The sequence below is a fragment of the Streptopelia decaocto genome (assembly GCF_964273445.1).
Source record: "Streptopelia decaocto genome assembly, chromosome: 12".
Taxonomy (NCBI): Eukaryota; Metazoa; Chordata; class Aves; order Columbiformes; family Columbidae; genus Streptopelia; species Streptopelia decaocto.
Genome location: NC_138667.1, coordinates 12,516,028 through 12,660,206, shown reverse-complemented (window position 1 = coordinate 12,660,206; position 144,179 = coordinate 12,516,028). Strand labels below are relative to the sequence as shown.

Below are 144,179 nucleotides of genomic sequence, written 5' to 3'. Positions count from 1 at the left end.
AGCTGAGGTACAAATTTTAATAAAGATGTTATGTAAGCTAAACACAAAGATCATTAACAACTCCAGAACGTTTTACCCCCAAAATACCAACATATTGAAGTAAAAACAGACAAATGATGGTTTTATTTTTTGCGTTTTGCAGATGCAGCATATGTGTAAGTGATATCTTGGTTGAAGTACTCTTCATCACTCAAAAGATATTTTAGTGCCAAGTCTGAGAAGATGATGGAACTGAGAAAAAGAACTAAGATACGTTTCATCAGAAAAATGTTTGAAACTTCAGAGCTTACACATCAAATGCAATGATTTTCGTGGCACTGTCCTCTCAACTTTTTCCAATAGGACAAGTTTTGCAGCCCCAAGCAACTCCACAATCAACAGATGTCTGTGCATGTACAAAAACCATAACCTATGAGCCACCATGCTGGGAACTGTACAGCTTTGCAAAGAGCAGCATCGAATGGGGGAGAGCACATGAAGCATTTTTATTTGTGTACACCTAATGGAAACTTTCATTTGGTTTTGTATTTAGGCCAAGCACAAGAGAAGAAAACCTGTCTTACCTACAGTGTACTACATTAGTTTGATCACTGTGCCAGAAACGACCAATTTTTATTTTATGATATTACTCCTGTAAGTTGGCTGCCAATACAACAATGTTAATTTTTTTCCAAATGTTCTGCTCAAATTTGTGTAAAATCTGTGTATGTATATATGCATATATTTACCAGCTTACGAATATTTTATAAATCTGAATCAAACTTCATTTTTTTTTAATTTAAATGTTTTAAGAGCATTGATTGTAAAGCTGCCTAACATGAATGAGAACATTTCGGCTAGCTTCTCTGTTTATAAAGTACTACAAAGTAAATGCAAGTGACCTACATACCATAACAAAACATCAGTGTAACTACAAAATCGTACAATGAGGAAAAGAAGAAATCTAATATGGATTTTTAAAGCCAGAAGGTACTTACAAAACCGAGGCTTTTCATGCTTTAGGTGTTAAAAAGGTACATCTGGTTTTGAATGGGCCTGTCCATAATAAGTGGAGTTGGAGTGACTGAGTATCCACTAGATCATCTTGGTTATTTTTGTGATTTGAGTGTTTATAAGAATAGGAGCATTCTAAGCTTAGAGCTTTGAATATTGGCAAAGCAAATGTGGATTTGCATGTGTTAAGATTTATGCTGGTTTTGAAAAATTACATATGTAACAAATCTTTGCCTGCTGGAATGTGCCTTGGGGTGTTGGAATTCTCAGTGTTTCTAGGTGGTAAGTGGTTTCTTGACTGAAACAAGAAGCTGACATTAATTTTTTCTGTTGTAATGGACACAAAAGTTTCCTTTGTGTCAAAAACCAAACTCAATGGATATAGTATACTAGGTATCAACTAAATGCAGCAGACCATCCAGGATTACTTAATGGAATAGACCACAACGACCTTTGTGCTTCTGGAAAATAGAAGGAAATGGGTGAATATACAACCTGCTAATGACGTGTATCTGTCTGCAAGCATTGTTGTTTGGATTATATGTTCCCTCTTCATTTTTGGAAACAAAAAAGGATGTTGAAACCAGTTGATATCTGCTCTCAAATCCCTGTATTCTTCTATTCTGGATGTTTTCTTCTGAAAATGTGGTGAGTCTTAGAAAGTATTGTCTTTTCTAATATATTGTAAGCATTTTCAGTAGTGCAAATGGCTCTGATCCAAGGAACAAAATGGTGAAAAGAACTGGTGCTCACTTCTTCAGTAGTTAATGACTGAAACTATTTTTTTTTCTAAAATACTGAGTTCATCAATTGAACTGGCTTATATAGGTGTATAGCAAGATGCCCAAACATACGTATAAAGGATGTTAAATTTTTGATCTTTAGTCTTATTAGTTACAACTGTTTGGCAAAGGACAATACTTATCATTGCTTCTTTGAGGTCTAGATATTGATTTCAGGCGTCCTGTATTTGCATACTGTTTGTTGTTTCATTAGATATTTTCCAAAATGTTTTAACTGCACAAAACCTTTCTCATGGTACTCCAAAAGGAAAAACAGAATAGAAGATTTTTAGGACAGGTAAATTATTCTTGTAATGCAAAATGAGAGCTACACTATCATTAGCAGCATTAACACCTTGAGTTTTTCAGAAAAGGGTTGAATCTTCAGAAAATGAAAATAGAAAAGATAAGCTTCACTGATTGCTACAAAGAGCCCTGCAGACAGTGTCAAACAATACTTCTGTACTAGCTAGTTGTTTGATTCTGAGTCATTCATTTCTTTTCTCTGTGGAGGTAAACTTGACAGCTCAGCTGTTCTTATTAGCAGGGCAAAAGGCTCTGAAAAATCCATAACCATATGCAATTATCTTCTGTCCTTGCGCATCTCTTGCTCTAGTTTAACTTTTTGATAGAACTTATTTTTCCTAGTCTAACCTGTTTTATACTCAAGTTCCGTAGTTCATTTGAACAAAATAGCCTAAAGTTTAAACGTGGTTTATTTTATCAATTGTTACATTAATTATCACTATTAACTTATTTCTGTTCATCGAAAACATTCCTTCTAATAAAAGCTAATTTTAGGATATGCTTTTCACTACCTCTAAAGGTTGTTTTCTTAATCTATTTGTTCCAATATTTTGCTAAATTCCACCTAACTAAGCTATGGTTAGTGGTTATCTTGAAAACGTGTATATATACACAAATAAGTCTTAATTATACATCTCAGTTGTTCTTAAAAGCAGGAAAGAAAGACAAATATGATTTGCACTGTAAGCAGGATACTAAAAATATTGCGCTCTGTTTGGACACAACAGAGGATGGAGATTCCAAAATGCAAGGCCTTTCACAAAGTGCCTGACAACAGTTCTCCCAGTATGTCTGTATTAGATGTGATGTATCCAGCTCAAACTGCAAAAATGTTTTGCCAAACTTCATGCATCAATATATGAAGAACTGAAGTGAAGTACTTGTGCTGAGTCACAGCTGAGTTGGACCTTTTAAAAAATAAATTTATAACAGTTATTGGCAGAAAAAGTTTGGCGGGTTTTTTGGTTGGTTTTTTTTTTTGGCAGTCGTGGTTTTGTTTGTTTGTATGTTTTCCCAAATGTGTCTGCCAGATCTGTAACTAGATATGACTTTTTTTTTCAAGCAGCACTGTACACAATAGAGAATGTTAACTATTATAATGTTACTTTGCTTACATAGACTTGGCTATATGATGAGTAAGTTGTTGTGTGTTTTTTTTTAACTGAGATACCAGAGAGACCTGTGAAACAGACACCTCATCATTCCACGTTATTTTTATTCTAAGATAGTAGGAATCTTGTCTAAGATCAGTAAACGTAATATGGCATTAAAAATTTGTGTATATATATATATGCAACTCATTGACTACAACCGCATTACCTTTTAATTATGCAAGGGTAACAGCATGTAGTCAGCTTTTAATTCTTCAGTGTCTTCTCTTGAATTAACCCTCAGGTTATCAATGGGAGGCTATAACAAGAGAACATGAAAAGCTTTAGAGCTTGTGTTTTCCTTCAGGTGACATATCATGGCTCTGGACAGAAAGACTAAACAGCTGTGTTGGGTTTTTTGAATGTTTTGAGGCCCATGGAGTTCATACTTCAGAACCACAGTAACTGCTGTAACCTCTTTCTTTTGGCTTAATACCTTTGTGTCTAGATAATCTGAGGCCTGGGTTGTGAGTACCTTAAGAATCCATAGCTAATTTTACAGTTATCTTTCACCCACCCATTTCCTCAAAATGCCAAAAACCCAAGGAGCTGCTGGTGCTGTGTGTCCTGTTCCTTGCTTAACAGATTGTGACTTATTATTATTTTTTTTAACTTCACCAGTTTTGGTGTGAATCCTAATTTGTGTTCTTCAGAAAACAAACCAAAAACCCTTCAGCAATTGCTAAAACTTTGTTGCTTCACACACAAAGCCAATGTCAGCAACTTTTTCAGAGGCAGCAGGTGCCTTAATATAATGAGGCACTTGGTGCATGCTTCTGCTTTAAGTGACATTGAGTTGCTGCGATATTGGCAAACCTGTCCAGTAGGTACTCAGCTTGTCTTCCTCTGGTTCTAGTTCACTTCACTTATGCCGAGTCCTCTATTTTCTGTTGCCATTTGAGAATTTCCTATTCAATGAAAACCTCCTTTTGAGACTAATTAAAACCAGAGATTTTATTTGAAGCAAAAGAACTACAAAGAATTGCGCTGTCTCATTAGTAATAAAGAAATGTCTACCTTGCCTACTGAGTTTTTTTGCACCTAATCTTAGTGTAGTTGTAATATTTAACAACCACATATATTGAAATTTGCTTTATTGTTATTCTCTATACTGCTTTTCTTTGCATGCATTATTCCATACCCATAATTACTAGTGTTCTAGTAAGGTAATGAACAAGTGCCTGACAATTACAAGTCTGAAATGAACCCTTTTTCATTTCTTACACTAACTTAATATACATCAGTAGAGTATCATACAAATTATTTTATAGTCACATTCTGAGTTCTTGTTGGTGCCTTATACTGCATGCTATAGATGCAGAGTATGTGCAGGTATGATAAGGATAGACTACTGTCTTCATGTGGTACATAGATTTGTTTGTCTTGTGTCTGACAAATGTCACACGAGATAATGCGGGGGGATTACGCTCAGCTTTGGTGTGTTGCAGATTAACCTGCTTTATTTCCATTATTTCTACTCCAAAAGTAAAGTTCCTTGTAACAGTGAGACAAGAGGAGAGCTATAGCGTGTGTGCAGGGCTTTGTGAAACAGGTCATCATAATTTATTGTTCATTACAATCTTCCTATTTGCACAATGTTTGCAGTACACTCCTTTATCCTGGCTACAAGTCTGTAATTACTTGTTCCTTTTGACAACATTCCACCAGTGTTTGCTTCTTATCATTGTAAACTGGTTCATATAGCCTTTCTGAGAAGGAATTTTGTCAGTTTTCTGTCTCTAGCTGCTGAGGACATGTTACTGTTACTTGTGCCAGCAAGTTTTTCTGAGCAGAAAGAAAATCTACATGAGGGAAAGAGGGATTAAATAAAAGTAAAAAAAATAACTAGGGATGGTCTGTTTTTGAGGGAGAGGAAAACTGTGGAGCCCTGCTAAGTCTGTGCTGCTTTACTAGATCCCCAAATCATTTGGACACATTGTACAATGAAGTTACATATTTTACTCTAAATTATTCAGCATGATTGAAATGAAAACACGCTGCACAAAGTTTCAGAGAGACTTTGAGATGCTAAGCAATAAGCTTTAGTTAACAATAGTTGGTTGATAAACTTGGAGAAATCATTAAGAGTGTGTCGAGACAAACTGTAAATTCCTGGTTACCAATCAGAACAAAGATCCTTGTGATGCAGTGTAGAGCATGCTAGACCAGTACTGAAAATACAGGAGTTGTAGAAACTATCAGGTAAGTACTTAGTGATATAAAAGCTTATTTATGCCACAGATAAACCCATAGTGAATAGTACATGCAGTTCTTGTTGCTGCCTCTGCACTTCTCATCATTTAAAAAGATCTAATAGTACTGGAAAAGGTACAGGAAAAGTTGACAAAGTATATCTGAAGCTAAATAACAGCTTATAAAGTAAGATTTATTATATCGTGGGTTTTTGTTTTTTTTTTTTTTTTTTCTCTCAAGATAAGAGAACTGGAAGATAAATGCTGAAGTTCTGAAAAAATATGAACCATGTAGGCAACAGAATGATTATCACTGTTTCTTATGATTAAAGCTAAAAGACACTTAGTAAAAATAACGAGCACCGGACTTACAATAACAAGCAGATATAATCTCACATAAAGTATCATACCACTCACTGTAAAATGCCTTGCTAGAGGATATTGAAGGTTCTGAGATGTGCTAGAAAAGGCCAAACCAAGGTCATGAAAGTTTCTCGCAATGATTCTATGAAAATGCAACTTCTGGTTTCAAATGTCCTCAGACCTCTGGTTTACAGCAGTTGGACTGGCATGCGGGGCAGAATGTCACTCTGGACTTGCTCAGCTCTTTGGCTTTTCACTTCAGCATCTTTTCATGGCTTTGCTGAATTATGGGCTAAATGCTACTTTCTGAAAGAATATGTGGTCTTACAGAGGAGGAACAAACATGAACGCATATGTGACAAAGCATCTTCAGATTTAACAAACACATTTTATAAACCTGCTCTCGGGTGTCTTCTGGTATCTTCTACGTGAATTTTATCCCTGAGCTAACTTTTCTATAATGGAGTAACTTTCTGTTATCTCTTCTTTCCTCACCATTTCCCCAAGTCTTATCTGTAAACACATGCCTTCTCCTTCTTTATTTGTAAAGTATTTAATTTTGCAAGCTACTGTGGGACAATAGCTTTTATGTGAGTGACTGTTTGACCCAGTATGGCTTTTTATACAGAAGTGGCATTTCTGTACCACTTTCTGTGGTGCTTTGCTGGTAAAAAGTTCAGAACAAACTCCAAAGCATTTTGTATCATCTGTTCAGTTTAACTTTTGCACAGCTAAGATAATGGAACTCGTATCATAAAATGGAAGAGAACGTAGAAGATTATTTTAGTAACATTTGTGCTGCACAGCTTTTGAAATTAGGGATGTAGAGCATTTGATTGCTTCAGTAACAGAATAAGCTTTATGTAACTTGTGATGTGGAAAGGATGATCAGCTAAGCTTTGCTTTAGGAATATTACACAGAACTATTATTGAAGTGTAATATTCCATGTGGTTTGTACCTCTTGCTAGGTACACCCAATATCCTTTTAAAATAGAAAAATGAAACAAACAAACAAAAAAAACCACCACCAACAACAAAAATAACCCCCCACAACCTACCAGTGTACGAGGAGTTCACTTGGCATGGCTGTTTTTAAAAGGGAGTTTTTTGCTATGCAGGCCAGACTGTGGCAGCTAAGGGCGAGGGGATTGTCCAATGCATTTATAAAGGACTATGAATGACCTTAAATTTTCCTCATGAAACCCAAACCTCTAAATAAATCCAAATCTGTTCTTCCTCTGCAACTATCCCTGTATAAAAGCTGTTAACAAACCATATATACAGTTTCAAATAACATATTTTTATAGTAAGAGGATGTAGGCCCTTTTAATGTTACTTTCAGGATAACATCAGGATAACTGATGATTCTAGCTCCAGAGACTGCTTTCTTCAAGCTTTAGAGCAAACCATGCTAACTCAGTCTGTCTTTAATTCCAGTTGAGCTCCAACACCTACAGGGTGTTTCAAAAAGATGGACCCAAACCACTTTTGTTGTGATTTCAAATTGTGTCCACCTTTTTGAAATACCCTGTATTTTTCTGGACCTGCTGAACTGAACACTAATAACTAGGAAGTTTGACTTAGGAAGAAAGGAAATATCTATTTTTGCCTGTGGTATTTTACACATATAGGTAGTTCCCTCGAAGTTTGCATGTAAATATCCATATTTGCTTCTGATCTCAGATACAAGAATTGCTCATCTGGTGCATTCTGATGCGTTATTACAACTGAAATCTTGGCAAGCTTGTAAATCTGAAAAAGCAGCCACTCTTCAGGATTGGCAAAGAATTTTTCTTTGTTCTCTCAACTTCTGTTTGACTCTTAAGAAGTCAGTCAGTCTCTCTCTTGGTGTTCCAGATGAAGATCATCTCTGCTGACTCAGTGGTACAGGTGAACTTCCTTTGAGGGAAGGAAAAGATGCTGCTGTAGTAAGTGAACATTCACTCTGTTGATGCTGCTGATAACAGTATTGTACAAGGGTTAACACAACAGTAAACCTGCCCCTGTGTGCTTCCTAACCAGCACATCCTTTTCAAGGGAATGGGGAGGTACAGTTATTCACTGACAGATTCAGAGTGGTTACGCTGATTTATTCTAAAATGCTGTGACTAACGACTTAGTAGACAGAGGTGTTCATGTTAGGATAGAACTGGGAAAGAAAAGTGCTTGCAGTTCAAGAAATGTACTTACATTATTAGTGTTTTCTGCATTTAACAGGATAGTTCTGCTTTCTATAAGATTCTTTCCAGTTGGCATCAAACACTAAATATTGACCTTATCTTTCTGGAGTTTAGGACCATTGAAAAGTATGTCTCTAATTAAACTGCAGAATGAGGCATCCCTGGCAGCGATGGCTGGTGATTAATGTTGTGAACCTGCACAAGGCTTTCAGGGGGATGCTTCTGCAGGGCTGCACTGTGCTTACAGGGAGGAGATAAACCTGCCGATTCTGAAGAGCTTTTGATCACTGTGTCCAGCCTTGCAGCTTCCGAAACACCATCTCTTTTGTGTTGTGTTTCTGTTCAGCCTGAGGAGTTGGTGCATATTACTCTGTGCCCTAATGCTGAACAAGTACCAGGCATTTTGCTGTATCTTCTTGGACTCTGTTCTACATTATCTCTATTTTTATTTCTTCATAAATAGCGAATGAGTTTTCTAGAAGAGCAGGAAAGGGTTGTGGTTTTGTTTGGGTTTGTGTTTTGGTTTTTTTTTCCCCCTCAGGCAACAAAGATTCATTCCTACAGGAATGCAGGCATAATTAAGGTCTGAGTTGGGTCTTCACAGATCTTCCTATTTTACCCTCCCTCTGTGAGACACCATTAATGAACTCTTTATTTATGCTCTTGCCTTAGAGAAGCGTTGACATTTAATTTTCATCTATTTTTATTTTTTCCACAAGAAGGTAGAGGGGGGGAGCTGCCAGTTGTATAGCTGAGGAAGCTGAAGCAGGGAAGGCTGGAGTTTTATAAAGATTTAAACTGGAGTGTTTTTGAGAAAATATTGAGGTTGCATGCTGACAGCAGGGACACAGAGGCCCTGCAGCCCAAGCCATAGCTCTTTTTTCTGCAGCCTAATCTGAGATTACAGGTTGAGCCATATCAGAGCTGACCTGAGTGGGGGGCCAAGAGATGTGAAGGGGGGTTGCAGAGCATGGTGATGACTCAGGGCGCTGGCACCCATGGCCCCAAACACTGTCACTACATGTCAGGTGTGGTCTGTGCCCACTAAGCAGAGATGTAGCTGAGGTGCAGAATGGGGAGGGTTATGTGGGTTGTCCTGTCAGCCTGGTGTGCCAGGAGCTGCTCCCAGGACAGTGGCAGGTGCGCTGTGCAGCCAGGACTCACACTGTGCTGCTAGGCCGGGGCAGCCTGGGAAATAAAAACCAGGTCTCAGGATTCATATATCACTATGGTGAAAGCCAGTTCTTGGTGCTCAATACTGGTTGGGACTGCGTCTGGGTGGAACTGAAGCAGTGCTGTCATGATTACTGTTTCTCGCTAAAACACAGGCTCCGTAACAGCCCAAGTAGGGGAGGTTAAGGAGCTGAAATGTCATATGTAAGAAGGGCCACAGCTAGAAACAGCACTTTCAAAGTGTCAGACAGTTTTGCAAATATTTCCAGGACTAGCAGCTCACTTTGAAGGAGTACTTAAGTAAAGTAGTGTGGGAGCTGACTGTCACTCACCAATTTTCAAATTCCTCTGGGCCCAAAAAGACAATTTACAGTAGATGCTTGGCCATGTTGCACTGAAATGGCAAGTAGATGGCAGTAGGACATACCAAAAGTAATATACCTCTCTGTGCTGTGCCTTGGTTAGGTCAGTCTTGTATAAATAGACCTGCCGGGTGCCCAGTGTCACAAGAAGAGACATGCCTGTGCTAGTGCACTTCCAAGTGTTCATTATTTTGCAAAGGTTCAGATTAAAAAGGCAATTGTAAAAGTTAATTTTTGTAGCTTTTCTGTGGTGGTGTGGCTAGCTGAAAAGCCCCCACATGGTAAGAATCTGGTGGGGTGTGACAAATACTATAGTTTTAATGATCTACAGTGCATTAGAAATAATAGTAGGGGCAAGGAAGATGAAACTCTCAGTTCTTTTATCACCTGCTCTGTAGGGCCTATTACAAACTTTTCTAACTATAGCTACCCATACACTAAGGAGTCTGATTATTCCAGTCATGGATTGAGGCGAAACATTAAATTCTTGCAGTGGGATACACAGGTGCTCACGTTTCAGCCGATCAATGTTCGTAACACAAATGAAGTTCCACCTCAATGGCCAAGTGCTTTAGTCTCTGGTTTTGGTTTTAATCACAAGATCTATCTATCTGTATTTTGTTGTCACTACATGCCAAGTTATTTAATTGTGCAGTGCCTCTATAGGTCTCAGGATTCATATTCCTAATGTGCTCCAGGCAAATTAACAAGCCGTGTTGCCAAATTGCAATGCCTGACTTCTTCACCACCATTAAATATGAGTATTCAGTACTCAAAATTTGACTCCCCTGAGCTCCCACTTTAAAGTTTAAGTTTTGGAAACACACAAGCATATTACATGTAGTCACATCCTTATTTAGTTATTCCCCTGGTACTACCCTTGTCTCTTTGATCCCTGTAGAATGCAGGCTGCTTGACCAAGATAATTGCTGTTGAACAGTGCCGGTTTATTAACATGCACATCGGCACCCAATGCAGTCCCACTGGGGCCTTGCTGCACTTCATATGAGAGGTACGCAGAGCAGCAGAGAAAAATCCTTAAATTCAGATGCTGGCTTGCTTTCTGCCTTTTTTTCTCTCTCTTTTTTTGTTAAAGAACAGATCAAAACTCTTCAGTTTACCAAGCAAATATGAAGCCCTCAAGAGTATAAACTGGGGGTCAAAGCAGACTTTCACACTAAGACTGTAGAAAGGATTTTCTCTTCTGCAGATTTTCTCATCCATGCATATTAGAGAACAGATATTTTTTTCCTCTGCCATTGGCAAAGAAATCCATCCTGCTTGATCGTATTATTATCCTGTGACTCAGCAATAGTTGTGCTATTGTATCTCAGTATTCTGGTTGACATTGACTGCTTAATCTCCAGCATAAAATTTTACTAAGGCTGGTAAGGTCAGCTGCTCCTAAATGAGCAGCTTTTTCTTACAAGTTTGAAACTATTTTTCCTCATGGGGCAAGCGAAAGGGATAGAGGGAGAAAAAGAGGTTACTTTAATATCCTTGTGAAGGACTTCCTCAACTTATGGGTGCCTTCCAAGAGGCAATCTCATCACAAATTCTTGATAAAAGCTGTAGTCTGGAAAAATAATCACAGCCTTATGTTTTGTCATCTCTTTCAGACAGCAGTAGTCTGCAATATTTAAGCAGTCATATATTCATGTCAGTATGTTAAATAATTTTGTAAAAGCACAAGTTTAAAAGAGCTGTAATCAGGGCCGCAATCAGAAACATCAACAAAGAGTTATTCTGCAATAATCAGACTGTGTTTAAACCTGTACCAGCTTTTACTGCAGTATCTCTCATGCAGATTACACTAAAATATAGATTACAGTTAGTCCTGTTTGATAATTCTCAGTAACTCCAAAGCTAAGCCAAGCGGTACTTGCAGGTAGACTCATAGTAAGTTACTTCATTCAGAATAACTGCCAGGAGATGCTGATGGATATAGAAGGTCTATAGAAGAAGCTTAAATGAAAAATATTCCATCTTCCTGTTGAGTAAATAAAGTATTGACTACTTAAGTTTCATCTGCTTTGTGACTGAATAAGAGGGTGTTAAAATAGAAATAATCTATATAGTATGTCTTAACCCAGTGGTGCACTCATTTGTGATCATAAGCAAATAAAGATAGAGCAAATGTAATGGATATTTGTCATATACTTTGAAGAGAGCAATTTGGAATAGAAAGCATACACAAAATATTGAGGATTTATTCTCAGTTGGAGGGAGATACTGGAAAAAATTAAAAATAAGTTATTTTTCCCTGCTACTCTTGAGAGGTGTTCTGAAACAACTTTTCTTTTGTTAAGTGTAGACCACAAGTTGAGTATGTCTGTGGGGGCTGATCCTCCTTGTCTTTGTCCCTTCGCAGCAAAGGTGTTGACCTCTTGTTCACTCTTGATTAATCTTCTTCCATTATAGCTGATTATAAAAACAAAACCAGCATTCCAATAAGATCCATAGCTGTATTCTCTAAGGTGTGAAATTCTGTTTTGATTAGTCCTGAAATAAACTGAAAAACGATGTACAATTGGTCCTGATGTGTGAAGCTAACTAGTCTGTGAAAAGGAATGGAAAATCTTTCATTGTTTGTGAAAATGACTTTGACAAGGTAGAAAAACATAGTTAATGTAACTTTTAAGAATAGAAAACAAAACAAGAACAAAACCAAACAAACCAAACCAACTTTTTTGGATACTTCTAGAGACAATTTTTTAATGTTTCCACCCCAGGAGTATGGGATTGATATTTACCTTGATTTAAAAACAAACAAACCAACCAAGAAAAAACCCCAAACAACTTATAGTCAGTGTAGGGATAGACTCCTGGGAGTTCGTGAAATATTATTTGAAAAGTGTATTAGCTACAATTTTAGTAATAGAAAATTGGAGTTCAGAAAGTATTCTTTCAATACTTTTTTCTTTAGTTCTAAAAAGTAAAGAATCTGATGAAAGCCAAAAGAATGCACTTCACCATCGACATGTCATAGAAAAACTAATGGTTAAATTGTGAGGTTACGCTGTGAATATCAAGGCTACTTACATCAAATTAGTCTGAAAACCGATTCTGTACTTAACAGTAACCTAAGGTAAGGATAGAATAAGTAATAGTTTAAGTACAATTATTCAGGGTCTGAAACACTTCAGAAAGTATGGGTGTAATATGTGCTAGAAAATTAATATAATTAATAAACTGATGGAGATCATCATCAGGAACGGCTGGAATTACATGATGGTTTTCACTCCTCATGAGTCACTATTAGGCCTGTCTGGCTAGTGAGTTTTCATGAGAGGAAAGTGAGAGAGATTTGGCCCTAAACAGAATTTGGTTTTATTCCTCAGCTGGGTCAGTTCTTGGCTACAGGAAAAATAGGTTGTTGTTGACCGTGTTGCTGTTGTACAGGGGAAACTACAGGTTATTACTGATTGTTTTATAGGCTGTTGGCAGTGACCAGAGCTTCTTGCCATATGATTTTGTAACCTACATCTAGGAAATCACCAAAGTAGCTGCTTATTACATGGTAAATTTTCATCAAGGAAGGGACTTGTGATACTCCTGAGGAACAAGTAGGGGAGGGTTCACAGTTAGGTTCTCAACTCAAAATTGGCTTACTCCTAGATAAGGAAAGTTAACATGAGAATAGGAGAAGATTGAAATAAGTATTTTGTTTATGATGTGGACAGAGAATGTGGAGTGTGGAGGGGGAAAGAAAAGCTTGTTTCGATCTGGAAGGCTGGGTCAAGTGTAGAAGGTATATGTAAGACTTGTGAAATTACTATGCAAACTGAAAGTACATAAAATACTTTGAAAAGATTGCATGGATCATAACATACACTTGAACTTCTTTCTAGGAAGGTGCAAAGATTGCCAGAAATCTAGGCTCTAGACTAGCGGTTCTTCTATACTACTTATACTAGTAGTTTGATTTTTCTGTTCACCAAAGCTTTTCTGAAGACAAAACAGTATATTATCCACAGAGCAGGATATTTAGGCTGCTCTAAGCCAAAAAAGTTTGAAATCAATGATAATTTTGGGATGGGTGGGGTGTAAGTGTTGTCTTTTGATGAATCTGAATTTCACTTGATGGAGTTTCCCCGTCTAGTGACATGCGTGACATAGTTCTGAGTGGATATAAGAAGAAACTTTTTCCTCATGAGAGCAGTCAAATAACAGAGCAGGTTTTGCACTCTCTCCTTGCATGGTGTGAGGTTTTGCACTCTCCGTCCTTGCAAGACCAGACTGGATAAAGCCCTGAGCAACCTGGTCTGATCTTGGAGCTGCCTCTGCTTTGAGCAGGTGCTTAGACTAGAGACCTCCTGAGATCTCTTCCAATCTGCTCTTATGAAATTCCAACTACAAAGAAGTATATTTTTAGCAGTAAATGAAGCTTGCCAAAGAAAGAATTTGTGTATTGTTATTGTTGGATCTTTTCAAATGAAGGCTTGGTTTTTGTCTAAAAGTCCCTCTAGTTTACATAAAAATTACTTCAGGAAGCTGCTATGGCCTATTTTATAATGCGCTTAGGCTAAATGATTGTAATACCCTTTGGAACTCTAAATGCCTGATATTCCCAAGGAATGCTTTTCTTCTAGAGTGACTTTTTCTAACTCTGTTCTGTGATTTCCCAAAGACATTTCAATCTCCATGTATTTTATTATATGCAGAAGGCATATTACTATCTGCTATTTCTTCTGTGTACAGCTTGATAGAGATTATGGAACAACTCACATGGAAAATGCACAGAAATTTTACTGAGGGCAACTGAATACAAATAATTCTCATTTGTGTTTTTCTCTTCTGTATTTAAATTTACTACAATGAGAAATGAAAATATGACTAGCGAGGTGTGAAAGTTAGGCAAAGGGTGTTTCAAACCACCCAATTACGTTGAAGGACTTAGAGAATCTTCAGATTCACTGGGGATTTTAATATGGAATAAAGAACACGACTTGCTTGGAAAGTAGCCTAACTGGATAGAATTATGAAATGAACTGAAATCCTTAGGAGCAAAGTAAACTGAAAACATGATTCAGACTAAGGTATTAGTGATGTATTAATGAGCCTTAGTAAGTAATTTTTCATGGAGAAAAATTACAATCCAGATATTAAAGAGGGGACGTGATCTAACAGGTACAGAACTTGCCTGGTCAATGGGATAGATGCAGCAATATAGTTTTGCCTCTTTCTGCCATGTGAATGAGGCCTTTTTCCTCTCTTTGTTACAGGCTGCTGGTAAATCAGTCTAGAAAGCTGTGGAGCTCTGCCCTGTCAAGCACAATTGGTATTTTAGTGTAATGCCAGTAATAATGTAGAATGAGACAATGGAATGATCTCACAATGGAATAATGCAGAGAAATTGGGAAAACTTTAAGGGGTCTCCAGGGGTTCAGGAACAACTTGCTGATGTCTTGCTACAGGCCAAAAATAATCTTCCTGTGGAGTGATGTATTTGTGCTGGGTTTGGCTGCAATAGAATTACTTTACTTTATAGTAGCCAGTGTGGGAATACATTTGAATTTGTGTGTGAAACATGCTGCTGCTGCTAAAACGGGGATGTTTTAGTTATTGCTGAGCAGTGCTTACACAGTGTCGAGGCCAAGGGTGATTTTTGGAGTGATGGCCTTTTGTCTTCCCAAGAAACCCTTATACATGATGGAGCCCTGTGTTCCTGGAGATGGCTGAACATCTGTCTGCCCAAGGGAAGGAGTGAATGAATCTCTTGTTTTGCTTTGCTTGTGTGTGCAGCTTTTGCTTTACCTGCTAAACTGTCTTCATTTCAGCACCAGAGTTTTCTCACTTTTACCCTTCCAGTTCTCTCCCCAGTCCCATCAGGGGTCATGAGCGAGTGGCTGTGTGGTGTTTAGTTGTTGGCTGGGTTTAAACCATGATAGTATTCCAAACTCATCCTCTGTGTGAGCAGTTCCTAAAAGAGTTAACGTAATTTCATGTGGGACTGTCCATTCTCACAAGATCCTCAGTTTTGCAGTTGATGTTTGGTCCTGATGAAGATGAGCTGATACTTCTGTTTAGGATTGCTCTCTAGAGGACAGAAAGACTACAGTTTAAGTGCTAGGAATAACATTTAAGTCAAGACAGCCTTTAAAGTAAAAGCAAAAATGAATTTATTTTACTCCAGTGGAAAACTTACTAAAGCAGTTATGTTTAGAGACTGTGATACAGAGGAATAAACAAATACTTACAGCCTTATGGCAGCTTATAGCTTTTACTTTAAGATGTCTCCTCAGTTCCCTTCCATTACCTGATTGTCAAATTAAGCTAACTATAAAGATATTTCACACAGCTTCTCTGGCCTGGGATCCATTTATTTCTAAAGCCCCCATTCTTAGGCGTGTTACCTCCAAAATAAATACCTAATTCAGATGAAATAGTCCCTTCCACATTCCTTTTTCTTAGCTGTGTTTCTGTTCAGTACAAACTCACTCTTATGTCGCTGTGGGGTGCAACTAATTCAATGGCACCCTGAATGTATCTCCTGCCTGTGAAGTTTGGGTTCTGTCTGTTACAGCTTCCCTGCTGCCACATACAGACCCCATTGGAATTCCTCACCAAGGCAAGAGGACTTGGTTTAATATCTGATTAATCAATAAGCAAAACTATTTACACAATGAAAATATGCTTTTCCTTGGATACAATTCACATCACATTTGTATGTCAGCTTACATACATTTACTATTTAGAAAAAGGTTTACTTTAAAATTGTTCTCTTATAACAAGATATAATTGAGCACAATGCATTGCAGATATTCACAGGTTCTAGTTATATTAACAGAGCAGCTAATTTGAGGATGCCAGAGTATTAGTTAAATTGCTCTCTGGGACTAGGGCTATGGCAGTGGTAAGGAATTACTGTTGCATTAGTTTGGTAGTTTTCTCACTAAAGAGAAAGAGCTGATGCTCTTTCATTACATGTGAAATGTGTAATGAAAAAACAGTGTCTCATCACATGATTATTGTAAAGAATAACGTTTGTAACCACGTGGACACATTTGATTGGAAGTTGCAAAGAGAGCAAAATGAATGTTTGCTGCTTTCTCCTATTAACAGCTAAAATAACAAAGAAGATGATGATGGTTTTGAAACAACTGGCCAATTTGGCTGCATTGATTAAAGAAGGAAAATATCTTAGATTTAAGATGTCTTCAATACCTTCCATTCATTGAGAATGCTGGTATTTTTAAGAAATTCAGTTTCACTTGACAGAACATTTATTAACAGCTAGCATGGGAGAAGACTAAGCTGCATATCTTTTGGACCAGAAGGTCCACATTGAATGCTGATATATTCTGTCTTCTGCTTGCACTGCTGCTTTTGGAGCTTGGAAAGCTGCATGTTTGACTGGTAAATGAGACATGGTAAGATACAGTGAAAAAGAGATGCATGATCCAATGTGGCTAAATGGAACAAACTGATCACAGTTTGAACATAAACAATTACAAAAATTACTATCATTGTATTACTTTTGTTTCAGTTTTGATAACAGGACAATATTACTTTTCTTTTGTGCTTTCTTCCAGAGAGTTCTCAAGATAGTAAAAAATCTATTATTTTAGTAAGGATCACTACTGCAGATTTATTATTTGTATTAGTATCAGTATTTCAGAGTTAAAGTGGAACATCAGCCGACCAATGTAAGTTTTCCTTTTCCTTGTGCATATTGTAGATAAAGAGATGTTTTGAAAGCAGAAGAGAATCCAGCTGTATGGTCTCAAAAAAGACTGTGTTGATATATTGCTTTATTTTACTGCATTTATTACACCAGGAGTCATTACCTAGGCCATAAACCCGTTGCTAAATATTAACCTCTTTCATTACCTCTATTCTGGTGTAACTGATACCTGCTTATGAGTGCCCATTACCTCTGACCAGTCCCATTTTTTTTCCACAAATCATGGTGATAACTTGGAGGTTATTAAGGTTAAATTCTTTTATTCGTCATAAAGTCAATTTCCATTTAGGAGGTATAACATCTATTGTTATAACATAAAGTAATTCATCTTTAAAGGATGTCATCTGTCATTGTTAGCTTTCTGGCAACTCTAATACTACCAGCTATAAAGAATAAAATTGCTTTGATGGAAGAAACTGAATATTCCAGTGTAGCAAGTTCAAAATAGGTGCCTAGCAGACAGATTTAAAAAAAAAAAAAAAAAAATCAAACTAAGCTAATTTTAATTAACATAATAGAAATTTTTTGACATATTAGGTAGATCAAGTTTTATCTGAGTTTTCACGGAGTCGTGTGCTGCACAGAGGTTTTCTTGGTTCTTCTATATATCAAATTATATTGGCTACTCAAGTAGATAACTGTAGAATCTGTAAGTGAGATGAAAATCATTAGCAAAACTTAAAAAAAAAAAAATCTTTCTTTTTACCTTTTTTTTCCCAAAAAAAGTATTTTGACTTTATCATGTGTCCTCTTATGGATATGCTTTTATCACTAAAACACAAAAGAACTGAAATCTTTATGCACCTCTTTGAGAGAGTTTCTGAACTTCCTAGGAAGGATCTACCAAAAATTTATCAGATGGTTTTCAAAAGACTTGTATTAGTTCTGGAAGTTTTCAGAAAATAATCTCTATGCCCTGTTAAGGCTTACATGTTATGTTTGATATGTGGAAACATGAAAACATCAGGCAAATCTTGCAATGTGCAAGAAATAATCAAAATGAGGCGGTTGCTGTGGTTGGAAATACGGGGTTAGCATCTCCATTTCTTGCGGGGATTTTGCAACCTTAAACTCATACACAGCCTCAGTACAGAATGGGAACATAAACCATACCAGACTGTGGAATTGTGTTAACAGTAATGAAACTTTGAGAAAGTACCACTGTCATTTTTCTTAGAATATTTTTATATTTATGCCACTAAAATAAAAAAGGGAAGAGAGCTTTCAAATGTGAATGAATTCAAAGGTCATATTCCATCCCACCACCAAAAACCAAGTGCCCTTTTCTGCTGTCTGTTGACTTTTAAGTTCTTGTTATTTCTCTTGGCAAATTCCATTTTGAATTCAGTTTCTGTTTTGCACAGCATAAAAAATTGCACATGCTATGTGGCATAATGAAGCATTATTTTAGTTCTGAATTCTTATTACGGGACAGAAAGTGAATTTAGCCAAAGCAAGCAAGCAGAAGTCATTATCATCTCATAGCTGCTAAAGGTCACAAATGACAGGACCACAGGCTTTCCTTTCATTAGAATAACATCACAGTTAAGAAACTACAAAGTGTTTGAAAGAAGTACAAAATTCAAGTGCATAATACCTTAAGAATAAGAAACAAAGTAAATAGATATATGGTGTGTGTGGTTTTATGTGTATGTGTAGATCAAGACTTTTGTTTAGCAGAATGCTGAAGTGAATGCTTCATTCTAAAACATGCTGAATTCTCATACAAACTTTATCAATGTAGTTGCTTTCGTATGTATTCCGTCTGTATTCAAGTGTTGCTGAAACTTAGGCTAAATTTTCGTATGTTTTCTTGGAGTATTCTTTATGGTGCAGTGTGATATTTATAAAAAGTGGGGCTATTATTACAGGCATTTTAAATTTCTCAGATATCTCTTGCCTCAGAAAGATGTATCTTCAGGGCCTTAATAGAATACACATGGATCAAATCACCTTAATAGAATACACATGGATCAAATAAACTGCTTTATTTAAATGTCAAAAAGAATATTCTGACACTTGTGAGACTTTTTTCCCATGTGTTTTAATTATGATTTTTCTCAGAACTAAGCCTTTCAGGATGACACAAACTGGCAAGTACTGAGAAAATATAGTAATTGAAATTTAAATAAAATCCAAGCCAGTGCCTACTGGGTTATTTTTTTTTTTGTTTTTGTGTTTCTCCTGTATATCTGGTAACATCAAATCACCTTTTCAGAAAAGTTAATCAACACTTTTGTGATACTTTTTCTACCTAATACTTGATTTTTGAACTTTTCTATTCTCCAGATTTTGGCTTTAACTTCTTTAAAGAGAAAAAATATATATTAAGGGTAATGCTTCCTGTGTACTGTAATAAATAAATAAGAACAGCTCTTTTAGGGGAAATTTTTTTCATTTTATATCTTAAGAACAAATTTAGAGGAAAATCATGTCCTAAAAATGGGTAACATATAAAGTTTTATGGAATTTTATAACTGTGTTATGTTAGATCATGATTGTAGTGTACACCAAGTTAAATATAACCAGATTGAAGATCGCAGATGGAAGTGCTACAGGCTTTAGGAGGAGACATCATTTACTTGACAAGGTGAGATAAAGGCAGCTCTACTGACAGGTGTTATAATAGCTCCTGGGCAGCCCTTGGACAGCAGTGGTGGAAGATTTTTCCTGTGTAGCTCCAGGGCTTTGAATAAATAAAGCTCTGCCTACCTGCACTGTCCTTAGCTTGCAACTAAAAATCTTGATTGACTTCTGACCTTCTCTAGCAAAATCCAAAATATTTACCTTCCTTCCCCTTTTCTCTAGCCAAACATTCCTGCCCTTACTCCTTTCCTGCAAGCCAAGTCCCCTCTAAAACATCCTATCCTGATAAACATCAGTTAATACTTAGTGTATGCTTACAAGACACCTTTCTAAACTGTGGCAAATACTGTCAACATTTTTATACTCTACCTTGCAAATGTTATGCTTATATTTTCTTGAAAAAGTTCATCCGAATAGCAATAGAATAGCCCATGGCATGCAGGAAGCTGACATGACTCCTCACAGAGGCTATAGAATTTATTTTGATGGGATTGTAATTACACTTCAGCTAGTGACTGTAGCTGTCCTGATAAGTCTTAGCTTTTGTTATTTTTTCAAGGAAGATATTTCACTTAAATAGGTGTAAGGCACCTTCTCTTAGAAGTGATCTTTCTGCAAACTAAGGCTAAGTTTGCTGGCAGCCTTTGAATCCTTTTTCTATTCAGAGAAGCTTCATTGTGCTATAGTGGTAATATGGAACACAACTGCAATATTTCAGTGTTATCAGACCTCTGAATTTTCATTTTGGTTTTGTTTGCTAGACTTTTATTTCAAGTGTTATATTTGATGTGAGGAAAGAAAGGCCTTCAGGGCTGTTAAAATTCAGAACAGGGAAACAACCACAATGTAACAGAAAAGATTCCTCTCTCTCAAACTCTACCTCCATGCTTATGTATACAGGAAAGGTCTGTGTGGATATTATTTCTGTTGCTCTAGGCAATCATGTACTAAATTTCTCTTGTGCATCAAAGCATGGGGATGGCAGTCAGGAGTGTTTTGTTTTGTGAGAGGAAACCAAAATGTTTTGAACTAAAATGTACAGTTGTGACAAGATGTCCAAAGGGTTTCATAGGAATACTGAGCAAGTAATATTTTGGGTTTGATGAGTTCTGATGGATTCAACCAGCATCAGTCTTAAGAGGAATTATTCTTACTTTTCATCCTATAGCAATGATCAGTCCACTTTACCAGCAGAGCACAGCCTAATCAGCATAGACTGAACACAGAATTTTCTGTTGAGTTTTGTCAATCTGACTTCTTTTCCTTGATCTCAACTAATATAAGAGCTGGATTAATTTCTAGTTACGTATTTAACCTTTGGCAGAATGAGATGAAATTGTAAAGTGGGCCATGTAAAGATCCTTACTGAAGGTTAATTGCCTGTACTGTATAACTTCCTGTTTTACTCTACCTTACATAGCTAACTTCAACTCCTTAAGGACTGATGAACAAATATAATGGTTTGGACAGCAGAGAGTCTTACTCAGTTTCTCTTCTTTAAGTGAGGGCAAGTCAGATGGCTTGGTCTTCCTTACACCTGCTGTTTCACAGTGGTGTTCACCCAAGCAGTAACTGAGAAGCTTTCTGACGTTTGCTCAGCCACATGTCAAAGGAGAACTAATGCTAAATCCAGGCTAAAGTTCCTTCATATTTTCTCTGGAGAGGTAACCCTTGGTTATGGTGTGGCTGTAGATCACTACAGCCCATTTAGCACTCAAATGCAAAGATCTCCTCAAGTTACCAGGCTAATACCATGATGATTTGATGTATACCCCTATTGACCTTTACCAATGGGTACTTGTCCATTGCAGCGTTACACTTCATATATTGTCGTCATTTAATATTTCTGTTGCCTAAATCAGTGGGTTTTGATTTATAGTCTCTAATGTCCATGAGAGATAATTAAGAGCAAATCTACTGTTAATCTTGGGTAAAATTCTGCTTGCTACACCAGTTTAAACATGGCAAGAGCACATTATTGTGGATAGAATTGTTTCTTATGTAAACTGATAGAATCGGGATAAGGGACCTTAAATGTTTTATTATTTTCAGAGAATTTTCAGCTGTAACTTCTGAAGCTCCTTATCTGCATAAACTAAACGTTTGTTTTAGGTGAATCAATAGGACAGAGAGCTGCCTAGGACATTCAGGTATCTGCCCAGTCTAACAAAGCTCTCAGATTAAAGAATTTGGGCCCTTGCAAAAAGCCATTTCCTTTCCACGACTGGGATAAAAGTGCTTAATTCAATATTAAATTACTGTAGCTTATTTGAATAAATGTCAGTCATGGGTCTGGAATATGTTTTTTGAGATGAATAACTATTGACCAGAATATAGCCATTGAAAAGAACACCCCACTGCTGAAGCTCAAAACTCAGATATTTGTTTGAGCGAAGATAAACATTAAAAAATGTACACACTGTTGAGCAATATAACATGCTGTCACAAGTACCACTGTAAAACATCAATTCTGAGAAAGGTGATAGCTCATTGAAAAACTAAGCACTAGTAATGATGTCAGACTGCTATAGAGAAACTTGATTATCTTTAATAGCCACTAGACACCAAGCATGAAATGATGTTGGCTACAGCCTGGGCACAATGGCTTATTCTGTTTGTCATAAATTATAAATATGAGAGTGTGGGTGCAAGTCCAGTATAACCAAATTACCGGCGATAGCTTATTTAGGACAGGATGCTGAAAAGGGCAGTGGGTGTATAATGCTTTGGGTAGGTGAGGGCAGTAGGATTTGGAGATTAAAGCTAGTTTAATGAAATGGAAGATCCTTTGTAAGGGCTCTTAAGTACCCAAGTGCTTGCTGAAAAAGAAATATATATATATATACACTGAGAAGCCTGTGTAATGTGTAGGAACTAATGTTTGCATTTCTGAAGAGAGATCTGTTTATGCCTCAGCTTTGGAAAACAAATCTTACATGGGCTTCAAAAGTAGACAGTGGTTTTAGCCTGCTTACCCATGGTGTTATTTCTGTATGATGTACAGCTTTTAGGATCATCTCAGTGTTTTTACTGCTCTCTGTATCAATATGTATTGAGGCTTTTCTGAAGAGTCCAGTTTAGGATTAGTTAATATCAATAATCTAATCCTATTATTGGGTAACCTGAAACTATTTGTTAAATTTTAACCTCTAATGAAACACAGGATTTAAAAATGTTTCTAGGGTATGAAATAAATCAATTCTATTTTGTTGCAGGATATAGCCTTCCTTTTTTTCTATTATACTTTTTCTGGTTTTCCTTTTTCATTTTATCCATAAACATGGAGGTTTCATTTAAAAGGAGCTTACCATTCCTCAATATCCTTAAGACAATTGTGCTGGCATGGCAATAAGCAATGCTGCTTCTGAAAAACCAACAAAACAACAAAAACCACCCCAAACCAAATGAAAAAAAAAGATCTAACCCTGATTGCCTTTAAAGAACTTAATTCTTGGTAGTTACAACGAGTTGTGGGACAACAGTGGAAATGATGAAGAAAACCATGTATTATTTAAGGAGTTTTTGTGTTGCCTGTCTGGAAGAGGTTTCAGTGTCTTGCATTCTGTTAATGAATGGGCTAACGTGATCTCCTACTGATTTAATCACCAAATATCAGAGACATTCCTCTAAATACAGACACTTCAATAATTTTAAAGGGCTTTCCCAAGATAAATATTTCACTAAAGTGGGGTGAGAATGTGTGGTTTGAGTGTGTGAAGAAGCAATAATGTGAATGGACTTGATGGAGGCTGTTGAACACAGGCACTAAAGAGAATGCAGTTGAGTCCAAGGACAGGTCCAGTATCCCCAACAGGTGACATCGGTAAAGACAGTGGAAGTTTGTATATGGAGCAGTTTTTACAACTGACGTCTTATCAGTATCATAAGCTGAGAAAGATTTTACTCTGTCCTCTGATGACATGAGGTTGATACACCTGTAGTTTTTATCCAGTGAAAAGCACAAGCAGTCACTGTGGGATAAAACTTTCCTATTTTACAGCACTGAAAAGGCAAAGGACTTCTTGTAATACCATCGTTAGTCCTCATCCCTAAAAATATGGGGGTTTGTTTTGTTTTTCCCCTGTCTGCAATCCAACATATTTCTCTCACTTACAGGTGTTGTGTGGATTCTCCTGATGTAAAAAGACCCAACATATCAGAAAGCGTTTTAAGGAAGACAAGCAAACGTTTCAGATGTTTTCAAGTACTAGACACCATAATGGACCGTGGTTGGAAAAGAAACTGGGGACTATTTTAATCAATATAAATATTTCTCATGACAATAAGATAGTGTTACCTGGTTGCCAGTAGAGTAAATGCCAGAGAGGAAAGCAACCACTCCTGAGTGTGATATTAGCAGAAAGATCAAATTCTGCTCTCTCAGGCAGGCTTCACTTTGTGCTGTTCTGCTGAGAAGCCTGCACCTTGCTCTTGAGATTTAAATATCTTCAAAATGTTCTCTGTAAAGTCCCCAAAAGGCTAAAGCTCTTGTTGCCAGATGGCACATAATTTGCCATATATGCTCCGAACAGATATGGGGAGTAATTAAGCTGCCTTAAAGTGAATATATACTTCCATAATCCAGCCTTTTGTGTTTTCTGAGACTTAATTGTGAGACAGTATAAGGAAGTTGGAGGGATACTTTTTCTAGACTGTGAATGGGAGAAAGAAAGGAAGTAGATAACCAGGTGATGTTCTTTCTCACACAACTGAAGAACAAATAGTAATTCAACTCCTTTCTTCTGGGGGCGGAGGGGAGCTACTTAGGCCGTGGTATGTGCCTCTGACAAATCTTTCTAAAGCTCTATTCCTAAGTATATAAACCCAGGAGCTTCCTTTATAATCTTCCAGTTGAAGAATCATATTAAAAACAGTGATGAGAGACAGCTTCTCCAATCTGTTTGCTTTCCTTTATGCTAACTTTCTTTATTTTGCACCCCGCTCAGAGTTACTTTGTATAAAATGCTAATCAAGCATTATACGTGCAATGTTTAAGTCTCTTCAAACTTAACTCCATTAAAAGAGCAGTATGAATTGCAGAGACCAAACTACTGGAACCAGAAGCATAAACTCCGAATAGCACTTCAGGTATATTCAAGGTCTTTTTGTAGATTGGTAAAAGTCTCTTAAAATAACTTTCGAAAGCTCCTTCACAGCCATGTTTTCCTTCAGCTCTCCTGTAGTCCTCAAGCAGAAGTTTCAGTCAAGAACTCTTGACCCCTGCTGCTGCTGCTGTGATGGCACTTTCAAAAGCTGAACTCAAGCGACACTGAGTCCACTGAAGTTAATTATGGGGAACTACTTTGTGAAAAAATACAGTCTCCTTCCTTGTTTTGGCATAACATTTATTGGCCTCCTGGGATGAGGAAAGATCGGGATGGCATATTCAGGTCACTCCAGTGACATAGCAGCTGCAAGCTTAACTTTTAAAAGTTTGATTTCAGCGATGAGTTTTTATTGGCAATTGGCAGTAACTAAACAATATGATTACGTTCTCACCCTCTGCCAGCTTGTCATCTTTAATTTATACTTATTGAGATAAGTTGACAGCAGTTTAAATTAAAAAAAAAAAAAAAATGTGCTGGCTTGGAATATTACACATGGTTCACTTAGAAATGACCTAGTTCTGAAAGACTCAAGTATTTTTGTATGCAATTCTAATATCCTCTCTTCTGTCCCAAACTGTTTTGCAGAGATTGTTTTTGTAGAGAGAAGTTACAACTGTGTATATTACAATCTAGGTTTCATAGCACTCTGCCACTAAAAATAAAAACAAATAACAACAACAACAAACCAAACCCTGATATATTCAGGTATGCTAAGTCTGTTTTACATTGCATTGGTGCTATGGTTAGGTGATGAATTGAATAAATTTAGTTTAGACTAGTGTAAGACAACCTTGTGGCAGCATTCACTAATTCGTTGTTGTTACAAACAAAAGTTCTATCTTTTTTTCTTAATGGGATTTTTTTTTTATATATAGTGCCAAAACATTGCATCTCCCACTTTGAAGACACTTAGTCCAATTCTTTTTGCAACAGGTGATTTATTTGTAACTCTTTTTTCCATTTACTAAGACAAGACAGTGAGAATGGGGATTGCAAATACAAGTAGTAAAGTTCAGTTCTAATCAACAGAACCCATGCATACAAAGAGAAATGCACTAAATTCTGCAGGATAGCCTTGAGTCATACAGCAGATGTTGCTTACATACTGTCCGTGAACAAATAGCAATAATTTCTTTTAAAAACAAGTCTGTTCTGTACTAGTGTATCAAAGAAGTTAAGAATGTCAAGGTTAGATAAATGGGAAAGCTCGTCAGAGTGGGAATTAACATCTTTCTTCTTGAATCTACTTGATATATTGTTTCTTGTTATTTTGCAGGCTTTATATTTTCTCAGAGTGAGGGCAGGGAGAAAGAGAAATCACTAATGGTTAAGTGGGAGATGGCTGGTGGGAACTGTGACCCTTGGTCTTTGCAAGAGAAGAGGAACTAGAGAAATGGAGGGACATTATGTAGCATAATATGGAGAAAAATGCTATATTTGGAAGATAACTGAAGAGTGGCTCTTTGTTATTTATTAATTGCCTTAAACTTGTTCACAAGGACAGTAAGACATTTAAAGCATGTGAATCTGCTTGTTATTTTTCAGTAAAAAAAAAAGGCACTCTGTGTTGACGGTCCATTTGGCAAATTAAGACCACAAAACATATATACCTTGTTCAGTGAGGGCATATGAGTGAATATTTTGCAGCCATAACTCGTTTCCACGAACTAATGTGCATAATCTTTTGCTACAGACCTATCTAAATAAATATTGGAAAAGATGCTAAAACACTTGCCGTAATACACATGGGATTCATATGGAACTGGAATTTTTTATATTCAATGCCCTTTACTTACGAAGAAATTTCCAATTTGGGATTTCGCAGCAGCCTGTTAGTATCATAGGGTTGATAATACTTGTGATAGAATTGTGGTTTTCCTAGTTTATATACTAGGAAACTGAAATAGCATGAGGCCTTTTTTCCAAGGACAGACAAGGACTGCATGCAAAGACAGTCTTCTACCTTCCAAGATTGAGCTTTGTCTCATTTCCTGTGAAGTAAATCATCCATTTCTGCCTGAAGGGAATATTATTTTCTTTGTCTGCATAGGAAATAAGATTATTCTTCCCTTTTAGGGAGGGCTTATCAGCACTGTATTTTTGAGCATGGACATGTGTTTGAACTGCAGCTTGTGGGCCTTTGCTCAAACTTAGGGAGAGATTATGCATACCACCTTTTTGCATAAATAAGGGACACAGGTATTAGGCTTCATCTGCCTGCCTCTGCACTTGCAGTACAGTCATACTGCTGATCTTGCACAAATAAATCTGATGTACTCTTCCTCTTAGAAAGTTTTCAAAGTCAGAACAGGAAAAACATCCTACTCGTATTTTAGCAGGGCAGTTTGGGGGACTACAGTACATTGTGGGAATATATAGAGTTAAGTTATAAAGTTAGTGAGGCCTCAGACTCATGTTCGTTCTGCACTCCTGCAGGGAAGTACAGCAGCTGCATGAGTTAGGATTTTCTGAAAGAACATAAGGACATGTATTTCTCGTCAAATTTCAGGCTTTTTAGGAATTCAGTGCCCGTTCTATTGAATCCACTTCAGACAACCTTTCTTCTTAAGCTGTATTTTTTGCTGTGTCTCAGATGAGATATTGTAATCTAATCAGTTTGCTATAGACTAGATGGGTTTGAAAGGTAGTTGTTCTTACAAACTCAATGGGGTTCTGAAATTCATTCCCTTACCTGGTTTGAAACAGATTGTATCTGGTAACTTCCAGCATGACAAAGCCATCAGTTTGATAAGCTTTTTGGAGAGAATTGAAGATACATCTGCACAACACTGAATAAAGGGGAGCTTTCTGGCTGAATTATTGTTACTCTATGAATGGTTACTTTGCATTGCCTCTGGAGGCATGACTACAGTATAAATGCAAATGGCAGCTTGCCCAGAAAATGCATAGGCTTTTCCCCTCACTATTTAAATATAAGTAAGTGGACAAATGGAGTAAAACTCTACTGAGAGTACAGCCATGTCATACTGTGCCTGTGAGTTTCGTTTTCTTTTTTCTTTTAGTTACTAACTCATGCAGTTTTGCTCATGTTTCAGTGTCTATTTGACAAGGGAGGATAAACAAATGTGATGCTCCTAGTGTCCTGTTGGACATTAAATAGACTTTGTATAAACCAAACTACCAGACCCAATCCTCACTCAAGCTAAAAAGAACCACAACTTGGCAGACGGCTGCAGTAACTGTCAAAGGATATTTCCTGGTCTATATTTGCAACTCACATTTTGGTGTTTGGCTGTGCTGTTAGCAGAGCTACCACCTTCAGGTTGTTGTTGAGTGAGCTTGTTTCATGAGCACTTCTTCATGTCATTGTGATGGGAATAGGGAAGTGTCTGTCTATGTCTCTGTTCAATAACCCCTTATCCCAAGGCAACTTCAGCTGCAGTTCATTGCTTTAGTTTAACCTCTGATATTCAGCAAGGGGAGCAGTATGGCTTTCCTCACTTACTGTTCACTGTCTCCACTGAAACTAGTTACTTGAAATAGAGGAAAAAAACAGCTGATTTTTGTTGTTGTTGTTGTTTGGTTTGTTTTGTTTTTTTTTGTTTTGTTTTGGTTTTTTTTTTTGGTATATTAATTTTTAGGCAAGGTTGGTATTCTTCTATGAAGAGAAAGTGTGCATCTACTGCTACAAAATCAACTTGTATGCATTTGTCCAAAGTTAGTCCATTTAGCAAAAGATGTTGATGACATTGTTTTCCTTGAAACTGACTATTCCCTAAACAGAGGAGGTTAGTCTATATTTTTAAAAGACTGATTAAAAATGATAAGCACACACATTTATAACAGTTTCTTTGATATGCCATCCATCTTTGAGTGGAATTTTTAAAATGTTAGTAAATTTTCCCTCATTAACAATGGACCTTGTTATCTGTTGGACTAAGTAATGAATAATTTTGAAAACCCTGGTTTTGTGCTGTAATTCCCTCTTTGAGAACAAAGCAGTGCACTTGAAGGTCTGTTACTATTTGTGTGTATAGCAGCCAGTGCTTTTTACTAATGCTGCATGTATGTTTTCCCATATTATCATGGTCATATCATCAGGGGCTAACAACCCAGTCATAGAAACAGAGTACCAATCTATTTTAATCTTATATTGTCTTTCCTCTGTTTCAGATCAGCTACTCATACTGTACCATGAAAGGTAGAACTCTTTGTTGTCAAAGGCTAGAAAGGATTTTAGATAGAACTTTTCCATGGGATGTCAATAGGTGGAGCTAGAAACAGAAAGAAACATTAGGTTTTCAAAATCAAACAGTTTTATTAAGAGATGGCTGCCTTGGAATCCTAGGAGACAGGCTTCATACACAGTGTTTGAGAAGCTTCTTTCTACAACTGGTGTGGTTGAATTCATTTTTAGTCCTGTAGTATTAATGAATCCTAGTGTATGTTGAACAATTTGCAGATTCTGGGAAGATGAGTGTGTTAATCCTCAAACTCAGAGTAAGATCAAACAGCCAGATTACTCAGGATATCACTGTTGAAATTTGAAGACCAATGAGAGTAATGGATCAGCCTAAAAGGGTTTTACAATGGGAGTTTGCATTGACCTGTATGACCCCAAGGCTTCTTTGAAAACTCCAGCCTGAATCACTTGGAATGGAAAGAACTGCAGTTCATTGTGACTTGATAATTTGCTTGAACTTGCTCTTCTGATTGTGGGCATTATTGTTCTTCCTCACACAATCACTTGTTGTTTTACCACAGTGAATTGGCCTTAGTTGGTAGGCTGGTGTTTCTCTTTTTAATTCTTTTTCTTCAACCTCCCTAATGTGCTGTCTTTGATGCAGCTGGACTCAGAGTAAGTGTGATCTTTGGAAAAGAGCATACTCACCTTCCTACAGTCTAAGCAGCACCTCCATATTCAATTCTTAAGCCCTGGCTGAAGGTGGCAGTTCTTTGTGTTACACTTCTTATATGTCTGTTCTGTTACTGAGCTGCCTAAGGATTCACATCTTTTAAAGGAAAACAATGCAAATCTCAAAGCTTCTTTGAGACTATTGTGACTTATTAATTATATTCAGTAACTGTATTCCAATTCTAAAGGCAGATTTCCTACTTGTAAGTAACTCACTGCTTCTCCTTGAATAATATTTTTGGTTATTTTATTATCCCTCCGAAAACTGTTTAGTCATAAAATATCCATAATTATAACCTTGATGCTACAATTAAAGTCATGTTAATGCTTCTATTAATAAAATCATGAATTGCAACTAGGTAAAACTTATATTCAGCTAGAATTTGTCATAATAAGATACAGATGCAATGAAAAATACTTTATATTAAAAAATAATGCCAAGTCTTTCTCATAATTCAACTTTATCCTATAACCATGTCAGTAAGACATTGAGGAGCAGACAGTAGAACAGTTTTTCTCATAAAAAGTATAGTATTTCCTTAGGGACAAAAATCCTTCAGTTTTGGCAGTTTCATGTTGGAATTCAATCCCACTTTTGGAAAGTCTTTCTATTTTGACCTTGTGACTGGCAAATTTTGCGCACTCTGTACTCCAAAGTCTATGGATAATTACTTCGTCAAATGCCACCGGCAGCATCTGCTGAAGTTCTTTATGGGCTGGATTACACTAACACGTAGTTTTACAGTTCCGTAATGTGTCAGTATTGTGGTCATGACTCCCTACTATTCATTGCCCTTCAGGTTTGGGAATACCACACTTTCTATGATTGAGCATGAAGAATTGATACAGTATGTGAGCAGGAAGATTCTTTCTTACAGAGTTATTTTTTTCTTTCATCATTAAAACTCAGTATGTATTTTCCTTTGAAGTACTTTGAAACAGGGGTGTTTTTTTTTGTTTGGGGTTTTTTGTGTGTCTGTGTGTGTGGGTTTTTTTGTTTGTTTGTCTTGTTTGGTGGTGTTGTTGTTGTTTTAATTTCATACCAATCTATGGTATTCTATAGAATAATGGCTTGACAGACTTCAGTACCATGTATTTCTTGACTTACTCCTGATAACCCTTATCAAGGTGACATATTGCTTTTTCTTTTCTATTTGTCAGTGACTACTTTGTTAGTTGTCTGAAATGTTTGCATATAGGAAGATTAATTCTGTACTGCCCGCTTAGTTTCACGCAGATCCTTTAACATGTTAGACAGAGCTGCAAAATCTTAATAAGAAACAACTTTTATGTCTAATGATAAAAAAAAAATAAATGAGCAATTCTGTAGCTTAGCACTAAGCCATATTGCTTTTAAAAAGCTCTCTTGCAAGTTTATTGGCCTTGTCCCAGCATTGTCCATACTTCCACTTTCAGAGGAACCAGGCTGCTGAACTTCTCCATCTTTTCTGTTTGTAGGTGTTCAATAGTGTGCACTGATTCTGATGTTTCCTGTGACAGTGAACCTGCGATATTAGAACAGACCCAGTTTTTAAATGGTGACATACTTACTGCATTTCTCTCATGGAAAGCTGCTTTCTGACCATAGAATGGTTACTGCAGTGAATCTGTGAAATGATCAGTATTGTGAAACATTCTGGAGGGTACTCACATTTGATATGAGCAGTAGGAGCCTGGCTGATAGCTAGCAATTAATTAGTGAAACACCATATGTTAGCAGACACATAGCAGATGTGTGTATGTACATGGCAGAACAGAGCAGAAAATTCTACAGTTGCAATTCAAGCAATAAAAAAAGGCTAATCTAAGCTAGGATCCAAAAATAGCAACTTTGTACTGTTTTCAAGTAGATTTCTGAATGCTTAAAAGTTTTTATAATTTTACTGTGGTTATTGTTAGGTTAATTCTATGTGTGTGACTACTAGTGTTATCTTGTTACACGATAACTCTCTTTTAGTTTCCACTGACTGAAAGCTCACATACTAAAGCCTGGTTTTTCATACAGCAATTTTTCCAGGTGTGGTTATCACTTAAATTAGGAAAGGAAATTTGCTTTGTAACCTAAGCACTAAAATTGTGTTTATTCTTTACATACTACTCTTGGAGTATTGATAAACCATTCCTTCAAATGAGATAGTATTTTTCTTGCTGTAGTAAATGATCGTTAAAACTTCCTTTAAACTTGATGTACTTGATTCTCAAACTGCTGATTATTACTATTGTTTCTTATCACCTCAAATACTGCTGAATCCAACTGGACAAGATGCTGAGGAGTCACCTAGTGGCAGGGCAGATCTGACAGCAAGATTGACTTCAAATAATAAAAACCAGTATTACTATCATCCATTTTAGAAAGTCTGCATGAAGTGAGTTTTAAGAGATCCTACAGAAAATCTGTGGGCAAAAAGACAACTGCATATGGATGGATAATTACAAGTTGTGGACGTAGCTAACTGGTAACCTTCCAACAAAATTCAGTTTGTATTTAAAAGGTCAATACTTTAGCTCCCCTGAATTTTGCTCATGGAAAATTTTAGTGTGTTTCAGGGTGAAGTACATGAAAGATTGAGTTCCCCCGAACCTTGCAATTTAGGTGAAAAGCAGGCAACTGGAAATCACAAGGACGTTTTTAAAATGGGGTAAAGAATAGCAACAAGAAATGGCTCATCTAAAGCATATGAGCAGTAAAACAGGACCTAGTGGTCTTGAAATCTTATTCAGCAGCCTTTTGATAGACTAGGTGTTTCTATACCGTTAGATTTTATAAATGTAAATGTATGGGAATGTAGCAGAAGATTTGGTGAGGAGGTTAGTTAAATGTAAATATACTCAAGTGACTTGCACTTGTCTGTAGAAAAAGCACACACATGACACCAATTGTTTTACTGACCTTGTGTGCTTGATGAGTAGAACCTGTGTTAGATAACATAGGCCTGTGAGAAACTCTCAGCACCTTATCACTATGTCTGAGATTCCTGCTTTCTTGTGAGAAAGAGCGAGAGGCTGCGCCTGCCTGAAGCCTTGAAATACAGGCGAGCTCAGCAGGCCCAGGGGTGAAATTACCAGTGCCTGCATCCCTGCTTCTGTCACCTCTGCCGAGGAGCTCAGGTGTGACTTCGGAGATCCCCCAGTAGAGAGGTAACTAAAATAACACTTGCTCTTTGCAATGCATTTGTGGCCTCTGGCTCTTCTTATGACGTGCCTGCGTATGTGTACACAGTAAATAAGCAAGCAGAACAGTATCTTGGAATTATGTAATTAGCACTGCATTTTTAGAAATGGTTTTTTTTTTTTTTCCATTTCTTCAAGGTCGTGCAGTGTCTCTATCTGTTATAATATTTCTCTGTTGTATAAAGGAGCCTTTGTCTGTTCTATCAGTGGTTTGCTTCATCACTGATGAGGCACTATCAAGGATTACTTACTCCCCAGTATAGCAATGCTTTGGGATTTCCCTGGGTATGAAGCATTAGTGTTTCTTTAGCAAGTCTGAGCAGGGCTAAGGGAGAGATCAGAATATAACTGGTAGTTCCTCAGAAACCTGGTGGAAAGCCAAAATCAGAATTTTGCTTTACACCATTGTAAAAAAGGTGAGCATGATATATATGGAAGTATCCATTTTTATTGATGGTTAGTGCTTATACAGTTAAAATGTCTTAAGAATTAGGTGAGGGGCAGGTAATATAGAATAATCACAAAGAACAGAGAGGTGCCATCAGTTTTGCCACCTTATGAGTGACAATTTGAGTAAAAGGGATGTGTGGTGTGGGGAGCCTTGAACACAAAAATTCTCAATAACAAGACTAATGTGCAAGTGCTTGTCATGTCCTGTACAATGTCAGTTCATTCAGTAAGCTGAGTATGTGGTGCAATACAAGGCAAATACCAGTAGAGGTCATGGAAGCAGGAATTCAACTGTGGAAAATGCCCAGACTTATAGAGAATTTATCTGTGAGGGATAAAAAATAATGGCTGAAAAGCAATTCAGTCAGAGAAAGTGCAGAGTACCATATAAAATTCAGTAGCTCACAAGCCTATATAATATATTGCACTAATTGTGAACTTAATGAAAGTGTCATCATTTCAGAAACAATCAGTCTAATAAATACAAGTTAGAGTTTTAAGATGCATCAAACTGCAGTGCAAAATTATCTACTAGTAAGATGTAACTAAATCATATACTAAGGAGTGTACAAGGAGATACTACAAAAATTAAAATCAAAAGCAAAGTGCCATTCATCCCAATAAGGAATGTCAAGTTCTTAATAAAGACCAAATTTTTATTAATAGAAAAAAAAAATTAAAAATGGTGTAGGTAGATTGTATTTGCTTATTCAAGCTTCTCTTTGTAAAATTTCAGCACTTAAAGTGTGTAAAATTTTCATGATAGCATACACTAGAATTGTTTTCATTTGGTTATTAAATAATGAAAATTGCTTCTCTTGGATACTGTAAAGGTTAAATTTAATTAGGAAGCTATTACATCACATTTAATTATCAGGAGAAGCTTTCACTGGTCTTATCTATGTAAAATATATCAGACTGTATGCACACTGCCATTACTTTTAGAAGGGGAATAAAGATGTATTAGCAAGAAGAAATTTAAGGTCTATTTGTTAATGTAAAAAGTTTGACAATGTTTTTATAAAAAATATTTTTGTTTGCTAAAGTATTAAAGCTCTAACCAGGGAATGGCAATCAAAGAGGAAGAAGGAGAAGCCTAGATTTGTGGCCTTTATAGCCATACATTAACAAAAGCTATAAATCACTTGGATGTAAAAGTGGAATAATTCTAAATACCAAAGGTGATACAGAGCAATTTCCCTAAATGCTTTTTATAATTTAAATGGTGCCACTATGATTTCTTTAGAATGAAGTCTAGCTCCATTAGAGACAAAGCTGTAGTTTTTAATGAATCTGCTATTGATCAACTTGAAAGGATTGAGCCAAACGTTTAAACAATGGTTTCTGTGTTTGCAGGTCCACATTTTTATATGCTTCTAGTTTGGGTACCACAGGTTTCTGTCTTCACAAATAGGCAACTTGTATTATTGTGGATTACTGTTTGAGGCTCTGGCATATTTTAGCCAGTGTTTAAGTTCCTGAGAAAAATAATCTGCTCTTTTTTTAAAGAAAGGTTAATTTTGATTATTTTAGTAGTTTTTGGTTTTGGATTTTGTTTGTTTTGATTTTTTTTTTCCCATCTATGGCATTGAGGTGGTAAATAGGAGATCTGAGTCATTAAAAGATCTTTAATTGATTTTACTATGATGAATTAGACTTGCTTAATTGCTCTGACACTGGGCAGGGGGAGAGGAGCTAGCAGGTCTTTCCCTTAGTCCTTTTTTTCTTCCTTTGGTCAGCCACAAATGATACTGTACTTGCATTGTGAAATGAGCAATGAAAATATAATCTCTTGATAGCTATTAAAATTCTTCCTCTGGAATATGCCAGTTCCTGATAAACATGGCAGGACCAGGATCAGTTATAACACCTTTCAGAAAAATAATATTTCAGAGACAACTGTTAATATTCCAAGGGTGGGGTAACTTCAAGTTAGAAAACTTCATTTCTGGTACTTCCTTTTCACGTGGGTGTAGGCAGGATTGAGGGGATGGCAGCTGTTGCCAAGCTTACATACTCCAAATGGGAATATGATCTGATGGAAATGAGTATGTGCAGTGACTTTTGTGACTTCTTCTTGGGAAGTCTTTGATACAAAATTGTAATTGCAAGTAGTTATTTATAGACCTATAAATTTGAAATTATTGCCTTTTTTAAAAAAATTTCAGTACTCTTATAATATGAGATTCAGGGTGATATGTATCACAATTAGCATAAAAATAATTGTGGGGAAAATCACCTATATGACTGGAAAAAATAATCTATAAAATGTGCACTGATAAGATCCAAAATTAAACTTCAGGTACTGTCCTGATCAAAAGTGAAACTATTTTACAAGCGGGGAAGTTGTCCATTAAAAATGTGATAAATTTAGCAGTGGTTCATAGGAGTAAATCACTCACAGTGAGGGCAGTGCTGAGAGCCTTTAGGAGCTTAGTCAGCTACTCATGGTCTAGGATCCTTTTTACTTTTGCTTCTGAAGTGAGTAATGCCTATATACAGGATGGACCCAATTGAAATCGCTATCTCTCTGCAACCACAAACAGCCCATGAATGCAACTCTGGCCACTGGAAAGGCCGGGGCACAGAGTTCCCAGCGATTCCAGTGGCTGCCCCTGCCAGTGCACACACAGCCTGGCCTCGGGCATCCATGAGATGGTGACCCCGCCGCTGTGCCGACATTGTGTCCAGCTTTGTGAAACACCCTGTACTTTATAGCCTGTGTATCCATCTTATCCATATCATAGACATTATGAAGTAACCAGCTAATTCCGTCTGAGTATGAGAGAAGAGGTCTTAAAGAATAATATTTGCTAGGTAAAACAATGAAGCATAAGAAACGCTGACATGGCATGAACGGTGATCAAACCCACCATGACTGGGATTTTCACAATGTATGGACTCTGTGTAATCAAGTGTACAGCATTAGAACAATTCAGTTTAGAAAAGGCAGTTAGTCACAAGATACAGATGATTGAAAACCAGAATTTTTCTTGCCAGTGCTTACAGGACTACATACTTAAAAGTCTAAGCAGCTAATACAATTTGATAGCTGTGACACATTCTAGCCTTAGCGTGTGATTATCACTGTGCTATTAGCATGTGCCTTCTAGCTTTACCTATTTCAAGAACATGTCATAATAGGTTCAGGCCACTGTAACTTTGACATTTATTTATTTTTCTAGACTGTGTATTTCATTGCACTTCCCAGTAACTGTGCATCCTCTTGATTAGAATCATAGAATAGTTTAGGTTGGAAGGGACCTTCCAAAGTCATCTTGTCCAACCCCCCTGCAGCCTTGTGTCCCTGTCCTCAAGGTATCTTCCCTTTTCACCATGCTTCAGCAGTAACTTATTACATTGAGATGAGGTCCACATTTTAGATTTCTATTGCCTGAATAATATTTGGGCAATTGCCCCTCTGACGCCTGTATGTCTTCACTAGAATAATATGTGTGCCCCAAGTAGAAGAGATCAAACAATATATGCGCAAGAAGGAAAATGTTCAGTTTTGAACAGGAGCAAATACTGCAGAGGCAGTAAGTCAGTGGGAGGCTAAACATCACCAGCAAGATGTCACTATTTTTTTCACACCTCTCTACTTCTCAGGTAGGAAACTTGCAAGAAATGTCAGAGTGGTCAGAGGCAAATGCTAAGCTAAATTATCTGAAATAAGCTAGCAGGTGGAGGTTTGGGGAGATGCCTAGAAATAAAGATTCTATTCAACAAATCTCTGTTTTTATACGTTTCGACCCAAAATACGTGCTACTGCATGAGGAGTTTTGCGTGATTATTGCTGAGCTTTCTCTTCTGCAGTGTTGAATAAACTGTTCTCCATCTCTTTAATTCTTCTGATTAGAATCTTGGCCCTCAACTGCTCATATAGATTGTGTACTGCACTGGATAATGTTTTGTCACCCTTTTTGTTTGATTTTTCCTTTGAGTTTCCTTTGTCAGATTGTTTAAAACACCAAAGCCAACCCACAAACAAACAAAAACCCCACAACCCCCTTTATTTATCAGAAAAGTGATTTCCAAGCCCCTCCAATAAATTCTAATCAGTTATCTGCTTAAATAAAGATCCACAATACACTATACCACTGAAATCTGTGAAGTTTTTTATTCATATCAGTGTTCACAGAATCAGAAATTAAATGAGGCTAACAATACGTTTGTCTGAGATCCCTGTAGCTTAACAAAACGAGAATGAATAACCTTGTCCTAGCGTAAAAGTAATTCATACTGAAAGATACCATACCTGATTTGAAGGATTTATATTCCTTAGATATCAACTGGGTAAGAAATGAAATAAACCCAAGCTGGAAATGCTTTATACTGAACTTAAGGCTTGTACTGAACTTTCAGTGTTCATACTTAAATATATATATATATATATATATATACACACTTGTGTTGCAAAGCACTTGAAAACAGGAAACACAAATACTTCATTAAATGGGAACTGACTACGAATGATAAAATTTACCAACACTTAATTATTTAGAGCCTGGGGAGTGTGTTTGTGTAGCAGAGGACAAGGTAGTGCAAGTGATGGCAAGAAATCTAAGCCAAGAAACACTGGACCAAATTTTGGCTTTGTTAGGCAAAGCCTCTATTGTGTTAGCAACCAGAGCAGTTGGTAAGTTGGATGGTACTGTAGAAATGAGCTGTAAGAAGGAAAAAGCTTGGAGTACTTGAGGCTTAGATTTAAACCATAAGAGTGAGTACAATAAATTAACAGAAGAAAAAAATTGATATAAAAATTAGATGTGTAGCTTCATGAGGACATTCTTAGAGCTAAAACCTCCACCTAACCAATCTTCACATTCAGTTAATGTTTTTTACAGAAGAGAAAAAAATAGGAATGACAGAAGTACAGAATGAGTCAGTGCTTGCCGAGGGGAAAAGTCGATGATCCACCCTTGAGGGGAATAAAATTGGTCATGACTCAAGTGTCTGAAATGCTGAGCTTCTATTTAAACTCTGATTTTAATAGGGAAAACAATGACAAGAAATTGAGCTTTGAGGCCACAGTCTGAAACCTACTGACCTTGACAAAGTCATGATTATTTATTTGAATGTGTGCTGAATTAGCCCCATGGTAAATAAATATGAGGACCTAAAAAAAGAAGCATGTATGAAATGTAGCCTGTCGGCCTGGTGATTTGAATGTGAAGAGGACAAGACCTAGTTTATCAACTCACCATACCTCTTGCTCACCTATTGACCATTTAGATCCTTAGTTACTAGATATCATAAAGTAAATAGGACGCTGTCCTTGACAGATGAATATTGATGAGGAAATGACTCATAGTTTTTAACAATTCATAATAAAGAGCATAGAGGAGGGTGTCTGAATACATAGCGGTATTACACAACTCCGTGGCATGGAGTGCTTCCTGATGATAATGCTCTCAGACACAGAGGAACACCACCGCCTGCTCTTGAGAAAAGTGCCCTGTTTCTAGTGGCTCTCTTGCTGTATTTTGAGTACAGTCTAAACTCTCTAAAATTTATTTGTATTCCTGTTGTCTGTTTTGCAGCTTTCTACAACTTCTTTTTGGAAAAATAAGGTAGAGTTAAAGATAATACCTGAATTTAAAAATATAGATGATTTTATCCTCATTGCTTCAAATGTAAGTTGTGTGGGGCTTCTTTTTCCAATCTGAACACATTAAGTGCAGAAGAAGCTCTCCATGTCAAAACTTTACCTTTTTTTTTATGCGGAAACACCGAACTCTCTTTTGGGTACAAGTGCTGTAACTAATGAAAGGCAGTTAATTTTCTTGTAGTGTTTTATTGCACAGTATGTCTATTAACCATTGGGGAATGAGGTGAGAAACTTCTCAAGAAATAGAAGTGTGTGTGGTTTGTTGTGGGTTTGTTCTGTTTTGTTTTCCCTAAATGATAAAATTTTGAGGGAAATAGACACTGGCTGCACTTGTGAAATCTTTCCCTGGATTTTCTAACTTGTATGTTACCAGAGAGTTCAAGATCTAGAAGAAGGAAAGCAAGAAAATAAAGCATTACTTTTCAGTTGGCACTTGAGGGTAATGAAGAACAACTGCCTTTATCTCTAGAGTAGGGCATGGGATGTGGCTCAAGGCTGAGAGAAGTTTTTCAGTACAGGCTGAACACAAGTCCAGATTTGCAGCGTTAACACATCTAAATCCATCGTCATTTCACTTTCTTCCATTGTTCTGTTGCTACCATCTTACCCATCACCATTTGGTTGCTTACATTGTAAAGCACATTAAAATATATTACTGGCTACATTTCTCATTATTTCCCCCTAATATTTGTTTTCTACTTGGCACATCTCTTGCCTCACAAGTTGTCTGTGTCTCATCTGCTTTTTGGCAAAATTGGTTGGTTGTAAAACAAGTCACTGGGAAATCTTCTGTATTGCCCCTTGCATCTGAGAAGAGCCTTCCTTCTGCATGCTCCACCAATTCATGTGAGATGCTGAGTGGCATTAGTGTTTAGTTGATTGTATCAGTCTTACTTGTTTGGGGATTTTCAGTTATTCTGTTAGAAATCGTAGCTCTGTTGTCTGTTTAATTTAGACTATAAAGTCGATTGAGAGGGAATTACGCATCCTCTATATATTCCGTATCATCATTTTTAAGTTGAGTCATCAACAAATAAAATTAAAAGTATGCTTATTAATAACAATGCTATGATGCTGTTGTTTGCAGTGACCCAGTACAGCTGCTTTTTTTTTTTCATTATGGATCCCATTTTTTTTCCCTTTTCTAGGGAACAAATTTTAAACTGATATTGCTAATTGAGCTACAGAACAAGAGTTACTTCTTTAAATAGATTCAACTGGCAAAAAAGAATGGAAAATGCCATTATTTCTCCTCAAATCAAAATATACCATCAAGTCTATTTACCTTAATCCATGACTATGAAACTCTTATTCCTGTTATTGACCAATAACTCACATTTATACGGAAAATCCTTGCAAGTTAGTGCCCATCCATGAAGCAGGCTATTCCCTACCTGGCTCACAGTCAGACAGAACTTGCAAAAAGGCTGCCTCGACTTGGCTGCCTGTCAAACCTCTTTATTGACCACCGTGAGATAAATCTCCAAAGCATATTCATTTTCAAACAAAACTGGTATTGTATCTCTCTCTGTGGGCATTTTAAACCCATTGTTTTGTTCTGTGTAATAATGTTTTCTATTGCTTATGACAATCATTAATGTTTTATGAAATGCTGCGTTTATCTGCTTAATGTTATTCCAAATCTTTTCTAAAGAGCCCTGAATTGGGCATGCCTGGCTGCCTGGAATGCTGACAAATACCGGTGTTCATGGATGGTTAACTAGGCAATGAGCTCTTCATCACTCTGGTGTGGAACATACTATATTTTGAAAGGCATAAGAACAAATGTATTTCTCTCTCATCTATTACAGAATGTAATTTATATTTATAGCTGGCAATAGCAGAAATAAATTAATTGATGTGGCCAACACAAGCTAAACTTTGCTTAAGCTTCGGGCAGGTGCAGAGCACAGCATGTCTTGTTTTTGGACAGAAAACACCTGTTCCACCTGGTAAATAAGTTGGTTGGTTGATTAAGGGTCACTTGTAATCCACCAGTATGTATGGATGGTCTTGTTGTATGTATTATAACTGCATTACAGCGCCTGTGACTCAGACTGGAAGTTGGGTGAACTGCTGCTTCACCAGTTGTATAAAATCCTAGTTTACTCATGTGAAAGGATTTCTTTATTTCTTTGCTGGACTGACTCTTTCCACAGCACAGCTCTAATTTGAATCTTCCTGGGTAATGATGGTGACTAAAAGATATTTCAATAATATATTTATTTCCTGAATTGACAGAAATATGATGTTGAAAATGAGTGCATCATTTAATCTGAGAATATGCTATGTGAGATGCATACAGGCATGAGAAGTTCACATGTTTATTCTGGTGAATTTACTGCTTAAAAGCTGGAAATTCACCTAAAAAAAATAGCTCTGAAGATGTATTTGTTTTAAAAGAAAATTAAAACAAACTCTGACCTGTTAGTATAGCTAGCATATATTTAAGCTTTGAGATCTTGGTTCCAAACCAACCAGACAGTAGAGATCGGTGCAGCTGATAGCAGTCTTGTCCTTGAGAGTAAATCTTCCTACACTAACCAGATAATATGGCAACAGGCAATGGCACGGTCAGGCCTTGGTGCCGACGCAGACTTACTACTGTGGCCATGGGTTTTGTCAGTGCCACAGGCCACTGAACTGAATTCAGGTTTATCGACTAGTTCTCACTGTCCTGCAGAACAGGTGCATGTGAGTACATAATCCTTCACACACTATATTCTCTAACCTCCTAAAATGTACAACTTTAAACTAGCTTGCAGCATGTAATTTTTAAAATTAGAAAGGTTTATTATTATTATTTTTAGAAGCACAGTATTGACTTTGCCGCAGGCAATAGGTAGAAGGATAATGGCCCTGTGTCTCAAGAAAGAATCGTTAGCATTCAGTTAGAGTAAATGACTGCTGTTAGCATTCAGCCGGAATAAATGATTGCTGCCAAGAGACAGCTATACTGCAAGCTCTCAGCTGTTCAGTTTCAGTGTTACTGTATATAGTTGAAGAACCTTCCAGAATCTTGCATTCAGTCTTCTGGAGGAGTTATCAGAATATCAGAGTATCAGATTGCCACTCTGAAGGGGGAGGGAAATTGGGAGGAAAAAAAAAATATTTGTGCCTTTGAATATTTGAAATAGAGAAAAAGCTACAGTAACTTCAGCAGTCTCAGAAACAGTCAGTGTGCTAGAAAGTTGATTTATAATGAAACAATCACTTATATGCTGATAAAAGGAGAACAAGGTGGTGAGAGGTTGAAGGAGAGACATGTTTGCTTGTGACTTTTTAAATGTGATACCAAATGCAGTTGGCCACTTACAGATGAAATTCATTAATACCAAATTTTATTTAATGTTGGAACAGCACAAATTTACTTAAAATAATTGGGGAAAAAAATGGACCATTTAACTCCTTTCACAGAAAATCTTTCAAAACCTGATATGAATTTAGGAAAAATGTAGGTCTCATATAGTCATTTGAGGAAAAGGCAAAGAACTGTGGCCTAATTTTAACAAAAAATACAAAACAAGATAATGTTAAATTAAGTCACAGTATCACAGTATCATGAGGCTAGAGGGTCGATTTGTGTTGTCTTATTTACTGGGAAGGATGGCTTCTAAAGATTTCAGTGAACACACAAAATAGGATCACATGGCCCTTTCAGCTTTAATCATGCAGGTAGGATGCACAGTTCTTTGCAAACTGAGTTCTCTGACCTCTCAAAATGTACACCTTTAAAAAAAGAAAGTGTTAGACAAAGGCAGTGTCTATTGAGAGTGGCAGTCTGCCAGAGGGGATGATGGCTTTCCACCTGACTTTGCCTATGTAGAATGAACTCCACTTTTCCAGCAGTATAATGTGCCCAAACAGGCAGTGTCCAGCTCCTGCCCATGTCCTGGCGGCGCAGGACAGAGCCAGGCCCAGAGCTGGAGGGTGGCTTGTCCCAGCAGCTGTCCACATGGCACCAGGCAGGAGCAGGAGCAAGGCACTACTGAAAGCTCTTGATCCGATTCTGCCAGCAGGATTTGAATAGTAATGTCCAGAGCATCACTTACACGTGTTTTCTGTAGTTATGTTGGTGTCTACTTGTCACCATTCTGAACTTAAGTCCTGTTCCTTCAACTGTCGCTGTGCAGGCTGTGATCAAAAAACCTCAGCTGTGTAGCGCCCTGGGAAGAACTTAAAGTAGACTTTTTGGAACACAAGTGTACCTGAAAGAAATATTTCAGGATTGCAGGAGGCAAGACAGGAGAGAATAATGCAGGAATTATTTAATAATTCAATACATTAAAAAAAATCAGTATTAAATCAGTATTTTGGTTGACAAGAATCTGTCTTGCTTGAGGCTTTTCCATTAGCTTTAAGTGTCATAATTGTTTTGAACTCTGCAAGTAAAGGAGCTACTAATGATGTACACAACAATATAACTGTCATACAGAGCTACTTCGGGGTACATGTTCATTTAAACTTTCTTACATAAGAAATTTTTTGCATATTAACTTTCTGGTTTTTGTCATAAGAAAAACAAACAACAATAAAAGTTGAACTACAATGACAGTGCTTATAAATGAGATGTAAAGGTATCTGGCAAAGTTCACACAAGTACTCTTACTTCAGTATCCAGCATATAGCATTAGGAACGTAGTGAGAGATGGATCCTTTCTGGAGCTCTACAAGTATGAGAAGGTAGAAATTTAAGCTGTCTTCTTGTGCCTGTTCAAAATCAGGTACCAGTATCTAATAGAAAAGGTAATGGTTCAAAAGCCTTTATGAATTACTTTTTCAAGAAGGATGATTGCCAGTTAATTCAGGGTTAATTTTGGGCCACCAGAAAAAAATCTCTTCACTTAATAGGTACAAAGAACCCTAATCCAATCTGTGTTGGTGTGCTCCTCAGTAGGTTTTGAACCCAGCAACCAATACACTATGTCCTAAATTTATAGCAAGCTGTCAAGGAAAAGAGTTATAGTGTAGAAATGAATAAAGGTTATGAGTGAACAATGCTTCACTGAAACACTGCCTCACAGAGTCAACTATAGGTAGACAATTTTTTGCATCCTGAAGGCAAAACATAATACTTCAGATGGGGACAAGGTCACACATAGAGTGGGGACTACAGATCCTGGTAGCTTTATTAAACTGTTCAAATTCAAATGCACAATGACAGATTTTTAACACAATGAAAATACTCAGCCAGGAAATGTATTTGGTTAATGTTTGGATAGTTATGTTGTCTTTGAGAAGGGAGCAATGCATTCACATTCAACATGGGAACTGTTTTGGAGGATTGTAACGCTCTTCTTAAACTGCTCTTGCAGAATGACTGGCACTTCTTCCAATATTTGTTTTGTTACCACTGCTATTACTCTTGCTGTGTTTACCCCCTGCTGGTTCCTGCCTCCTGAGTTGGCAAATATAGCTCAGTGTCTATAAATAGCTGTTATTCATTGCAAAAATTCAGCTCCTGGAAGCAGTCACGTTCTGATGAGTGTTTAAGTGGCAATCTGAGATGTATCAGCATCTGCTAATCTCAGAGTCATTCTACATTGAAATTTACTGTTTTAAGTAACAGTATTTCAGTCAACATATGTTTGAAAACATCTTTGTCTTGCACGAAGAGAAAAATTCCTTTAGATAGGCCAATTTAAATACTTGCTGGCCTGTTACTCAGTGCATTATGCACAATAAGATATTACTAAGTAATTAATGGTATATTGTTCTATTTGAAATTAGGAATAAAGGCCTTTCAAAATTGTCAAGAATTCTTTTCTTGCTCTAGTATTCCAGCATATTCTTTTAGCTAATGCTGATGCTCTGAACTTTTTAGTTTAGAAATACTGTAGCTTGGATTGCAAAGTTAAATCACAGTTCAGTTTGTACTCCTGAGATTCACTGAAGCACCCATGAATCTGTATTGACTTTGTTTCTCCAGTGTGTCTTTGAAAAATAGTTTGTTTTATGGTAACTCTAGAAAGTTGTAAGAATGGGCAACAGAGGAGGCATAGCTGCTATTTCTAAGCTGTAACTTCTTTCCTACAAAGCAGACCTTCATTATGTATTTGTTGCTGTCCTTTCACTCTAACCTTGACCTTTTCAACTGGCTATTTAATTCAGGATATTAACCAACTCACTATGCTCACAGCTTATGACCTTTTTGTACAATTTCTCATGCAACTGGAAGAAAATTGACTTAAAGCCTTCTGAGTACTTTCTCTTCTGCGTAGGAGCCTGCAGTTTGTTTTTCAAGGAAGCACACTATAGTCTGTGACAATTCCCCTCAACTGAACAAATTTAATACCAGACTTTTCAACTCCCTTGTCTATGTTTGCTCCCAAACAAATTCAAATTTTCAGATGCAGAGCTAGTGGCTTAGCTCTATGGCTGTAGCTTTTTGTTGCTGGAGGCTGTTTGAAGACCCACCAATGCATTTCAAACTTCAATAGCATATGTAGAAGAGTGAGTTTGGGGTTAGGGCTATTATCATCATTTGTTTTCTGAAAACTAACTGGATTTTCTCTTCTGAAGATGTCTGAAAGCTACAATTTTGATTTGCTCTTAGTGTCTGTTTGCAAATATTTCCCAGCTGTTTTATTATGCAGTGACTACAAAATGGGTATTCACTGGCTCCCAAAGTGCACTGCTTCAGGTGTACTTGTACCAGGTACTCATATCTGCCTGCCAATACTGAATATTTGAATAACCTGGCAAAGGAGAATAAGGGTATTAAAAGATATTATGAGCCAAAAATTCCTTTTTACAAGACCGACTGCTGTCCCCAGTTTCCAGTATATCCACACAATTAGTTTTCATTTCAGGTAACCCTTAGGATGTGTTTAATTACCTTTTTCTTTTCCTGTCTTGAGTGGCAACAATTGTTGCCTATGTTTCTTTTGTTTTTTGCTTTTTCCTGCTAAAAGTATCAGACAACCCCCACAAAGATACAATTGAGGTGGGTATGGAAAATCGTCAGCTGGAATCAAAGTGTCTGGTTGTGTGTGAGGACTGACGGAGGTGGTTATCAGCATTACTGGATACAGTGATTCAGTAATCAATCTTGCTTTTGATACGAACTCAAAAGTATGCTAAGTGCATAACCAATGAAGCATAACCAATGAACTAGCATATTTATTTTACACTGGTGAAAGGCATTTTATAAAACTCGCTATTTTCCCCAGGCCCACAGTTTGCAATCGTCTTGGTGGGGGGGGAGGTTGGGGAGTGCTGTGTACTATGATTCACTTGCTAATTTGCATTTGTACTGTTGCAAAAATCTCATAGTTGTTACAGCTGAGAAAGACTAGAAAGAATCCTGTCAAATTTTTGTTTTGTTTTCCTGGGCTGCATCATTTTTGGTAGCTTGTTATGTGTAGTAAAGTAAGACCCTTGACATAAAGAGCAGCCCAGAACTGAATGAAATTGACTTAATATGTTAATAAATAGTATATGGATGCCAACATCATGCTTGTGTGAGGTTGGATCGCCAATTAAGAGATCAACTGCATTTTTTTATATATGTACTTTCCATCGTTTGATGGTAGGTACATGGTTTTACCTGGAAGTTCTTGACAGAGAATAAGGTGTGCTCTGCCTTGCAAATAAGTAGGAGTGTGAATTGGAATGACTAGTGACTCACCTAAATAGTCAAATACTGAGATACAACATTGATAGCAGCAAGTACATTTGAAAATGTAAACTGGGTATAGATGAGAAAACACACCAGCAAGAACTGTACTGTTCTGCTATGAACAGCATGGTCTGTGAGAGTGTTATCTGCATTCTCCTGTGCACATTATGAAATAACTTCAACTTGTAAGAAGACTCACAGCTGGAAGTATGCAGCTTTGTCTGTACATGTTTTATAGATAATTGGACTATGAACAGATAGATGATTAAAAAAAAATATGCATCAATGTATTTCAAAATATTCAGAAGTATCTATTGGTTTTAAACAAATAGGTGTGGGGTTTGTTTGTTTTGTTTTTAATTCAAGGTGAAATGTAGTAGTCAGGGCTTCATCACAAAGGGAGGAGGAGGGGCAGGCGCTGATCTCTTCCCTCTGGCAAGCAGCAATAGGACCTGAGGCAATGGCAGTAAAATGTGCCAGGCAAGGTTTAGGTTGGGTATTAGGAAAAGGTTCTTCACCCAGTCGGTGCTGGAGCTCTGGAACAGGCTCCCCAGGGAGGTGTCATGGCCCCAAGCCTGACACTGTTCAAGAAGCATTTGGACAATGTCCTCAGACACATGGTGTGAATTTGGGGGTTGTCTTATGCAGGGGGGGAGGTTGGACTTGATAATCCTTGTGGGTCCCTTCCAACTCAGGACATTCTATGATTCCTTTTTTTTTTAAATTTTTTAATTTGGCTGTGAGATGTTTGAGTTTAACATACTTATAACACAGATGAGTCTTACAAGTAAGACTTACAGTAAGGTTACTTTCCAATTTGTAATGGCCATGGGTACTACATGAGGCACAGTTTTAGATGAACTCCATTCCATCTGCCCCATCACAGAACTAAGAATGGCAGATGTGTAAGCTAAACTAGAAAATACAACATAAACATTTTTTAAGTTGTGTTAGTGTAAGGTGCTAGAAAACTGACTGAAGCTTTTATTTGTTCAAAGAAGTTTAAAAAAAAAAAAAAGGCTGTAAAGCTTGTAATGTCAAAAATAAACCAAAACTAAAACCCTCTCTAAGGAAGCTGAGGAAGAAAAGGTACATACTATCAGGTAGTGACAGCAGTTCTGTTGGGTTACTTATAAGTGGTGTATATATGCTTAAATAGACAGGTCCTTACTAATGCACAGAGGAAACGTATTCTCAACTGTATTTTATTTTAAAAATAAGATTCTTATATTTGTATGGAGTAAAATTAAAAAAAAATTATTTACAGAAGTAATGGGCTGGGACATAAGTCGCCTGAAACTGCACGGTAGTTTTAATGTGACAGATATATTATAAAATAGGCATGGCCCTGACCAAACAGGATTTATGACTGTGAAGGTCAGCAAACTTTAGTAGTTTCCCTCTAATTGGAAATTTATTGTGATTATCTAGGTTGCTCTGACTTCCAGATTTGAAATACATTAATGCATACATTTTTTTTTCTCATTTATCTGTTCGTAGTTCGATTATCTATAAAGTGTGTACAGACTGGGAAGGCAACAGAGCTGCTTTCTCTTGTGTACCACCTGAAGAACAACAAGCCAGAAATGCTGTTGGACTTAATATTGCATTTTTAAACACTGGAAATAGATACCTTTCATTTAGTTATTCAGATAAAAGGCTTTATTAAATAAATCGTGTTGAATAAGAAGCATAAAACTAAACAAAAGTACATACTCACAAGGAATGCCTCAGAGAAGATGCCATTTCACAGCAGTCCAGAAACACCCTTACATTACTAGTCTACTAAGGCAAGAATTGGGTGGTCATCTGGAATCAGTAGGGTTGCTGTTGCCTCATGAAACTTATCTTCTCTCTGGCTCATTTTCTGCTTTTTACGTTGCCTACTCCTAGAATGGTCAAAGGCACCTTCAAGGACTTACCGATAGATTGATATTTGTTTGTAAAAAAAATGTCTTGCAGAGGGGTTGTCTATTACCTCAAAGATTGAAGAGGTTTTAGTATCAGTAGGTCTTTTTAGTAGTTTTATTCAATATCCCTGTAAATTCAGGAATTTTTGAAAATATTTGGAATTAAGTAATTAGAAAATTTGTGAATACAGCTTCACAGCAAATGTCACGATTTCTGAAACTATCATATACATGTGTGTCTTTCTGACTTCTTTTATTCACAAGAATACCAAGTTCTGTAAACTTTAGTTTGCTGAAGTGCAAACTATGGAAATTTACAAAGAATAATGAAAACTGGAACAATTGAAACTACATGTCAGTTTTAGCAATCAATGTTCATTAAAAATAAACATTGACTCCTGCCCGACATAGGGTAGATATCTCTTTACTTGCACAGCTCTTGTGTATTTTCTTCCTTATCTTATGAAAGAATGGCACCACAAGGATTCAACAAAATGTTGTATTTAAGGTTTGTGATTTATAAAATGCAAGAAAATTCTGGCATTTAAATTTTACTGATCTATTTGCCAAACACAATATTTCTGTGTGTGACAATAGAGTTGTTTTTTTGTTCCCAGTTAGTGATCTGAAGAGTTTTCTTCTACTTGCTATTATGGTCTGAGTTGTTATGAACATGTTATGGAACAAACTGAACTACAGCTGTGAAGGAAACCATAATTTGTCAACAGGGTAAAAGCTGCAGCTCAGTATTGAAGCTGAGAAGAAAACGGAAAAGTAGAACATTTCTACAAGTGGAGTTCAACCTCTACTAGCTGTTGAAGCAGCAATACTTAGATATTTATATATACTTTGAAAGAGCTGTTTTGTTTTTTTTCCTAGTGTTCAGCAAATATTCTTCCTAATGTTCAGCAAAGCAGAGAGAGGGGAAGAAACACAGAAACGGTGAGCTAGAAGTGAAGGTACTGAGGAAGTATGAAGCTTTATAGAATACGATAATACAGATACAATGCACTAACTACTTTTCTAATATTATTTTCCAAATGACCCAGGAAAAAGATTTTATGCAGCGGCTTATTGGGCCACATGGGCCAGATTGTTGCAAGGCAGCTCAGAAGTAAAACCACACACAAAGAATATCCAAGAAGACTTAATGTGAAGTGGATGTAAAATATTAAGTAGATTTGGACAAAATCTACTTACATATAAGAAGCACTAAATCCTTGCTAAGTTTTCTATCCTAAGTTTTATTAAATAGGGGACAGTACATAAAAACACTTAAGTATTATGGTTTGATCTGATCCAAGAGAAATGTTAGACCAAGTTAGAGAAAAGTATTTTTATATCTGAAGTTGCTGCATTCCAAATGTTCATTGTGTTTTGGATCCTGCAGACATTTTTAGGGCAGCTTTTCTAAAAATCCTTTAATATCAGCACCTGTCTATTTAACCATAAAACAATTCTCGAGAACATATGTTTTATGAGGATAGGAATAACTAAACATGCCAAAAAGTTCTCTTCATAGTGGGTATCAGTAACAGTTGTGAACAAAGTCCAGTATTTTCATAGCATGGTGCTGAGTATTCTGAAGTAGAGGAACTCATTTCTTCCTCATTTTCAAAATTTGAGCTGATCCATAAACTGCAGAGTAGAAGGAAAAAGCAAAGTGAAAAGGATAAATAGACAGAACACAATGATGTGCAGTAAGAATGTGATGGGGCTGCTGTATGGCTGGGTTACAAGTGGAAGGAGGTTTCTGACTGAGAAAAAGATGACAAACAAATAAACAAAATAACAAAAATCCCACAAACAACCAACCCCCCCCCCCCCCAAAAAAAAAAAAAAGATCAACACAGACCACATCCTAGAGAGAGTATTATGACAGAGGGATTTGAGTCTCTTAGTAACATACGTATGTAGGAGAAAGAAGTAATTTTATGATTCAGAGATAGTGTCATGCTGCTTCTGCAAGCTAAGATAGAAATCAGATCTGTGAGCACCTGTAGGCTAGAAAACACAGCAAAGCAATAATTTCATTGGAAGGCTGCTGCACCACTATGGTAAAAGTGTAAAAAACAGCAACTATGACTAACGAAAGGAGGAAGAGAAATAAATCACATAACATCATAATGCAGTCCTGTCTGAGACTAGGGATTATACTGATGTTACTAGTTGAATTTAAAAAAATACTTTCTTAACTGGAAAAGCTACACTAATACAGTAGTTAGCACATAATGCTTTATTTTATTGCATTTAATGAATTGGTTTATAGAAAAGGCAGATATTCTCATTTATATTTTCATATAGGTCCTCCCACAGTCAAATAAATTTCCTGAAATTCTTCAAATACTCAGGGTAGGAAGCTGCTGAAGTTCGTCCATGGTACCAGTCTCTAGAGGAGAGTAGAGAGGTGTCCTGGGTCACCATAGTGCGTTAACAAACATTTAGAGGTTACAAAAGACTGAAAAACACGTCTTTGTCACTGGGCTGAAGGTAATGGAGCAGGTAGTGGGAAGGGAGAAATGCAGAATCACTGCACTAAAAGAGAATGAAAACTGAAGGACGTGAAACAGTAGGTTGAAGAGACATTTATATGGCTTTTAATAGTACAAGCTTTTGAATAGTGCTCTGCACTGCTCAACTCAGCACCTCAGTAGTATTGTTGGTACTGTTCACATTTAAACAGGAGATCCCTGGCTGGAATGTCTCTTCAGGCTATCTTAATCTCTTTTGTAATGGAATAGGAGTTTATATTATGACAGGGCAACTGGAAACTCAGTTTGATTTGACTTCCCAAATATGTTGATATGCTTTCTCATAACCAAAAATTAAAGTGAAGGTGCACCCGTTGGCATTTAAAGTAATATTAGTTTCTACTTGCTAGAAATGTTCATGCTTTGTTATTAGAAACTAAAGTCCTGGCTCAACTTCTACAAGTTAATAGCATTCTCCCTGGGAAATCGCCTGACATATGACATTTTCCAAAGGCAAAATAATTGCTCTCTGGAATTACTTCTATCTACTTGGGTAACAGAAGTTATGAGTGGCAGAGATGAGTCAGTACTGAAGGCTGTGACTGAGCAGGTGTTAGGAACTGGGAATTTGCCACAAAACTCCTTGTTTCACTGCTGCTTTGTGTTAACAGAGGATGCCCAGAACTTTGCCCCAGCACATAGTGGCAGTGCCTGCAAGGAAATCCGGGGCATTGTCACAGCCGGCACTGAGCCATTGCAGCCCTGCCAGTAAGTTAACTGAATGTTAAGAAACAAACTGTTGGATTTTAACCATTTTGTGTTCATGAATAAGAACTATAAATTTACCTTGAAAGAGAAACAAAACCAGAAATACTTTGATTTTCTTTCAATGCTTGTCTACTGTTTCTTTTTTTAACTTTTCTCTAATGTTCAAGAAACTTAATATATACTCATTAGATTTAAATGCTAAGCCAAAAAAACACAGAACTGCATTTGCAATTGAAATGTAATTTGCAGCAAAGAAAGTGCTCTCACTTTAAGCAGCATTCGTTATTTATATGAAGCACCTAATCAGAAATTTGAAAAAATGACATTGCATTACATAGTTTATTAACAACTCATACGTATTTTGAACATGAAGCACTTGTGATAACTACTCCAAATGAGATTCATGGACTCAGAATTGTTTGCTAAGGGATAGGTTTGAGCATTTCAGTTGATAAAGGACATCACAGGCAGCTTGAGAAGGAAAAGAAGAAAAAGTAACTGACTATAGTTCTTAACAATTCTTGATAAAATGATGAAGAATTTACAAGCTAAATGTTGGCTCGCTATGCTTCTTCCATAAGGAAAACAGCAAACATCAAAATAAAATTGCAATAGGACTTCAAACCCACATTATGCTGGGGTTCCTGCTAGCAACTTTTTGTTTGTTTGTTTCTTTTTGTATTGTTAGGTACTAGATAAGAAAGGAGACAAGCAGAAGCCACTCTTTTGCTCTTGGTAGTTAGCAAAATAACCTTCATTTTTTTAAAAAAAAAATATATTTTTAAAAAAATTTCTTTCTAGTTCTTCTGCTATTCTTTTTTTCTAACCTTATGATTGAAGCTCTGAGAACTGATTTGGAATTTGACCTGTGTTTAGGGATAGGGAAGAGTTGGTCTTTCCTGTGTCACGGCAGCCTGTGTTGTCACTAGCAAGTCAGAGGGCCATATCCACATTTAGCTACTGTCCATCAGGGAAGACACCGAGCAAGTGCAGAGATCAAGGAGAGATCTTAGACCTCAAGAGCACCAAAAGCTAAAAACCTCACCCCTGCGATAGGGAGTGACTAAATGAAAGAGTAGGAAATTTTTCCAATGTAGAGATTAAGATGAAAAATTGTCCAAAGTCACAAGAAGTTATAAGCTTAAAACATGGATGTGGAGTTTCAGAGTCGATGAGAATTTTTTTTTTTTTTTTAACCAAAATAATAATGCATAGAAATGTGTTGTATTTAGATTTCCCATCACTGTCAGTCTTTAAGAACAAATTAGATAAGAATGTCTTGGAAGTGTGTAGTTGGGCATAGCTGATCCTGCTTCGGGGCAGAAGAAGAGACTGTATAACTTAAAGGAACCCTTTTTTCACTTACTTTTTTTACTATACTGTGACTCTAATGCTGATATTATTGTCATTGTTCTGGTCAGCCCAAATGGGGGGAAAGACATTGGGTCATTTTCCTACTTAGCTTTGCTTTATTCTGTATCAAAACAAAGAAATGCTTTCTGTGCCTGTTTCTGTGCCTGTTTCTAATAAACTTTAACAGAGCTTTGGTATCTGTCAGCAGAAGTTATCTAATATCACAGGATAACTTTACAGAGAGTTATGAAAATATGTATTTGTTCAAACATACAGTTTTCGAATGCATGCCACTGAACAGGTTATATATTGTATGGAGATGCAGATGGTTTGAAAGGAGACAATTATAGTTCCCAAAGACCCTCTTTCTCCCAAATGGGTAGTGATATTTACTCCCACACATGGGAGTAAAGATGCTTAGGCTTTCTTCTTGATATGTCTGCTTGTTAGAAAGTGATTTTTGGTGTGAACAGAACTGCTCTGAAGTTGGCAGCTACATCTGTCTGTCTGTATACTGTACACAATGGTCATCTAGCGCTGTGTGGAAGGGGTGTGAGTGGGCCAGCCAAAAGCTATCGCTTATGATAATGAAGTGTAACAGCTTGGGAAAACGCCTCTCTGTGGAATTGTCTGGACTGAAAACAAGCCAGGCACATCAAAGGAACTAAATCCCTGACAAGGTGTTTGAAAAATAGGTTTGGGCACATAGAGGAACAGGAGCGTGGCAAGAATGGAAGAGAATGACAGTCTAACAGATAATTTAAAAAAAAAATTCTGTTTGAGGGTGGACATCTCTTTCTAGAAGTCAGTTGTTGCTTTACTAAATGCTTTCTCATAGAAAGGTTTCAGAATTGATATTTTCTGTCAGCCATTCCTCCTACATAGCTGCCGCTTTCTCTCTATTTATTGCTGATTTTAATGAATTTCTTTGAAAATACCTTTTGAGAATTAGAAAGGCTTGTATATTTTGTCACTTTCAAGAGAATAAAGTCTTTTCATGTGTCAGGAAAAGTAATAAAGAATGAAGTTTTGGAGATGAGAAGCTGGTGCCCTATTTGTTGTTTCTTAGACTTCAAAAACAGAGAAGACATAAGTGGGCAACGAAACTGGGAGGAACTGTTCAAGAACAGCAAATTACATTGCTTGAAAGTAGCTCTAGTAAAACCCTCAGAGTTTTGATCATGGTGTTGAACTTAGTATAATTTGGGGGTCATGTCACAATATTTTTGTCTGTGAAAGCAGAATTAAGAAGTGATGCTTGAACTGAAAATACAGTAGCAGTGCAATGAGGGAGACATTGAAATATATATGCCTCCTTCCTCAAAATGAAACATTAAAAAATACATACTTCACAGAAATCAATTTAAAATCTCTATTTCATTTGCTTGTGCCTCTTCTGGGAAAATGGATAACAAAAGAGAATTTGAAAAACAAGTTAGAAAACTGACTTATTGTGTTATTTGCAGTAGTTCTGACTGCAGAGAAGCAAATGTGAAAACTTTATTTATTAATCCAGTATATTTTACTGAGCTTCCATTTAGACCTACAAGTGCTTCTCCTGTCAGCAGTGTATAATCTTTGGTGTGTTTGTGCTCATGTGTAAGGGCATTATACTTAATCGGTTAAGGCAACATGATTTAAACCTTAATCTTCTGTTATTTTTGAATGTTTTTCTTTAAGTTATCTCATTGCTTCTTTTCTTCCCATCTCCCAGGTCACACCCGATTATTTTCATCCAATAGTTTTTCATTCATATCCATTCCATTATGCAAGTATTTTAGGCAGATTTCCAGAAATCTTTTAGTAGTTTTTTGTTTGTTTGTTTTTAATTTGACAGTGCTTATTAGTGATAATTTCTCCAGCAGGTCCCTTTCTTCCCTCCTGAATCAGCAATAATATTTGATACCTAACTATTACTGGGCATTTGGCCCAGAAGTTCTTTTGGTCGCTTACAGTGACCTGAATTTCAAATCTGAAGGCAGTAGAAGCTGTGGGGCTCAGACACTGTGAAAATGAAGACAAAATTAGCTATCTTGAACATAGTCTTCTTAGGCTTTCATCTGCAAAAAGAATATCTGTTTTTGCCTCCAAAACGCACTGCAATGACTTGTCTTTCTGACTATGGTCCATTTTGTAGGGCAAGTTCCTGGCAAGGCACCAGCAGCCTTGTCAATACTCTCCTGCCCTTTCTAGGTCACTGACAGCCCAGTGACTTGTGATTTTCAGTCCCTCTCTAATGAGGTCACACACAGTTAATTACAAAGGGCCTTTTTCATGGACTGCAGCCAGAATATCAAGCTTTCTGAAAGCCACTTTTCTATATGTATCTGAACTTTTTGCTCTCAGAAGGTGAGGACTGTGAAGTTTGCTCTTCATCCACAGAGCAGATGGTAGCAGTGCCCATTTCTATAGGACCAACTTACATGAACCCTCACGTGGAGCATCTGTCCTTTGGAATGAAGGGTTAATTAAATGTCTTATGCTTTTGAATCCTACTTCTTCTAATGATAGTGCTGATTTAGTCTCACTGCAAATTTGAATAAAGCCAACTTTCTTGCAGCAGCATTTACCATCACAGTATCACAGTATGTTTGGGATTGGAAGGGACCTCGGAAGATCATCTAGTCCAATCCCCCTGCTGGAGCAGGAATGCCTAGGTGGGGTCACACAGGAACATGTCCAGGCGGGTTTTGAATGTCTCCAGAGAAGGAGACTCCACAACCTCCTTGGGCAGCCTGTTCCAGTGCTCTGATACCATGTATCTCCATTATCTTTCAGAAGTCTAAAAGCCAGACTCTGCAATTCAGCTAGACTTATTCTTTTTTCTAGCGAAAAGTAGCCTTCAAGTTTGAAATATTCACACTATGTAAGGCAACTTTGGGCTAGCAGAGATACTATAGAGACATGTTTTGCATCACCAAAATACTTTATCTGTAGTAGGAATTAAGGAGAGAATATTGTTAAAACCTGTTTTAGTATAATTTTTGGCTTGAAAATGGCTGAGAAATGCATAGTAGATTTGTGTTCAGTTGTATTTACTTACATCATATCATTATGGAGAGAGAAGACTGAACTGGCTACTCCCTACAATTTATTTTTTGTTTAAACATAATGCCGGTTCACTGAGGCTTCTGACAGGAGTATAACTATTGATCATATTTTCAGCAATAAGCCTTTCAGAGACTTATGGCAGGATCTCGATGCACTTTCTTGGGACTGGGAATATGGTGACACAGCTGAAAAATCTGACCATTTTTCTTCTTGAAATCATGGGAAGATTTTTCTCTGACATCAACAGAAATCAAAGTTTTACCACAACCACAAGTTTTGGTAAAAGTCATAACCCATCATAGCCTGCTTGTTTCTAGAGGGAGCTCAGTATTACATGCAGTGATGGATCATTTTATGATGGCCGTAAGACCGTTTTGTCTTGCACAGCATTTCTACTTCCCTGCCAAGATTCCCATCTCCATTGTACCGAGGGGACTCCCCTGTGTGTAAGAAATGCCACTGTTTGCAGAGCAGCTCATTAACGTAGCCTGAGTCAGTGCCTGGCTACTGTGTGGTGATTCAACAGTTGCTTCATAAACAGCTCAGAAGTCTCTGCAGAGGCAAAAAGAAATTTTCAGAGATAGGGAGGTAGAGATAGAGGGAGACAGAGAGGGAAATTTCCCAGGTTAAGCTTTTCCTCACTGATGACTAAAATCCTTGAGTAACCTTATAATTTGGTGTAAGTAAATGCTGCTACTCTGAGGCCTTGAATTATGAATTCTCAGTAAACCCATGTCTTGCACTTCTCCACTCCAAATCAATCCCTGATTTATTTTTCTTTCTAATTAATTCAAGATTAGTAGATTTTAAGAGCAGAGTGAACTACAGTGAGTCTATGAATGAGATCAGATGCTTCTTCTAAATTAATCCATGAAAAAATTTTGGATAACAATTTCGTCAAGAGTTTAAAAAAGAAGAAAGAAAAAAGGTATTTTATTGATCTGGCTTAAGAAAACTAAAAATATATACAAAATGAAAAAACATCAACACTGTCAAAATGAAACATTATGAATTTTTATTCTGAAGACAACTTAAATGAACCTTAATATTTGTTTATTTCCATTAGTGCATTGAAACAGCTAAAATACATACACAAGATATTTAATACTTAAACATACCAGAGAATCCAGGGTTACACATGATGTAAAACAACCTTCTGTAAATAATTGACAGATCATGGAGAAACACAATACTTGTCTACCTGTTGCATTTGGCTGGGAATACAATTAGTATACTTTCATACTGAATAATCATAAGAAAAAAAAATCATCTTTGATATTTGGACAAACTACTTTGTTTCAAAAGTTGTGAAACGTTCCCTGTTGACTTTAAGAAACTTTCTTTGGTCTTCTTTAAAAATTAAATGCTAAAAAATAAGATTTTTTTTGTTGTTTCGAGATGATTTAGAGTCCCTACAGCTAGACCTCTTGTTCTTGTGTTTCCAAACAGCTGTTGCAATAGGGGGACTAGGAGAGTCGATACTTGAAGTACAGTTTGGGGATGGATAATGAAGTTCTAATCCTGAATTTAATAGGCACTGTATTTCTGTATTGGAATACGCTGTTCTCTAGTCTAGATAACTTTTAGTATTTCCAAAGTTTCTAACGAAAACATTCATGACTTCCTTCTAGGGTAGAGAAGGAAGTAAGGTATCAACTGTCTTCCTTTCTCTGGATTTTGGCTGGTGAACATATGATCTGACCTGAACTTGCACTGCCTATTTGATATCACTGTGAAAAATGTAAGGACTCACACTGTGTCGTTCTTTACTCCATGAGTAGTCGCAGGGAAAATTACAAGGGCTGCAGAATCTGTTAAGAAACATTTATTCAGGAGCATTTGCAGAAAATATTAACTGCTCCTCTGTGAGGGATAACAAGATTTTTTCACATATTTTTAATTAAACTGAAAACTTCCATCTTTGCATAATATGCTGGTTTGCTTGCTTGCCTTTGCATACTCTTTTTGCTCTTTTTAATTATTTCTATTTCTTATGCAAGAATCTTTTTCACACCTTCTCTTTGCTCTCTCTAAGCCGTTTGTTGTTTTTCACAGTTTGATCTGCACTGACAGCTTTTTTTTTTGCTGTGTTTTTGGTGCATAAAGAGCACAACATACATTTCAGTCTCAATGACTTTCATTTTAGATTAGGAAAACTGAAATACAAAGTGAGAACAAATATAAAATCTTCATGAGAGAGAAAGCAAAGAATCTGTAAGATCTGCAGTTTAAAAACCCCTGTAAAACCTTTCATCTTTAATCCTCTTATAATGTTGTCAGTGGCTGACAGGCAGGTGGAGAGAATTTTCATTTTATGGCATAGAAAGGACAGATTTGTGATTAAGGCATAGATTGGGTTTCAAAGGATTCTAGTTCAGTTTACATCTTTTGATATAAACTTTGTATGGTTGTCGTTTTAGGCTTCACATTGCCTGTATCTTTTCTTTCTTTTCCTCTTCTCTGTAATGACAACATTCCTCTATTTAGATGTTGTAATCTCAGAAATGTTGTCTTTTGCACCAGAGCTGTTAACTTTGTTATAATCTGAAATTTAGGCCTGATAAATGTTGTACAATAACTCCAGTTCATGAATGCAGCTGTGTGTGTGCCCAGTCCCTTTGGAAAGTCAGACTGAGAGCATACTCAGTATGTGTCCACGCACTCACCTGAACTGGTGCTGGAGAAGGAAAACATACAGGAGTTTTCTGAGAAATGAAATGTACCAAACAATGGGTCTGTTAGCAATATGAAATCCACATAGTACAAACATTAAGCACAATTCTCTTCCGTGATGTGAGAAGGATAGGGAGATGATTATGTTTCAGTGTGTTGCCAACTCTGAACTATAAAAGCAAATGAATATTCATCTTTTTGCTGTCACACAAGCAACAGTGGATATTTCAAGCGCAACTTCAGTAGAATTTGAAATGCGTGTCGACATTTTAAAATACTCTTATTGGAATCTATTATTTTTTACTCATGTTATCTGACATAAAGACAAATTATTTTTATGTTGTTCACATTCAGTTGTGTGGCTTTATATCTCATCTGACTTTTATGTTGTTCAACATGTCATGAAACCAGGTTCCTTTTCAGCTAAGAGTAATACACCTTGTTTTATTTTAGACTTTTTTTTATGCATTGGGAGGCTATGCGAGTGCACGTATGATGTTCAGTCTTCTAGACTTTACAGTATCAGTCAAGTGAAGATTTCTGCACCAGTAAAAAAGTGAACTTGTGATGGTTTGGCAAACAAATGAGTGAGGGTTTTTTTGGTGTCGTGTTTTGTTGGTTGGTTTTGTTGGTGGGGTGTATTTGTTTCCTTTTCTAACTCATGAAACTAGCAAGCTGGGATTTAATTACATATTAAGCAGCCTCAAATGGCTCCTTGAAAGCCACCTGATACCATGTGCTTAAGATTTGAACACCTATAGGAAGTGAGAGTTGTGTCTCATGTTGACTTCTTGCTTCATCAAGGGGCTGTAAAAAAGAGGAAAAGAATCAACCAAAAGAATGCAAAAAGAGAAGCAAGAAGAGGTTGTTGTTTTTTTTTTTTCCTTCCCTAAAAGACAGGATAAGATAAGGGCATTTTGAAAAGGAGTATCTTCTGCATTGTGCTCTCCCTTTGCACCAGATAGGAATTCAAGTGTACTGAGGGCTGACCCTTCTGTACCCACGTGCCAGGGAGAGTGGGAAGGTAGAAGGAACAATATCATGATACTTAGCATTACTTGGCACAATCTTCAGAAGAATTTTTACAATTATCTCAAATGTGCATGGGATGTGAACTTCAACCCACTTACAGAATGAGAGCCTATGTGTCTGCATTAGCTGCTCAGCAATACTGTTTTTTCCTTTTTGTACATGGAGGAAAAATGAACTCTGGAGGCTAAAAATCTATGCTCATACAATGAGCTTCTATCCAGCTGCTTCCTCTCTGAAATTTTACCATAGTATATCTTATTTCAGGTTGAGGATTAATTTTAAGACTTCTCAGAAAGATCAGTGTTTTATCCTTAAATTCCCTGCAAAGGACAAAATCACACACACAAAAGTGGATCGAATAACTCTCAAATGTCAGATGTTGAGCAGAGCTAACCACTGAAATTTTACTGGGCAGGCATCCTGTATTTTGTTCATTTGACAATAGCTCTGAAATATGCAATTACAGAGTAGATGTATGCTACCATTTGCACTTTGGCTGTTTTTGGTCACAACTGATGCCATCACTAAAGGAAGCAGCCAGAAGCTAAACAGGAGTCATGCAGATTAATTAACACAGACTTACGATTCTTAAAAGTATGTGTAGAAACTAACATCAGTTTACAAATAACTATTTCTAGATAATAAAAATGAATCCTTAATAAATTCTCCTGGTTATGATTGATGACGAACCATTCTATTATAATAATGTATCTTTTCCCACATTATGCTTTTACATGGTGCTCAGAACACATGTCAGTGCATTGGCTGAGGAACACTGGGCCAGTAGACATGGGTGACAAGGCCCCAGCAGCACCTGAGTAATAATTCAACAAGGCCACAGACAGGATGTGCTAGTGGGACACACAGCCGCTAACACAAGCTGCAGAACACTTAATGAGAATCATTTTTCTATGGTATCATTGACTTTGTGGGCAGGTGAGAAGGCTTTATAGAGGATTTCAGAAGAAAGTTATGATTTTCCTTAAAAAAATTTCACAATTTTTTTGAGAGTTCTGTTCGGGCCTGCTGTTAGATATACTTGGGACTTGGGCTTATTTCTGTGCACACAAGTGATAGGGTACAAGGTCAACGAATGCTGGAAGGAGGAACTGCCCTACCTTGTCTGTAAAGTGAATGCTGCAAAGGACAGAGAAGGCTTCCAATGCCTAAAAATGGTTATTTTATTAAAACAAAGACTAATGTACTAGAACAAGATGACTCTTCAAATAGGGAAAGTTCTGATCAGCTATGGCAGGTCACACAGAATAGTTTGAAACAAAGCTCTCCATGTGTATTAGGAGTTTGCAAGGTGCTTTCTTTGACACAGTTTTGCTTTCTACTGTACAGATTTTGGACAGGCTGTGATTTGTGCTGATGTGTTTCCCCATGTAGCATTCTCTCAGTGAAACCACCTGTTTTGGTGTTTGGACCTGTTTGTCCAAGTGCTGTGTGATGACCTAGAGGGGAGCAGAACAAACAGTCACACTCCATGTTGTTCCCTCAGCTTTGTAACAAAATCTAACTTAGAATGCTTCTACAGTAAATATAAAAGTAACTAAATTATTCTGACAAATCGAAATTAGAAGTGTACTTGATATTCTTTGTTGTTTGTTTTAACACAGATTTCTTTCTTTTTGCTGTGGTATTTTTGCAAAATGATCTGTAGGAAAAAAAGGCAGAAAAATATTTTTAGAACTAAATGACTGTTTCCTAAGCTGCTCTTGCAGTTTCATTTCTTTGAGTATTTTTATTGTTCAGACTCGGTATTTCTTGTATATACCAAGTGTTTGATTTTAATTCAACCATTGTAATATTTAGTAAACTCATCCCTTTCTGGTCTGTACCTGTGATTCTCTGACACTGAGACTCTCCCAGGGGCTATTCTTGGTGTGCTCAGCTGGTTTTTATCTTTCCTAAAGAGCTGCTGGGGGCTCCTAAGAAACTAGCAGCATAGCTACTGGAACCAAGGAGGGCAGCCAAAAAATGCTCATGAAGTGTTACATAGGGTTTGAAGGAATTAGTGATAGTTCATTTGGTGTGGCCATCGTCTTTGCTTTCCAGAAATATCCCAGGAGCTTCACCATCTGTAGACAGCATCCTCAGGTGCTTGACATCAGCAGGAGTGCTGCTATGTGGGGAAGGCACAGCTTCGGTGATATTTGTGCCACACCTGGATGTTGTCAGGGGCTGCAGATCACGCAAATATGGACAATCTCTGGGCTGTTACAATCCAGAGACACCTGGACTTAATGAGAGGTGGCATCAGCTCTCCTGAAAACAAAGGCAAACATGAAGTTAGAAGTAGGTCTGCCTTATTGCTTTTTAACTTCCTAAGTAGTTTTACTACTTTGCCTGTATTTTCTTTAAAAGTGATAGTTTTCAAATTACTATAGTTTTTCAGAGTTGAAATGCAATCACAAATCCTGCTGAAGATGTGGGGATGGTGATTTATGGGACAGAAGCATCACACATGTGAGTAAGATGCAGAGCTGCCAGATCAGCAGGATAGCTATCAAATTCAGGTGAATGTTCAGTGAGGGCAAAGGAATTGGAAAGAGCAAAAGGAAAATTTATTTTTCTACAATAAATCTCACTGTGGCAGCAGATTAAAGGGCACTGATATAACTAGAATGAGAAGCAGCAAAATCTGTGAAACCCGAATAGATTTATGAGATTATAGAATTCCCAAAATTGTCAGTCTGGTCTTTCACTTCTAGCCTTAAGTGAAACACCGAGATGAATTCTGAGAACTTATGAATATACATTGTTTTGTCAATACAAACATGCAGACTTCTTTTTCTTTAGGAAAGGCATGGTAAATTTACTCTTTTTTTCTTGAATACAGCAAAGTATCCAACTATGCTAAATCCTCTCTAGCAAGTCTGAATTTCAAGTAGTCTGTAGCCTCATCTACTGTTTTTATAGACATCTGTAAGTGTCTATAATATATTAGCTGGACAGATGTCTCTATGTGCTTGTGTCTTATTTTAGGAATGAAATAAGTCCTGGTCTGCAGTTGTTTTGAGGGAGGGTGTTGGTGTTGTGGTTTGTTGGTTGTGTGTGGTGGTTTTGGTTTTGTAGTTGTGGGGGGTTGTTGTTGTTTGGGTTTTTTGTTTATTTTGGGTTTTTTGGGGGGCGGTGTGTGTGTGCTTTGTTTTGTTCCTGTGGGTAAATTAAGTTTGGGTTTCTCACAGCAAAATGACTGAATCTATAGTTAGACTTACAGCACACACCTGAAAATTCTAGCAGAATCATGGCTAATTAAACTTCATCAGATAGAGAGAGATTTCAATATGCTGGTATCAAAAAGCACGTCTCTGGTGGAAAGATCAATGTTTCTAATGTTCTTCATACTCATTGAATTAAAGCTATCTTAATGTTTTCTCATTTCTTATTTTCCTTTTTCTCATTTTGATAATCAATATGAATTTTATCTGAGTCCAAATGGGAAAATCTTATTCAGTCTTGTCATAGTGTGCTGTTTTGTGTTTTTTTTTTTTTCCCCTAAAAGAAAGGCAACCTTTATTTTGTTTGTTTTTCTGAACTAATTCAATATTCTGTAATGAATTATTCAAATGGTTTGCTGACTTGGAAGCAAAGCTTTTAATTCATGTCTGTGATTCTGTGATATTTTGAAGGTCATGAACTTTCTTTTACATATGCAACAGATAAGTTTTTCATTGTAAATCTTGACTTTAAAAAAATCCACAGTAATGTGCAAGTAGGTAGTCTAAATCTTTTCATCTACAGAATCCTTCTAAATTAGGAGGGAAAGTGCTTTGGCTTTTAATTTCTATAAATGGAACAATAGATCTCTCATGGGTATAATAAACAGATTTATTTACCTGTGAAGCTTTTTATAAGATTTAATTACGTTATCTTTGCAAAGCAACTAAAATTTTGTTTGAAAGACAACACTTGGATTTAAAATGTCACTTTTTCCCCTGGGCTGTAATTAATTTCATTTAGATGGCTCCTTTATATTTTTTTACTTTTCTTCTTGTGTTCATATTTACACTTGGATTCTTCCTTGGGATCCCTCAGCTTAAAATAACAGGCGTTGTTTTTCCAGCAGCGGAAGCCCATGAACAGGCTTAATTTTTCACTAAGTCCTTCTCTTGGACCTAGCTATTCATTTCCAAATAACATTACCTTTCTGCCACAGCATCACCAAAATCTGTTTCTTCATCCATGTGGATGAAGGCTGAAGCCTAAACGTGTTGTGTCGAGCTCAGAACTGCAACCTCCAATGTTCTGGCCATAACAATTATTCTGTTTTCTCTGGATTGTATTGCCTCTGAATTCATCTTCTTAGCTTGTTGCTTTGGGCTGCCTCTTTAGTCCATTAACGTACATAATTTTTGTGTAATTCGACAAATTCTCTTGTTTGCTGCTCTAATTCTGTTCTCAGCTGCAGGCTGGGTGGAGCAGATCAGCACGATATTGGATTCAGCCTCTGTGCTATAGTCATGTCTCAGTTTCTTTTCTCAACTGCCCACAAAGACTTTCTTTCTTAGTCCTGCCTTTCCTCTTTAGCATGAGAAATACTTCTGCAAACCTGAAGAAAATCCTTGCTTATCCTCTTTCAAATCCCAAATCTCAACCCATCTCTACCTTGATCCTACAAAACCCAGATTTTGTGGTAATGCAGATAATCTAAAGCTATATTTTCCCAATTCTTCTTTTGGTTCCACGTAAAGTGATGCTATCTGCTCAAATTCACACAGTTAACAAAGCTTTCTTGTTCCTTTTTGCACATTATTAATTTGCTTGAGTGTTATTTAACTTTTTTTTTTTTTTTTCCCTTTTCTACCTGTGTTTTTACACTGAAAGGCTTTGGGGCCACCGGAGGAAGGAGATCCAAATATTTGGACTGCCAATATTTGCTGCTTTAGCTGCGCCATTGATACTAATACACGTACTATATTTGACCAGTGCATTCATCATTCATGCTAGATAAATTTATGTGACTGTGGGAAAGTGAGCTAGAAATTACAGTGTGTGGGCATATAATCTGTGCTGGGAACTGCAGCTTTAGCATTTTGTATTGTACAGAGGCTAAAATTATGTGTAAAAGATTATTGACTCTCATTCAGGAGTGGAGGTACTCTCTAGTTTAAGTACATAAAGAAAGGTTATTTCTCTTCATTAGGATACTTCCAATTCAGTGATTTTTTTTTTTTTTTTTTTCTTGAGAGATAATGTTCAGAATGGTTTTAAAGATTTAGTCTCCATCCTTGAAAGTTATGTGAGTGAGCCATTTGACTACAAAACGAGACAATCGAGAGGGTTATAATCACCTATATTTAGGCAGCTGATGAGTCAAACTAGTCAAGCAGTCTAGTCCTTGAAGCATGCTCTTAACAAACTAATCACAAGAAAACTGGAATTGAGTGCAGCAGTTTTATTGAAAAAGTCCACAGGTGTGTGCAATTCCTTTATTAAAATGTTTTCAAATACATTGGACAAGGAGCAATTGATGATCAAGAGATATTTCTTTTTTGTACATTTTTATTTCCAAAACTATACAAACATGGGAAAACATTCGTTTGCTTCCATTTTAGCTATTAATAGTTCTGTAGTGATAAGTTATTTCTCCTTTTTCAATCTGCAAGCCCACTTTCTTGGAGGTGACATTTTACATCTTTGACAATTAAAAAAAAAGAAGGTCAGTCATATTTACATGTGCTTAAGGTTGCATAACTGAGCATCATACAGGTTCTGGAAACCAGTGGATAAATGTTTAAGATTCACCCAGGTGGGTTGAAGGTTTTAAATACACATAAACTGCATACATGTGATTCAGTAGCCAAGACACCCTTTGTTCCCTTTTATTTTCAAGGCTATTTATAAACTGTGTGCTAGCCATGGTAAAGGTTTGTTTTAGTAAAGGTACTCATCGAGTAAAAGCAGCACTGACAACAACTATTGCTGATCAAGGACATGAATGGGCAGAGAATTGTATGTGTATATATAATACAAAATCTAATGTTTCAAAATGAACTTGAAGCTTTTATGTAAAAATAGTGTCTAGAATAAAAGCTATTTCCTGGACTGGATTAAAGCATAAAAAAAGCTGCCATAAACACTTGTGTAAGGAAAAAAGTAGAGCTCAGCATGGGAAAAGAACAATAGAAGCATATGGATTAAATTCAGAAGCTGGTCTCGCAAGGTATAATTACTGAAAATTCAGTTGAAATATAGCAACATTATCAATGGAATATGAAGTCTACAACTGCAGCAGACACATACAACAGTATAATTTATGAGCTATTATATTGGCCATACAGATTTGTCTACGTGTTATTTATTTGAATCCTTAAGGCTTCTCTAATGTCTTACATGAAAGTGCTGTCTGCTTGGATCTTCCATGCATGAGGGAAAGGGGTCATTTTTGAAGGAAAAAAAAATTGTCCACATTTCAATTACAATAGCACATCCAGAGACACAAAATAAAAGACAAAACTTTATGGTACCTTTGTTTCATTTATTTTGGCCCCTGAAAGACGCATGCACTAGACTTTATATACTACAAGGTATTGAAATATTTACAGCATTGTACATGTGCTCTTAAAGGGATGGCAAAGGAAAAGATCTATTTTTATCTTGGTGGGAGTAGAAGTTACTTTCGTAGCTTAATAATACCTATTCAAAGTGAGAGATGACTCTTCCAAAAAGAAAAGTCCGCATAGAATAAAGCTATAGCATAATTATAGCCAATGTTAACAAACTGTACAGCACTTTACCTGGGAATTCTCCTTTCTCTCACTCCTGTTTGAAGCAGCAGTACCACCTATGAAGTGATGTCGCAGTGTTCCCCTTGGCCTGTCTGCTCTGTTTCTCTCTATTCCAGCAGGTTTAGCTGTATATTACCTGTTTATGTGACTATTTCAACTTATTTTGCATGTTGAATGGACATTTAATTCACAATAACCTGACGGCAATTTTTGGACAAATTACGTGATTGATATTTACCAGGTTATGGCACTAAAGAATTCAGACCACTATAAAGCGCATTGTGTATACTTCAAGTGGACTTAGGAAACCATCTCTCTAAGAACTTCAGTGAGTAAGGCTCATATCACTGATTTCTCTCTGCTTTTAAAGGTAAAGATATGATACCCAATACACCAGGTTAAACAAACAGAAGGCAGTTGGGAAGAAGATGCGGGCATAGGAGTCCATTTTGGCAATGCGGATGTGTATCCTTCCATGCCTCCACGCTCCTGTTCGACAATCCTCAAAGCAGCAAAAAAAACTGGCACAGTCCTTGCCATCGAGACACTCGTACCCGTATTCTTCATCCCTTTCTTGGAGGTGTGTAGCATTGTTCATTTGAATAGTAGCTGATCGAGGGCGGATGTCAATTGTAGGTGCCTAAGATGGAGTGGCAAAAAAAAAAAAGGAGGCAAGAGGGAGAGACTTTGTTATTATCACCAGAACAACAGGGGGATAGAGACTAATGGTCAACATCTGAATAATGGTTCTGCATGGGGTACATGGGAAATTGCTGAGGAGTTCTAAAGGTAGTATTACCCTGGAACTTATTAATATCAGTTGCATCACACACTTTAACTTTACAGGAAAGCAGTGCAAGTCAATATAAAGTTAACAGCTGTGGACAACTAGCTTTAAAGTCAAACTCAGTAAAGATTAGAGGTTAAAGGAAACATTCAAGAATGCAATTGATGGCATTTTAAGTTTCTTTTTGTGTTTATATTTTTACACAGCTCTTTGATATTTGAGGGCAATTTGTGTATTGCACATGGAAGGAACTGAAATAATCAATTGGAAATGCAGGATTTTAATATAGAGTTGGTTCATGTTAAGATAGTAGCAAATATACATACAGGAAAAAAGGCAAAATCTGTGTCTTTTGAATAGGTTAGGAGAATCTCTGTAAGACTCTTCAATTGTTTGAATATATGCAGTTCACCATCTACTAATGTTCACCAATTGTAAGGTTCAATATATTCCAATTTCTACATAGTAGCTCTCTATATATATACACACATATATATTTGGAATGAATTGAGCAAATTAAGCACTTAAAACACATTTGAGCTCTTGGTAAACAGGATGGCAGGCATTGGAATTTCCTGCTGACAGTTATTAGGGTAAAATAACCACAGTTTCATTCCAGAAGTATGGAAATTTCTTGGGTTTTATGTGGATTCTTTTTTTCCTTTTTTTTAATGAAATCTCCACATTTCTGGATGAAGATAAGGTGTAGATGTGGAACATGGCTAGATATATTTGCTAATTTGCTAAAAGCGTGTTGATCCAATGACAGCATTAAAAATACATTTGCATCTTAAACCCTTTCAAAACTCTGACTTTTTAACGTAAGGAACAGCATTTGAATAAATGATGACATTGAATTTTGGTCAGGTCAAATGTAAACAGATTTGGTTTTATAATTTTGAGTGAAATCACTAAGGTTAAAAAGGCAGGGTCAGAGCTGAGTTTTAAAAGGGTGTAGTGCAGGTTTCTGGTGTAGCCAGTACTATTGGATCTCATGGCAAATTGAGAAAGAGAGGAGAAGAAATGTTTTAACATTAAACTCTCTTAACTCATGCGATCCAATAATGTTGCTCACTCTTGAACTTAGGTAAGTTCAGAACCATAGTGAATCAGTATTTGGGCTGCTGAATCAACTCTACAAATAGTTGAGAAATAGGTAACCATTCTACTTAATTAGGAAGTTACCTTGAGTAGAATGCTTAGATGTCTCACTAAAAAAATACCAACAAATCACCACCGTCATATAAGCTCTAATAGTTAAATTCAGCAGTCGCATGCAGTGAATTTCCATTCCAAAAAACATTATACCTTGAAGGAAAACATCCGAAGAAGCTTTCATTTTGTAGACAGAAAAGAGAATCAGAGGGGTTTGTTTTAAATTAAAGAAAGGAAAGAAAGAGACAAAAATAATGTAAATTAAAAATATGTTTCTAAAACATAGTAAGTCAAAAAGAACTAAATTTATAGAGATGTTGGGATAATAGCAATTTAAACAAGTATCTGCAGTATAAAACCCCCACATTTTTCACTTGTCACTGTCTTGTAGCTACATCTGGGCCAAAAATGTATCAAACTCCATTTAGATCTTTTCATATTCCCAGGGCATTCCAGTCTTTTGTGTTGAACTGTTTTGAAAGAGACCATTCACAGCTTATAAAAATACTCCTTTTACCTGCAGACTGGGTCTTGAACACACTGCTTTTAATGGTTTTTAGACTCTGTGATTAGGATCCAGGCAATCATTTATAGTTCTGTTTGTCAACAAATGCTCACAGATGAGTCAAGAACAAATAAACTGCCCTTATATGGATATCTTGAAGTGAGACAACTAAATTTGAAGTAATTTATCTTTGCTCCTTTAATTGCACATGAAAGACACACCTGCACATAGACATTTATTTCAGCTTAAGGCAGGAGGCCAGGAGGCAACAGCCTCCAGAAATGCCTCTTTGTTTCTTTTGACCAAAAGAGAGGTCTATGATCAAATCCATCTTCAGCATAGCTAAAGTTAGGAGAGAATTTTTCCTCTGTAGTCTTATAGATGCTTTTCTGGCTGTTTATCCACTACAGAGTACATATATACATGTATTTAGAGTCTACTTCTCAACAGCATTTAAAATCGAAAGTATAGCAATAACATGTAATAAAAGGGGGTTTCATTACTATTTTTTCTATATTTCTTTTGTGCTGTGTTTCATAACTAAAAGAGAATATTTTCAAAAATCATGGAAGATTTTAGCAGAGCAAATCCAAGTGACTTCATTGTTTCCTAGGTGCTTGAAGTGGATTTGAAAATATTCTCTATAAATGTAGAAAACTTGTTCTTCACATTTTTCAAAGGCGTATTTGGTGTTTTTTGAAGATGATTAAGCTACTTTTCCCTCTAGGATTTTACACTCATTCTTTTCAACTCAGAGAATCTAGACAACAGATTTTTCAGCTGACTTGTAAAAGGCAGGGAGAAATCTATCCTGGACAAAATAAGCGACAATTTTTTTCCCTATTTGGGAAAAATCCCAAATCCCTACTGAGGATACTTCCAGAATTTTTAAATTTTGACTGTTAGGTACTTTTTATATTATTGTGCAGTATACATCCGTAAGTAAATTGTAAAGTGCTAACCAAATCACTTTCTAAGGGAGAGAAGTAGGTAGAGGAGGTAAGAAATACAAGAAAAAGAATGTAAGAAAACAATGAAAAGGAAACAGATGCTTAAGGGGAAATAAGGAAAAGCACACTCCATAGTTTGAGTCTAAAAGTTAACTGTAGTCCTGATAATAAGAAAAACAGTTATGTCAATAATATGGGCATAAGTTAATGGCAGAAAACCTTGCTAGAGCTAAGACAGAGAAACTGGGAGTTCTTCCACAAAGGTCACAGCAAGAGCTCTGCCTACAACATAAGTAATGGGTTTTGGTGAGAGTTGTGATCTGCAGAACGCTGTGGTTAAAAGGGTGCTTATTCTAAGAAATGAGTTTCTCTGGCATCCAGACAACTTTAATATATGAGCTTTTCATCTCAAGGTGAATGTTTGCATTCTTATCAATACAAAGGAAGAGTATATATGTAATAGCAAAGTCTTAAAAAAATGTACAAGCATAAAGAAGGATTTAAATGCTCTCTCAGAAAACCTGATTGAAGTTTAGACCCTGCTGGTAAAAAGGTACATACTGGATTTTTCTTCTTTTTGTCTTTATCCTTGCTTGGCTTTCTGTTGCTGACAAAGTAGTGCAAAGTTCCGTATTCCACCAGTGCAGAGAAAACAAAAATAAAGCAGACTGACACAAAAAGATCCATTGCTGTCACGTAGGAAACCTTGGGAAGAGATTTACGAGCAATGGTACTTAGGGTGGTCATTGTCAGGACAGTTGTAATACCTGGTAGGTAGATAGAAAATAACAGAATTATTATTATTTCAAGTAACAAATTGATTTTACCAGTTATCTCTCTCTGACTGGTTCTAAAGTATGTCTGAAATTCAAACATATAGCAATGGTATTAAAGGGCACATCCCAGCAGTGAAACGTGGATTCAGTGAGAGCTTCAAGGATTAACATGGGGTATGAAACATTTTTGCAGGGTCACTGCAAGTGCTGCTCTGCAGAATACTTTGCTTAGATGTATCCTGATTCTAAGAAATTTAGATTATTTTTAGTTTGGTTGTTTGCTTCTTTTACTTGTGCGGTAATGATACCAGTGTCAGTAAGAGACACACCTGCAGCCATTACATGAGGTAGAAATTAATGAAAATTCTTAAGAAAGCATGTGATCAAGAAGGAACCTCAGGACAAAATGTGTAGATTTTTATGTGCGCTACACGGAGGAATAAATTGTCATGGTAGCCACCAATCCTCTCTTCCTGTGTTTCTTTCAATGGAGCTCTGGAATGAAAATGTGGTCCCTCGGTTTGCACTGCAGTGCTCTGTGCTGTGGTTCTGTGAAGAAATGAAAATGCAGAAGGAAAAACTAAAATGATTCTCTCTTGTGTGGATTTCATGCAGAAGTTGAATGTTTCTACTTCAATAATTCTTACAGCTACAGCTGCTTTGCACAAGCAAGGTTAATTTGGTCTCTCTTTTAGTTTATTTGTGGAACAGTTGCTAAATGTGTAGAAATTGCTAATTCTTATAAGTTACATACCACATTTTCATGTATAGGATTTTAGATACCACCAAATTCAGTTGATTTTGTGGCCAGAAGACTGGATTTGATTTTTGGTCCCTAAAGTAGAAATCACAGGACCACTTTCTCCCTTTTTTACCACCATGGCATACAGACAACCAGAACAATTGCTTCCTTCTTGGTTTTTATTGCATTTGTATTGCTAGTCACTCTGATATGGAAGCAGAGCAAATAAAAATGTGTCCCTGCCTCTAATCCAGCATTGTTCCCCATCCTTTTGATTTTTACAAAAATACTGCTATCATCAAAAAATATGCAAAAGTTTTTATTGTATGTTATCTACAATACCCAGAGTTAGGATCTGGGATAGTAAAAAGGAAGAGATGCAAATATGGTTTAAGCCATTATTTCTTGGAAATGACTACATCCCTCTAAATGAGGAGAGCTCATGTGAAATTGTCTCTCATATTTACAAACCTGTGATCTGCAAAGGTGTCAATTAAACATTAGAACACTTGAATAAAAGCAGGAAGAAAAACCAACTCACCCAGTGATGTTCTGGCTGGAACTGCATCCTTATTAATCCAGAAAGAGACCCAGGACAGTACAACAATAAGTGTGCAGGGAATATAGGTCTGAATAGTGAAATAACCCATTCTCCTGCTCAGGTTAAAGTAAACAGACATGACTACATAGTCTCCTGTAAAATAAAAGCATACCAAGATAGAACGTTAAGTTAAAAACCCAACATACAATTTCTATATAACAGCTGGGGTTTTCCTGTTCTATGTCTGGGGTGTATATATATATAAAACTGATTCACCAGATATACTGATGCCAAATACATGCATATCTCTTCTTCAGCACTGGTATAACTCCAGAGCTGTTGGATTTTCCACACTATGAAAGTAAACAGTCTTGCAGGTTCACTTATGTAACTTGTACTTAAAGATTTCCAAGGTAACCTCACTTGCATAGCACAGGAAGCTTCTTTCTAGCCAGGTCATTCCTCACAACTTGCAAATGCACAGCAGCTGGGTGAGTGGTGGTCCAGCAAAGCTCCGGTCACCATGCTGCCCTGTGAGCATGCTCTCAGCTCTACTCTCCGGTAATGCATGCTTTCAGATGTACTTTTTAAATTATTCATGTTCTCAACTGTTCTTCAGGGCTAGGTTGTGTCAATAATTAATTTCTTATTTGCCTGTAGATCTTCTGTTGTATTATCTCCTCTTAAAGGATTTGAACCCACAGCTCCTAAGTGCCCAAAAAGTTGAGGCTGTATTTTACTCAGTTGTACATAACATATTCCCAATCAATAGTTTTTGTGAACCTTTTTTCCCAGGTTTTTCCCCTCTCAAACTATTGAATAAATTACATCTGGATTCAGCAAAACAGCAAAGCTTCAGCTTTTAATGTATTTTTTCTAAACTAAAAAAACTTAGTTAGCATCTTTACTTCAGATTACAACTCTCCTGGAAAATCTTGATTGCAAAAGAACTACAGAACCCCAGGCTACAAAAGACTTCATTGCAGTTCAGTGAAATGCAGTCCAGAGAAGTCTCAAACTGCAACAGAATAGGATTTGCACATTCAGAGTGAGATAGTTTTCCAGCATTATCAAAGAGACTCTGTGGCTAATGTGTATTCTGCTTAGATCAGTACCTTTAGTTAACATTGAGGTCTCTGTTTTCAGGCTTAATTAAAATTCTAATTTCCCCAGAATAATCCCTTTGAACCTGGTCACAGAAGAAACTTCAGAGATCACTTTTCTGCTGGTGCTTCTTTGTTATGTTATTTTTTTTTTCAAAGTAAATGTCCATATCCAAGGAATTAACTGGTTTTAATTTAATTATATTATGTTATCATTAAACCAAAAACTTAAAACCCAAATTATGTATGTGTGGTTTACAAGGAGATATGGCTGAATATAAGCAACCATTTTAATAAACCACAGATAAGTTTACATTGTATGTTCATATCGTTTGTATACTGAAAAACTACCACTGATCCGGAATACTGTAAAAGTGAAGCCATGAAATTACAGCATGACTCATTCTTCATCTCTCTGAATAATGTATTAACTTCTCAAGAAGTTATTATTTTGTCAGTTCTGGGATTATTTTTTTTTTACCTTCATATAGGCTATTAATAGCATTGGTATTTCAAAATTGGGTATTTTTTCCTACTATACTATGGTAGAGATTAATTTAATCAGCAGCTGTATCACTTTCATGCAAACCATTTTAAGGCTGTTCTCATGCTTAGTGTTCTTGTATTACTTTAATGAGACAAGAAATTACCAGAAAGACATGAAATATAAACCCAAACATAGATGAGAGCATTAAAAGGTACAAAGGATCAGCCCTGAATTGAAATTAAAAAATCAGATCTCTTCTTCTGTTACTGCCTTTTTTTTTTTTTTTTTGAAGCTGCACTTTCGTAGTAGCTGAACAGATATATCAGATAACTTCTTTCTCCATATTTTTTGTCTTGTACTTAAACAGGTCTTTTTTGCCCAGCTGTTTTGGTAGTTCTAGCACTCTTGCCTTGTAGGACCTTTTATTCAAAAGAAGAGAAAATATCAGAAACTAGTAAGTAAGCCAGGACTTTGTTACAGGTCATAGAGCCAAATTCAAAACTCTGCACCTGTGCTGAAAATAACACAAACAGATAAATCCAGATGACCTAGACCGAGGCATACTGAAAACACTTCATGCATTGTTGTTGCTCAATAACAGTGTATGCGAACCAAGCCCAATAGTTGTGTGGATAACACCTGGATATACATACATGTGTATAGAGAGAGAGTAGCCTCAGTCCTTCCATTTTATAGACTGTTTCCACATACGTTGTTTTATAATGTTTTTTCTAGAAAGCTTCGTGGTGATAACCTGGTCTCCATGGAGACTTGTCTGGATTTTTCCTTTAGCACAAGGAGTGCTTTTTATACAGTAAACCATGACAATAATATTTTTACAATATTTTATGCTTTTTTTTTTTTGGTTGTTGTTCAAATTGTGATGCATAAAAGCTTGTATAATGTTAACTAACTTGCAAAGGCCTTGGTCCGTTCAGCAGCAATGAAGCATTGCTTTGAATTCTCTGTCATCTCAAAGATGCACTTCTGAGGACAGTCCATTTCCATAGACCGACAACAATGTCCTGTCACACAGAATTTGCTCCACAAGCTGGAGACACTCCAGGTGTAAGTGTTTTATATGTAATGGAACACAATTGAACACAATTTCCTCTGCATTTTTTTTTTATACTGGAATTCTTAACCAATTACATTTAGAAATTATATATCTCTGCTAACATGTTCCAAAAAGTTAAAAAGTGATGTAGTTGTTTTAGATTTTGTTCAGCTCTCACAATTGTTATTGCACCTTCCTTTATGCAAAGGCTTTTTTTCTTAATGGATACACATGTAACAAGCTCAAAACACTCCAGAATGATATGCATAGGAAACACTGTATCAGCTCCTAATATTTGTAGACACAAGTCTACAAAATTATTCTGGCAGACCTTATTTCTCATGCCTTGTAGAACTGGAAACATTTTACTGAAAGATCAAGGAAATAAGAGACAATACATATTTATATAAACTTCAAGGTTTCTACTCATGGAGAAGTTAAATCAGAGGAAGTAAAAACTTCAGTGTTAACTGTAACTCGTTAGGCAATGTGGAGTTGACTATCCGAAGGATGATTCAAGGATGCATAACTTTGTTTAAATTGCATATTGCTTTCCAATCTGAATGCCTGCTGGTGCTGCAGACACTCTTGCATTATGGAAAAAATTCCGCTATTTCAGAGAATCTTCACAGAATCACAGAATGTCAGGGATTGGAAGTGACCTCAAAACACCATCCAGTCCAATCCCCCCGCCGGAGCAGGAACACCCAGATGAGGTTACACAGGAAGGTGTCCAGGCGAGTTTTGCATTTCTCCAGAGTAGGAGACTCCACAACCTCCCTGGGCAGCCTGTTCCAGTGTTCTGTTACCTTCACTGAGAAGTTTCTTCTCAAATTTAAGTGGAACCTATTGTGTTCCAGTTTGAACCCATTACCCCTTGTCCTATCATTGGTTGTCTCTGAGAAGAGCCTGGCTCCATCCTTGTGACACAACAGCAAGCCTTCTGAGATTTTGAATAAGAAATGTTGTATCAGCTGTTGTAACATATACATCCGAAACATAAAATGTATTAAGTTCTCTGTGGAACATGAACTTTGCAGTACTTGCTTTAATCACACCTTTTGTGAAGGAATCTTGCCCAGCCCTGTTTTTACCCACATATGTTTTTTCTGCCTCTGTTCATGGACTTCTCTGTTTTTCAGCCAGGACCAGCTTAAATACTCTGTTATTTTCAGATTATCTCTGTGTCTGAGGTGATTTTTCACCCCTGGGGTGTTGCCTGCATGAAGCTGTCAAACTAAGACATTGTTTTAGTAAAAAAAGGCCAGAGTTGATCCTTAGCACAGGGTCATTCATTAGCTGTCACTTGACATATTGATAATCTTTTCATTATTACTTCATCCTCTTTCCCTCAACTCTGGCTCTTGTTTATCCAATATTCTGTACTGTAACAAGAAAGCTTCTCAGGTTGCTGCCAGATTGCTGTTTGGAGGCCTAATATGCTTTTGGATTCCTTTAGAAATTAATGATAATGCAACCTGGCAGTATCTTTGTAAGATAATGTATTTATGTGCTTGATATTTGGCATCTTAATTAAAAGATTTTGGATTACTTAGGCTTTCACCATAACCTTACAGTCCCGCTGCCCATTCTAAGGTGTACATATAACTATTACATATGTCTAGAAAATAATACATAGATAACTTTCAACTTCTAAAGAAATACTAAATTTCCCTGGAAAAGAAATAATTTTATTACACTGAAGAACGTAAGTCATCCTTAATATATTTAGACGTCATCTCTCTCTCTGTCTTGAATATATGTATTTCTCTTACTTCTCTGTATTCATCTTTGCTTGTGTATACAGACAGACATAGTCGTCTTCATCTGAAGATATGATAACCACTTCTGTCTGTCTATCTATAGTTTCTTCATTGATGCATGTTTAAACTGGAATGCAGTCCCTTGAGAAAATGCTGTCCAGATCACGTTTGTCCTCATGTACAAATATATAATGTTTCTACTAAATTAATATTCCTGCCAATTGTGTTTGGAAGATCACAAGACATAGGGCCAGGTTCTGACTAGAGCCACAGCATCTTCATGCTGCTACTCTGAATGGGAAGCTGAAGATTTTTCTTGGCGGCAATAATCCCTGCTGCACACAGAGAAAGTCACTTCTATAGGAGGAGATATTTTGAACAAGGAGATGCATACCATTGGTATCCAGTGATCATGCCTTTAGTAGGACTTAACAAAAGATTTTATTTCTAACACTCCTGTGTCATCCTAATTTACACAGACTGAAAGCAGCCTGTGCCAACTTTGGAAACTGGGAAGCTCCTCCTACCGCACACTCATGTGATATGGTAACTTTAATACCAGGATTCTAGCTCTGTTAGGCAGTAGAGAAAGTCAATTCCTGATCCGAGGAACCATCTGTACATAGTCCTGGCCTAAGTCCCAGAGGTTCAATAGAAGGAATTAGTTGTGCCAGGAAGCATAGCCAGGGGGAATGTACACTGCACTTAACCGATTTAATCTGCACGGTGGGTGTGATCCTTCATTGCTTGCTGCTTGTGGAATCATTTATACCTGTGCGAAGTGAATGGAAAATTATACCCATTAGTACTCTCTTTATGCATGTTTAAGTGACTGTGCAAAGTGTAAGGTACTGGGGAAACAAGCCTCTAATTTGTACTCAGAAGTGATTTGGAAGCTAGTACAAATGCTAGAGAAAAGAACAGCTTTCTAACATCACAAGAAATTGGTGTCTTAATTATAGTTCAGGTAGCAACACTTGCAGCTGAGATTGTCTCATACTAAGTACTGTAGGATTCTGTTTTCTGTTGTTTAAAACACTGCTAGATTTAAATAATTAAAATAACTGCAGAAGAGTTTCAAAAAATAGTATGTTGGCTACCTCGTCAAGCTACTTGTATGTATCATTTCAGTTCATTCTCATTAGATAGTTTTGGAGTGTAGAAAATTCAGTGTTTCATCTGTTAAATATATGGAGTTTTAACAGGGAAATTCAATTAGGTGAAGGGCTAGCCTTTGAACATGTTGGCGTTTCTGTTAATGTTCTTTCAGGGCTAAGTTAAAAGTTTTGGAAAACAATCAATATGTACATAGACATGTCCATAGATATTAAGGCAGTTTTTGAGAGCTTGTAAGAAGACATTATTCTGAGTAGCGCCATACTATTGCTGTTTCTTACAAAGCTTTGCACCACTCTGAAGGGCACAGCAAAGCCAGACAAGAAATGAGACTGTGTCTCAGTTCTTCTGACTGTGTCTTCAGACTGTGTCTCAGTTCTTCTTAAACTTTATTTGTTCCATCATACAGTTCACTACCTAATATCTCCAGAATTTCTATGTGTGCTGCAAGTGCACAGCACATGAGGTCCTTACCTCCTGCTGCCTCCATGGGGTCAGGGAGCTTCATCGTGGAGCTCTTCTCCCCAAGGAACTGGATTATGTGCTATCCCAAAGTCTGAACAGGATTTTCATTGAGTATTTGGTTACGTTAAATATGTTTGCTTGTGTTTAGTAGTAGGAAAATAAATGTGTGTTCAGTAATCCTAATAATGTTTGTAATTTAGTGCTTTTTATGGATAAAATGTAAAATACTGTGGAGAAAATAAATTATATAGGAGAATATTGATGGTGAATTGATAAATGGCAAAACAACTCTACTAAGTATCTGTATCATATCTTTCCAAAACTTTTCCAAGTTTTCCTCTACTAGGTGGATCTGTGAAACTGCTGAGGAAAAACAAAAACAAAACCCCCCACACAATAAAAAACTCCAAACCAACCGAACAAAAAACAGACAGGAGAAGAGTAACGTATGAGCTAAACTATACTGAAATTTCAGGCCACCATTTTTTCTTTAAGGACTGATCGAATTACCAGCAACTGGGATTACTGTAGGTCACTGATTTTATGGTAACTAATAGGCACATTTTTTTTTTAGCACAGCCAATAACAGCCACATGGTTCATGAGACCCAGACATGCACCAGCTCTCCAGATTTCCAGTGGGTTTTTCTCTCCTGATTTTTCACAGAAACCATACAGAAAAGAGCAAGAACTTTTAAAATATTTGTTTGCAGAGCCATGTGAAAATATAGGTAGAAAATGGAACATTTTCTTAAAATTAACTCATGTAAGCAAGTACATAAATAAATAACTTGTTTATGTATGGAAAACCCAATCCAGTTTGTCTTTCTGGATTGAATATATATGGGGAGCGGGGGGGGGAGAAGAAAAAATAAAATATCGTGCCACACGAGGGCACCGTCACCTCGGAATCGAAATGAGAAGCGATTGCAAGTCTGCCAGTGGAAAACCCAGTCTTGAAAATCTCTTATTGTTCTCCTGTTAACTGCTTATACAAACACTCCAATGGCATAACTGACTATAAACTATGGCTCTGTTAATAGAACAGCGCTTCTAAGAACTAAAGAAAAATTACTCAAGTAACAATAACTGTGGTACAAGTGATGAGTATAAACTGCATAAATTGTTAACGAAGAACAACTGTGGCAGCAGAATTTATCTTCTTTTCCTCATAAATAACTAATAGATACATCCTTGTTCTCTCTCTCTTTTACTGTTAACATGGCCAACATTTTCGGTTAGGCAAAGACCACACTGCTCTTTTTTTTATTATTTACTCTTTTTTTTTTTTTTTTTTAAGAATGAACAGCTACGTATTAGTTTAATGGAAAATATGTGGTTTTGTGGTTTTAGTTATGATACATGGAAACCATTAAAATAATAAGATGATTTCTATAAATACCTCCTTAAAGGTAGGAGCTTTGTTGTAAGTTCACTGTTGTCAGTACTCAAAGTAAACTCTCAGTCTGAATTAACCATATGTAAAGGATAGAAGATAAAGGGACAATGGGAGAAAGGTAGAACAGAATCAGGCCTCTCTGTCCCAAACCAGGCCACTGTCAGGCTGTGGACTATGTTGCACAATGCAGCTTCAATTGTGGATGAAAAATCATATAAATAGGTTAAGATTAGTGTATTTGTCCCGATGCATCTTCATTTGGCTCTTGTCCCCATCTCTCTTCTTGCCTTGACAGTGCCTCTATTTGGAATCCTGCTGGCATTGACTGTCTTGGTGAGGGTACGGAGCCTGAAATGTGCTTCAGTGAGATCCCTTGCACTGCTGCGATGATATGACAAAAACGTAATATTTTATTTTTTTTTTCAAAACACACGATTTTCTATGAGGATTCAGATTTAACCTATTCAAATTGTTATCTCATAAAAAACCTAAGGTGACCTATTTTTGATAATTTTTTTCTTCTTCCAACAAATCACAAAGTTCTTAAGTCTGTCTAGTTCAGTACTAATGAAACAGAATTTCTAAAATGGGTCATTCATCATATGAGAGATGATATTAGCTCCTCCAGCACAATATGTTTTTACATATATCACAAGAAAATAATTTTTACTGAAGTATTTGATCACTGGGCGCATGAGTGAGTTTCCGTAAAGACAGGACAGAAATTTGATCACAGTCCTGATCACAAGCTGATGTTTATGAGATTTATTTGTGTCCACAGCCAGAAATGAAAAGTCTAGGGAAAAGGCAAAATCAGAAAGAACGCTGTCCCCCAGATATTTGACCATGAGACCTTCCCATAAGCTCATGCTTTGCCAAATGCCCTTTTCATTGTTTCTCTCCTTCACAGTGTTTTGTTCTCTCATTCACTCAGTTTTAGACTGCAGAAGGACTAGACAGTTTCAAAATATAATTAAGTCTCTTCCTTTTAAAAAATGCTCGACAATCTCTTTCCCTCTGAGGTTTAGCAGCAAAATACCACTATTGTGTCATAGGGAAGTCATGATGTGAAATAAAATACAGTGAATATTTAGCCTTTAGGGCAGAGAAAGAAAGAAAATCTGCTGTGGCATTGTAGATATTTGCGTGTAACAGACTTGAAGCACAGTGCAGTTCTCCACCTGACTGCTGGCACTCGCTCTGCCTGGGCTTCACAGAAAGAATGGGGCAATTCATGGTCAGTGCTGATACCACACAGCAACTGTACTGAGTGATTTCACCTCAATTCTATATATGTGTTTCTAAGCCATGATTATAGCTTGATTATGTAATGAGGTAAAACAATATTAAGTCTTTGACAAAGCTTGCACTATAGTCCATTTATATAAGATTATCTCTGGGATTCAGATAGCTGCAAGCCTGGTTTTCAATTTACATTCCAAAGGATGAATCCTAACTGCATTGCACAGCAGGGAGGAGGGCTGGGGGTAGGAGGAAATTTGATTTTTTTTCCTGTTTTTAAGGAGTAAGGTGTATCCCTCCATGTGAATGTGTCTGACATCAAACACCTTGATTTCCTGCGGGAACAGGGAGAAGAAAACTGGAATTAGTTTATGTTTGTGTGAAATGACAACCCCAGCTGATGAAATTCCTGCAAAATGAGATGAATCATTACAGCCATCCAAGCAAATGCAATTTCTTTATGTATGACATGACTTTCTGCCTGACAATTCTGATTTTGTTTGGTCCTTGGCCACTCATTTCACTTGAAGTGCTGTTTTCTCAGTTCATTTGACAGAATGTGTTCCACTTCTCATTAGTTTCTAATTATAGGAGGAAAGAATGTAATGGCACTAGACAGTAATTAAAATCTATTATTGTTGTTCCAACCTTCCCTTTGAATTCACAGAGACAAGATTCACCCTAAGAATTTTCTGTTGCTGAAAAATGTCAGTATGTGGAAATGTATTGAGGAATTGAAGGTAAACTTGGGTGTGTTTCTAAGGTTCCATCTGTGAATACTGGAAGTTTGAAGGGCAAATGAATGTTACATATTTATGTATGGTTTTTTCCTAGTTTAGGACATAATTAAAAACAACTGATCTTTTTGGTTTTGAAGACAGCTAAACTACTACATTAGCATTAGCAAACACAGGAGGATTTTGATTGTGCAGGATTAGTGTTCAGATGTGGCAGCAGCGTGATGTAATAGGTTGCAACTGCTGTGAGTGAACCATTATGCTCCGGTGTGTAAATAATTTGCAAATTATAGAACCTTCTGCTCGCTTTCCCACTCTCCTCCTGCCTAGGAACCATCAACCCAGGATGGAAGCTCAGTGTCTCATCTTGGAACGGTTAGGAGGGGTTAGTTCTCTAAATAGCCTGTTTGACTTACTGTGATAGAAAATTGGAGCAAAGAGATAATATGAGTATGACAGAAATCTCAAGTAACATGAGAAAGTAGAGAGCCACAATTTCCAGGCAACACAACCAGTTGGGATGCTGTTCTGTTAGAAATCTTGCTGTGTCTGACACAGTCAGGCATCCTGTGTCCTTGGCTTTTTAGAATGTCTGCTTGTTATCTAAATACCTAAGGAAAGGCTATCTGCTTCAAAAAAATGACGCATTAAAACCAAGGGTTCTGTGCATGTTTAGAACAATGATTTGATTAATTTGAAGTATTTGGCCTATTATTTTTATAATAAGGGGTTTGAGATATGGTGAAATCACCAACGCGAGCAAATAAGAAATATGTTTTATTATAGTTCATTCATTTCAAGGTATCCAGATGGTATATCCATTTCCTGGCAACATCCAACCCTGCCTGCTCTTACATACAGTGAGAAATGGAAATAACTGGTTTGAATCTATAGTTCAAAATGTGAAGTACATCACATCCGTGGTACTCCAGATTAAATGCATTATCAGGATGATGAAATAAGAATTATCAAAGCTATGTAAGTTTTATCCTGTTGAAATTTTCAGCAGTTTGCATCAAGGAAAAAAGCACAAAATGGTGGCTGTTTTTGTTTTACAGGGTGCTAAAGCACAACATTTATACCATATCATGGGTCTACATATTTAGATTTCCTAGACAACTGTGCAAAGGATTTGTGTGAAAATGGACTGTGGGATAATAAGATAAATGTAAGATGTAAAAATGGGAATGTAGTTAAAGGTGGCACTTTGAGGCCTGGGTTAAAAGCTGCTAACATTAAGTACCCAAAATGACAAAGTTCAAAGCAAATGGTCAGTCAAAAGTGACAGGCAAGTCCCAAAAGGAGTCAGATCTTAGGTGAACCAATTACCTTCATGATGTCATCTCAGCTAATCTGATATTAGACATGAGGGCTCTGACTGTGGTCAGTGGATGAGTCTGTGGTCAGAAACGCTCCTGTACAGACTGAACAAGAGACCCACATGCCATCTCTGTACTTGACTGTAGGCTTCCTAATGTTTCAGAACCGGTTTAAAATTAGATACAGGCCTACTTGGTGAACACAACAATAGAAGAAAAGGAAGTATTTAATATTTTTGGTCTAAATAACAACAGGCTTATAGACATGTTAGAAAACTCCCTTGAAATTAGTACTTCTTAATGAGCTTTGTGCATGTCCTGGTTGCTGAAATGACTGCACAGCACTAATGCAGTTCATAAAACGCCACTTCTCGGATCTGCTTTTACATCTTTATACGTTGTCTTGCATGGCAAAGGTCATTCTAGAATTCCTCTGAAAGCCTTTATTCTGAGAGAAGGGGAATCTGAAGATAAAGTACATTCAATCTTTGATCTTGATGTTTTCAGTTATTTTCAGAGCCAGGAGACAGTATTGTATAACCTGAGGCTGCAATAAAACTTGATGTTTTCTTCTTCTTCCTCTCCTGAGGAGAGAAGACATGACTGCATGAAGGCAAAGTTCTGCAGGGGAGCTACTGATTTCACATTCATTCTGTCTGAAGCCCCCAGCAGAAGAAATATTTATACAAGAAAGTACCACTTGAACACCAGCATCTCACTTCCACTGAATGCACAGGGAGATTACTAGAAAGATAGTACATAAACAAGGAGCCCGAGGGATGCTCGGAGGAATATAACATGCTTTGTTGCTTGACTTACAGCACTATTTTATTTTATTTTTTAGTACTTCAATTCCATTTATTTTTTTATTACTTTAAAAATTTTAGAAGATTTCATCAGCAAATATTTAGTTTTATCCCCCCAGAAAACCAGTCTAATTAACCAAGAAAAGACTAAAACTCACCCGGGTGTGAGATCCTGGCAGGCAAAATATCAAGGAGTAAGAGTAGTAGAGATCAAACCCAACTTTCTTTAGAGCTCAGTGTGATCATCTACTAAATGTCATGGGCTTTAGAGAGCTAGGGGGCAGCTCAATAATAAAAGACAACTTTAAGCACAAAAACCCAACAAAGATATATAGTAAAAAGTAAAGTGGCTTGTTGGAAAACAACACAGCCCCCAAAAAATCTCAAAGCAGCAGTGTGGATTATTGATTAGGACAGTGAGGCAGCAGGCAAGATATCTCAGGTGTGGTCCCAGCTCTCTCACTGAGCAGCTGTAGGGTGGTAGGATGGGTGTTTCTCTTGTCTGAACCCATCTTTCCATCTGTGGAGGTTCTCTGGGACACGTGCACACTATGCGCTTCAACAATGTCTGGCAGATTCTGCTCTAAACTTACATAGAAATATTTAATGGGAGTGGTCAAAAAAGAAAAAAAAATATACCATGTAATTACATAAAATTAATGGTTTGGATTTTAACTTACTATAGAATAATTCTTATTTGACTTCTCACACACAAGTCAAAAATGTTTGATCATTATTATTATTCTGTTTCTGGTGATACTAGAAGTTAATCATGTAAACATAGTCATGCAAAGAAGCAAACTAAAATAACATTCTTATTTAAAATCAGAGCCCATGATCAGTGCTATAAGAATTATTCTGAAACTTTCAGCATTTTCCCAAACATTTTTTTCTTAAATTACAAACCAAACAAACTTCATTGGGTTTTGTCATGTTCATGTCTTGTCATGTTTCTGGATTACCAGAAGAAAGCAAACTGTATGCTTTGATAAAGTTTTTTATATACCATGGAAGCAAGGTGACACCTACAGATTATAAGAAAATTAAGAAAACAGAATTTTGGCAAAGAATAAAAACCCTCATGCTTACAAAAAAATAAGCGTATTAAAGGTGACACATGCATGAGATTTAAATTATTTCATTGTCATCTAGGATTGGATCCCTGGAACATCCTCTGGAAAACTTGTCCATATTCAGAATCTGGCTAACCACTAAATGATAAGGGTTCTTGAATGATTATGGTAATTCTGAACTTCCTGATGCTTACAGTATACCCTTATGTAGTTGAAGGATAACCACATCATTCATTTAGTAGTCAATTAAAATGTAAGTAAGTACATAAAGCAGGTAGTGATTATGCCATTAAGAGAGACAGCCCACAATTTTCTGTTTCTTTTATCAATGACAGACACAGCTGGCAGCAATACATAAGTGCATTTTAAACTTCTGTTATTTGCCTCTGTTGAGTATTGACTTAAAATGAAATTACACAGCAAAATATAATTCTGTTGCGTAAGACTCCAGGTTTTTATCATAAAGTCTTTTAATGTTAAAAAGCTTGCAGAATTCTGCATGGAATCCTCTCAATCATCTTTCCACTTCTACTTTTTTGACATATTCGGTTCTTCAGAAACCTGTTGTTTACCCGGATAAGCAGGTAGGAAGAGAGGAAGTTCATACAGCTTGTTAAACTGAGCTCTAACATTAGCTTCTTGTTTAAGATTTGCTAGTATTTGTGTAGGAATTCCAGTGCATATCTTAGTATTCATCTATACTATCTGATGAACATGGAAAGTGGTTACACCAGGCGGAGCTGCTGTTTGAATGAGTCTTGAACATGTCTGTGTACGGGTATCATCTGTAAGGTGAAAGGAAGAAGGGAGGAGAATAATACACTTCTATAACTATTTGTGAAGTTTTAGTGTTAATTGATATGTATATTTTTAAATTATAATAGTGATTACCGTGGTAATCTCCCTGTCTGTATGTAGCAATGTGTGGTCTGTCTGTACACTGGGAAAGTGACCCTGTGCTCTTTCTGCTGGCGTTGTACAGCACCTTACTGAACCTGCAGCCAAACATAGCTGCTCTCAGGGTTTCCAGCATCAGTACTACGCATTTATGGACTGGTCATTTTTCTGTTCTACTTACATGTGATGTCATGTTACTGTCTAAAACACTTGCCTGGAAGAATCACTGATTTCTTAGACTATCAACTATAATGAAGCTTCCCACCTATGCCTGTAACCTATAAAGCCACTTGACTTTTGAATCCTCCCCAAGATATTTGCAGTCACAACAGTGATAGGTCTATGTACATTGTGTTAGGGTCTTTTTAAAGGAGGATGAAATTGTGCTTGTCTTTTTCCTCTAATTGTTAAGATGTGGCTGCCTAGAATTGAAATTGAGATAGTTGCATTGAACTTCTACAAATAGAGTTCAGTTGCATTTAACTCTCAGAAATAAAACCAGGAATTAAAATAACCTATGCTTAGTCCATGCTCAGAGTTTAGTTGTTTTGGAGAACATATATTCCGTTTTGCTGATTTATACAAGTCTGCATGTATCTGTTTAAGCTCATTTCATAGGTCTGAACCAGAATTTTGGTTTGTAAAATTCTTCCACAGCAGAGTAAACCCAGTTTGGACTGTTTGGAAAAACACCTTTTGATCTATGAGTGCAACTCAAAAGAAATCAGTTTTGTAATCCGAAATACAGAAAACCTGAAGAAGTGCTGTATTTGGCTATTACAGAGATCTACATTCCTTAAAATAACAAAACAGTTTTCGTTATCTTCTATGGTCTGTTCAAGGCATGGCAAAAACAGCCTTCTCTTTTCCTGTGAATGTATATCTGTTGCCCACCTACTTTCTGAGCAGTACGGGCTGTCTCTCACAGCTCCATTCTCTGCCACATGAGCTGTACTTCTCTCCTGCTGTACATGCAGGTGGCTGAATTGGACCAGGTTACTCCTGTTAATGTGTTTCAGGAAGGTTCACATCTGCCTCGAGATAGTTGGAGACTACTGGTACTTAGAGCTCTAAAGTTACAGTTTTCCACAAACTGAGCTTAATAAAGATAATTTCTTTATGCAACATACAAGATGTGGTTATGTATATTACATATACTAGTAATAGATTGTGTAACTATATTACATACAGTGACACACACCTGACTTTTAAAAGCTTGTCCTGAATAATACTTGTGGGTTTTTATAACTGCTTAGAACAACTCTAAATAAAAATATCACAAATGTTTGTTTTCCAGTTGAGATATTGCTCTAGAAAAGGCTATCGTGGACTAATGTTTGAGAGGTAAACAGTTTCTTTATTCTCCTGCTATCGGTTTGCCTGAGGACAGTGCCTGCTCTGTGTGCAAATTCCAAATTGTTTCTGGTTTCCTAAGCATTTTGTCTTGCAGAAACCAGGTGCAAACCTTCAGCAATGTGCAGATTAATCTTGTTCACAATCATAGCTAACATGTAACAGCAGAAACATCCGCTGGCAAAAGTAGGTGTTGCAAAATAGTCTAAGGTGTGATTGGTGAGGAAATGAAATGGAAAAAACTAGCGCTAATAAAGAGTTATTTATATGATAACAAAGGAGATGGCAAGTGTATTTGGGTGTATTTTAAGCTCTTGAACTTTCTAGCAGGATATTATCGAAATCAAGTCCAAAGTACAATCGTTGAAGGAAAGAAAAAGATGCTGTTAAACCCAGAATCTCTTTAGCTGTTAGAAAGTGGGGGAGAATGATTTTTAAAGTCAGAGAACAAAATGAAAGAAAGAAATAAAGAAGCTGAAGGAACTGGGTTATGGCTAAAATAGTAAATAAATGTGGAGATTGGGATAGTGAGAGAGAAAGAGAGAAAATATGAAAAATGGCAAACAATGAAATGATGTTCTGAAATTCTATGTAATACCAAGAGCAAAAGACAGGCCAGAGGCATGCATGCAACAGGCCTGAAGGCGAGAACAGAGATGAAGAGGATGCTTAGTGTGAAGATCATGTCTCAGAAGAAACAGCTATGAATCATGAATAATTTATAACCAGTACTGCCATTTGAAGTCAAACAGATCAAGCTTAGGAGTAAAAAAGATCTTTAAAGACTACAGATACCATCTTGAAGTTTCAGTGACAGGCTTCACAGGAATAGAGAACTCCTAGGTGTATGTAATCACCTTAGTCCAAATCCTACAAGGTATTTAAATGGCTTGCCCTTTTCAAGAGGAGACCTTTGAAGAACTATTTATTTCTCAAATAGACATATTCAGGATAACATTCACAGCTACTACAAAACAGGTTCCCCTGGGAGTCTCCATCCCACGTTGCAGTGTGAATACCGTCAAGTTGTAAGTTTTCAGGCCAGGAAGTGCAACCTCTTAATCTTTTCTTAAAAGTGAGGTTATAACACTGTGAATCCCATGGGTTATGTCTTTTAAGACTTTCTTCTTTTAACATTTGAAAATGTGATGTCCTGGAAAGCTTTTAAAAATGAACTGGCAATTCTGGATCCGGAACACTGTGTTGCATACAGAGAAGGATGCATTTGGAGTCCCACGGGACAGTGGTGAGGGAACTGTGGACTGAGCTTTACCACGTAGAGTGTAGTCTGCACATTGGTGGTATAATATGAAGTCACTAGAAACTAGATCTCTGTGAGACCACTTACGTTACTTTTCACAAGTTCAGCTGCTGTGTTTGTGCCTCACAGAGAGAAAAGGCTGCAGCTGATGCTACGCACCAGAGAATGTTAACATGCTCAAGAGAGTCATCCAATGATTTTTGCATTTATCTTTCTGTGGAAGTTGCTATCATAAAAGACTTAAGGGTTGACATGATAGGTTGGATGCAGAAATGGTGCAGTGGTCATTCATATCTCACAGGTGTAGTTTGTTATAAAGGTTCTCTGTAAGACAAAGCCAGTCATGATGTCACCTGAGATGCCATAAGAGAGAAGGATAGTCAAAGCCCAAGAGGTAAAGCAACAAAATTACAAGCAATAACTTCGTACATCCAACAAAACAATATTTGATTTGAAGTGGCTCATGAATTTTCTAGAAGGGACGTGGATATGGAAATGCCATCCAGTTTCCTTCAAGAAAGCGACATTCCCATTGGGCTCCTGTGCGGCGCTGTGCCCAGCAGCTGCCACCCTTCATTCAGCTCTGCTGGCCCCGCTGCCCAGCAAGTGCTATGCCAGTCCCTGCACGGACAGCAGCTGGGAGGGAAAGAGTAGCCAGAGCCAGGTGAGCATTTCAAATACTTCAGTAGAGTGAAGAAGAGAAGTCGTAGTTTTGTTTTTTTTCTCATGACTTCCACTTTTTGCTGTGGAAATGACAGCAGTGTTCTCAAATTGCATCCCAACAGTTCCCAGCCAGATGAATTTTAAACATTTTATTATTTCTAGAAGCAGAATGAGTTCAAAAGAAGATGACTGATAGTAGTTTTTGAAAAATACATGTTTTACTGATGTAGTTTCCTCCCTGTTTCTTGATCCTAACAACTCTATGTGAACACCTTGTTAAGCAAAGTGAATGTTTGAAAATATGAACACAGGTGTAAACAAACTTCTAGCAGCTCTCAACATGAAACATTGATTTGTTCTTTGGTTATATTACTGTGAGCTAGCAACCTTGATCTTGGACTAAAATTCCAGTATCATAGAAATTGTATCTAGAAGAAAAAAGAGTTTGTATCACCCAAGTTTGCATTCTCCAAGTAAGAGAATTATAGAATTACAACTTTGCTGTGACAAAACTAATATTTCTTGTTTCCCTTTTCTGAAAGGCTACTTTTCCCTTTAAATTTATTTTTATAGTTCAATATAATTTCTATTTAAAGTATTTATTTTCAAGTCTGCTAGGGAATCTTCCTACAAAAGTTTATATATATTAGAAAATTACTATCCTTTTAATAACACACACCAAATCCAAACTGTTTAGCTGAACTGTACATAAAATAATTGCCATTCTTCACCCTTCAAATATTAGGCTGAACACTTCTCAGATTATTTCAGTTTTTGCTTGATTTCAGTTGAATTCCTAATATTCTCATTGGGATATTTGGCTCATAGAACTTGAGAACCATCTCGAGCTTGGAATCACAATAGCTTGTGGAAGGTAATTAAAAATGAAAGTAATAATGATCAGCCCCCTTTTATCAGCCTAAAAACTGATACTCTTGAAGCTTTTGTTAAAACTTAGAGAAGCATATTGCTTTTTATCCTCTTCCTCTAAGATCAAGGTTATATTATCTCATGCCCTCCTTATTTATAATTCTGAAAATACTGGTCAGTTATAACTGTTAAGACAGAAGTTGCAAAATGACAAAAAGACAGATTTGAGGGACTGTCACATAATGCTGCCCTACTGCTTTCCACAACATCAGCTACTCTATACATTCTTCCTCCCAAGAAAGGTTAAGGCGTGAATTTTGGTTCTTGTTAGACTGCAGAGAAATGAAGTAGCGAAGACCTGTGAGGAATGCTTCAGCTGCTGAAAAAGCTTACATTGGCATTTACATGATTATTAGATAGTAGGGAATTCTGCCACGAGATGCAAATCTGTAAGAAATCAGCCCCTCTGCTCACAGAATGTTACATTTTCCTTACTTAATTGTCTCTAGAGAAAATCTCTTATGACACCAAGAACCAAAAATCCATTTTAAACTTTAAGGACGTGGCACTCCCTAGGAAAGAGGTGGGCCAGAGAGAGAGAGTTGAGAAGTAGAGGTTTTTTTTCCTCCTAGTCATCAGCCTCATCAGCACAGCATTATGTTTAGGAGGTATGGTTATTTGTAAAGCTACCTAATGAAGAAGAGGTGAGCACCAAAGCTGGCAAGTTAAGCAGGGGACTATCTGCTTGTGGTTGCTTTTCTAGTGACTTGTTTCAGGGCGTATCCTGAACTGTGGTAACTGTTACAAGGAGAAAATGATTCATCCTCCTGCACAGAGTGGGCACTAGGCATATAGTGACCTGCCTGCTGGGTTGTCTTAGGTCAGCTGGCTGATAGGAAGTTCAACATCTTAGTCATTACAAAGCCCTGAAATAACGCTGCCACCACTGACAGGACTGTGCTCTGACTCAAACTGACATTCTCTCTGCGGTGTGTGGATATGGTGGGACCTTTCCTCTCTGGAGAGCTGTTGGGATTTGCTCTTGGCACGTAAAATGAACCAGTTCATGAGTTCAGAGAAATGTCGTGTTTCCATATTCCATTATTCAAAGGGTTGATCTTTTCCTCTTTCACTTTTCTTCTCTGACTTAGGGTCATAGTGGAATTTTAATATTTGCACAATTCACTGGTAATAAATTCTCCCGGTGAAATTATTTGCTTTTGTTGTCAACGGAGATAAAATATCTCTCTCAGAACTGAAGGTTATAATAGATTTCCTTGCCTAAACTTCAAAGTCTACTTCTCTTTTTCTGTGCTATTGCTAAATCAAGTCATACACTTTTTGACAATCCTTGTTTTTAAAAAAAAACTAATAAATGTTCAAAGTAGTTTATTTTCTTCATATTCAACAATATTCTTGCTTTTCCCAGGATGACAACAAATGGCAAGAGTTATTCAAGAACTCTCAGTTCATAGCCGAATCCTTAGGACTAGAGAAAACCTAGCCAGAGTGACAGCATGCTACCATGAATTGTCCCAGTTATTGCTATTGCACTTGTACAAACAAGTTAAGATATGCAGTTCCAAGACATTGCTGTTTCACTTTATGATTTTGCAACTGGAGCAATTTAATAGCTCTGTTCTAGACCAGAAGTTTGCTACAGTGATATAAGAAATGGAATTTTTGTGAACTACAAAGGTGTTTGGTAGTATTCAAACTAGTTTTATTTTTTTAAAATAAATGATGCTGGATAACAGCAGAAAATAATCCTAGAAATCAATACTAGTTCTTTATTAACTCTATATTTTTTATTTTGCATAACTACAGAAAGGATATTAATTAAGGTCAAATAGTTATTACTGTCTGTAATTTGGATGGACAGGGTGTGACCTCATTTTAGGGTTTTTGGAGGGGAGCAAGGGAAGAGAGTTGTTTGGGATTTTTTTTGACCTATACAGTCACTAAACAGAAGCAACCTTGTACAATTGGTTTGTACCTACACAGTATGATTCTACTTCTTCAAACTCATATTCTCAAGATCAAAAGAGAAGAAATCAAGCTACAATCAACAAGAACAAATTATTTGTGATACTCAAGTTTTTGAATTCATTTTCTCAATCTTTAGAATTGTATACAAGAAAGAACAAATAGCAATTTGCTGACTAGCTTAATGATCATTTCTAGTCACTAGCATTAAGACACGCAAAGGGTGTTGTTGTACTTTATGCATTAAATCTTGAAAAATATTTTAGAATTCTCTTATGTAGGGCATGATACAAGAAAGTATTATTACATAAATTTTATCCTGCAGCTCTTTAGCCTTAATTATGCAGTCTTCTTGAGAGCAGCAAAGAACTCACTTAATAGACTGTATCACTTTTTGAGATGTGGCATATTTATAGCTTCTATAATGTACATCAAATTGAGGACGATTCTGCCTTGTTTAAAAAGGCAATGTTAAAACACTCACTTTTTACAATTAAGAATTAGTTTTAACAGTAAAAAATGAGGGAGTTAATGTTTGTGAAACATAAACTGATAATGACAAATATTTGAACTTTACTACCATGCTTAACACTATGCCACTATATTCCTCAGTGAGAATGTGTTGACAGCATTATAGGACAGTTCTATGGAATTCTAGATAATGCACATCTAAAAGAGAAGTAGAACACTTTATAATCACAAGGTATAGGTCCTGCAGAGAATTTTAGAAGTTCATACCTACTGTACACATTTCCAGTCAACATCCTAGTCTGTTTTCTTTTTGTTTCTCCTATTTTATTTTATATTAAAAAAATAAAGATCAAAGCTATCTTGGAAAGTCTCTCTAAACTTAGTGGTGTTAAATTAGTTTCGTTTGCTTTTTACGTGGGATATTTGGCTGAATTTGGGTATTATTAGCTCCCATCAATGCCGCCTGACTGAGATACTCTTTTTATGTAGACTTGTATGTCTTACTTCCACTCAGCCTTTCAATTACATCTATTCAAATACAGTGACAACCTCCCCCAACAAAACAGCATCTTAAATAAGTAGGTTACTAAAAATTCTGTATAATGACATGAGATTGAGAAGCTAGAAATTGTACTTGTAAACCGAAGGGACTTAACTGTGTAAGAACAGCACAATAAATAAATAAATATTTTAAACATACTTATTCACTATGAAGAAAACTCCTCTAAAAATGCTTAATATTCAGAGTTACTTTAATGCTAAAATAGTTGTGTTCTTTAACTACTAGCCATTGTGTCTAATTCTTTTGAACCAAAGATTTCTCACTATAGTTCATTGTAATTAGATCTAGCTCTAGTTGCAAAGGGTGGAATTACAGTGATTTTCTCTTGTGATATTTCAACAGTTTCTGTGAAAGTCAGTCAATGGATGGAGCATGATGATTTCATTACCAAACAGGAATTAGAAGATGGACTTGAGGTGATAGCATGCTTTGTGCCTCAAAGAGTTATCAGTACTTAGGAAAGTATATTTGTAGGGGCACTAGAGGCATCACAAAAAAAAATTGTGTGCTTAGTTATTAGAAAGAAAGGCTTTAAAACTCAGAATCATTTAATTTGCTGATTATTTTATTGTAAAAATAAGAACATTCAATACAATGTTTTTCTTTATTTTTAAAATAATTTAATTTTCCTTAAAGATCTAATTATTTTCTTTATATTAAAAGAACAAATATTATTTCTTAAAGCCACTGTTCTGTTATATCCACAAAACTATATTTATTAGAAAACCAACCTTGCCTTTAACATCTGTGCTTTTGCAATTACCCTGCATTAGGTTCAGTGGAAATGCTTGTAGTATGCCACATTATCCCTTGTTCTCTTGTTACTTGGGTATTAATCCTTTTTATCCTTACTTGACCTTTCTAAAGCTCAATTTAAATGGTAGCATGCCGTGTTTTCAGATATGGTAAACCTTCAGAAAGACAAATTCAGAAAAATAAACTCAATCCCCAGTTTCCCTGTTCAATTCAGAAGTCATACTGGGGTGGGTTGAAAGGGGCTTCAGGCCCCAACAACCCTTTTCCTCAGGGACAGTCATGATTTCACTTTGCTGGGGTGACTCAGTTGTCAGAGTCTAGGAAAAGCAGAGAGTAAAAAAGGGCTGAATTACTGTCACTGGAATTTTAAGAAAGCCCTTAACCCCTCTCAAAAGATAAAAAATAATCATCAAAGAGCCTTTCAACTCTTTATATGATTAGTTAGAAAAGGTGAACTTGAATGCCTAAACTTGAAGCTATACAGATACAAACCTGAACAGAAAAATCAGGTTCTTTCAATCTGTAAGAATTTTAAACATATTGATTCCACAGGAACAGTGAGGTTTCTTCCTGCCCATTAAACCACTACGATCTAGCCCATCACTGTGAAAGAGATAGCAAAGTTAAGGAATCTTTGTGCTCTGGACGTTTTTTTGTATTAACGCCAAAGGGTTGATGGCCCTTCGGTCCTCAGTCCTGGCTCCATCGCTGCTGCATGGCTTGGTGGCTCCCAGGGCTCCCCATCAAGCTCTTTCCAGGGAGTCTTACAGCAGCTCACAATGTTGTGGAAACGTATTTCACATGGGTGCAACTGCACTTGACACATAAACTGAAAAGATCCTTTTTATTGTGGTCATAACTGAGCACAGAGCAGATAAACAGGCCCAAGCTAGCTATTAATTATATATATTACTTGAATCCACAGGCTTTCTTGTTGGATCTGTCATTTGTGTTAAATTCCCTACTCCTCGGCCTATACTGTTAAGGTGACATGGATTTTCCTATTGCTCTGCTGTCACAGGAATGGGTCCACAGTGGTTTCAAAACCAGCTACAGACCAGGTGTTGAAAAGAGAGCTGTTTGGATGAATAAAGAAAGTGGGAAGGCAGCTGTGCAGACTTTTCCAGGTCTTTTGCAATGCTGCCAAGGGCCGAACAGTCAGTACAGAAGAGACATGAATGCAGTTGACTCGAGTCCTTCCCAGCCATTCCAGGAGAGGCCTCTGCCCCTCTTGTCTGCAACTCATTGTCCAGTTTCTCAGAAAGCCATCAGCTTGTCCCTGTCATCTCATCTGCCTTGTGGACATTATATAAGGATAGATAGTTCTAAAGTGTTCTGATTTTGCAATTCTGAAAACACATATGTACATTGGTCTTGGGTGTTTGCATGGCATGGAGGAACCAAAAGGCCTGCTTACTGAATTAGTTCATTTATGCAATCATGTGAATTCATCTATAAATACTCATTCGCCACACAATTAACCAACTTGGATGAGAAAATGTGAAGTATACAACAGGTATGGGAGGGAGGGAATTGTACTATTAATACATCTTTACTCTTTGAAAACATGATCCTGAAATGCAGACTAATTCTCTTCAATGAATGAACATTTCAACAGTTATAACTTTAGCAAATGTTCATTAATCGCTATGGTTCAATGAATGGCTGAACAGATATGAGTATCTGGATTATTTGAGAATAGTTTTTTATTCACATTCAGTACATGTGTGTTATTCATTGTCCTTCAAAAAATATGCAGGAGTAGTCGGCTTAGACTGGTTTTATTCCCTGACAGCAATATCGAACTGTTGTAAGCTATCACCATAATAAAAATCCTATTTCTGCTCACAGAATTGTCTATAGTCATTCATAATGGCGGTATATGAAAGCTAAATAACTCAATTCCTCCTGTATTTTTTTTCAAATACTAACCTGTTGGGTACAGTAATGTTAAACAGTGGTTCATGTGAGTTCAAATAAGAGAGAGTCTAGATGAAAACAAACAAACAAACAAAAAAAAAACACAAACAAAATCCTCCCAATTATTTATAAGCAAAAATATTCCCTGGTGCTCCCTTTCTCAACAGATGACAAGGATATCTGTATTAGGAGTAAAATCTTAATGTATAGCTATTAAGATATTTTAGGGCTACCTTAAGGATATTAGCCTAGAGCTGAAGCTTTCCTTTGAAGCAGCAAACATAAGAATAGGCTTTCAGTTGTTGTGTTTGCCTGTTGCTTTAGATGTTTTGCTGTCCTACAGAGACAGTATTCTTTAGCAAGTATGTTTAAGGTAATAATTTAATAAAGACTTTCAAAAACCAAGGATATCGAGATAAATACCCTCCTAAGCCATAAAGAGAACAATAAAGATACACAGAACAATTTAATAGTAGGCTGGGTTTTCTGAGTTAAAGCTTATGGCATCATTTGCTGTTCTGCAAAGTGGGTATAAAGTATGCTTAAACTGCCAAAAGCAAAGTGCAGGTACTAGTATCTTGTATGTATTCACTGCATCAAAATCTTCAGACAGGCAATGTTTTCAATTCTCAGAAGAATCCCTCTGATAATGCCATGTGCTATAATTAACCCATAGTAGAATCTAGAGCTGTGTGTGGGGCTGTCAGGGATTTCTAGGCACAGTGGCAATCCACCTATGGCCATTTTTTAATGTCAAGCCTGTTTCCCAACACAGATCTTCAAATATGATATGCACCTGTCGTATCATTTTTGACTTAACAAAGAAACATAGGGAGAAGACTCCCATTTTTTTTGAGCATTACGAAACCTCTGGGAACTGCCTGCCTGCCAACAGTTCAGTTCATTCTGATACAGCATTAAAATAAAGTATGAAAATCTGCCAATATGTCCTCTTCCACGAAATAATAATCTTGACCACATTTTCCTAATAAAACCAATTTGACACTGTTTATCAGTTATGAGCAAAGCACTCTAGTGCAGTGCTCCGATTAGCTTTGTAAAACACAGAACAGGCAGAAAATAAAAAGGGATTCACAGGTATTAGCTCACCAGTCTCGTGGATACTGTGCAGCTTGTTGAATTGCAATTTATTGATTAGTCTTTCTATCTAACTTTGTGTCTAACTAAAAATTCAGGACAGGCTCTGTGAATAAGCAATAGGCAATGTCTGGTCTAAAAAAGGAACTACCCAGTCACAGAAATGAACTGGAAATACCAAAAGCTCCATCTGTCCTCGATAATTACACATTCACAAACCCTTTCATTTAGTACAGTATTTTGTATGCTCAAAAGCACTGGAAGAGTGAGTAGAAATGCACTTTATCTAGTGATTTTATGAAATTCATAGAAACATATTGATGGAAAGAATTTCAAGATGTAAGCTAGTCCTTTCCTTCTGGTCTGAGGTACGATGTTGTAAAACTTCTGATCTTAGAATTGTTTCAATCTCACTAAAGAGTATGTGCCAGTGCTGATTATAGTTACAGTTTAAAAACAGTATATTTGTTTTACTCCTTTGGTCACCAATTATATTTTCTTCCAGACCAGTTCCGTACTTCCAAATACTTCCATAGGTCATGTTTTGTAAAATCTTTACCTATTACACTCTCCTGCACTCCCTTGTCTTTCTTAAAATGTTGCACTTGAAAGGGAACTTTTTATTTAATCAAGCAGAATGCAGCAACCATTTGCCATCAGTTTTGCACAGACTAGGACACAAGTCTACACATGACAAGCTGAGTAATGCATCTTAGAAAAGGTGGGGTTTCTTTGCAACAGTATCACATTCTCTATCCTTGTGTGTTTGTGGACTGTTACAGGCCCCAGAAGTTCTTCACACAACTACTGATCTTTTTATATTTGTAGTACATTTGATTATTTCCTTCCTACAGTCTTTAACTTTTTATTTAAAGTAACAAATTACAAATCTGGGAATTTTCATGTTTTTCTTTTCCTAAAGGGCAATGTGTCCCTTATTGGTGTCATCCATTTGTGCGTTATATTTTGCAAATCTTATACTTGTGTGTCATTTGTTGCATTGCAGTAACAATCAGAGAAACAAAAACTTATCTTTCCTGCTACTCAAATCTGAGTTGAGAGAGTTCTCTTGATAAACTTCCTTGAAGTCCCTCTTAAGCAATAGGCACCTTTTGTTCTGTGATATGATTCTAGCTAAGCTCTATACTATTTTTGTTTTAACATCCAAAAAGTGAAGAATGGCAACATTTGCTGATATGATTCACAAGTGGTGGACTTCCTTGACTATTTTCTCACCTAATCTGTTTCTCAGTTTTAACGCACAGTAAATATAAGAGGTCGGAAATTAGGTCCGGAATAGTTTTTAAAACAAAAAAGAACACCTGACATTCATTTGAGTTAAATGCATTGTACAATACTAAATGAGAATATGAGGGATGGAAAAGTACATCCTATGCTAGAGCAGGCATTTTTTGTTCTCTTTATTATTGCTGCTTATTTTATGATACAACTCTCTCTTTTTATGCTGTGTCCATTTTCTGCCACATTTGCCAGCCAATTTTACATTTATCCTATGTATAGACCATATGTCTAATAAATCACACACCCTTAAATAACTAAAGACGTTGTAACTCTAGCATGAACTCTGAACATTAGTAAGGCAACTGGCTTTCCTATGCAACCTCAGCATTAGTCTGGAAGTAGAATTTTGTAAATCTGATGCTTTCATTTTAAGGACTACCCATTGCAGTGTCTATTCATGTATCAGATGTTGGAGGATTTTTATTCTCTAGACTTTTCTAGTAGTTAATCTCTTTTTATTGGAGAATATCACTATTATTGAGTGGATGGGGCTTTACACTGTGAGCAAAAATTCACAGAAGAGAAATGGTAGTTTCTTAATAAATGACCAAGATATGCACTGTTTGAGCAGTGATTATGGACATACTTCGATAATACAATAAATCTTAAACCCATCTCAGTTTATAAGTGTGTGAGGTCAACTGTAGTAGTTTATATAATTCAGATGATGTTAGGTCTTAACATGCACTTTATTGCTAGTAATCTGAACTAAACCACTGCTGTTTACACAGCATAGGTTGTAGTGAAAAAGCAAAAAGTATATGCAGGTGATATACTATTTAATGTACGGACTATTTAGTCCATTTAATAAAATGTTCATGGGCAGAAGGTTAGGAGTTTACTTTTCTTAACAGACCCAGCTAATAATGTGTGGTGGATTGCATTAGCTAAGTCATTTCTTATTGCTTGGTCTGTGACTTTCGAAGAAAATTAGTCTCACATATGAATGTTCAGTTTGAAGAGAAGTGAGCTGACAGTTCAGGATGACTCACTTCAGCCAAGAGAAACAGGATGGTTTGTAATGTTGCCCTTGCTTTTTTCTGCTGTTACTGGGATTCATTAACTGATCAGGGACAGAATTCTGACATGTGGCCCTTTCAGTTGATCTTATATTTCTGCAGCGCATGCAAAAGAGAAGCAGCAGATAAATGTATTCACTTCGGCAAGTCCATCAGCTCTCATGAAGCTTACACTCAAATAGTCCTTGTCCTGTTCTGCCCATAACTCAGCCCAGATCTCAAATGTTCAGCTACAGCATGACAGAAAGAGGTAATGGAGTTTGTAATGACCAAGACATCCTTTTTGATTCTCTTCTCTGCTCCAGTCACCAGGCAAGCATAGTCCTCAAGGACTAGAATGTGGTAGTCACTGTGAGGCATGAAGCTGAAAATGAGTTGGTTTTGAAACGGAGTAAATGCAGCTATGGAAAGTTTACTCTAGTTTCAAATACCTTAATGCTGGTCCCAGGCTCCTCTGTTTTGTAACTGTTCAATCTCATATTTGCGAATGCCTCCTTCTTGTGTTCAGGTTTCTCTGATTTCATTGTCATTTAAATTTAGTTTGGGGAGGAGTTCTTAGAAGTATAGTCTAGTCTGCTTTCCAACATCTCATTAATCTTTCCATTTCTTTCTCCACTCTACCTCAGTTCATATAGAGCTAAAAAGATGATGAGAGGTCTGGAGCATCTTTCTTATAAGGAAAGACTGGGAGAGCTGGGTCTGTTCAGCCTGGAGAAGAGAAGCTGAGAGGGGATCTCATCAATGTTTATAAATATCTCAAGGGTACGGGTGTCAAGAGGACGGGACCAGGCTCTTTTTCATGGTGCTCAACAATAGAATGAGGGGCAATGGGCACAGACCGAAGCACAGGAGGTTCCATCTGAATATGAGGAGAAACTTCTTTACTTTGAAGGTGACAGAGCACTGGACCAGGCTGCCCAGAGAGGTTGTGGAGTCTGCTCTGGAGACATTCAAAACCTGCCTGGACACATTCCTGTGCAATCGAGTCCAGGTGAACCTGCTTTAACAGGTGTGTTGAACTAGATGATCTCCAGAGGTCCCTTCCAACCCCAACCAGTGTGTGATTCATATCCCCACTGAAGCACTGGCAGTGGTACTGTCCTTAGTTTGTAACTAAATTCTGTTATATGTGGTACTGTCATTAGTTGCATAAAGTCTCAAGATTTTGGCTATATGGGCACTCAAATATTTAACTTCTGTACTCAGGCTGCACATAAGTTTATAATAAATCTATATGTTTGGAATATTTTTCTTTTATTTTGGGGAAAGTATTGAAAATGTGTGCATGTAAGAGAGTAATCATAGGCAGAATATGGATCTGGCTGTGGAATGTTGGACTTAAAGTAGTTCCCAGCTTGCTAGTAAGGTACTTAGGTAAGCAGTGAAGACTCTTCAGGCTCTGCCAGCTGTAGCAAAATATTTGTAGGAGACCAGATGCATGACAATCCCTTGGTGATTTGTTTTGTTTTGGTTTTTACCTTCTAATTATTTAGATACTGCACCTAGATCAAAATCAAGTCTAATTTTCTTGCATATCTGTACTCATGCTATTGCATGAAGAGTAAGAAAAATCAAATATGAGATAACCGCAGCAGAAAAAATACATGCACAGGACGTTTTTCCAAGTTTATATACTCAGCAGGTCTTTGAAAGCAGCTCAGCAGGCTGAGTAGCTTTCATGAGCATTTCTTCTTAGGAACTGAATGATGACTAGAATGACTCTTTGCTGCTTTAAAGTGCATGCTAGCTGCTGTTTACTTTTTTTTTTTTTTTTAAATGCAAATTAAAAGGGCTGGTGTGGGTCATCTTATTAAAAACTATTGATGCAACATCATGGTAGCATTCCCTGTGAGTACTACAAGCCTGAATGGCTATCCGCTGAAAAAATAAAAGGTTTTCTTTGCATGGGAAAGTATCTTTTTGCTTCTGTGTTTTGCTGTGTGTTTCCCAGTATGCACTTTCTTCACCTTAACAGAACATTAAAGAGTGCTTTTGATTCATCAGTGCATCTGAATCACTGGATCTGAAGCTCATAGTATAAGGCTTCTATTACTTTCTGTCTCTGGCTGAAAATAAAGTTTATTAGCAAATGGCTCAAGCAGAAAAGGAAAGAAAAAGAACAAATGAAAGAAAATAGAAGAAACTTTAATTAAGGCTGAAATAGAGTTAGTTTTCAACATGGGCAGGATGAGACTTTAGACCACACTTGGGTACACTGCTGCCTTTTGTGCTTTGTGTTTCAGGGGCAGTCTGAGGTGAGATGTTTTGCTCTTTATATTTTTGCTTTGAGAGCAATTCCACCATGTCACGTGTAATGGTGGTTATTAGCAGCTATGGCTCTCACACATGCTGCTCTCTTGTCCTCTTTTGCACATTTATTTTTATATTCCTGGGAAAATGAGAAAGGTCAAATGCTTTCTTGAATAGCTGACTAAATATCTTCCTCAGCTAAAATGGCAGAAGATGCTATAAGGCAAATGTGGCTACAGCTGGAAGTCTTCATTCAATTTTTGCCCTGCATAAGACTAATCACATCATTGGTGCTTAATGTCCAGTGATTCCAGAGTTGGAACTGGAATTAATTCTCAACCTCTTTGTTTGTACTTCAGTGTAATGCACAGCAGGCTCCTCTCAACTCTAGCATATCTCACTCTCCTTTTGAATATAACAGCAATGCTGACCTTTTACAAATAAAATGGGTGGGGATATCTGTGATTAGAATTTACTCAGATGTCTGAATTTAAATCAATATATTTGCCATAACAATAAAATAAGTTAGAAATCAAAAGCAACCTGAAAAGAAAAACTGTTTTCATTTCACTGTTCTTTTTGAAAGTAAGAAATCAAAACAAGGGATATCATGCACATACAAGAATATTAATATTCAATTTCTCTTTACATCCTTTCTCATATTCACTGATTTTATTTCTAATAATAAATAAACCAAAATATATGTCTCAAAGAATGTAGTTTCTTGCTTCGTTAGTAGGGTTAAAATTACTATTTTTATTTAAAGCTGGGTACATCCTAATTTATCATTTAAAAATCCATTACTTGTTTCCAAGGAGATAGAAATATGCAGGAAAATAATCTGAGATGCTGATTTGTAGGGCTGTTCACTTTAATGAGAGTTGAATGTGCCTGTTTTAAGAAACAAAATAAACGTGGAGCTGCTGTAGTAAAGAGATTGGGACTTCAAATTTTGTTTCTGCGCAGGCCTACTTTCTGCTTCTGGAAGTTGGAAGGGGATTGTAAAATATTCAGATTATCATTTAGTGGCTCAGTTGTGCTTCTTTCTACTCTGAAGCAGGATAGGAAGTTCCTTTGCCCACCCCCACCTTGCAGAAGTGCCATTCTTCTAACAGTTCTAGGTATTTCTTGGAGGACAAGGTGGACAGTAGATAAAAACTTCATTTTCTTCCTGTGAGTTCTTTTTCAGAAACAATAATGCCTGGGTGGTTCCACAGGTATTTAAAAGCCTGTAATTGTTTAGTGAAGTGCCAATGTCAAGGTCTAAACAAGGATATATTATTTTTTTTCTTTCTGTTAATACAATCCTAAATGAATCTGAAGGTAAACAGATCAGTTGTCTTACCTGAAGTAGTCTTCACCACCTCAGTTGTATTTCTTAATCCTGTAAAGGAGAACTGGTAAAGCCTCCAGGACCTGGTGTCCCCCACCTCCACCGAGCTGCGCTTCCATTGGTAAATGATCTCTTCTCTTGGGTAGCCATCTTATTGCAATGGAAAATACAGAATGCTTTGTTTCATAGTCATTGCTAGGATATTAGTGTACTTTGGGGAGTAAAAATACTATTTTCTATTTCTGGAAAAAGCTGGAGAAGCATATGCAAGTACATTATAGATAAGTTTTTCTCAAATTACTTAGTAGCGCCTTTTACTTACTGTCACATTTTGGTTTATTTATTATAAATTAAAAGAACACTTGAGAGAAATTTTTAAAAAATGAATTTTCCACTTTTGTGGACCCAATAGGATGCAATTTTACCCATCCTTCAATTATGTCCCAAAAGTCTGCAGCTGGACCAGGAATTCATACCTTGACCTGACTGAAAAATGTCAAACTCTTGACTCCAACTATTGCAATAGCAAAACAGCCACATACAGAGAAAGTATCAGCCCATGAGACTTTGATGCTGAAAGTAAACATTTCTATGATTGTGCTAAGATATAAGCTTAAATTAATCACATATGTCCCAGAAATTGTATAATTTTTTTTTATATAGCATTCCTCAATTGTATTTGTGAACATGTATGATTCATGTACTTGAAAATAAGGTCAAAATAAAACTGTAAACCATTGGGCTATATCCAGTAAAGCACATAACCCTCACTGACTCTAAGTATGTAAATATAGATTTATCATAAGTGGTTCAGTGTGGATCAGAAAAGGGATATTTCTAAGTATGTTACTTACAGCTTGAAAATTCCAGGGGGCAGGAATGAGCATCCATTGGGAAGTTGTGTAACTGTAGCTGACACTCGGCATCGATTGTCAGCCTGAGGAGAAAGAGATCAGGATATACAGAACGCACTTGAGAAGTATGTCCTGAAAGCTATAGCATGACAAGCAAAAGGAGATCCTTACTAAGATGGAACCTGACTATGAAATATGTAAATATACTACATCTATATAGAGAAAGCAAAAGCAAACTATTGATATGTATGCATTAATTTGGATATTCCAAGCACAGGAAGACATCATAGTCACTAATAAGCAATGTTTCTTTTTGGTCACATGGGCCCTGATCATCTACTTTCTGAACTGTGTAATAGAATAAGGTATTAAAGTTCTGTTCCTATGCATCTGAAATGGCAGCATTACTCATGACCAGAAAATCCATAAGTAGATATACATGCCATCTCATGAGCGTTGACAAATGTCTGTGTCACTACATGCCATAATGCACTAGGGAAATGTATTTTATGTGACAAAAAAAATCTATTTTGCAGATGATAGCTGTGAGGCCAAATTTAGACATCTGCATCCAAGACAGCCATCTAGACTGCCTTCATAGCTAGAGGAACAGCGCTCTAAGGATACACTTCATTTCATTGCAAAATCAGACATTTAAATTAAATCAGTAGAAGAAGGAATGAGAAAGTGTTTCTCTCCACTGAATATTAGGAGAGTCTCCATGATAAGTCAGGTGGTGTAAGTGCTATAGTTCAAGTACAGATATGTGCTTTTAGAAATCCAAAATTAGATGAGATGAATCCCCTCATGTGCCTGCTACAAACTCTCCCATTTTTCATTCAGTCCCTTAATTGTTGCTGGCCCTGAATCTCATCCTGTGGGCTGGGGGGGGATGCTGTGACCACTAGCCCTCAAGTTAATGAAATCAAAAGGAAACTTTTCTGCATTAGGGATTTAGGAACAAATCTAATTTCCTTTGAAACTAAAAGAAGTTCTGTTTGTGACTCAGAAGGACAGCTGATTCTGTGTGCTAATGTTATTGCCCTTTCTTTCTCTTCTCATTTCCATCATCTTCAGTTTCATTTCAAGGTAATAATAATATGGATCCAAAAATTATTAAGTTTTTTCTTTGATATTGCCTTTTCTTTGGTGAATCTATTTAACGCTGTTTGAATTTGGGATAGGCTCAGATTTACTGCTGGTTTTTATTTGTTTTCTCTTGTGGAATGGAGTAGATTTAATTCCCCAGCACAACGCATAACCCAGGCTTTGAACTTCCCCAAGTATGGAGTTTTCCGGGCAACCTGCTCCACTGTTTGACTATTCTCACTTTAAAAAAAAATTATTCTTATGACTAAACAGAATTTCCTGTACTTCAGTTTGTGCCCATTGCCTCCTGTCCTGTCACTGGACACCGAGAAGTTTATGTCTCTGTCTTCTTTACTCCTTCCATCCCGTGATGCCGTTACCCCCACCCACATTACAAACACCAGTAAGATCCCCCGAGCTTCTCTAGCTTCTCCAGCTAACTCAGCCTCTCCCTTCACATCAGATGCTCTCATTCCTTTAGCATCTTAGTGAGGCAAAAGAGGCATTGTGTACTTTGGCCTTTTCTGTGTTCTTTGGGACAAGGTCCCCATTTCCGTTAAGCAGCGTGCCCATATATTCTCTAGGCTTCCTTTTGCTGTGAATGTATGTGTAGAAAATCCTTCTTGTTTTCATGTCCCTGGTCAGATTCAACTCCAGACGAACTTTGGCTGTTGTAACCCTGTCTCTGAGTGCTCTCTGTATTCCTCCTAGGCCACCTGTCCCTGCTTCCACCTCTAGTACATTTTCTTTTTGCATGTGAATTTTGTCAGGAGATTTGTGTTGATCCGTGCAGGCTGCCTGCTAACTTCGCTCCATTTCCTGCTGGGCAGGATGGACTGTTCTTGAGCAAGGCAGGGGAGGTGATTGAGAAAATCAACCAGCTCTTCTGGACCCCCTGTTCTCTTCAGGGCAGAATCCCAGATCTGTGATGTTATTATACTATCACATTTCGCTTCTGCTCTAATCCAGGCAGAATCTTTACCGGTGCTTGCTGTGACTCACTAAAACAGCTAACTATACGTTAATACCCAATAACTCTTTCTAAGTTCTATCAGTTCTGTCTTTGTGTGATGAAAGAAACTGAGGGGTTTGAAGAGAAAGGTAATGAAATCCAAAGAGACAGTAGTGTAGCTAAGTCCAAATTTAACATTTCAAAAGTGGACTTAGTATCTTCTTTATCAGACTGACTTTGATTTGCACTGGATTTCAATTCTGATGATTCTCTTATCTCCTCTGGTGATGCAATGTGCCATGAATGTAAAATAACTATGAAATAAAACTCCTTTTTGTAATTCAGACAGTTGCAACATTAAAAGGTTGTCATAACCAAGCCTTCAGATCTGTTAATTAAAATTATAATGAGTGTACTTTTCTTCAAAACTTTATTTTTGGCACCCAGTTAAACAAAAGCTGAAATAACACTTTGAAAAAAAATGCAGTCCAAACTTCAGATGGTCTTATATCCAAATTCTTTGATTCTGTATTCTCACTTTAAATTATAAATTCTCTTGAACAAATGTTGTCTTTATCTACAGGGTGTTTCAAAAAGATGGACCCAATGTGTTACAATTACAGAAAAATTTACAAACATTTTAATGAGTTATCAAGTTTTAGTAAACTTTTCATAAATGTTCTATATTCCCTGCATCTGGTGCATGGACTGTAAGAGTTTCACTCTCAAGCAGTTTGTTGTCGCAGAGATGTAGTGATTTCAAATTGGGTCCATCTTTTTGAGACACCCTCCACATTTTACATAGAACTGAATACTATAACACATAAAAAAAAGTGAAAAAAAAAAAAAAAAGACTTAGAATTTTTCACATGTAGGAAGTATCTTAGGGTCATTTGAAGTGTGATATTTGAGTTGTTACATATTGCATATGTTATACTTACATGTAGGCATATTCATAACTGAATTATTGAAAAGGTAATCTGTCTCAAAAGAAAAGCTATACGTGTGACTGAGACATCTGGAAATTAGCATACCAAGTTCAGATTCATGAAAATTTTAGAGTCATATCTGTAGGTTTTGGATTAAAACTTAAATGACTAAGGCTGAAATAATAATCTTTATTTTCACAAGATATTTGAGGAATGAAATGCTTTTGCAGGGTAGAGTTCATCAAGCTAAATTGTAATCAATTCAGAATAAGGGACCTTTGATATATGTAATACCTCCTTTTATATTGTCTGCTTAGTTCAAGGATATTTCACATTCATCAGTTTAGCCCAATAAAAAGGTAACAGGCAATATGGACCAAACCAGTGGCAAACTATAAAACATACCTGCAAATGAAGGTGAATTACTATAGCAAGGCTTATATTCATTTTAGTATAGGGATGTTACTATTGTGGAGCAAGATAGTACAATTTATAGGAAGAAATAAAACTCTTCACTCTGACAATATAAAATAAATTGCATGCAAGTAATTTCTTCAGGATATTTCCTGTTTTCAGGATTGTATGCATAAATAGGAAAAAACAATGGTTTTTTCTTTGGGTTAATGTAAAATAACCAAAATTCACAGGACATGTTTCTTTGGATTTCCTTAGAGAAATTGAAATTAAAGTTAGGTATAAATACCTCAATGTGTACAAGACTCTGCCGTCATTCCAGATCCTGAGCATCCTATTAGGAGTTGTTATCCAATGAGCATCAGCTTTCTTGGAATTTCGGAAAAATGTATCTGGTATCCAGATCTTCCCAACCATGTTGCTGTTTAATCTGAGCACTTTTATAGTGCTGTTGAACTTCAGACGTCTGTCATACCACGTTTGGGCGAAAAATATATCAATTGTATATTCCTGTTGTGTTAACCAGAAATACTGATGAAAACAGAGCACTCAGCATTTCAATTAACTCCTGATATGCTTTCCTTAATTTAATATTTTTAAAATGTGAGCTACAGAAGATGATGTTAGAAACTGGTAAAACCAGTATTTGTCAGTTTTTGAGGGCCTGGTTTAATAAAGGTTATTGTTTAAAACCAATTTATTCTGTTATTTTCCCACTGATAATTGAAACTAAGGTGCAATTGAGTGGTATATGCATCTTTCTAATTCTGTGCCTCCACACCTCAACCAACACTTGATCAGGTCAGACAACAATTACTTATTCCTTTGGGTCTTGGAGAGGAAAAATTTGAGCTGACTTGGCTGCCTTAATCACCTGTTGATTCTGCCCTCCAGTTAGTAGCAGAAGTGGTGAAGTCTCACTTTCCCTGGCACTACTGGGCAGCAAGAAGCTGCAAAGGGAATTATAGAATGGAAAAGAGCAATCTGAGATTTCTTTCTACACATGAAAAATACAAGAATAAAGTAGACACGCTAAGGCTAGATTGCTTTCCCTCACCTATATGAAGATATAAGTAAATTTTTCTGCAGGAAACTTGGAAAAGGGAGTGAAGAGAGGATATAGACACTTTTTATCTCTTGGTGGCAAGAATGGTAATATCACTGCTGAATGGTTTTCCTTGTTTTGTAGCAATCTGGAAGCTCAGTTTTACAGGAGTTAAGCTGTCACAAAACACTTGAAATTAGAGCACGTTGAAGTGTGAGGATATGTTAAAACTGTTACAGAATCACAGAATGGTTAGGGTTGGAAGGGACCTCTGGAGATCATCTAGTCCAACCAACATTTTTTTCTGCATAGAACTCAGTTTCCCTGTCCTGTAGAGATTCATAGCTCATATAGTCCTCACATCCATAATAATAATAATAATGAGATTTTTTAAATAATAGAAGGACAGCACAACATTAAAACTAATAGAAGCTTCTTAATATCAAAAATGATGAGAGATTTGTAACAAACTGAACATTGTAGGAAAACTGGCAATCATTTACTTACCATGTTGATAGCGTTCACAGGCCCAATGCTATTTACATACATGTCGGTATGAATGACTGTTGGTTTAACTGTAAGAGAAACAAGAATCAGTAACATGAGTGAAGGTCAGAATCAACTACATGAAAGTCAAACACAAGCAAATTATTATTATAGTACCTCTCTTGTATCCTTATGGTTGCCTCACATTTAAATGTGCATATACAATAAATACTAATTTGCAGTGATGACTTCAGTTTGCAATTAGTTGGAGACACTTTGAGACAAATTGTTACATTGTTTATTCTGTCAGAGCAAATCCTCTGAGAACAAATACTGAAACCGGTGTTGTTACATCGGGGCAAGTCATATTTGACTGAGAGTACGTATATTTTGACAAAACATCTGACAAAACACTATCAACAAAAGCAAACTTATTCTTATGATGTCTTGTGTAACTTATTTTACATTATAATGCCAAATGCAACATGACTGCTGTTACCTGCAGAGATTACTGTAGGTAAGTAACAATTTCATGAGCCCAAAGCAAAAATAATACTTGAGGCTCTAAACCAGGATTAATTTATACTGAAATTACTCTATTGTAGCTTTTTTATTCTCATACATCTTGACTAAAACATGTTTGTTTGTTTGTTTTTTTTTTTCCCCGGATACTTTTGCGAATGCTTAATTCCTTTCTGTTCTCTAAAGTCTTGGTTTGGGAGAATAAGACAAATTCCTCTGCTAATTTACACTATATGCATATATCAAAGGTTAAACACTCGTGTTATCCATCACTATAAAAAATCCTTAGTTTACCAGCCGCTATAAACTTGTTAGAAACAGCTCCCTTCATTAACGTTGGTGCTCTCTGCTTTCCTCTGCCTGCCTCATCCGTGAATTCTCTTTGTATTTTTCTATAATCTTGTTACTGCTGTATCCTTTCCTACAGAGGTGTTGTCTGCCTGCTTGGTGCACACATGGGGCCTTCACAAACTGATTTGCAGCATCGCAGGGAGATTAATCTCTTCAAGCTCCCTCAAATCAGTGGAGAGGAATATTCCTGCGAAAGGTCATTCAGTCAAATAAGACCAGGCTTGGGTCTAGGTGCTTGTGTTGGCTGTGGGGGAAGTCTAGGGAGGCTGGCCTTGGTTGGCTGCAGTTATCATTTGTGAGCCTCGGTGCCCTGTTCCCCAGTCACTTCTTGCCCCACTGTGCTGCATCAGTCAGTGCAGACCTGCTGCTGTTAGCGGCTCTGTGTCCAGCAAGGATCAGGCTGTGTTATCCTCATTTTGGCCTTCATTACAAAAGTATTGTGTGTGATTTTTCTAGCACCTTCACTTAGATATACAGAGAAGACAAAAACTTGTTTTTTCATTCCCCAAAAAGTCCAAGCTTCCTTTGCAGGTGCATCATTACAAGCACTCTGATTCAGCAACTCACACAAGCCTTTTTAGGTATCATGGGATAGATTTGGCAGTCTTAATTCATGTCAGCTTCCAGAACCATGACTACTTTTTGTGGCACTCATGTTTTATTATATTATATTTTGTTTTTATAACTATTTTGAATGGATTCTGCTTCCTGTGTAGCATAACATGACATGAATTCTTTTTCTTTTCATCACTTAATCAAAAGTGGTCTGAAAAGAAAACCAACATACCTCCTATGTCAGGTCTTAATTTGTTGTCATATCCTTCCAGCAAGCCATTTAAAATAAGAGTGACATCACTCTCATGGACTTTGGGAGTCAAAACCCAAGTTTTATTTGACGTGTAATCTTCATAATCATCATCTCCCTTTTGGGTGGAGCTGTTAAAGAAATAAAAATGAAGAAACTGAAAGCCTTGAAAAATATGAAATTTCCTCTTTGGAAGCAATGCATAAATAACTCAGGTTTTAATAGCACTGTACAAAACATTGAAAATTTGCTTTCTTTATAGGAGGAGACTCACAGTAAAGAAGTCACGTAACAGCTGAGGTTACAATTCACTTTAGCAACATTTCCTTTTAGTACAGTTGAGATCATATTCTGTCTATTCGAAGGAACATCAGTGCTTGTCACCTTTGGCATGCCTGTTTTTCTCTCACTGACTCAGGTGGGACACGTTATAAAACAAATCTAATTGTTGCTTAGCTTATGCAACTCTCCACCAAAATATCACTCAGTATGTACACAATGTTGTTGCGTTACTTCTCTGAGAGAACGATTTGATGCAACTCATTCCTGACAAGACCAATAATTAGATTCATTCAAACACAGCTTTTCTCCACTCTGATGAACTTGAGCTTATTGTGCATTTGGAAACTTCAGCACTAATTTTTGCCAGTGGTTTTCATTTTCACTTTTGCTAGCCAGAACCCAGAGAGGATAAAAAGTCTGTCTACTGCTGAGCAGTATGACAGCAGATCTAGTATAATTCAACCTGCTTAGTGCAGTAAAAGGGACAAGTCAGGAATCAGAAATGTGTAGACTAGCCTTAATGGATGTTTTGTTTTGTTTTGTTTTAAATCTGTGCCTCCAATTCTAGAGGAGAACATATAAACTACTTTAGAATATGACATCATCAGATATTTTCATTTCAGAATGTCAGTCATAATCAACTGAATGGTGTTAAGCAACTGTAAGTTTTTTCCATAACATGCAAGTGCCCTTCTTTCCTGACCTGCTTCTGTGACAAAGTTTGGACACTGCTTGATATGAAAAATCTTAATGATACTACAAATATCTTAAGCCCGTGGGTGGAGTTCGGATACAAATGGGTCAAAAGCAGAGAATTTAATTATTTTCCAGCTTCAGCCAGAATCTGTACAGAAGTGGGAAAGAGCACAGAGAAGTAGATTCTCATGAGGGCTGGAACTCATGCTTGGCAGACAAGATTGAGAGCAGACACAGCTGACCGTGGTCGGGGTGCAACGGTGCAGGGATGACTAGTCCCAGAGTCTGAGCGCGCCATTCCCTTCACAAAGTCTTTGCTCAGCTGAGCTCTTGCCCACTCCTCCCTACAGCTCCCTCCTGCTGCATCCGCTCATACCCACCCAGACTGGATGGCCTGAAGGCTTTCCCACGTTGGGCATTTGGGAGCTGTAAACCAGCTACACAAATACAACTTAACTATGCAAGAGGCTTTAGCTTCTTCATTTCCCGTGGGCATAACCCAACAGGAAAGAGTCACAGCACACCTGTCTCTGTATAAAAGTCTGCTTCCCAGGAGGTGCTGAAGGTACAGTGAGATTTGAAGCAGCCTGAGACAGTGCGTAGGGCTGTAACAACCAGGAATGCATAGCACGCCCAAGAGAACCAGTCCTGAATTGCATTGGATTGAGCTTGGAAGTTGCTAGTGAAGACAGGTTAATCTATACCTTCATCACATGCACTGAGTACCACCAGGCACCACCTAACCCACTCTGTGCCAGCAATTTGCATTTGGGAGCTTCCCCAGATCAAGAATAGGCAACTCAGTCTTCTCCCTCTGGCTACACAGGCCTGAACCTGTAGTTTTACTGGCAATCAGAAGCAGGGTTTTAATTGGCAATGTTCTACATAGTATTCTGCTGATACTGACAAACAGGCCAGGATAATTGAATTGGTGGGGGAAATTTGTTTATTCAGCTGTCTGGAGTTCAAAGATCTAATTGTAATTCAAAGGAACGTAACTGAAGCAAGGTTCTCTCTCCTGGAGGAAAGGAAATACATCTAAATAAAGTAGTTGCACACAGAAGGCACTAGATTATATGCTTTCAGTCTGTGCAGAGTGAATGAAAAAACCTAACTTTATGTGTGTATAAAAAGCCATACTCCTGTATTATAACCAATTTAAACATCCATCCTCCAAAAAGAATGGTTTTCTGAATGGAAAAGAAAAAGTAAATAAAATACATTCTTTTGGAAAGGCAACATGTTCCTGAATATTAATGTGATGAGAAAGCCAGTCAGTAGACTCTGGTGTACTGGACAGTGCAAGATGCAAAAGTATTTTTATCTAGGACTTGTCTCAAATCTAGAACAACCTTACTGAACAGCAGCCCACAGTCACTAAAACTTCCATTTCCTCCTGGTAATTATTTGTGGGAAAGAAATAGCTATTTCAAGCCATTTTGGCACACTGGATTCCCAAAACAGCAAAGGTTTCATGGGATTGGTGAAAAAGAGAGGAGAAGGAACACAGACAATATAACTGGGGAAAAAAGGCCACTGAATTCCAGCTTGTATCTGAATTCCAAGTGGATCTTAAGTTAGCATGGGTATCCAGTTGTCTAAATGTGTGTCTGTATAAAACTGTGTACCAGCCAAACAATCAGAGGTGCATCGCTATCCTCATAAGCAGGGCTTTAGCTGTGCGATGCCATTAATACTAATGAAAGTTATAATGACAAAGCCCTTTTCATCTCCTTAAGACTTTCAGATCAGTCCTTCTGATTATATGGCCTAAATTTTGCAAGTGTTTTTCATGTCCAGAACAAATTTGATAAAGCCCAGATTATACCCAAATGCATATTGAAATCTATTTTTATCTTTATGACTGATAGAAGTTTTCAAATCTAGTAACACAGGTATGCAAAGAATCATAGAAACGTTCTGGTTGGAAGAGACCCTCAGGATCATTGAGTCTGACCATAACCTAACCTAACTCCGGCACTAAACCACATCCTTAAGAACCTTGTCTAAATGCCTTTTAAACCCCTCCAGGGATAGTGACTCCAACTCTTCCCTGTGCAGCCTGTTCCAATGCCTGACAACCCTTCTGTGAATAATTTTTTCCTAACATCTAATCTAAACCTCCCCTGGTGCAACTTGAGGCCATTTCATCTTGTCATATTACTTGCTACTTGGGAGAAGAGAGAAACCCTCTCCATGCTCCAACCTCCTTTCAGGTAGTTGCAGACAGTGATAAGGTCTCCCTTCAGCCTCCTGTTCTCCAGGCTGAACAGTCTCAGTGTCCTTAACCACTCCCCATCAGACTTGTGCTCCAGGCCCCTCACCAGCCTCATCACCCTTCTCTGCACTCTCTCTACTACCTCAATGTCTTTCTTATGATGAGAGATGCAAAACTGAACACAGGATTCTAGGTGCGGCCTCACCAGTGCCGAATACAGTGGCATAATCACCTATCTAGCTATTTGCAGATTACAGTATAATTTTTTTAAAGTTAATCTTTCAGACACTGATACAAAATATCACTGTTTGAGGCATTCCCACTTCTGACCTTAACGCCATTGCAACATGTGTGCAAGACTGCTCTACCCAGTTTCAGTTTCCAAATCCACAAGAACACAACTTGTTATGAGTAGAAGAAGGGTAACGATGCTGTGACACAAAATATGCCCATTTGTACCTGCTGTGACTCTGTTCTTTTACTTTTCTAAATAGAGAAAATGAATTTTAACTATTTCTAAGTGTTCTGTTAAGAAACTTCACACAAGAGTCAATTATCCCTGCTGGAATCGGCCTGCTATTGCATTGCTGTTTGCAACCAGAATCAGAGTAGCCACAAAGTGCCTAAAGAGCAAGACCTGGAGCAGTACTGAAAAACCAACAACTGGTTAAACTCTAACTAAAAACTTAAGTTTATTTTTTTAAAAAATCTGACCAATTTCATCTTTTATACCAAGTAAGCTGTAGAAGCTACAGGGCCTACAGCAAAGATTTAATAAACTACTCATCAATATAGCGAGTCTTCCACTTAAAGCATCAATGTTTTCTGCCCCTCATTGAAGGACTGGACTAAGGCTTGCTATTTTACCTAACAGCACTATTTAACTTAATGAATAGTCAAACTAAATCCATTCTCTGATGCGCATAAAAAGATGCCCTAATCTATAGGTTCATGCATTGCTCATGATGCTAATACGGTCAATGTGAGGGAAGGACAAATTCCAAGTTCCCACTGTGGTTGCAGAGATGGTGTACATAGATGTGACATAGGAGTATGTAGAGAATAGCGTATTTGCAGGAGATTACAGTGTCTGTGGAAATCTAGCTGTATCTGTATTCTCTTTTGTTGACTGCCAATCATACTTTTAAGTAAAGCTATTTCAATTGAAATAGAAAATGTTTTCACAAAGGTGTATGCTGAATTCTGTCTCCTTGTTTACACTTCTTTTCTGTTCATTTGTATTCTTTAAATCCTAAGGCTGTGCCCAGGACCCTGCTCCTATCTTTACCATAACAATGGTACTGATTTCCTCTTTTACTGCTAAGTGTTCATCACAATACCAAATGTTCACTTTTCTCAGGTTTGCAAATCATGTAATGTGAAGGTTAATCCCATCCCAAGTTAATCCCCACATCAAAGATGGAAACTCAGAATAATGCTTTGCTTAGAGAGGAAAAGAGGAGATACAGTCTGTTATCAAAAGTTCCATAAGAGGAAGTGGAGACTGTGTAGGGAGATTTGGGCTAAGAAATCACATTAAAAGTGCCTTGTTGTCCTGCCCCCTCCACCCAGAGTTCTGGTGCTGGTCAGACTGCAGTTCTGGTACTTTGTTGGCTAAGGAAGCTCACAGGGAGAAAGAAAAGAATTTGTGTCTCTATTTAATGGTTTGGGTGGGTTGGATTTTAGGTAGGTGACCTGTAGAAGATAACTTATTTCCTAGGCTACAGCTATCATTCCATGAACTATTCAAATCATGTAAAGTATTTTAAAATTTGTCATGAAACGATCACTGCTTAAAAACAAAACAAAGCTGAGTTTTTCTGTCATTCTTGAGTCACAGAGGTACTGAAGCGTACAAGAAAAAAAAATAATACTGCTGTTGTCATAAATAAATCACTACAGCTGAAACACTAAGATTAAGTAGGGACTGAGCACACAAGTCTCAAAATGGGTATTCAAGGCCCAGAAATCACTCGAGTAGCACAGATGAGTGCTCCCAGCAGATGACTTTTCAGTCATCTTTGCAGTACATGGGGGCTCTGGATTGCAAGCCATCAAACAGCCATTTCTGAAAACTATGTCTACATCGAGATTAAAAGGCCGGCCAGATTCCTGTGAACATTTACGCTGTTTTCCACTGAACGAGATACCTGGCAACACCGCACTGATACACCACAGTATCATACTGTGGGTTTTACAGCCACCTTCTAGTCATTCAGCCCCTGACAGTATCCTCAGTGGTCCTTGTCAGCCATTTCGCATAAAGCAGTCCAATTCTTAAACCTCTTCACAGACTTAAAAAATATGACATGGCAATGATGGTTTTGTATTAGTCACTATAAAACTGTCAATCATAGCAGACTGGTTCATCTTACAGTAATTCTGCATCCTCCCTAAGATGTGCACTCACATTAGCTACTGCACCTTATCACATAATAAATTTTAGCCCTTCGTAGTTACAGTAGTTACAGTTACGACATCTATTTTCCATATTTGCAGATTCAGCTGAATGTGGCTACGGCAAGCGTTTACACAGAAAGTTTGAAAATAAAAATATTAACTTTAAGTTTTGTTTCCTTCCTGTAAGCTTGTGAAAATCCTTTTTTTAAAAAGCCCTTTGGAGTGTATTTAATGGGAGTGCTACCAATAAAACTTCTGGTTTGTAGTATTTAGTATATTTTCTAGTTCACTGTACTGAAAAATTGCAGTGCAGTTTTTGCGTTGCACAATTGATTAGATTCAAGTAATGAAGGAGTATGAGGATTATTTCCTTTTTAAAATGGACTTATGGCCATTTATCACCAAAATAGCCAGAAACAGGGACCCAAGTTAGCAGCCCTGGCAAAGAACCAAAAATGTAGCATCCAGTCTAGAATCAATTTCTCCAGCAGAAGGTTGAGGCACATTGGTTAAACAAGTTAATAAAAGGATTTCCACCTTCAGATCTATCAGAACAGACTGATGTAATCGAGAAAAACTGAACTACATCTCAGTATAAAACTTGTGGGCAGGGAGACGAGATATATGGTTCACCCAGGGAGGATACCAAAATATAGAGGAATGAAACCAACTTGTATAGCCGGTATGGAACAAGAAAGATAATTATAGAATGAACCACACTTTGAACAGCCTGAGCTTGAAGTGCAGCATCTTTACTTATATGAACTCTGGACGAGTCTAAGATGTGATCAGATGATTCAATAAGCTCCGTAATTTAAGATGGTTATTTTAATTTTTTTTTGAGCTGGAATATTTTACAAATATGTTTTCTAACATTCAGTTTCCTAGAGGTTATATAATCTATTCATGTATTTCTTTTTACTGCGGTTATGTCTACCCGTTTTAGTGGCAAGCAAAGGAAAACATTAGATAGAAACAGACAGAAAAGAGAGAAATAGGTTCAGATATTCTACTCCATCATAGGGTTAGATTGAATCGATCTACTTTATTTCAAATTATCTAGTTATATCTAATTGTAAAAGGTGTAACCTCAGAATTAAGTGAACCTCAGAAGGATAATTTTTTGGTTTACCTTCCTCTTCTCTCCACTTCTCTGCCCTCCCATCCCCTTCTATTTTTGCATTTCTTTTAAAACTGTTCTATGCATTTCTTTATGTGAAATCTAAGGCTCTTGGGGCATGAGTTTTGCCTGTTGCTATTACACAGCTTCTGCAGATTTCCACTATAACTGAGAGAGCTCAAGAGGAGTTAATGGCCATTACTGAAGTGTGATACTACTAGGTCTTTTTTCGAGTGAGCTTTCTTATTTTTCTGTGGGTTTGTTTTATTGTATGTAATTGTCATCTGTTACTAATTTTTGTCATTTCTCTTCCCTAATAAGGCACGTTGCTTTTAGGAAAAAAAAGCTCTAAAATCTCACTGTAAATTAACAAGAGGAGCAAAAAGCTTAATTCTGTTCTCTGTGAGTAAGATTAGGAAAACAGGGATGCCCTCCAGCTGTCTGTTTAAACACTAGCTCAAAAACCCCAATCCTATTGCTCAGATAGATTTTAAAAAGAAGAATCTTGTTCTGTAATACTGCAATACCCTCTGAGGTACTCATCTTCGTGGCTTTTCAGAATACTTGCACAACTTTTTTCTATATTTTGTCAGCGTGGTAATTCCACCCAGAAGGAAGCCTCTTTTGGAATCAATCATTCATGATGCAGCCATCTTTATATCACTCTCTGTCAATGTTTGAATCAAATGTGAGGTGCTAGAAATGTCAGTTTTTCTTATTGAGTAACTCTCCTGAGCAGTTTTTGAGATTTAGAATACCTTTATTTTGTCTACAGATGTGAGCTTTAAAATTCAAGTTAAACAGAATATAAATTCTCATTCAAATTAAATCTCTCAGGGAATGTTTTCATTCTCATCTTCTGTGTCCCACCCAGCACACAGCAAAGCACTGGAATGTGGTGTTCCCAGTGACTGGGAGTCAGGAACATTGGACTAGTGTCCTACTTGCTGCGATAAGCCAAGTTACATAATCTCTGCATGTAAGTGTATACCATTTTTACAACATAAATAGGCACATAAATGTGCCTTATTATTTGTGTTTGGTGAAGATTAGGGATGACAGTAAACCACCTCATTATGGAGGAAGCAGCAACGACTAACCATGCCATAGGAAATGGCACTGTATTGCTGGGCATCACAATTCCATCACACCTACCAGCCATGTTATAGCCCATATCTTTGGTAAACCAAGTGGGTCAGATAAACCCTGAATGATTAGAGAGCCAGTCAAAAATAGATTTAAAACCAGTATAGTTTTGTTCTCAGTATATTCTTAATTCTTGGTTCTTCCAGATCATAGAACTGTTGTTATTGAAATGCTTATTAGATAGAAATGTGTCCTGAAGAAAAAGCTGAATGAACAGAAAATAGTTGCTTGATACGCGTGTCTTTAATCAACTCATCGTGAAGCTAGCTCATTCAAAAAATGACTGTAAGTAAATGGTGAAAATGAAACTGGTGTGGGTTTGTTTTTTTTTTGTTTTGTTTTGTTTTGTTTTAAACAATGCTTCTGATTTAACTTCATTTTAATGCATGGTAACCAATAGTAACCCATGTGTTCCCACATAAACCAGCTTATGTCATGCAAGACACTGTTTGCACTCATGCTCATGAAACAGACTGTGCAGGGGTGGATGTGGAATTTAGTTCTGATAAGAGGGTAGATGTGTGATACAGTAAGAATGTAAGTGGCAAGCTAATGTCTCTGTGTCAGTTGAGCAGGAAAATTGTCAACAAGTGTGCCTGAATTTCCTCTATGGAATTGATTTATTTTGTTGAAATGGCCTGTGCTGGTTTTGTTGTTGAATCCTTTGGTGGTTGGTACTGTTGGGGTGGCTTTATGTCAGGAGCTCCTTAATTCTGTGGGTCATATGAACACCCCAGCTTCTGGTTAAGGATTGCTAGCACCTCTGCTGTCATCCTAGGCTTGTATTTCTCTGCACTACATAACTATGTAAATAATTCATTATTCACAGAGTCACAGCTTGTTACTATTGCCTATATAAAATTATGGTTGTACCATACAAAAGGTCAAACAAATTAGCTGTAGATGCCAGGGCAATTAGAGAAATTGGTGCAGCAGCTAAACCAAATAAAACAAAGCTGTGGGCAGGTCAAGAAAAGTCCAGACCCAGCAGGTCTGACAAGCCTCTGTCCTGGGGCCTTGCAAGCTCAGTGCAAAGGTTATGCCTGTCATTAGCAATGGCAATGTTGTCTTGCAGGGCTACATGCTACAATACACAAATGTTCCTTCCAAGGTAAATATTGATGCAAAGCTGCTACATCTTCATTTCCTATTTGTGTCCCACTGTGACAAATGTTTTGGAATGCAATTTCAAATAGAAGTGCTGGGGTACAGGAAAATATGTAAACCACGTACTTTGGATATCCACAGAAAGAAAATCTCACTATTAAGTATATTCAGCTTTTTATGCAAGAACTTAAAAACCTTTTTCTGAAAAATGGTTGTTTTAATGTTACTAAGTAATGAATAACATGATGATTCTGTAACTTTATTTTAAGGAGAAGAAACCATGCATGGGTTCACTCCATGTTTTATTTCTCTCTTTTTGGCCTTTCTATTGGTCTCCAATAAGTAAAATGTAAGGCACATAACATGTGAATTCTATCCAGCTCTGAAATTTTTTCACATTTGAGTGGGCTAGACATAATGATCACTGCAAAGCCTATCTTCCCATCCCTTATATTTAAATGTGACTATTAAACCTAGTCAAAACACCAGGAAAATAAGAGCAATTTCTGTTTCACACCCATGTAAATACATATCTCCCAGACTTTCTTTTTCCTCCAGAAATATTTTGGCATACCTTTTTTTAATATCTCTCATTAAATATAGTAGAATTTTGTTGTATGAATTGTCATTGTTCTTATTATGATCAGAGCAGTTTGTCTCTGTAAAAGGCAAAAAACATTTAAAGAGAAAGCTGCTAGAAACTTATAAGTAGATGGTATTCAAGTATAGAGAAAGATGGCAAGAATCAGAACCATAACCAAGTACTTGCAGAAGCTAAGAGTGGGTTTGATTAATGTGTGGTACTGGCTGCAAGGGTCAGAAATAGCAGTAGATGTAGCCATAAATATATTCAAAAAATATTATTTTGAAAAACTGCATTGGGAACAAAGTTTATAAGGTACAACAATTACCGATTTATTTCAGAAATTCCTGGAGGGCAGAAACCACATTAAGGTCTAGAGGATGTAGACTCATGTAAGCAGAGTTTGAAAATATGTTTAGCAATGGCATAATACAGAGTGCAAAAGATATTACAGAGAATGATACAAAGTACAGAAAGACATATAGAGTTGAAAATATTTCCTTCAGTTTGAAAGATTATATAAGAGGATTTTTTTTTTTTCCTCCGCATTTTCACTGCAGCTCTGTACTGTGGCTAAATCAAAGGATGCACTAAATGTGCTGCAGAGACTGTTTCAGATGTAAACCAAAACATCTATATATTCAGGTCAAAATGTCCAGTTTCCCAGCAGGTTTCCTTGGCCCCTTCTTGGACCTCTATGGAGCATCCACCATGGCATATAAGTTTTTAAGGTGAATCGATAAAAGACCAAGCAGTGATAGGCAGCTGCTACCATCTGACATTACTTGGTCATCTTGAACTAGTCCATTCTCAGCTGTGGTGTCTCCCTTTAAGAGATGTGAGCACCAGCTACATGTGGTGTCATTTATGGGGATTGTACTGTTTGTGAGAACTGAAGCAAGATCCATGAAATTATCAAAGGTGGTCACACAAGGCATCATGGCAACTAAGAATAAGCTAATTGGCAAAATACAGATGGTTTCAGACCCCATTTTCTATGTGTGCAGAGAAGGCACCACAATGCTTTAGAGATTTTGTTGGTCTTTTGTGGATCTTATCCAAAGTGCATAATCAAGAAATGTTTGAAAACAAGAAGAGTCTTTTAATCACTTGGGCAGATGCCAGATGGGACCATCAGGTGAGGTCGGAGACCTCAAGACCTGGAAACAGGGTAAACCCCTGAAATTAATGGAACATGAGCAGAAGCTCAGGAAGGATGTAGATGTTTTGCTAATCATAGCACATCTCCCACGTGAATAAATTAATCTTCAGCTTCCCTTTCCACAATTCTAACAGCTTTTTATGAGATACAGACTTATGCAGAATAACTGGCAGAGTATTGATGAGAAGAAACCACTGAAGCAAAACTTTATCCTCCTCAATCCGTGGGGAATCTGGCAAACACATCTCAAATCAAAATAGTACATTAACTAAAGAACAGGTGCTATTCTAAGCCCTACAATTTTCCAGGAGACATTATGAGTGAAATAATTTAGAAGTGAGGACATAACTGGAATACACTTGCTGACATTGTTCACCTTTTTAGATTATATCTGTCAGATTTTCCAGGATTATGCTTTTCATACTGCCAATTGCTCAGTATTCTGATCCTGATGGAGAAAACCATGTTGCTAAACATTTAAACATGACTGAAAGTGCTTTCCTAGGTGAAGGCTTGAATGCTTAAAACCTTGCAGAACTGAACCCCAGTTTAGCCCCTCCTCCAGGTTCCCAAGGTGTCATTGCAGACAAGTCTCTGGTAAAGGAATGCATTCATTATATGCTGTTTGGAATTCTTGCAGGTAAACTAAAATGTACTATTTATGATTGGACATATTTAGACTATTAAGCTTCTGGTTTTCTTTTTTTTTTTTTTCATTAAATCCTTCCATCACTGTTTTATTGAGGAGCTCAGAACATTGCTTGTGCAGATAACAATTGCAGAAAACAAATGTTTCTTATTTTTTTAATCTGAATATATGTTGCACTGAATTTAATCACCTCTGCTGCTTATCTGCTATAGGGAGATTAAAAGACATAGTGCTTTGGGGACCATAACAGAAGAGTTGACTTTACAGATATAGTATGTTTCCTTTTTTTTTCTTCCTTAACAAATTGTATAATTAAAGCCATAAACAGTTTTCTCCTCTAATACTCTCTACAAGCCTTCACATACTCAGAATTTTTCAAAGTTACCATGTGAGCTAAAATTCTTGGTTTCTGGCCAAAGATTAATTTTATTTCAGAGCTTAAAATAAAAACCACTCTTTGAAATCTGTAAGGCTAAAATTGTTTCTATTGCCTTTTAAAATAAACTCTATGTAAGGTTTGTTTTCACACATATAATCCCTAGAGGACTGACTAGTAAATTCTGTAACTCATTATATATATAATCCTTATTATGAAGTATACCCAGAGCAAAAGTGACTGGATATTAAGTGGTTAAAATGTAATAGTTGAGTATAAAAATATTTCAAAGTGGTTGGATATTAATAACAAATATTTTGGAATTGCTCAATTTAATTTCTGAGAAATGAACTCTATAAGAAGTGGTGGCATGTTGTGAGAGGAAAGAAACACTGTCCCCACCTGGGCAGAATAAAGGTATCTTAGTTTTACAACCTGTTAAGATCAAGAAGGCAGAGTTGTGGATCTGTATCACAATAGCCCATGGCAGAGAAGAATATTTTCATGTTGCTCACCATTGCCTTTTAAATATGTGTCCAGAGCCTCATTGGCTGTACTGGGCTTGGGGATCAAGAATTTGGCCTTAAACATTTGTGGTGACTTTAATCTTATATGCTGCATTTGAGCTTTATTAAGGCTTTAAGTCATTTTAAGTGCATGCTTAAAGTCTTTAAATCAGCTTAGAGAGGTTTTTTTAACATTTCCTTTAGAAATCAGGGAAATAAAATGAAAAGAGCTATTATTAATGTAATATTGATTGTCATTGCCTCAAAGAGCTTACAAATATCCAATATGTTTATTCAATACTATGCAGTCTTTGATCCTAGGTAGTTATTTTCGTCCAGTAAAGGAGTAGCAATATTTGTGATTGTATTCCAATGTCCTCTTCCAAATTCTTACCTTCCAAGAAAATACTGACTCCTTTACTATGTTACAAAACAAAACTATAATACTCAAACATATTTGGGTTCACAGCCCTCAAAGGCTGTAGGATCAAAGTGCACCATTTCTGTTCTGCATACAATGGCCAAAAGGCATCTCTTCAGTCGTCAAGTTCAGCTACTAAGACAGCTCTTGGCAGTGTAGATATTGTTAAATGGATCAAACACCTCCTCTTATTTCCAAGCCATCTTACTGCATGAGCACTCCTCCAGCTAAAGTTACTTACTGTAGTAAGGGAGTTACTTCCCTTCTCTCTCCTTTTACTTGCATAACTGAGAGTTACTACCAGCTTTCTCACTTGTCTTCTTATTTGAGCGTGGCATTTCCCTGGCCTCTAACTTCCAAAACATATATACAGGCTATCTTTAATTCTTGCAAAAGGTTGCCCTGTATTTCTCTTCTTTTTTAATTTGATCATGAGAACTCATCTTTCTGACTCCCTGCACTGGTTTTCTGTAAGAAGTAATAGCAGGCTTCTTGTCACTATGTTAAAAATGCTGTATAATTCCAGCCTTCATAATTCACTTTTTTATCTCTTCCAGTTCTGCCTCCTATTCACAGTAACTGTAAAGCGTTTCTGGGCTCAGAGATAAAGTCCCTACTCTCTGTACTAAGAGATATCAGTGATTCATCTGTAGAAGGTCAAGCAGACTGTAATTTTAATTATATATCAATTATTTGGTAGCATTCTTCATTCATGGACATTTGTGTGCTTGTCTGTCTTTGGTGTGGTATCTGTTTGGGAAATGTTTCACAATTGTTTTGAAAATATTACACATCAGCATATAGAATTATACTATTGGGGTTCGGGGGAATTAGGTGATTACTTTTCTGCACACAGAGGCATTTTGAGTGCCTAAATTTTGGAAGAATGGCTCTTAGGCCTATAAAAGTAGAAACCAGATATGTTGTTTAGGATAGCAGAACGGGAAAGTTGGTTGCAGATGCCTCGATGAACTGTTCTCCTTTCCTGCATCAGTCTCTGCTGTACATCTGATTGAAACCTCTTTAGTGTTAATCTACAGTGTGAAGTCTTTTGTGTCTTCATCAGCTTTTGGAGGGGAAAAGCAGAGTTCATCCTATATCACCCTTTCATAGGATGCACACAAAATGGCCAAGAGATGACTGATCTCTTTATATCTGACCATTATAATTCATTCTGGATTGGTGACACGCTTCCTCCAGCTCTATCAAACATCTACATGGATCAGTAAGTCCCAGAAGTGTGTTATCACTTAATAATATATTCAACAATATATTGATTAGTTTAGTAGTGCTTTCTAGCATTATCTTATTACTACTAATTATTCTTATTTTTTCTTTTTCTCATTATTTCTCCTTCTATTTCTTTTTCTGTCTCTTGAAAAATAATCTAAGGGAATTAAATGGAAGTGGAATTCAGTAGATAATCCTCAATCTGTCACAGCAGGCAGGTTTCTATTTAGATCAGAAGATATCTTACTACAGATTAACAAAAGCTTCATATGACCAGGACATGCTGGTTGTGTTACACAATATAACATCGAATCACAATTGAATGAAAACATTCATTTTCTCGTATAACCCACTGCGTTTCAGGGAATGCTGTCAGAATTTTATTTCGAGTATGCATGAGATCCTCTTTAAGATACATTTCTCATCAATGTATAGAACAATAGGTATTTTTCTGTAGAACATGGAGCATTCAAAAAGCTTAAGATGATAAATAGCTCAGAAGAAGGCTAGCCTTTCCTCTTAAGGGTTCACAACAAAGTCCAAGATGACATTCAGTAAAAAATACAATTTCATACATGATTGCCTGCAGCATTTGGAAAGAAATAATGCAAGCATAAAAAGTAGACATCTTCTTCTCGTTCCATTCCTTTTAAATGCTCATTATGACCTTTCATTCCTTATAAATTGTTTGTTTTCTGTATATCGATGTTTTATTTCTGGTAATCTGTATAAATTGTCTGGGGTTTTGTAAAAATGCTGTTTCTTTAATGTTGTGCTGGCTGGCTGTGAACAGATGAAAGTTCTATCTTGTAAGACTAATATTTAGTTTCATATACAATGGCCAGATTTCACAGCTAGGCCTACGCATAGTGTTGTACTTTACAGAATATGTGTGAAATGTCTTTCCACTAGATCTGAAAAAATAGAACTGATCCTGTAGATAAGAAAATCTGCCTTACACATTAGTGGTTTTCTTCCTTAATGATAATAATTTGTTGCATAGAGATTCTTGTATAAATTACTGAAGTTCTATTACCTGCTATCACACTGCCGTTATCATAATGTGATGATTACTCTGGGTCACATCAGCTATCTATTGTGCCTTGTATTTTGCATCTGGCAGATGCCAACAGCAGAAGCTAAGAGCAAAAGATCAGAGCATTAATATAATGATGCTTCCCTAGTAAAATCTCTTCACTTCCAGAAGCATGCACCTAGAGATTTCCTGTAAAGAAATGTCACCACTGAGATTAATGGACTTTGAGTATTTTTGTGCTTTTTGAATCTATATAAATCTCTGGGCTCTGCATTACCTCACTGATTAGAAAAACAAAACATTTTTGTAAGTTTTCAGGCAGCCAATGAAAATTTCATTTGGTACCCTATGCCCTTTATATAGAAGAAAACAAGTAGTACTTTTGCAGTTAACTTTTTCCATGTTGCTTAGGACACCAGATGAAAAAGCATTACGCAGCTGAGTAGTCATTTACATGGGAAGATGTTTGCTACGTTTCTCTTCTGCTTCTACAGTCACTGCTGGTTTTCAGCAGCATTAAAGCCTCCTTTTTTTGACAGTAGTTGTGTTAAAAATATTACCCTGTTATATAAAGAAGAGGATATCACTGTGTGGCAGACTGAATACCCAATACAAGACTCACATATTAATTTCCTGTCACAACTATACAAATAGCCCAGAATCAAACTAGCTGTAATCCTCACTGTTCTCTCAATAGCTTTCTTCAACCTACCACCTTCGCCCCTCTTTTACCTCAGTTTGTCTCAGCCAGTTGGCAGGTGCTGGGACTTGTGAAAATATATTCCCACTCTTTATTCATATGGATGAAAAAAAAAGTATTTTGTAAATTTCTCACATTGAAGGAGATGGTTACACATTCTGATATAAATGAATTTCTAACCACTTCATATGACAAGTAACATTATTTTCTTATTTCTAAAGATAAAATTAAACGCTGTTTTCTTCAGCTTCTGGCTTAATGCAAAGCTGAATTTCTCTTAATTGGAATAATCGAACAAGCAGGTTACTTCTGGGCATTGCAAATGGAAAACTGGGCCCAATTTAAACAACAAGAAAGCTCCTACTTATTGCACCAGAGCTATTCTGAGCCAGGAGCTCACCTAAATTACATGCTTGTGTAGACAATACGCCTCTATAGGTGTACACACTAGGTGAATTCTCATTCTCATGGTATGCTTCTTATTAGTTTCAAGATCACTTGGGCCATAACCCAGTATCAAAAGGAAGCATACAGTGAATGCTGAAACAGTTTTAAGTCATCGGAAGTCACCGATAGACAATTTATGCTGTTTCTTTCTCATCTTTCCTTCAGCTAAAATAACTCTTCATCCCAGTTTTTGTGCTTTGGATATATTTGCTAGGGGCAGTCGTAGTCCCTAATTTCATTAGTGCTCAACAAGTTCATTTTTAGTCTTATTCTATGAAATGGGTCTGTCCTTACCTAATAATAATTATACTTACCTGACTATGGTGAATAACCATTTTTTTCTGCAATTTACACATGGTACTTTTTGAAGTCGTCTTCTTATAAAGAATGTTTCTTGTTCTAAGTAAACAGCTCCCACCTTTGAGCCCAGAAGCATAACTCTACTTCCAGTGAAGTTACCTGGATTTCTATTTCTATTGTCAGATGTCATATCTTTTCTAAAAAGAGGTAAATAAATGTCTCCTTTACTGCCACGAAGTCTCCCTAGCTCTTGTTCCATTCACAGAAAACAAGCCATGATCTTGAATGGGGAAATTCCTTTAAGTCCAGAGGGCCAGGACAAAACCTATGTGCCACTTAAGATCAATTTACATTACAGTCTGCGGGCTGAAGTAGTGTGTAAAGTTTAACCTGATCTTCTATACAGAATAAAAAAGAAGAAACGAAGAAAAAAGTGGTTAGAGGTGTTGCAAATAGCCTAGCTGGAATGTGTGTTGAGAGCTTTCTGCAAAAAGTAAAAGCATTATGCAGTGTAAGAAACACTTCTTAAAGATTCTTACTGAGTTACAATTCAACTTTGGGTTCCTTCCTACTTCTTGCTTATGAACACATAACTGCCTGTAAGAATTTACACTGTATAGGTCCTGACTTTTCCCTCACCAACAGACTGACTTCAGTGGGATGGAGATTACTGAGAGGATAAAACTAGGCCTGTCATGTGAGGAGAGTCCTAAAACTGCGGAGATTTTCATTAGGTATAGGATAAGATGTTGATTTCTTAGTAGACATAGCTGGGAAAATGAACAATCAAACATTACCATCTGTGTTAAAGTGAATTTATTTGGCAATAAATGTCTATTAAAAAAGTACAATACTAGATAGGCTATGAAGCATGAGCATTTTAAAAAAAACTTCAGCTCTACCATCCCTATGCCAACTATTTTTTTTACGTGTATATCTTCTAAGCCTGAATCCATATGAAGCAATCCTCCAGCTAGCATTGTATTCTTCACTGCCACTCTCAGATAATCTACCTCTTTTTCTGTATACGGCTGTGAGTGGGGCTGCAGGTACAATAGTTTGTAAAGCAGCAGTTCAGGCTGTACCAATGAAATAGAGAGCCACAGTACACTCTAGTTATTCTGATGAATGTTTAAAAGAAATCTAATGATCACCCTAATAGAATCTTTATATCTAGGAATATACAGAACTTTAATAGGTAGAGTAGTTGAACATAACAAGGCAAAGGCTATGGGGTACAAAGCTGGCTTCAAATGAGCCAGTGCAGCCCCCAGTACAGGACACAGCCACCCAGAGGTATGGACCTTAGAGCTACCTCTGCTTTGGAGATACTTGAATGTGACTCTTGAAGGTAGTGTATGGATCACGTACAGTACAAATATACTCTCAACAGGTATAAGAGGCAGAATATGAAAAAAAAATCAACCTTCCTATGAGCATGTTCATCTGTTATTGCTCACCTGTCTCTTTAGTGCTTTATCTAATCCTTTAATAAGTCATGGTTTCAAATCACAATTCAGTTATTTGCTGGAGAAAGTGGTGGTCATTACATAAGTATATAAGAATTTAATTGTACTGGGACTGGGACTTGGGATGAGTTTCCTTTGACCAGACATTTGCTTCTTTTCCCTTCACTTGTTCACTTCTGTTGAAGACTACTTCCCATTTAAATTTTTGTGCAACTGTTACAGAATTTCTTGACTTATACCAACAGAGCAAGTGTAGCATAAAAATGAAAACAATGTGACCACAATCCAAATCAATCAGGTTTTTTTCCAGATCAGCACTAATCGAGAACGAATTAAACTTAAGACCAAAAAGCATGATTTGGATAGCCATGAAGAAGACATCTAATATGAATCATATGGGAAATGCTAACTTCAAAGTGTAGATTCATTTCCTCAGCTATTTTTACTGTAGTTAGTTTTTAGAGTTTTGTATCAACAAATTTCACTTCTCAGATTTTCGAGGATTCAGGCTTTCTGAAAGACTTTGCGTAGTCGTTGGAGTATTTTGGAATACATGGATTTTGTCATGCAGATTATGGTTAGGTGGTATAGTCATTAAAGCAGAAGTTAGTTAAAAGGCTTAATTCACATCTCTGAATTATTATATGCTTGCAAGTAAGGAAACAGTGTCTGTAATCTTTTTTGCCCCATCAAGTTATTAATTATGAGATGGTGATATTTTTTTTTAAATTGTTCAAATCTACTTTAGATCACTGGATTTTTAGTCTCTTTTTTCCAATAGTAGTTGTTCCAAGTTTGTGTCCCAGCATTCCAGCTGGGAAACTCAGAGGCAGTGTCACTGGCCTTGCTAACCCTGACCAGGTAGAGGGCAGGTCCTGTGTCCATGGAGCCTCAGCCCTGCTGAAACAAAGACTGTGGCATATAGGGCAATCAGCACTAAATATTCAGTTACATAGTATCATAGAAAAGGATAAAGTCATCATTTAAAGCACCTAGATTCACATCTCCTATTATGATACTTCTTTAAAGGGGACCATTCCTTGTTAGTTGAGCAATTGTCTCTTGCTGAGCAACTCCTTATTCCAATAACACTCCAAGTGACTTCAATGGGGCCTCTGACTTAATATTAGTGCTATACACTGTGTGAAACTATTGAAAGCGAATGTACTAATAACTATAGCTGCAGGATTAATACCAAACTGATGTTAACAACCTTTACCGTAGTTTACCCCTTTACCCCTTTTCATCATTGTTATTCTATCACTTATCACACGGTGCAAGAACCCGACTGACACTGATAGTGCTTTACAAGAAAAAAAAAAAAACTATTTACTCCCACATTCAGTAATTTACTAGTGAAGATACATATATTCACATATGCACCAAACTCTTTTGGTGCTAAAGTGATTGCTTTATTTATGCTTTTTTCTGATCAGTCTTGATAGTTTCCAGTTTTAGGTGTCTAGTTGCATCATAAAAACATTGCCATGACACTACTTGGGCACTAATGAGTAAAAAAATAAAAGCAGCTAGTGTCCAGAATTTGACATCTGGACATTACTTTGCACTGTTTTCATGTGATTTTTGCTGACAATTTGTAAAGCTAATGACTATGCAAAACTAACTAATACAACCTGTATGTAAATAGCGTGCAGAGTATAGCTTTAAATCTATAAGTGTAATAAAAAAAATAGTTTCAATTAAACTTCATATTGAGGTGTGCAAATATTAAACTATTTTATTTACATTTTTAAAATGTTTCTAAACCCCAAGATTTTGATGAATAGTTTTCAGAAATCTGGGGCTTGGTTTGATTCATTTTCACTGAAACACGGCGTCAGTCAGTCTGAGGGACTGCACAAAGCTGTTACACTAGTCTGACACAGAAGATGATGGGGAACTTTATGCAAGAAGTTTGCAGTGCAGTTCTGAATGTCAAAAATCAAATTTGAAGAAAGCACTTCCTAAAACGTTAGTGTGCACAATTGTAAGGGTGTACTGTGTGCATGTAATAAAACTGAGACATAAAATTACTGTCCAAGTAGAATCCTGCAGTGCTGTAATAGGTCATTGGTTCTTCGTTCATTCAAATCATGGTTTGCTGAAGTCAATGCCAAAATTTTAGCTGCTTTCATTAATACCTGAATGATGCCTTAACTTTCCTCTTCTTTCTCTATTCTTCTAAATATCAATAATTGTGCAACAATTATTTTTCTCTACATAATAATTTTTTTATTAATGGGGGAAAATTTCTGCACAGTATTGGTAATCAGTTTTCGTGTGTTCAATTACTTTGATCAGATTCTGCAAATAGTTAAACTTTTGTGTGTATTCTGATTGATGTCAACACCTTTATTCATATGCATAACATGGAGTTACGCATTGGCCTTTAAGAATTCAGTGTCTGAGACAGGTGACACATAGTACAATGATATTCCCTCCTTCTGAAGTGTTTGATGGGTTTTTAACAAAGAAAAACTTTCATCCTGGCTATAATTAAACAGTATCCAAGTTTAACTTTTATAACTCTGTCTTGATTCATGAGTTTCCAAAGCTAATAGTAAGGTTTCTTCCACAACAGGTGGAGAAAAGTGTCCTGATTATTAGAATTAAAATAATATTTTCAGGTTGACTCATTTAAAATATTTTTATAAAGCAGTAAGGATAACTTTCACCTTTACTTGTAGCTTTTTAATATTGTTTCTCTGTCTATTATTTATTCTTTGAAAGTGTGAAGTCAGGAAGCTGTCAGGAAACCATCTTGGCCATGAGATGGCTCTGAAGAGAAAACAGAACCTTTTGCTGAGATAAAACTTTAATTTGTATTATGAAGAGTTTATTTTAAAACTTACGAAATAATTTAGGCAAAATTCTTCTCAGGGTATGTTATTCTGAAAGATGAGTGAAAAGAAGGAAGCGTGTTCAGATAGATATCTGGGATTATTTTAGTGGAAGTTTTATGTCAAAATAATCTGAGACTCTGTGTTCATGAAATCCTTTAAAAGCTCATTTTCCATCACTGTTTTCACATAGTAATGTGAAATTATTCTGTAAGAATCTGAGATACCTTACATGTCGTACTCCCAATAACAAAGCCTCATGGTAGGTACACCAAATTTTATTTCACTTTCTACTCCATTTTCAACCATTTTAAGTTTCTTTTCACAGGAATTCTTCAGAGTGCTTTTTTTTTGTAAGAAGAAAGTTACTCTAAAACCCAGCAACTTTTCATTTCCTTGGCCAATAATTTTTGCCTTTTATTTTGCCTAGAACTAAAATCCTACCACTGCAGCTTCAGTGTCTGATTTTTCTTAAACAAACAATCAAAAAGGCAAACAGAGCCCGCTTTTGAGTAGGGTAGTGCCCAGGTAAAAGAACGGGAGATAAAGAAGGTGAATTTAAATGAGGAGCTGGATGCATACAGCACTAATAGTAGAAAAGAGAGTGGGCACTAACTTCTTTAATGGATCAATGACAACAGGGCTTATGCAGCTGTGAGAAGGGGCTGTTCCCAAAGGCCAGGCCAGGTACTTTGCAATGCAGTGCTACTTTCTCATCTAACCTGTTAAATGCACAGTCCACAAATTTTTGCAGGAATGTCTGGTTCAGCGTAATGCTTGGCACTGCAGCAATACTCACTCCTCCCCTCCACTTTCTACTCATCCACATACAAACTCCTTCCTCCTTTGCTGTTAAGATTTTTAGCTCTTTGCATTTATAAATACAATACACATACGCAGCATGCACAGGTTGTCTTCAAACAGCACATGTGTCTATGAGGTGGGCTAAATGCCATTGTAAACATTCATCTCGTATGTTCAGCGAACACTATTGCATCCCTTTGCTTGTTCCATCGGCATTAAAAGCATTTCGGTAGCTGGGAAATGCAGGCAGCAGCTCGCTGCCTCCTTATGCAGGGACCTGCAGCCCCGTCCTTGGTCCTTGATCCTTCCCTGGCTCCGACAGAGGAACAAACCTCAGGCACCGGGGAGCCCGTAGCCCGGGCACAGCCATGATGTGGCTGCTGAGGTGAAAACAAGCGCGAATGCACTGACATTCTGCCCACAAAACACAGCTGTACTATAACTCCATGCACTGTAGCAAACAATAATTCAGAGATAAAAGGCTTCATTAATATGGCATCAAATTCTGTGAAACGCCCGGCATGTACCACCATCATACACACCCGCTGCTCATCCTCCCTGTCCATTTCAGAGCGACAACGATGTAAGAGAAATAAAACATTGTAAGATCTCAGCAGCTAGGAGATAGGTGAATGTAATGCCACCATCCAAACCTCCGGCATTCTCACCGCAGCTCTGCAAATTTGCAAACAGATTCTTCGCCCCCCAGCCCTCCCTCACCCCCCACCCCCCCAAACAGAATCAGAAAGCACATCTTACCACTGGATGAGAGAGAGGAACAGAAGTGCCCACACCATCATTTTGAGAGAAAATGCAGGATTCAAGAATGCAGTGCTCCCCAGGCTTGTCGGATTTGGAGGAATCATCTCTTTTTCTCCAACCCCCCCCACTAGTTTTTTTTCCCCTTTCCTCTGGGTTGCAGATGGATCCGTCTCCTTCTTTAATTTTTTTTGGTAGTGGTTCTCCCCCCCTCCCTACCAGGTCCCGTCAGTGGGATGATACATTGCGCCCAGCTGCGGGAATTAATATGCAGGGGGACAGAAATTAGATCTGCACAAGCCCTTTGCAGATATAATCAGAAACGTCAGCTCAGGCAGCAGGCAGCAGCTTCCAAATCTAGGGGAATAATATAATTGGGAGAGGAAAAAAAACAAAGGAAAAAACCCCAAACCAACAAAACCGCAGACACTCGGAGAATAAAAACAGTCAAGGAAAGGAGAAGTACATGCACACATTTACAGAACCACTCACACACATGCAACAAAACCCGATAAAGCAATAGAAAGAACAAATGAGAGGAGAGAAAAAAAGAAAAAAAAAAAAAAGAAAAAGAATAAAGCTATGGATCTTCTGCCTGAATGCAGATTAACTCTGAGGTCAAAGTGGAAATGATGCACTCTGCTGCAGCACAGATTAACACATGCGTGGTGTCAGCCGGGGTGCTTTTTAACCTTTGATTACACATATGCAGGCAGCCTTGCTTTTCATTTGGGAGGCAAGAAGGATTTGGCAGGCATAAAAAGGGAGGTTGGAAGGAAAAGCTTGCCCTGTGCTGCTGAGCATCCTCATTTTTCTAAACAGCCTGGAAATCGTGATTGCAAAGGAAAAAAAAAAATGAAAGGATGGATGGGGGAGTGGAAAAGGGAGGGATGGTTGTTGCTAAGTAACTCAGGAAATGGGGAAAGCAGCATTGGTGGAGTCAGTATGAATGAGGTGATTTAGAGTGTGATAGAATTAGGGGGAACATGCAAGGTTTTTATCTCCCCTCCCCCTAATGTAACCAGGCTACACAGACACAGGAAATACTTCCTGGCCAGGGGGGAAGCACTAGATGGCTATAAAAGCTGGATGTAGCCAAATTTTGGAACCAAAATCCCAAATTCCTTAGTCCAAAATTGTACTTTAGCAGCTCCTAGTGAAGTAAAAATTCAGGGAATCTCATGATTTCCCGAAGTAAGAACACCTCAGTCTAAAATAGATACTTGCACCATGACCTACAGTAACCAATTTTTTATTTCCCCAATTTTTTCTGCTTAAAACCAAAGCAAATATAGATAGCATCAAGCCTCCCCAATGCTGTTTATAAACTGTGGGATTGATGCGCAAACATAATTACCAGGAGCTGGGACATGTGAGCTGACACTGTTTCAGTTCCAAGCCCATCTTTTCTAAAACTCAAGGGGGAAATAAAGAAATAATTCTTCTAAAGAACACTTAAATGGAGAGAAAATGAAATGCTCCTAATAGAATAAAAGCATCAAAAATTCCCTCTGGACTGAGTCTAGTCTGAACCAAATTTGATGTCTGGATCCTGCTCAAACCTGCCAATACTCAGGCCAATCTGGTAAATATCAATGTCCAAATGCAGAATGAAATTTATCCATCAAAAATGGATAAAGTAGTTGCTGTCGCAGATTCTCAAAAAACACCCCACATCCAGCCTTCAGCCATCAAACAAATTTTGTTTCCAAACATGACATATTTAACTATAATAGCCCATTAATAATATTAGTCCTGTAAGTATTTTATTAGCTGCACCTTCTATTCACATTGTTAACTGGATATCAATGGGAGTTGATGGACAAGTATACACTGAAGATTATGTAGTTTGTTCTGTGTATTAAAAACTTATGTCATCATTTTATGATCAATTTTTCATTTCAGATATACTTAATTTTATTTTCTGATGTGTGCAGTTGACATTTGGGCACTAAGGTAGTGGGAATTAGGGCCTTCAATCTCTGATATGGTCAGTTTTTCAGTGTTCCTAGATGGTAGATATCACAGCTAACATCATTTAGATATCGAAATACTTGACCACAATACATAAAACTTATCCATCAATATTCAAGTAGTAGCAATTTTGACTGTAGATAATTTCAAATATGAAATTGTCCTTGCAGTCCTTTGCAACCTTGGCCTGAAGGAAAAGAAAGCAAAACCAGGTTTTATGCTTAATACGTTTTAATATTATAATCTCTGTTTATGATGATAACATTTGCTGGGAAAAAAAGTTGTTTACCTGTAGCAGATAAAATTGCTACAGAAAACGAAAACCTAATAGGCTGTTTTCTATTTGAACACGTGTTGTCTTTGAAGCACAGAGTTCTGCTTCTTGTGCCCACAAGCTCAGATCAGACAGTGATGTTTTAGAATTCCGTCATAATAAATTATCACAAAGGACCAAATTTATATGAGAACACTGCCGAGTGTGAAATGTTTTCCTGACACTTTTTGTGTGATAAACCAATCCCACATAGTAATTTGCCCCTGAGCTCAAATGTGGTATCTTCACAAGAAATGACTTAACAGTTTTTTATGGAAAAAATGTCTTATGAAGAATAACTGAACACAGAAGTGATTGTTCCAAAAACATGCATTCTATATCAGACCAGAATAACATTCCCAAGAGTATCTTACTGTACTTTGGCAGACAGCTTATCCATTTACAAGGAGGTTCTCAGCTGCCATTCATTTTCCGATGTGTCTGGATCTTTAAGCCCAAAAATAGATGGCTTTTCCTTACTCTAAAATTGTTTTTTCTTGTGTATCAAATTTTACATCATACATTAACAACGAAGACAAAAGATATATGCAAAAAAGCAAATGCAAAAAAATTAAAGTATTATAAAGGATAGATAAAGTAGAAAAAAGGACGCTGCCAATGTCAGTATATCACCAGGTAATCTGGAGCTTCTTTCTGTTTCAGCTTCTAATTCCTTATGTTGCTTTAGACAAAAAACAAAAATAAAATGCTAATTTCACTATCTCTTAAATGGCATAAGATTTGGGTAAGAGGTAACTGTTTTTTTAAGGGTTGGGGACGGTTTCTTAAATGCTGAAGAAGGAAACGCCTAGGTAGCTAAATTGCCTAGTAATGATTTAGGAGGCTGCAAATTACATAGCAAGCATTGTTTTAGTACTAAGAAAAATAAATTAAATCTATCAAATTACTTTTAGCCAGAAATAAAATATCCTAGTTATGAAAAAAGGCATTTTGAACTGCGTGAATCTGCGTGTTTTCAAAAATATCTTGCTTAAAGCTATACATAAACATATATTTTATAGTAGTAGTAATGACATTGATAACATTTTGTTTTCTTCCAGTATTGTCCTAGCATATTCTAGCCCTGGAGAAATATACAAATACTGAACTTGTGAGGAAAATAACATCCAATATAAAACATTTCTTAGATGGCATTCTAGGATTTGATACAATGTAGCACTTTTCCCATGGCCTATCTTCTAATACATTTTCTGCTCATAAGTAAGGGTATAATTTTTATTTTTTTTTTTAAGTGGAAACAACTAAAAATGAGTGTCTTCCAAAACTCCTAGAAGACAGGTAGCTCATGGTTTGGTATGTTTAGTAGTATACATATGTTTTTGTGGCTGTGTATGGGAGGTGTGTGTTTTTCTATTAGCATATTAGTTTATTATCTCACTGATAAATAAATTCTGTACTAGAGCAGGAGTTGCCAGGTCTGACTACTTACTGACAAGTCAAGGGACTGTAGGTGGACTTTCCAGTTAGAAGACCTAGATGTCTAGTTCTCTGTTAATTCATGTGCATAAAATACGGAGATTTTGTGAAGGAGTGATATGGAGGTGGACTGAATAGAAGTTATGTCTATAGTGCTAGACTAAAATAATAGTTTAGAGATTATTATTGACTTCTTAATGGACAAGGAATCTGGGCCTTTCAAAGAGTTTTTTAGTCAAGTCTAACTGAACATTACTGCAAATGCACATATTTTTACATTCATATCAGTACTAAGTAGATGAACTACAGTGCACCATGTATCCAAATATGGATCTGTCTGTTTTGGCAAATGTAACTTAAAACTAATTGTTTATTGTTATATAACTAAAAGTAGTCGCTTCTTAATATTGAATCTCACTGCTATTTTTCCCTTGTATATACTGGGTGAAGGAGTCAGACAAATTGCTTATCATTGGTGTAGAATATGGATGTTCTAGATTGGCAAAGTAGGACTCCAGATGGATTTTATTATTTAACTGAAAAAGTATTATTTAAGCATTGTTTTGGTGCTATTTATTAGAATTCAGATTATTCACTCGAGCTGTCATAATAAAAAAAATAAGACTAAAAAGGTGAAAATAAAAATTCTTTCAAGAAATCTATCAAGCTGAAGTCAATTTCTTAGAGGATTCAATCTACTGTATTATTTTAAAAGTCAAAATCTTGTGCTGCTTGGGAAATGATTTTTTAAAGAATTATCTTAGAGCTTAGCAATGAAAAAATGGAAATTCTTTTCTAAGTATATGTACTGGTATTTCAGGCTTTTATGCAAAGCGAACATTTTTTTTTTTCAGAAAGATTTTTATTTAAACAGTTTCATCAGGTTTCTATTCTAAGCAACCACTCTCTGAGTATTTGACTTACAGAAAAAAAGCTGGTAGCCTAAATACAACCAAAACACAAACCCAAAATACTGTGTTTGTTTATATGCTTTGATCTTGCGCTAAAACAGTAAAGAAAACAAGTTTTTGGCTAAGAGCTCTCTTGCTGTGCTTAGATGTACAAGCTCCTGCCAGCCACAGACTTGACGAATGCGATGTTGTGCTGTAAACATCTAAGATTCTCTCCTCATAAACCTCCTTCAGCAAACTGCATTCCCCATCTCCCTGCCCTGACCCGAGCAAGCATTCTTATCCTGGAACAGTAACTAGAGGACCCATTTCCACTGCACTGAACTATTATGTAATTAAATCACCACACTAAGATGCTTTCTGAGGAGCAGAATAATGATTATTTTCTGAGCAGTTTTATTAATGCCTCTGAGAAGTGTCTCCTCCACAGGAGTTTCAAAAAGGCATGATTTGCAGGAGCAATATTTTGATATGTGTTCATACAAATTCTTTAGCAGGATTTCTTGTGCACAGTATTTTGAGTGTGTTTATACTGTACAAAGAGCTAATGTCAAAACCCTGTGTTCAAACCATAGCTTTCTCCACACACCTTCTGCTAAATCTCTGAGTTTAAGACCGATGACTTTTGAAAGCATCCCAGGTAGGCAGGTTCTGCATCCTGCATTCCAGCACTGAATGGGGGGACAGGAGAATGGTAGAGTTGTCCTCCTTATGCTCCTGAGAGTGAAAAGTGAGGGACAGCAGAGAGACAGTGCTGCTGTCCCCTCTGGGATGATGCCAGAATCTTCATATGGAGGAACGAGGGAACCCTAGTCACATAGTACATACTTTCAGTGGGACAAGTTTAGTTCAGTTGTTTTGAAGTGCGATTATGATCAGTGATCATTCAGCCCACTGCATACTTTTTTTGGAAGTTATCTTTCAGTACCTGCATGGCATAAGTAAACGTGTAACTACATATATTCTCTATTTAGTAATGAGAGAGGAAGAAATAAAATGTGTACAGAAGCGGCACTGAGTGCCAAAGGGAAAGACACATTAGAAATTTGAGGAAATAATTTTGAAAGGATACTTTCCAATGACTATATTATGGTACTTGGATATATGTGTATTGGAATGAAGCCAAACAGGTGTTCTTGAAATCCTCTAAGAAGCAGCACATTTGATGGACCAGTATGCTAGCAAGTATATTTTCATTTGCGTATACTCATAATGAGAAGGATTAATGTGTTCTGTAAATGATTTGTTAATGTTCTGAAGTACTGTATATATAGCAGTGAACTATCAACACTCAGTTATTTCATACCGCTAATGGCTAGTTTGCAATTATATTGAAAACGTTCACTGTCCACTATCGCTCTATTTTATGTTAAGGTATAGTTGAGTGATAAAGTGAGGAACAGGATCCTACTTTTTTTCCTTTAGTTGTTCAGTTCTGTCTTTTTGTGTTCTTTATAAAGCATGATTTTTTATGCTTTTGGAAAATTAAAAATTTAAGAACTTTTCTTATTTACTCTTACCAAAAAAGTAACACTCTTGAAGATGCTAAATCTGTTCATTTATTCTCTGCACATCTATAATATTAGTTTTATTCCCACAGAAAGAATGAAAGTTCTCATAGACTAGAAAAACATGGTTCATTCGTTTATTGGTTTTCCCCAGTCTATAATGCAACAAGAACAACATCAACACCAGATACTTGCTTTCTGCACAAGGAAAGATCTCTGCTATCTTAGGAGTGATTACTTCTTTCAGAAAGAAGCATTTTATCAGTTTTTCCACAAATAAGTATATAGTTTTCAGAAGAGAAAAGTCTGCAAATTCTTGACAAGAGGCCACAGGAAGCAACTTGAAATGCGTGTTTAGAATGAAGCCCGAGCTCCAGTCTCCTGAACTTTGATGATAATTAAGAGCATGTTTAACTGCTGTCTTTGACATCATGGTTATCTAAGTCCAGGTCTTTGCACATCAGTGCAAGAAAAGGCCACCCCTTGACAGAAAATAGTTTAACCTCAGGAAGTCAATTTTCACAATTGTAATTACTGTTTTCTCAGTAAAAATATTTTTTCTGTTTCTGATTTTCTCTCATACCAAGAAAGTAAGATCTAAAAGTAAAAGCAGTAGAAAACCTGACTTTGTTCATCAGAGAGTATTTTAAGACTCCTGTCTCCATCATGTGTATTATAGCAAACATTCAGAGCATGCCACTCTTTCTATCAGACCCAGCCTCATTGACTTTTTCTGTGGTTGTCATCCCTTTTGTATAGAAAATCTGACTTGACATACAATGTAGATTTGACATTTTACTTAGTGTTCACTAATACAGAGCAAAAAGCTCTGCATTTCCATGCCAGACTCAGTATTTCCTTTAGACAGTTTACATAATCCTCAGATCTATTTTGATGTATCAGTATTTCCTGTGACTGCAAGATTCAAAGTCGGTTTCCATCAGCACGGCAGCATCTCCCTCCCAAGTAAATGTGAGGAAAATCTTCCTGCTGTTTGTGTAAGAATAGGTTTGGGCACAGGTTTTGTGCAGGTGAGTGGAGCGGGAATGGCCACATCAGGAGGGGGTGTGGAGTCGCTGAGCTGTGCAGCCTGTGCTGGCAAAGTCTTACAGGCAGCCTTGCCAAGAGAATGTTATGTCCATTCTGTATAACCATTACAAATGGATTTTGATATCTTCCTCCAAAACATTAATGGAAGTAGTAGGCATAAAGAACTTTTTTTTTCCCCTGCAGAAAAACACAGTCAATTTTCTAAAGTATTATATCAATTATGCAAGAGTAAGGATACACGACAGTATAAATAGTTATCAATACAGTATTAAACATCTGTTTTCCATGTCTGAGTTATAAGGTGGGCTTATCTTTTGTTCATGTTGTTTGCCTTTATATAATGCTGAAGAAGTCGTCTCATAATATGGCCCTGTTTTCTGTTCAGTTTAAGCTCTTTTGATGTCTGTAAACAAACTTGCAGCATTTTGAAAGATCACATCCAATACAGTGGGTGCAAATACACATTGGAAATGTTACCTGGTAACAGTCGACGTGTGCTTGCAGGCAGGGAATGCACATTTTTTACTCTGGACTTTTGATATTGTGTATGATATTCTCATGAGCAAACTAGGGATATATGATTTAGTTCTAGAAATTTGTTCTCAGTTGTTTTCAACAATTTTCTTTTAAAATGCTGGTGGGTACTGAGTAGGATTCTTCAGGCATTTATTCTGGACCTTTTATTACTAAAGATATTAATTAATGACCTGTATGAATAAAATCCTTACTATACTCATTAAGGATGCCAAGCCAGAGGCGAGAGGGGTTGGGCATGGTAGGAAATAGAGTTAGACCTTAAAAATTAGAAGTGGATCTGATAAAATATGATGAATTTCAGAATGTTCAGAAAGAATGGCCAGAACGCCTGAAAAATGTTTTCAAAGTAAAAGTGAAAAAACTGAGTAAATGCAGTTTAGTCTGAGATGAATGATGCCAGCTTTTCAAATATGTACTGGTGGAAAGAGGAAGGGAATAGCTGCTGTTTCTGTTTTGAAGGATGATTGAGATTTATCACAGATTAATTATCTTTGGATAACTTGAAATTCCTACATATGGTAGGAATCCAAGAGCACTGGAACTGCTTGCTGATGTCAATCATGTATATGAGGTCACTTCCGTGTTGCTTTCTACGGCTGATAGAAAAGTGCTATTTATAAATTAAATAATGGGCCGAAAACAAACAGACAATTGTTCAGTTCAGCTGTTAAACACAAAAGTTAAAAAGGTGGTCTCCTACATATCTTTTTTTTTTTTTTTTTTTTTCTGCAAGAACTGATAGAAATTCATTCATTTAATAGGTTAAAGGGCAATGAAAATATCTGATGCCACAAAAAAAAAAAAGGCATGCATTTTTTGTTATTTAGATGAGAAAAAAAATGAGGAAAACCACACATATTAAAGGTAATGAGAAATGAGGTATATGAGTTAAAAAGCAAATGGAGAACATGTAATGGGAAATTAGGAGTATTGCTTATAAGATCAAAAGAAAATGACAGGAAAAAAGTGACTTCCAAAGATGTTATAAGTTTATAGACTCTTTTCATCTCTGTCTGTCAAGTTCAGTTTTCCAACATGAAAGTCCACTGCTAAGTAATGACTTTCACTAAAATATTCCTAATAAAAACCCGAACCTTACTACTTTTCATGTTATTTGGACTTGTATTACTTACAACATACTCAGAACTGTAACTGCATAGGAAATGTCTTCAAATTGCTGGCACTGCAAGAGACCTGTAAGGCTTTTATTCCTTTTATTCCTGTTTGTTTGCCTGCTTGTCTTTTTTGTGTGATTGTTTTGTAAATGTTAAAGAGTAGCATCATTCTCTCATAGTGTCCTCTTTTGTGCCTGTAAATGACATGGACCATATAGTGACAACAAACAGAGAGATCTGAATCATCCCTTCTCCACTGAAATGGAGATTGTGTGGTGATCTCAGTTTCTGACTAGATCCCAGCTTTTACCTATGTTGACAGATTTCTGTTTCAATGTTTCTCTATGATTTTAAGAATCCTATTGCCCCAAAATATAAACTTCATAATATATTTTGAACAGTGTGTTATCAAGGGAAAATGAAATCATATAGTTCTGTATCATACAAATATACCACTTAGTAAGTTAGATGTATACTGAAAGAAACATTTCCCCTACTGTGAAGGCTTATACTCACATCTTTGTCCTTCACTGCCTACCAGTGTATTTTCTCAGATGAAATGAAGCTTGAGAAGCTGCTTTGTGGCCCTATAGTGACAGGAAGTACAGAAATGGTAGGAATTTAGTATTTGACTCTTTTCAGCACTGTAAAGCTCTCAGAACTGGGACTGAGGACAGAAAATCTCTCTAAAACCTGTCAGAGAAAAATGTAGCTTATTGTCAGGCTGCACCCTGAGGCCTGAGTACATTGTGGGGATGTTCTCAGAGAGTCAGAGGACAGGCAGGCAGGGACCGCATGGGGCCTGACATCCAGCCTCCTCCTCAAAAGCCGTGTCAGCTCTCACTCACTTTAAACCAGACTTTGCTGGCCAACTCTAGAAAAGGTTCAAGGATAGAGGTTTCACAACTTTTCTTGGCAATCAATTGCAATCCTTAATTATGCTCATAGTGAGTTATTTTTTTACCCCACTTTGATTAATGACTGTTTTCTCTGGCTCTGCCTTCTGAGCCACCTCCCTGGGGGTTCTGGGGAGCTGCTCCATGGGCAGCCATACTATGGCCCTCTGGGGACTCACTCAAGTTTAGCAATAACTTTCTTGACTTGGGGTCCCCCAAAAAGACACACTGCTCCTGCTCTGGTCTCATGGGGGCCAGGTAATGGTGAAAGATGACCTCTTGCTAATTGCTTTCATCACTGCCGGGACACAGTTACTCCTGTTTCTTCCTGCTTCCCTGCTGGTCGGTCCTCAGCCCTCACCTGTGTGGGGGGTTAGTTCATCCCATAGGCAGCACTTTATATGTGTTCTTCACACTCCTCTTTCTTTAGAATAGTGTCTCAGAAGCTATACATGAAGATTTGTTTTCCTGAAACTTTTCATGTTTTTCATTCAGCATATATGGATTTAGTTGTTCATACTTTTCTCAAAGAACAAGCCAAGAAACTGATATACTGTACACTTTGATCTTTGTCAGATGATGTCAACAACAGTGGTGCCAGAGCGAATCCAGGAATAAAGGCCGACCTGCTGCTTTCACATCTGCATGTTGAGAAGCAGGTGCCTGCACCATTATTTAAACTAGAATTCAAAAGGAAATGAAATTGTTGTTTTTTTTCAGAATTGCTTCTTAGCTAAGTCTTGTATAATTTCCGAGCAATACTGAGGAATAACAGAAGCAACATTTATGACTCTAAGGTAGCATCTTTGCACAACCACCAGCAAAACATTTACTTATGTGTTATTAATTGGGGTCTATGGAACAGATTCTAGGAAAAACATAGAGAGGTGTGGCAAAACTCACAAGTCTAGATTCAAAACTGAAATTTCACAGACCTCAGTGGAGATGTGGGAAATAAAAATTCAGAAATTTTAATTTGGTTTAGAACTGATTATCCTACTGGCCCTGAAATATTATTTTACATGTGAAATTTCTTTCTTTCCACTCTTGAAATAGATAAGGTGACCCTAGTGCCCAGAGTTTGGCTTGGAAGTACCCAGGCAGGCAGAGGAGAACAGAAAGCAGCATTTCCTGCAGGCAGAATGCCTTGCTGAGATATGAAGGGATTTAAGCCACAGGTTACAGTGCCTTAATGGATGCACTCGTTGTTTTTATGAGCATAATTTTCTACTGGAATGTAAGACCGTTCTTACTTTCATGTAAACAAACATTGTTCTTTGGGACTGCTCCACTCAGTTGCATTTCCCAGGTGCTCATTCCAGGCTGCTGCTGCACAGCCCTAATGGAACATGTGGACAGTTTTTCCAGGGAGGAAAAATACTACTTAACACTGTTTAAAAGAGGCAACAGATGGGGAGACTATTTCTCAAAATAATCCTCCCTAATGGACATTGCAGTCACAATCCTGCAGAAAGAAGAGAAACAAATCTCTTTGTAGCATCTGTGAAGGGAAATCCTGGGAAAACAAATAAATTAGGCTCTTTTAAATATACAAATGACTGCACAAGGGCTCAGAGTTATTTATACATAATAACATGTTTGCTTAGTTACTTCCTTCCATTTTATTTATGAATGGTTTAACTGAATTTTCAAATGTGTTCTGTCAGATCACACTAACAAGCCTGGTTCTTTTAAATTCCTTCAAAGTAAGGACAGAAATTTGCTTAAGTAGCTGGGAAATTGCTGGTGTCAGGATCCCAAAGGTAATGCCAGCCAAGCTTAGGCTAGTTCTCTTACCACTTGTTCTTGTCCTTCTATCCCTTTTTTCTGCTTGAAATTCTGTCCATATATGCAAATATTTCTCATTATTTCTGTTCTCCTTTTGGCTGCGAATAAACTATTGATCTAGAAAACTTCACAGAGTTCTAGTTCTGTCCCCATTCATTTTTTAGTGTAATTAAATCATATTTTCTTTATTCTGTTTGTTGATCTGGGCAGTGTCTTGTATATTCCTTTATAGTGTCTAGAGGCTAATTCTAATAATTGTTTCGCATTGTCACATTCATTACAGCTGCTTTCTAACATTTCAGTTTTGTCTTTATAAGTAGACAGTTTTCTTCTTTTTGTCTTTTTTCTTTTTCACAGCTCTCTTTTTCGAAACTCTTCCTATTCCCAGAATTTGCATATTCATTGTTTGATTTGGTCTATTAATTTGTATGGAAATAAACATGGATTTTCCCTGTAGCAAAATGTTACAGAATGAGATCCAGTACTTCTAAAATGAGTTAGACTAGAGGAATGAAACAGAAAAAAACAAAAAAGTGTGCTGAAAATAGGCATAAGAACAGATGGCCTAAGTTTGCTTTTTT

General features: G+C 36.9%; 1 protein-coding gene across 4 annotated transcripts; it reads right to left on the bottom strand.

Annotated features, from left to right (window-relative positions):
- Window positions 1–66,972: 66,972 nt before the first annotated feature.
- Window positions 66,973–132,176, bottom strand: GABRG2 (gamma-aminobutyric acid type A receptor subunit gamma2; the record flags this gene model as incomplete). 4 transcript variants are annotated; one of them, XM_082063604.1, is made up of 10 exons in its annotated part: window positions 66,973–67,248; window positions 68,704–68,727; window positions 70,567–70,772; window positions 72,065–72,217; window positions 102,384–102,521; window positions 103,226–103,308; window positions 106,899–107,119; window positions 108,162–108,229; window positions 109,801–109,949; window positions 132,070–132,176. In XM_082063604.1, the coding sequence occupies 10 exons, from the start codon at window positions 132,174–132,176 to the stop codon at window positions 66,973–66,975; spliced, it is 1,425 nt and encodes a 474-aa protein (XP_081919730.1). The 4 variants fall into 4 exon arrangements, with proteins under 4 accessions (XP_081919730.1, XP_081919733.1, XP_081919732.1 ...); XM_082063607.1 differs by lacking the exons at window positions 109,801–109,949; window positions 132,070–132,176 and having other exon boundaries at window positions 72,065–72,214; window positions 108,162–108,218; XM_082063606.1 differs by lacking the exons at window positions 68,704–68,727; window positions 109,801–109,949; window positions 132,070–132,176 and having other exon boundaries at window positions 72,065–72,214; window positions 108,162–108,218.
- Between the last annotated feature and the right edge of the window lie 12,003 nt (window positions 132,177–144,179).